The sequence below is a fragment of the Amaranthus tricolor genome, chromosome 17 (assembly GCF_026212465.1).
Source record: "Amaranthus tricolor cultivar Red isolate AtriRed21 chromosome 17, ASM2621246v1, whole genome shotgun sequence".
NCBI lineage: Eukaryota > Viridiplantae > Streptophyta > Magnoliopsida > Caryophyllales > Amaranthaceae > Amaranthus > Amaranthus tricolor.
Window position 1 is genome coordinate 13,532,331 of NC_080063.1, and position 144,179 is coordinate 13,676,509.

Below are 144,179 nucleotides of genomic sequence, written 5' to 3' on the forward strand. Positions count from 1 at the left end.
CCCACCAAAAAAGTTTCGAAAGTTGTCCTTATTTATTTAACCTTACTCGGTAAAAAAATTGAGGATCTTTCTCTCCTTCGCATATTAATTGATCGATTACACTTTGAGCATCTCCATCCTCTATCGTTTTCATCTATATCCTGTTATCATGGAGAAAAAAATACACGTTAAAAATAATGCCAAATTATTTAAGTGTAATGCCCACTTAATGTGATTATAAATCCATTTTACATATCCTTTATACCAACTTACATCATAATGCCAATTTACATCAATATAATCTCAACTTGAATCTGATCAAAAGCCAATTATAAAGTATACAATCCTAATTCGAATACGACTATAGTTCATATTTGTATTAATCATTCATCCATTTACATAATACCAACTTACATAACACACAGTCCCTATTTATATTATACTAATGCCAAATTCTACAGGGTCTGATTCCATCACACATATCTGTTGACACAAATGATGTGATCATGTTGGGTGTGGCCCAAAAATTCCTCACCTCCAGTATCCTTTGAAAAATATCGATATGCTGTGGTAGGTTTGATATTTGCATCCTCAAACGCTTTGATCGTTTCTATCTTTTCCATAATGGAGTTATGCCTCCCCAATCTATGGAGATGTTGTCATTCTATCCTTGTCTATTCATGTGTGTGTAGAGTAATATGTTGCTTCACGTAATATAAGCTACTCTCTATGTCTAATTTTAGTCTGACTCTGGCTTTACAGTCACTCCTTGTAATTGGAATTAGCTTGGTTTTCTTAGAAGCGGTATTACCTTCTTCCGGAGGAATAGGTGCATGATGTGTTTTTCCCTCACATGAGCACACTAAATACCTCTCCGTAATTATATTATCACTTGATCTTTATGTCCACTTTTTCACGCTAAACCCAGTGACTCTTGCATGTAATACGTATGATTGCTCAAGATCTTCTAATGCTTCAGCAATGACCCCTTCAAGTGTCCTATATATATCTACATTTGCAAGATCACTTATGATCTGTCGTCTTACTTGAAGTGGGTTAGCATAACCAATGTTCGTTGCAATATCGTCATCACCGTCATGGTTGATGACTTGTAGTTGCTTGTCAAAATTACATCCTGTCACAAATATATATAAGCACCAAATGCCAACTTATAAAAATATACTACCGTTTTATTTGATGTTAAATACCAACTTATATGAATAATCATAATAATGACCAAATGCAAATGACATCAACACATAATGTCAATTTGTATAATACTTAGTGCCAAATTGAATACTATATAGTGCCAATTTGATACTATATGATGCCAATTTTGAAAATATCTAATGCCAATTTGAAAACTATCTAATGCCAATTTAAATAACATCTAATGTCAATTCGAAAACTATCTAATGTCAATTTAAATAACATCTAATGCCAACTTGAATACTATAATGACATCAGCATCTAATGCCAAATTATATAGTATCTAATGCCAATTTAAATACCATATAATACCAATTTGAAAACTATTTAATGCCAATATGAATACTATATAATGCCAATTTGTAAACTATCTAATGCCAATATGAATACTATATAATGCCAATTTGTAGACTATCTAATGCCAATTTAAGTAGCATCTAATGTCAATTTAAAACTATCTAATATTAATTTGAAAAGTATTTAATGCCAATTTGAAAGCCAATTTGAAAACTATCTAATGCCAATTTAAATATCATCTAATGCCAATTTAATACTATCTAATGCCAAACTGAAAACTATTTAATGTCAATTTGAAAACTATCTAATGCCAATTTAAATAGCATTTAATGTCAATTTAAAACTATCTAATGCCAATTTGAAACTATCTAATGCCAATTTACTGTGAGCAATTTCAAAACTATAATGAATAATATCTAATACCAACTTTTAAGTATTAAATATCACCTTGAATTTTATTTAAATCCAATTTACAGTAACCAACTTGAATAATATGTTATAAAATGCAAAACTAACCTTCGTATTCACTAGTTTTACTTCTATCGCCATGCTCGTATACTCATCATTTAACGGAACTTCAGAAACAAATTGAGAACATCACATTTTTTATTTAATTTTAATTTATTGAATTCTTGAAGGAAAAGAGAACAAAACATACTTATATTTAATCTTTAATATATCTAATTATGTATAATTAAAAATTATAAAAAGTTGATATTAATAAACTTTACATTAAAACGAATCAAATGAGATCCCACATGACTATATATTTTAATTTAAAGATTAATAATAAAATACAATTTAAAAGTGATAAATAAATAGTGTCCCAAAAGTAAATGGGACACCTAAGGAGAATAGAAGGGAGTATCATTTTTCATTTTAGACTGCCTCTTTTATTTTGCACCATTTTTATTTTTAAAAATAAGTCCACTATTTTCTTTTAATTTTATCAATGCATTATAATTCTCTTTAAATATTATCCACACAATTCAATCTCTCAATTTATCATCAAATATATTTTTTTTCTTTAAAACTTCTCATTTTCTCATTGATACTAATTCAAAGATGCGAATTACTACAAAAATACTCTTGAAAACTGCATTTAAGAGTTACCTCTCTGTTCCATTCAATTTTCCATATTTTGGATTTCAGTGTAAGAATTTTATAAGCTAAATTGTAAAATAAATGGGACAAATAAGTATTATATGCACACAACACAAATAAGAGAAAGGAGATTTTGCACTCCTAAAATGATGCACACCTCATATACTTCTTCGGTTTATTTGCTTTATTTTATTTTGCACGTAATTTTATGTATATTAATATTAAAAAATTTTATTTTAACTAAATAAAAAATATATAAATTATATATTAAAAAACTAAGTGTGCATAATAAAGATTTTTATCAATGTATATTAATATTTTGGCTAAAGATTTTTATTTTGACTAAACAAGATTTTTATCAATCTAAATTAGATATCTTTATCAATGTATATTAATATTAAAGATTTTTAATTTAACTAAATAAGATCACATATGGATATATTATTTCTTATATATAAGTCAAAATTACCAAAAATAAATAATGTTACTATTCAAATTTACCCAGTATTATGTAAAAGAGAAATTACTTTCATATTATGCAATGATAGAAGACACGGCTAATAATGATTTGAAAGATCAGATTTTACAATTTAATTTACCAAATTTGCCCTATTAGTTATTTGATGAGAAAAATTAAGAAAAAAAGAGATAAAAATAAATTTTATTGGATAGTGAGAAAAATGTGTAAATGAGATGAAAAAGTAAGTTAAATGTGTGAATGAGAATCAAAGAAAGAGTGTGGGTTATGACAAAATATTTTAATATTAACAAAAATAAATATTTATTAATTGGTTGAATGTTCGGGTAAGATTTTTGGCTAGAAAAAAGTAAATGTGAATTTGCGTGTCATTTATAATTAACACCTTTAGTATAGATTATAGATATAGATAAATTATAAGACATATACTTAACAAATTCTAAATTCACATAGATTTGCAAAGAAACTTAGAAAGAATTAAGGTAGTTTGAGAAGCAAACTTGCGATAAAGTGATAAACTTATTGTCTAAGAAATCAGTGTAAATATTAATATAAGTCCTTCTATAACTTTATGGTAAAGAACTATGTTAACTATGTTCCTTTAGTAGAGGAGATGAGTTCGATTCTTAAGTTGTGGTCTTCAGCATTATATCTAATATATATCCTACTTATAGGAATTATGATTAGTATTTGGGGAGGAAAGAAAATGGCAATTCACACCCATAAAGAAAAGTGAAACTAAAAAATCTCTCGACTCGAAAAAAATTCATAAAATATATCACATATTTAGGGCTATAACCACATCGAGGAAATTTATAGGAGGGAGATTTTTATTGCTTTCACATTTTTAGCTTGAAAAACTTTCATGTGAAAGGGTATGATAAAGTATATACTTCTATAACATGTCTAATTAAAGTTACATCTCAATATAAACTATTTGGATTGTTGAAACTAAATGTTGGTAATTTGTAATATAACCTATCACAAAGTGTACCAAGTCATTCCAATGGTAACCAAAATTTGATCATAAGAAAGTTTTTTGCTCCCAAATTTTCGTTACCACCTAACACCACATTTTGAAATGGTATTGATACATTAAAATATATTTTGTGAAAAAAATTAGATGATTGATACTCCCTCCTCTAAATGTCTTATTTTCTTATTCAGCTAAGTCACCCAAAATGTTTATTTTTATTTCGAAGATGTTAACTTTACCATTTTATCCCTATTAAAATTTTAAAACTATACTCTCTTTTACACATGATCTCATTTGACCATTTAAAAAATAATAAAAAGTTAAATGGGACGCTTTAAATAAATAAGAGGGTGTGTATGACAAGCATAAAACATGACTATAAATATTTTGAAAGATTTTAATACCAAAATTATACAAAATTCTCTTAAGATTTCTACAATTATCACCGATAACCAAACTAAGAAAAGTTTGAGCACAAGAAACAGTCACATGGTAGAAAAAAACCTACAAGTAAAAGTTATGTAGCAAATCTAAAAAGTAAACCTAAAACAACAGCTAACGTCCATGCATGACACGTTTCCCGTGGAACGTAAATGAGACTTTTTTTAAATTTACAATATTTTTTATTTTGGTCTGTCCTATTTAATTTGTATAATTTCCATTTTTGAATAATAGCTTACTATTTTATTATAATTTTATTCATATATTATATTTTAATCTTTTTTTAATTTCATGCACACAATTTATTTTCTCTCCTTCTTTATTAACACTTTCTTAAAATTTACATACTTTCTCATGCAAATTAAACAAGACATAGGGAATATCTTACCTTTTCTAATTTGATTTATATGGAGGGAATAAAATTAGAACACTCACTCATAGAAATCATCTCATATCTAACCTATTCATAATTCAATATAATCTTACCTTTTTTATCTCTACTTTTCATACATTTATTTAATTATAAAAATGAACAGCAAACTCGAGAAAGAAATCAATTATAGCATCAAAAATAATTTTTCACTCCAAATAAAAGATAAATGAAAAAGAATTTGTTGTATCACTATTAACAAATTAACTTTTTGAGATAAGATTTTGTGACATTAAAAAAATGTCACTTATTTAATTTTTAGGGTAATAATTATTAGTTTTGTAATTTAGTGACACTTTATTTAATTTTAATGACATATAATTGGTACTATAGTCTATAGTGACATTTAAAATTATGAGAAACATTACTAGATTCTATATCGCAAAAAAATTTAATAAGATTTTTTATTATGCTGTTAAAGGGTCAAATAAATATCATTAAATCCACTGTATATACCATTAGAAATTCAAAGTAATAAAATTTAAAGTAATTGTCACTAAGTATATCCTACTAAAAATATCTATTATACATTGTAGAGTATATACTTCTTTCGACCTTCTTAATTTGTTATATTTTTAATCTGTTACGTTGCATCAATCATACGATCGACATTGTCATTTATGAAAATATTTTTGTCATAATATTTCAATCACACAAGAAAAAATTAAAATGGCATGCTACATGTAAATTTAACAATTAGTATTAATTGTATGGACACATCTCATAGTAAAATAGCCTTATAAAATAATTTATGAAATCAATTTAACTTGGCCGCTAATAATAAACCATTGTGCATTGTGTAAAAGCATGCATAAATTATTATATAAGGCGGTCTCTTTATGAAATGCATCTCATATTTTTATATATAGATTAAATAATTCAACTAATGCAGATAATGACTATATCATGAGCTTTTTGTTTGATCAAAAATGTTATATTGAGAGACGGTCTCTCACGAGACTAACCGAATAAAATGATACAAACCCAAGTTGAATATTCTAGTGGATTAAGTTAGCTGTACTTACTTGGTTTAACGATAAAAGGAAGGCCTAGATCTTTTAAGTCGAAAAGTTCAAAATAGAAGAGCCAAAAACTGTTAAAAGAAGTTTGAGAAGGTATTATTTTACTAATTTTAAAACGCTGAGAATCTGATTCTATATCCTTAAAATGCTCAAAGATCATATTGGGTTTGCTAAAAGTAGGATAATTATCAAATTATTACAAGTTTTGGTCAACATTTGGATAGGAATTAGGAAGCTCTACTTCTTGAGACAAATGACAGTTCAAAGGTAGATTCGCTATTTGGGACATCAATACATATATATATATATATATATATATATATATATATATATATATATATATATATATATATATATATATATATTGGTCATTTACAAAGTTTTAAATTTGGTCTTCATAAATGTAAAAAAATATATTTACAATCCTAAATTTTATTAAGTGGCTTAATTTTTAATATAAGTAGTTAGAAAGAGTAAATATTTTGAATAGTTTGTATTCCTTTTATGATTGAGGTGGAGGTCCAAAATCCAATTGCCTATTGGATCAGACACAAAATGTAGTTGTATGCTATTTAAAATATTTTTAAGAATTATTTGTTAATTACGGCCTTAAAGTTTAATATTTTTATAATTTATAACTTTAATATTTCTTTTGGCGAATTATAACTAGAGAAAATTATTTAAAACTACCTTTTCTATACCCTTCTTTGCAAAAAACTACCTTTTGTAAATTTTTTTGCAAAAAACTACCTTATTTAAAGTATTCTTTGCAAAAGACTACCTATTAACGGTTTCTTAGTAATAATAATAATAATAATAATAATAATAATAATAATATTAATAATAATAATAATAATAATAATAATAATAATAATAATAATAATAATAATAATAGTAATAGTAATATAAAAATAAAAATAAAAGAAATAAAAAAAATAATATAAATTATAATAAAAATAAAAATAAAAATAAAAATAAAAATATTAATAATAATAATAATAATAATAACAATAATAATAATAATAATAATAATAATAATATTAATAATAATAATAATAATAATAATAATAATAATAATAATAATAATAATAATACTAATAAAAATCATAATAAAAAAAATAAAAATAAAAAATAAAAATAAAAATAAAAGTAAAAATAAAATAATAATAAAAATAAAAAAATAATTAAAATAAAATAATAATAATAATAATAATAATAATAATAATAATAATAATAATAATAATAATAATAATAATAATAATAATAATAACAACAATAATAAGAATATTATTATTATTATTATTATTATTATTATTATTATTATTATTATTATTATTATTATTATTATTATTTTTTATTATTATTATTATTATTATTATTATTATTATTATTATTATTATTATTATTATTATTATTATTATTTTTATTTATATTATTTTTACTTTTATTAATATTATTATTATTTTTTTATTTTTCTTTTTATTTTTTATTTTTAAATTTTATTATTATTATTATTATTATTATTATTATTATTATTATTATTATTATTTATTTTTATTATTTTTATTATTATTATTATTGTTACTTTTTTTAAAAAAAAAACTTTAATACATCACGTGACTTGCACGTGATGGCCAACGTCAGTTTCAACGGTCAAACACTAAGAAACCGTTAATAGGTAGTCTTTTGCAAAGAATACTTTAAATAAGGTAGTTTTTTGCAAAAAAATTTACAAAAGGTAGTTTTTTGCAAAGAAGGGTATAGAAAAGGTAGTTTTAAATAATTTTCTCTTATAACTATTTAAATATTACAGTTTACAAATTTAAGCCAAAACACGGTATTCGTAAAAGAGTAATATGACATAGTAAAGAGTAATATGTAGATAAAAAAAAGAGAAACATTTCTTTGTCTACATATTAGTCTTGTAATCATCTTATGAGCTTGAAGGTCCAAATATAATTAATAGTAAGATTAGATACTTAAAAGATGTAGCTAATTTTGATCAACTTGTGTCAAATTTATTATTATTCTTCTTATTTACTTGTAGTAAATTACTTATAGTTCGTTTGTTAATCGATACTAAATGGTGGAAAATTGAAACGGTTTAGTGTAAATTATTCAAGATATGTATCATGTCTTTTCATGAATGACCATTTTTCATTACCATCTAATACCACATTTTCAAATAGTAATGCATTAAAATAAATTTTACGAAGAAATTGAAATTATTAAAGGAGATAAGAATGACCAATAAATTTATTCCTACTAAAATTATATTAACTTTTCATTATCATTTCAATTATTTATTATCGATTATAAAAGGGGCCGTTATGGTAACAAAATACAACATTCTTTAGGCGCTAGCTATAATCCACACAAAAACCATGATGTAACTTCTATTGTCTCCATCACAAAACTTGAAAGAGAAAATAAAAAGCTTTTTATGATAAAAAAAAACATTACAAAAAATAAGCGTTTAAATAAAATATTTTCCAAAATAAATGTCTTTCTATTGAACCTGAGGTAAGACATAGCACACTGTTAATAACAGCAAACAATTATTAAATCAAGTCAAAGTCAGCCCAACATCGCTCGATGTTACTAAAGGGCGTGATTGTGGTAACATCGAGTGATTTTTGAATTGACTTTAACTCAGATCAGTAATTGCGATGTTAGCGGACGATTACTACACTGAGTCAAAGTCAGCTCAACAATCGTCTCTTGTTACTAACAAGAGGCGATTATTAAGCTGACTTTAACTTAGTTTAATAATAGTCTTACCCCAGGTTTGGTTGGAAAATTTTTTGTTTGGGCATTTATTTTTAGAGTTTTTTACCGTACAAAGCTTACTTTTTCAACTCATCTTGTTTGAGACTGTCTTAGGGTGAAACAACCTCAAAATAAAAATCTCAAAAAGTTAAAAATTCTATTATTAAGCTATTTATCCAACTACAAGCTATCTCACGATGAAACCCTCCCATACAAGATTTTGTTTTTTTTTTTTTTTGTTTTTACAAAACTTTGACTAAAAAAATGAGTGATCTTTTGGTTTCTTCTTCTTCCTGTCATATTTATACTTTGTTTGGTTCGTTTGTAAGATTCTCCCATTAACATCAGTGTATGACTACTTGACTAGTGACTACAACATGATAATAGTAGAAGATGAGGCGAAAAAGTTCACTTCTACAATAAATCGAACAACTTTTTATGAAGGGAAAATTCATTTACATTGCTTCATAATGTTTATAAAGAACTAATTGACAATATCAATACCAAATCAGGAAAAAAAAAATTAACGAAAAAGGGTGTAATTATTATTTTTTTTTAAGAAAAAAAATTATTATTACAATAGCTGACCAATTTTTTGATTCCTAGAAAATATTTTTTGACCAGGAGCAAGAATAGCCATAGGATCAAACATGGCCTTCCTTTCAACAAATCTTTGCCATTGATTTCCAAAGTGTTGCTTCCACTCTTCTTGTGTTTGGTAATGAGCAAGATACAATGTGAAATCATACCTTTTGTTTTTACAATGCCTAACTATTTTCATGTTTTGAGCCACTAAATCTTGCACTCTTTGATTAGGTGATGTAAAACGGAGCAATGCTACCAAGTAAAATATATCTCCTTCTGGAATTACTACTGATGTACGTGTGTCCCACCTGATTTAACAAAAAAGTATAAAATCTACGGTCAAAAGCGAAGTCAGGCCAAATTTATTTGTAGATAAAGGGGCCAAAATAACCAGAGTTTTAGGGTAATTAATCACAAATTCTTTTATGAGACGGTCTCACCGAGTCATCATGAGGCATATCTTATATTTAGATTAAATAGCCCAATAATAGAAATTTTTAGCTTATGGGCTTCTTATTTTGAGGTTGCCTCACCGTGAGACGGTCTCAAACAAGAAAGACTGTTAATTAATTTTGTTATATTGACATCAGCAACACTAGCGATTAGCCGATTAATCTGATTTATAAACTTAGAGTTAAAATAATTTATGGTTCAAAAGCGTCATATAAATTGTATTTTTTGTGATTTTTAAAGATAGGTTATGACTGATCTTTATTTATAATTACAATTATAATATTAATTAAATGAAAATAAATAAAAGAAAGGCAATAATAAATTATAGATATTCCATATTAAAGTTTTGGATTTAGTGATGATTGCTATGATCCTATTCAAAATCAGCTTTAAATTTTATTCCTAAGCTTTTTTGTGAATAAAATCACCAATTCAATAATAATTGTCCTTCCCATTTTTGGACCTCTCCTAACAAAAAAAAAATCCACATGAGGACAGGAATACAAGATGACCCCAAATTGAGGTGACTCCTACTGTCCTACAGTTTCTACGTCCACACACAATAACCCCACTTTCAATTATTTACATTTTTACTTTGCTTGACTATCAAGTATAATTGTGATGAGTTAATACAAACTCATAATTTCTCAAAAGGTATTGCTTCCATCTATTTGAATTTGAGTTTAAATTTTAGGTGAAAACTAAGACAAAAAATAGTAAATAGAAGAAATATATAGATGAAATAATAATTAAAAAGAAAATGTCAAATTATAGCCTAAATAGAAAACACTGGAATTAACGAGATGAACATAAATGAAAATCCAGTAGAATTCGGATATTTATTACCCTCTACGTTTCATAATACTCGTTACATTTCAATAATAATATTATCCATTTTCAATTTTGTTTCGGTAACTCCAACTCATGCGTAAGAAATAATAGTCATATGTGATGTTTTATTGTTAAAACCTAGTTTTTCAATATGTAATTTTTATAATTTTTAGTTTAGTCAATATAAAGATATTTTATATCAAAATATACATTGAATTACGTACATAAAGAAATGTAGCAAGTACTCTCTCTGTCCCAATAGCTTTGCAACAAGAGAAAATGTTGGATTTTTAAGAAATCGATAATAAATAAAGAGAGAGCATAAATTGTATGGATGAAATTAAAAGAGAGTTAAAATGTATAAATGAGATTAAAAGAAATAGTGAGTCATTGTCCAAAAATAAAAATGATGCAAAATTAATTGGGACGAACCAAAATGACAATTGATGCAAAATGAGTGAAAGATGGAAACATTAGCTAACAAAGGAACAAACAATAAAAAAAATTCAAAGAAAAAAAAGCAAGAGGGCACAACAATGGAACATAGAGAAAAAGAAACAAAATAATAGAAAATATAGTTGATATAGATTAAAGAATAAACATGGGCTAAACATTGTTGGCATGATAAGGGGAGTATGAAGGTGATAATTGGTGTATTTAAGGCTAAGAATTAAGGTAGGAGCTGCATTTGGAATGTCTAGTTTGTATCAAAGCATTTGTCATTTTGCTACATTATGACTGACCAAAACAGAGGAAACCAACAAATAATTGGGCATAAGCACGTCATTTTTTAGTGTGGGAAGATCACAGAGAAGCACATAATGTTATGATGTAGTACACAACAGTAAAAAGGAAAGGCAAAAAATCGATCAGCCGTTGGGAGACCCAGACGAAGTATGGTGTCATTGTACCATATGGTTGGCAATTTTAAATGGCCTATTGTCTTTTCTCAAATGCCAAAAGTTTGATTACCCCATTGTGAAAGCTACATTTCTCCCTCATCTTAAGTAAAGCTATTGGGGTATGTTAAAGACCATGATGGAGTTGTTTGTTAAATAACTTTTAGATTATTTTTTAGCTAGTTAAAAAGCTGAAAAAAATATTTAAATGACTTTTCAGCCAATTGAAAATATAGTATGAAAAATATAGTCAACCAAAATGAAATAAGGACTTTTGTATTGAACTATTTTCCTTTTAATTAACGGTCAACAATTTACAAAACATTTTAGTAAATAAAAACCAATAAAAATAGTTAATTTAAACAAACTAATTTAAAAAGCCAAATAATCTATTGTTATTTGCCAAATACTCCCAAAACTCTCAAATGATATAGTATAAAATTGATTTTCTATTATTTCTAATTTTGTTGTGTTTTATGGGGTAAGGTGACTTTCAAAATTTGACCGATTGCAAAATTAATTAGTATTACCCATTTGTAATAAATGACTTAATTCCTTATTGGTATTTCAATAAATTCTCCATTTTAATGTCCACATCAACCACAGCCCATTGACAACAAAGCGTGGACGCATAAATACTAGGAGTAAAACAATTCCAAAAGAGCATTGATGGATAAACGTCAAAAGGGGATAATAAAATACTTACTAACTCTGTCACCGTAAATTTGGTTATTTTCTATATTCGGCAACTCCACTCATTTTACATCATTCTCCTAATGAAAATAAATCTTACCACTTTTTTCATATTAATGAAATTTACTTTATTTTAATCGTAATTGCACAATTTGATTTCACTGAACAAGAAAATTTTTATAGGTATTTAAAATAGACACGACGATTCGATATTTACCCGATTTTTTTTAAGCGAATCTGATTTGACCCAACTTCAAAATGAATTTAAAATTTTACTAAACTCAATGTAAACACAAAATTTAATTTTAATTGACTCAAAACACCTAATCTAAAATTGATCCGATAACCAGAATAAACACCCAAATTGCTTTTAACAATTGAAGAGATGATGGGCATATTAAAAGAGCATGAAAGCGCACACATTAATGAGAGGTGAAAAAGCACAAAGCAAAAGGTTAAAATTGACGATTTTATGAGTGTGGAATTATTGGTGGTGGCCCACCAAATCAAAAGCATTTAGGTACATAAGTTACCAAGTATTGTTTCATCACGGGTTCACTAAAGGCAAATATCCAAATATATGATCTACCAAATGCCCTTGTATAGAATGTGAGATTCTATTGGCGATACTCAGAAATATGAGTACAACAGTCAACAGAAACACCAAACCTAATTTATTTTATGAGCATGACCTAATTAGCGTACAGTTTTTAAGTCCAACTCCATAGGGGATCAACACAATATTATATTATACTTCATGTTTTATATTATAAAGTCCCCCCATTTCTTCCTTTTAAAATGTATATTATTGAAATAACTTTTAGGTCAATCGAAAAACTAGCTTTTAAGAGTTATTTGGAATACTTTTTTAGTTTTTTATTCATTTTTTCTCTAATAAATAGCAACAACCAACATTTATTGCAATACGTTCAACTGATCAAGTAATCAATCAATATGTTTCATTCTGGTCAATTTTGAGTCAGGTGTTTCGGGTTGGTTTAAAATCGAGTTTTTTGTCCACATTGATTTTTACATTCATTTTGAGGTCGGGTCAAGTCAAGTTCAATTACAAAATCTGGTAAATATCAAATTATCGGACCTATTTTGATGACCTTACGTCCAACCAGTTATATTAGCTAAATAACCAAACAAGGTAAAAAGATGGGAATATCAAGCTCAAAATTCTAGAAATTATTGCAAGGTTCCAACGGATAGATTTTGAAACTAAAATTCGAAAAAATCGTAACTACCCTAATAATCAAAGATTGAATTAATTAGCAAATACTAGCAAGTCCTATGTGGTGGATACTGAGGGTAGACTAAAGGTGAGGTGGGTCCCACATGTCATCAGATGTCGTGTTTTTAAGGCACTAACTTAAATCTAATCACAATCAGATGGACACGTCAGTGAGATGCATGGTCCAATTCCATGGTCACTGAAAGTAATTGAACAAAATCCATAGGTTCAAATCAATGTGAGAACGAAAAGTAATTAGAGATGATCGAAGGTAAAACAAATGAAGTTTGTGCAGTGACCACCTATATGCAATTAAGCATGTAGGTCCAAATCCTTAAAATCCCAGGTAGTTGTGATCACGTTTTTGAACGTAAATGTGAAGTATAATTATATTAATATTAAAATACTAATATATAAAGACACATGAATCAAACAAAAATTCTCATAATTATATGAGAATTATACCAAGAGTAATAAATATTATTCGTTCATATTTCTATCGATAAATAATATTCTTTTGTTTAATTTATTTTACAATATTTAAGTTGATAAGATTTCACAATAAAAGTCAAAATACGATCAAGTGAGTGAGACATAAGATTATTAGATTTGAAAATTTCAAATTGATTAAAAACTTTCCAATATAGGTGTTTATTCGGATTATTGGGTTAAATTCGTGTTAGGTGTTTCAAGTTAGTTCAATATCGAATCTTGAGCCCACATTGGTCTTTGAGTAACTTTTAAGGTATTTTGAAGTCGATTTTGATTACAAGATTGGGTAAATATCAGATCAGTATGTTTGATTTAAACATGATTATTCTTATGACAAATCGTCTTTTTATGAGGCAACTTCCAAATCACAAGCTCAAATTTCATAATTTGTATTAGTTAAATTATTATATTTAGGCTGTGTCTTAATATGAAAATACCTCATATAACAATGGTATCCACAAAATGTTAGTATCAAGCTTTCACACGAGATATGAAAAATAAAAAACAATACTCCATATGATATAATTGATGGACATTAGCAATGATTATTAGAAATCTACGTCTAACAATTAAAATAAAGAAAGCTAAAAGAATAGTATAGTAAGACAAAATTGAGCAAATTAGGGGTCTTACCACTAGATGAGTGGGACCAAACATGTATATAAAAGAGTATTATTTTATGATCATTACGGTGCATTTGTTCAATATTCTGTATCATCATACCTAGTAAATACCGTTGAGAAGCAATATTTTGAGATAAATTACGTATTATCACACTCACACAAGGTCTATGTTGTATATCATATATCCCAAACTTTGCTACTCAACAAGATTTAATGAATATATGGTATGAAAGCAAGGAGTAAAATACTCAATAATGATCATAGACATAAAATGATACTCTTTTATAGACATGTTTGGTCCCACTAATCTAGTGGGAAGACCCCTAATAACATGCCATTTAGTAGGTATTTTTAGGTCCAAATCAATCCATATCCTTTCCATATCAAGTAAATTGTTTCCTAGTGGTCCTTATTACCCCTCAAAGGCTCAAACCAAGTGGAGATTAGGAGTTGGGTGTGTATTCTTCATTAATCAAAATTTATAGACTACTCCATCACTTTATTTTCTTAATTTATTTTCAAGTGGAGTGTAGCAGACGGGGATACAGAACACAATGCATCAAATAAAAACAGCCAATAAGAAGAGGAGAGAGAAAGAGAAGAGAAAAGAGAAATAATCACCTGCTTCGCAGTAGAGGGTATACTAACATGGGTCCACCAATCCCACCGTTAAGGAGCTTCTTAAATACAGTCCGATCAAAATCAGCAATATCACGTTTTGATACAAAGAGGTTAAGCCATGGGTGTGGGGCCTCCCAAATCCCACTCGCTGTAGCTTGCTGCTCTGCTTTCTTAACTCGAAGTAAGAATTCCATGTAGCTCACGTCCACCTGAAACCGTAGACCCCTCACAAAACTCAGCCGTTCGATCAAACTCTCCACCTTCTGAAAAGAAAAAAATAAAAGAAAATGTTCAATTAGAATTAGGGAGGGGTAAATAAATGAACTTAGCAATTCAATCAGTGACGTGATTTGTTAATATGGTCGGTTCAGACTATTTTTAAACTATTTTGAATGAATCATGTTAAATTTAGTTGGACTTATTGTGAATGATAATATATAAATAGAAAAATATAAATTTATAAGCCAAGAAGATATATATCATCCCAAAACCATATAGCATTGAGAAAAGCTCCAATAACTTATGAAGTCTGACACCAAAATCATTCCAACAAATCGCAAATTTTAATGGTAAACTAACTAATAAATTACTGCTATAATATCTTTGATGCATTTTTCATTCCTCATACAATACAGATTTAATTTTCACCCCAATTACCAACTAATAGAGATCTCTAACATTACCCCCAAAATTGAGAAAAAAATAAGGGTGGGGGACCAGGAAATATGAAGGATCAGCAATACGACAGCAATTGGGTGGAAGAAGTCAGAATTACTAATATAGACATAGGTGAAGAGAAGATTATGAGACTGACATCACAAGAAAGGGGGGCCACTGGAGTAATTTGGGAAATGTTTTTGCATGGCCGTTTCGATACGTTAATGTGTCAGAAAATCCAATGGAAGATTTCTTTCATGAACTAAAAACCGTATAGTCAGTTTCAAACCCTTCCTCTCCTTTTTTTTTTTATTTTTTATTTTTAATTCTTCTTTTGACTTCAATTTTAACATTTTACTTATAATTAACATTATAATTAAAAACTTTCTTTAGTTGTTTTTCCATCTATTTTTTCTCTAATTATTGTCCAATAAACAATAAAGTTTATTCAACTCATGAAAAGATATGAGTTCTCACTCGTGCACGTCACAATTTAAACTTTAGAGTATTAACATCATCAGGCTGTAAATAAACGAATAACCCGATAAAAGACAAGGAAAATCATGGTCAAACAAGTTATATGGGTCCCACCATCATTTTTGACCAGACCGTAAAGCATTTATTTTTAATCATTTTCTTAATTATTTAAAGTCAAACTTCTAGTCCCTTAATTTATTTATAATTTTTTTTTTTTAAAAAAAAATAAGAGCAGTTATTACATTTTTGCTTTTAAGTCGTTCAAGTACAAAGAGGAGATGTGGGTAAACTCAATCTGACTGATAAAAACAGTTAGTAGCACTCATAATTTTACATAATAGTGGTAAAAAGTGATGAAAGCTAAAGCTAATCTGTTTAATTGTTACAAAGAAGAAAGGTACTTTGCAATAATCAAAAGCAGATTAGCCAACTTTCTGATTATTATTTACCTTTTTCTTTTCTTACACATAATGCTTTTAAATTTTGTTACCGTAGTAGATTCACGACTAGAATTGTTTAAAATAAATTTGACGACTTTTATTCATCAAACCTTGTAATAAATTTTAATTTGACCTGATTTAAAAGCGAATTTACAAATATTTAAAAAAAAAAAAAAAAACATTGTAGACGCAAACTCAATTATTCATTTGATTCGAAATTGATACGATAACTCAAATGTACACATCTACTCACAACGAGAATCAAATTTAGAACCATAGTCCCACATTTAGGTATAGTAGTACATATTTTAACAGAGACAAATAAAATTATCGGTTAATAAAATATTAAAAAAAAGGGAAAAATTAAAGTGGTGAGTTGAGTATATTTACCGAATTAACCTGGGAAAGATGTTGGTTTTGATGGATATGGAAGCCTAATTCAAGGCAATATAGAACAGAGCCCGAACCCGGTGGGAGAAAATCCGGGTTGAACCATTGATCCGAATCCAAAGTAACAGAAGGCCAACCATTTACCGGGTCATCACTATTGACAAACACAAATCCTTCCACGTAATCAAACGAGTCCTCCTGGGGTTGACTCACCAGGAACTCGGAATCCCGGGTGAAATCATCGAATTCGGCATAAACTAGCCTTATCCATTTCACCTAATTGCCCACAAAACATAAAGTTAAATCCCAATTAAACACAATTTTAAATCAGCAAAAAACATTAAAATTATTTTTATGCTTTAATATATGTGAATAAAAAGCATTTTCTAATAAAATCAGATGAATTTTTGAAATTTAGATTTATTAATTAACCTTAATAGGAGCTTTTTGAAGGGAAATTCTTGCACGGGTAATTACCCCAAACTGCCCGAGACCACCAAGAACAGAAAAAAAGAGGTCAGGGTTAACTGATTCAGAGCAAATTACAGTTTCACCCCTACCCGTAACTACCTCAAGTTCCGTTACATTAGACGTTTGGGGTCCGTAACGGAAGGCTTGCCCACTAACACCGGCGTTAGAAAGGGTCCCACCAACCGTTAAAGCAAGGTAGTCAGTCCAACTTCTTGGCGCTAATCCATAATCCAAAACGCAGCGGTTTAACACATCCTCCCATAATGCTCCACCGCTGACGTCAGCGAAATACAGAGGAGAATTATCGTCATTCACTGATGAAACGACGACGTTAATGGAAGGATGGTCTCCGATGGCGCGCATATCGATGACTAAACCTTTGTCGGCCATAGCTTGGCCGTTAATTGAATGACCGTTACCTCTCGCCGCAACAGTAAGATACGACGTCGTTTGAGCCGCCTTAATAACAGTTCTTACATCCAATGAACTTGCCGGTCGGACTACTGCGAGTGGTTTACTCCGGTTCATTCCGCCAAAATCTTTACCGGCTAAACCGGTGAAGATGGAGTCATAAGCAACTGTCCCCTGGATTTCTTGTAGAGCTGCTTGCCATTGAGCGGCGTCGTTTTGCTCATCCAAGAAGCTGTGTTCAATGAATGCTATCATATTTTCTTTTTTTTTTTTGAAATTAAATCGTAATTTTCTGTAGTGAGTATGAAATTAACCTCTGTTTTATCTCTCAGCTTAAATTGTTGGGTATTGAGTATGACTATGAAATTTTATGTCAGTTTATAAGGGAATGTTTGGAATGAAGGCGATTTAAATAGGAAAAATTTAGGGATTAATTAATTAATTTCGGGAACTGCGAGTATTTTAGTACAGAGTCAAAAATCAATGAGAGAGAAAGAAAGAAGGACGGCAATTGAAAGAGAATTTGCTAAGTAATACAAATTGAAATGTTATTTGAGTCTTGGAGAAAATCTTTTTATAATTTGAGAATTGAGACTTTAATTTCTTCACTTAAATAAAGAAAAAAAGGAAAGAAATCTAGAAAAGAAAGAGGGGAGAGTAAAGGAGGGAAAAAGAGGATGATAAGGATACGTTTCGATTTCCAGTTGGGGAAGAAAATTTACAAGAAAAAGGACCAACTTAAGTTTTTATTTTATTTTTCAAGTTAGTTTCTTATGAGATTGTTTAATTATGAATTTATTTGTTTAATTGATTATTTTAAGAATATAAATGATTATTTTAGGGTTATAAATAATTACTTTAAAACTATATAAAATGATCATTTTAAAATCGTAAATAGTCACTTTAAGATTATAATCCCTCATATCCATCATAAGTGTCCTATTTGCTTTATACACTCTATCCAATGCACTTATCAAATCCTTAATATCTCTAATTGTGCATAATTAAAAATTATGAAAATTTGATATAAATAATCCTTGCATCGAGAAGAATTAAAAAAGATCTCACTTGACTATATTTTAACTTATAGATTTATAATAAAATGCATATTAAGATTAATAGATGAACAGTGCCCAAAAAATAAATAGGACACTTGTGGAGAATAGGAGAAAGTAATTTAAAATCGTCTCATTTGAAACTTTGTGTTTATTTTTTTACTACAATTTGTTGGGTAAACCGAGAGGGTAGGGTCGAGATTTTTATAGCCGCAACTTATTTAGCACTTATGATTAGGGTATGGTCTGCTATATTTGATTCTTTTTCAAACGCTACTTATAACTATTATGAACAAAATATATTATATGTATGATAACAATAATGAAAAGTTATATAGAGTAATCCAATATTTTTCATGACTATCCTATAATAATTTTAACTATTGATTAACCATCAATAATGCTAATCATATGGTCTAATTGCCTAGAGTAAACTTAGGTTACCGGATAACCTGTTATAATAGATAATTTACCAAAAAAGTTTATTGATAATTAATGTAAAACTAGAGAAAAAAAATTAAAAATTTACATAAAAAATTCTGAATAAATAAAAAAATTAGAATTTTTTTACATTAATTTAATATTTTTTTTCCAATATTTTATTTTAGTTTATCTTTTTTTAAAAAATAAAACTTGGTATAGCATTAATTTAAACTAATTTATTATTTAATTAAACAAAATAATTCATTACATGAAAAATAGGTTAATTTGTATTTATTTAATCATTAATTTAAACTAATTTATTCGTGAATTAAAATAAATGAAAATGTAATATTAAAGACTAAAATATAAATGTATCAAAGGCATTGGAATGCCAAGAAAGTAAAATTGCGCCATATTAATTGGAAAAACTATTAAATTCAATTTTTTCTGTTTGAATGAAAAAATACCGACAAATATTCCGGTATTTTGGAAAGGAATACAAATGTTTGTTGTCAAACCTTAGCTTCAATCTTTTCTATTATATACCAAATGCATAGCCTAAACTATTATATATATATACATACATATATATATATATATATATATATATATATATATATATATATATATATATATATATATATATATATATATATATATATATATATATATATATATATATATATAATGACAAATGAACATATAATATATGTTTCTATTAATATTAATCAATATATTCTTCATAATAAATATAAACATATTATTCATCATAGATATATGTTCAAATGTAACATTTAATGATAAATATATGAAAAAATAAATATTACAATAATTAAATAATTTAGTTGCAGTAATTTATAAGAAACAAATAGTAATAATTGGATTAACGTTAGTCTATTATTTGGACGAAAAGTTAAATTAAACAGAAAGCTCTTTGTTCTACCACAATTTTGAGGGATTAAAAGATTATTGTCAATATTTGCAAGATAGAATAGAACTAATGAGAAGAATTTTCCTTATACAAAACGAAAGACTTGAGCTAACAATTTGGACACAACTTATTTTGAATGCCACTGTACAATAGTTATTTAGAAGATGTTTGTTAATTTTGAGGGATTTTAAAGGTGGGAACGAAACGATATTAAGATTGAAATAAAATAGTCTCTTGTTTGTTTAACGGAAGGAGACTTTACAAAAGTTTAGAAATGGGACTTTAATTAATAAGCTAAAGTCCAAAAAAAATATGTATTAAGGAAGGGATGATATTTGGGATAAGACTCTAACGGTCTGTTTGGTTAGTGATACTAAATAATGGTAATGTAAATGATTTATAGTGTAAAATTTTATTAAAAATTCCATATTATTCCATGGTAATGAAACTTTGATTACAAAAAAGTTTTTTTGTTTTACAAATTTTCATTACCACCTAATACCACATCTCCCGATGGTAATGCATTGGAATGAATTTTAAGAAAAAATTGAGATGATTGAAGTTGAACAAGTATGGCCATCAAGGTAGCCAAAAGATTTTTCAACCAAAATTAAACTAGTTTTATTTCCATTATCATTATTTATTACCACCTACCAAACAGACCATTAAAGTTACCTTATGGATTAATGAAAACAAGGGAGAAAAAAAATAAATGCCGTTAAATTTGTGATTTTTTACTTTTTTTCAACTAATTGTCATGGTATTTTCATCTCTTACTATGTAAAACATGAGATATTTTTCTTTCAGTTTTGATTAAAGTCTAATCCCAAATCTTACATATAAATTTCACAATTCTCATTTTCTCAAACAAACGTCTCATTAAATAAATTGGTAGGATTTTGTTGTGTGTTTAGCCTAGATTTGTAATATTTCAATAATAAAAAATAGGCTAGATACTAAGACTTCATTTTCTATAAAAGTAAAATTGAGTTTTATTTCTGTTGGAGTATAAAAAAACACTTTTTTAGGTAAGTTTCAACCCTTTTAGGTCCAATTCTCACACAACCCTTTTATTAGCTCAGTTTATCTTGTAATACAAATTCTTGTATGAGATGGTCTCACCGTGTGATACACTTTATACATGAGTTAAATAGTCCAATAATACAAACTATTAGCATATAAACTTATTGATTTGAGATCGTCTCACTGAAAGACAATCTCTTACAAGAGTAGCTCATACACAAATTCTAGTATGATATGGTCTTACCGTAAGACACATTTTAACTTTCGTATACGAGTTAAATAGCTTAGTAATATAAATTAGTATAGTATATAAACTTATTATTTTGATACAGTGACACGTTTTCTCAGGAAGTATTTCATACGTTAAAACTGATACCATAAGCTTATATTAAGTAGGGTTAGGTAGCTGTCTTTTCAAAATGGCAATTTTCTCATGGAAATCGTTTACAAATCATAGATTACACTAACATGAATATTATTCTTCATATTTAGGTATTCAGAGATCTTTTTTGGACCACCACATCATACATAAACTGGATTCGTATTTTGACTTATGAATTGCAAGAAGTTTTCGGTTTTTCGTCATACTATTTTGTATGAAGATTTTCCTTGAATTAAATCATTCAATGTCTATCAAATTACTCCTCCTACTATTAAATTGGCTATATTTTATTAAGGAATCTAACATGCCCCCTCTGGATGTGCATAAGTGCTGAATATTCCACTTTAATGAGAATTGGTTGAGATTCGAACCCGTGACCTCTTATCACGTTGGCTCTGATTTCATGTCAAGAAACCAACTCAACCAAAAGCTTAAGTTGATGGTTAAGGCCCTATGATATGTTATATACTCTAACACATTTTTCGTTTTAGTATGTTCTATTCGTTTTATTTCTAATTTTAGCTAACTGACATTCTTTTTTTTAAAATTTTCATTCTCACATCTAACTTACCTTTTACATCTCATTCACGCATTTTCTTTATTACCAAATAATATTTATGTTCAATTTTTTCTTAGCTTCTCCACCAGATAAATATTAGACACATTTGGAAGAATTGAAAAAAGTAGAAATTTTCAAAAACAAGATCGATGAATGCAGGGCCAGCCTTCAGGTTTTAGGGCTTCGGGGCTAAATATATATTTATAATTACAAAATTTATAATATAAAAAATGTTACATGCCAATAATAGAGCTCAATATTATCCGTTTTTTGTTTCATAATCATGCATTTATAATTCAATAATTAGTAAATAAGGTAACAATTATCATTAGTAACACTTTGATTTAGTGGTATAATACACAATTTAATCACATGAGGTCTCAAGTTTAATGTATATAAAAGCAAAATTTATCTACTTTTTTGTAGGCCCTAGATAAATGACGTCATCTATTCAAGTCTTAGGAGTAAATCAAAACGCAAATAACGGCAGCGCCGACGTATCTATGATACTCCTACGCCACGGAGGGTTCGATGACATTAATGAATCATTTATGACGGCGTGAAAATCTACTCCTACAATGAAATATTTGACTTGCTTACATAGCATCGTTTTGATTAATTTAAATTTAAAGCATGAATATGTTTGCCAAAGCTTTAAGATTCAAAAATATGGGTCGTAAGCATCAACACGCATTGACAATGTAAAAATGTTAATATCAATAATATTTTGCGATTTGATAATCATATCACCTTGTTATTCTTCTATCATCGGAAACTATGCTAAAATAATCAAATTAATCTTAGCAAATGGAGATATATGCAAAAACTTGGAAACCTATAATCTAACATTTATTGTATATGAAGTTATCTCATCAAATAAAGTTTTCAAGTGTGAAATTTGTTTAGTTTGTTGGAGAAAAATAGGGTCTTATTTAAAACACTTTAATTATTATTCGACCTTTCCTTTGTCCATAGTTGTATTTTAGGACGAAATTGAAATTCAGATTGTGTTTTTTTGTTTTTCTCCTTAGTAACACGTTACTGTATGCTTTACTAGGTCCGCTCATGTAATTTCTACAATTTGTTTGCATTTCACACATGAAAGAGTATTTGGAAAGAATTATACTAACCTGGTTGAGACAAAAACAAGTAAGATTGCGTTTGGGAATATACATTTCATTTCAAATTGTAGATTTCAATTATAAATTCATTAATGAAGAATTTGAGAATGACAAAGTTTGGAAAGTCATTATCAAATTCTTATTTTTAACCACTTTTATAACAATAGTGAATTTGACTCAAATTCAAATTTGAATTTTTATTATTTGCCAAACACTACATTTGAGTCAAATCTATATTTTCAAATAAAATCATCATTTCCAAACAAAGCATAAATGAAATTCCAATTCTTAAGATTAAACTTGCAAAATGCTAAAACAAGCAAGAGAAATGCTAGAGCAAGCGCCCCCCTAAGCGAACGAGCAAGATTGTGTTTTGAGCTACTAGAAATTTATGTTTGTTTCCCTTCACTGGTGCCCGAATGAGCAAACTTCGAGCACATGCCTCGGCCTCGCACATGTCACTCTGTTTTTAAGTGAACCAAATTACATGGATTAGATTCGGGCTGTAAGCTGTTGTATACATATTTCCAAATACTCCCAAATCATTAGATCAATGCATTATCCTCAAATGGGGATCCTAAAACAAAAAGAATAACTTTTCTCTTGTTTTTTTCCTTTTATTTAGTTTATTATTAGTTTTGATTATTTCATTAAAACTAATGTTGAAGCACTAATCAAACTCTATAACAAGTCAAAAAGACGCTTTTTCTTCAATATTTATTCTGAATTTCAATGAATCAAAACATAAATATACCGGTATTACACTCTAATTAATTATAAAGGATTTTATCATTTTATAAATATTAATCTAATAAGATATAAACTAGGCCAAATAATTTTTATAGCATTGTATTCAAGATATAGATTGCTAGTCATATATGTTTTTTCCTTCTCTTTATTATCAATTTGAAATGATTTTTAGTTTTACATTGTTTTAAATATTTACGTGAAATGATTTGTTTTGTATGTTATTATTTTAATATTGTGTTTTGTTTTAATATGCAAAGGATTTTCAGCAACCTACATTTTTATCATCGCTTAAGGCCTTTAAAGGTCTAAAACGAGTAAAATGAAAAGAATCCTAATGCGTTTAATAAATGTTATTGTAATGTGAATATTATTTTCAATAATAATATTGTTGCTCATGAATTAAGCATTTTGTGATTTTGAATTTTTTTTATTTAAAAGTACAAATTCGTTTTTAATTTATCATCTTATAAGTTTCACAAATAAAAAATAGGAGTACTTAGTTTATTTTAAGTCAACTTTATTAGTTTTTTCTATCATTGATGAACTCCCAAAAAAAAATGGTTCATTCATAGCTTTTGGTCAAATAGTAATAATTTACTATAATATATAGATTACAATCTTTTTAATCACGATTAATAATCTAATTATTCTTCATTATACATTTTTCCAGCTTTCCAATAGACCAATATACTTATCTTAGATTTATATGTAATATATATAAAAATTATTTATTTTTTTATCATATTTTGCAATTAATAGTGATATTTTCTCATACTATATGTCACAATTGCAATTAATTAAAAAGAATAAATTATATTATTTAATCTGTTTAGGAGGGAGTAAATTGGAGAAATTTTGTGTCCATTTACTATTTTTCAGATTTTGGGGAAAAATCAGATATTGGAAGGAATAATTATTAATCTAATGATATAATTAACAACATACTTAAACTGCACTCTCTTCTTATTAAATGGTTCCATTTGACCCACCTAAAAATTGGTGAAAAGTCAAATGGGACTAATAAGAAGAATAAGAGGGAGTATTATTTAAATTTAATTGAAAACTTTAAATTTTTCAACAAATTTATAAAATAGGATTAAGTCGTGAATGAACTTAATTCACACTATTTTAATATGCATTAGTTTTAATATTTCTTTATTTACTATTAAATCAATCAACTTTACTCTTTAAAATAAAAGTGCACAATATTCATCAAATTATTGACTAAATTCATACAACATTTTTTATGTAACAAAGAACCGTTCAATTTTTGGTTTATCAAGTTCAGTCCGTCATGCTGAGCATTGCCGGCCTTTAGCTGCACTCCACAACTTAGTAAGTAGTAACACTAACTTGGTTCTCCATTTAGAAAAAAATAAAATAAAATAGTTTGACTTTTTTATATTGTTGACATCCAATAATTTCAACATAAAATATAGTGTGGCCGTAGTATACTAGTCGTAGAGGTAGAGGCAGAGGGTAAAGGTTGGAATTAGTCTAAAACTAGTAAAAAAAATATAAGTATTGAGTAAGGTGTTGGTGTGATTGGTGTTTGATTATGGATTGTGAATTATAGAAGAAAAATAATGTTGGAGGATGGTTCAGGTAAATAAGTGTTCAAAATAAAGAATGATTTTATATTTATTCGAGTTTATAATCGCATTTAACTTGATTCAATTTCAGAAGAAATATGAAATTATGTAAAAATATATGTGGACATAAGATTCGATTTTAAACTGAGTCGAAACACTTAACTTAAAATCGACATGATGACCTAAATAAATAAGAGGTTGAAAATCATATAATAATGTTCATAATAAACTGAAAGGTGCGGAGTTTTCTCTTTCACCCTTGCGACAGAAGTTCGCTTTTCAATATTTACAAGCTGTAAATATTTTTTGGTGTATTCTATATCAAATAAAAAATATTGGCAACTAACTATTTACTAATTTACTAGAAATTTATTAATATCTAATCTGATATTTTTGCAGTGAAATTATAATATTTTAGCAACTAATTTGGTCTTGAATGCTTAATTTGATAACCCTTATAAATTATCAATGATACACATATTTAAAAAGATCATTCAAGTATTCATGGAATTTTCATCCTTATGTTGCTGAAAGTTGAGCACGTTTGAGGATGGAAAAGTGCAAAGATGGATGACCTTAAATGGGAAGTGGTTTTTTTTTTAAAAAAAAAAAAAATTTTTTTAAAAATGAAATAGCAACAAAATTAACTATAAACTTATTAACTCATCGTTTCAATCGTTATTTTTTTTATGAAATAGCAAAAAAATTAACTACAAACTTATTAACTCGTCGTTTGGGTCGTTACTAAATTGTCGCTAACTGCGACTGGATAAAAAGAAAGATTTATTAGCAATCAAATAAATAAATATAATGTGGTTTTCATCACTGAGATGACTTGACGACTCAGTCATCGTCACTCAAACTTGTAATCATACAATGTAACGTTCATATCTATCAGAGTATGTAACATATTCTAAGGCCGTAATTATTACCTTGAGTTTTTGGTTGAGTTTGTTCTTTGACACAAACTGCTACTTTATTTATGGTTGACTCGAGCTACTCCTCAAATATCTTTTTTATCGTCCGATTCACACCAGACTTCACACAAACAGCTCAATTTAAAACTTCCTCAACAGCTGACTTAATGTTGAGTACCACCCATTTTCTACATTTATAGTCCCTATAGATCAAGCTATTTCTGTCCATCTATTTCTAGTCGCTTCACATGTTATATGCTCTAACAAATCTTCACATAACATTATATTTTATATCAAAGTTTCCATTTGAAATGAAAAGGAATTGAGTCTATTGTATTATGGGACGAAATGACATAATTTTCTAAATATAATTTTAGTGCATTGTAAAAATCAAAGTAAGAGTAATAGACGGTTTTAGGCACGTTCTGGGTATCGAACCTCTTAGAGCCTCAAAAACTAAAGGCTCCAAATATTAATTTAAACTTTTAATATAAGAAAATAGAAATAACTCATTTGGTTGACGTGCTTCCTTTTTAAATACAAAACCTAGGTTCAAAACTTATTAGATACACTTTTTCGAATAATTAAATTGCTTAAGTGCTCTTTGATAATTGTCTTCTATCAATTCACCAATTTTAAAAATGTAATTATACATTTTATTGTTAAGTATTTTTACAATTGATGTAATATTCTTCAATCATTTATTTAAGGGTTTCATTTTTTTATAAATTGCAAAATAAAAAAATCTTATAATCTTTACTCCGTTTTTAATCAATTTTTTTATATGGTAAAATCATAGGGACATAGAGAGTAGAAATCCGTGATTCAACATGTTAATCTAGATATTATAGGAAAAATTATTTAGAATAATTCAACCTATTCGTGATTTTCCTACAATAATCTCACCTATCGATTAACCATGAATAATCTCATTTTTTAGGAGTATTTTTCTAAAGTAAACTTGGTGACCGGATAACCTGATATGGAAGTTTTATTTTTTTAAAGAAAACGATAAATTAAAATTAAATATAGAAAAAAATGTTAAAAAAATATTCAAAAAAATTTTATGAGTTTTTTTTACTATTTAGAATTTTTTATGTAAAATTTTAAAAATTTTCTCTAATTTTAAATTAATTTTCAGTTTACTTTTTTGGTGAATTACCTACCATAGCAGATCATCAGGTTACCCAAGTTTACTCTAGGCAAATACCCCTTAAAGTTGAGATTATTCATGATTAATTAATAAGTGAAATTATTGTAGGAAAATTACGAATAGGATGAATTATTCTAGATAATTTTTCCAATATTATATTTGTTATCTACTATATCATGAGCTCCATCTGGCATCAATGTTGTGACCAGGTCAAATTATTATTCATAATATAATAATAAAAAAATTGCAAGTGCGTAGCACAAAATCAATAAGTTCCTCCAAAAAACAAATTAACAATTTAAAGTAAACGCACTGATGAACGTTTTTAATATAGAAGTGACGAAGACTTTGACCCGACCAACATTTTGCTCGTTTTTTTCAAGTATTTTGTTTGTTGAATTAAACTTGTTATTAAAAATGGCATTTATCTTTTATAATATGTTATTTTCAGGGGAAAATTCAAAAAGATAAAAAATACAATATTATTTTAGTATAGTTAATCGTATATAATACAGTTTACAAAACTTTAAGCGTTGTTAACTTGTTAATTCAGAATGTTTTTAAACATAGCTTAACATTTCGTATAAACATACATAAAACATCATTAATTTAATTATTAATTCACTTTTTATAAATAAATTAAATTGATTTGATTATTATGATGTACTTTATATTTGATATATATGTATATGTTGAATATTATATTTGAGTAGATCTGTATTTATAATTGAAAATATCTTTACTTTTATCGGGAAGTATACCTTGATCACTATTGATGCAAATAAATGGTAGCATATTTTTTGTTGAAATTTTTTGTTCAACCCGTGTTACTTTTGGCCGAAAAAAATAAATGTACTTGCAATATATATCACTTAAAATAACCCATTTAGCATATTTCTTCTGTTTTTTTTTTATTTAATATTATTTTTTATTTTAAGTTGTTCTTCTTATTTCGCCTCAATTCTATATTTGGACAATGACTACCTTTTTAATCTCATTCATATATTTTAACAATTTTTTAATTTTACACACACAATTTATTCTATCCCTTTATTTATATCAATATTCACATCTTCTTTTAAAAATGCAATATTAATTTCACTGTATGTACTACTCCTTCCGTTTTCATTTGTTTTTCCCATTTACTTTTTTACATAATTTTCAATGTAAATTTTAAACCTCAATATTTTTAAATACACATAATAAAAATTTATAAAAAAATATATAATAAAAAAGTATATATTAAGACGAATCTAACGAGATCTCACATAAATATATTCTATCTTCTAAATATATGTAAAAAACATTAATTAAATTTTTCTCTCCTTAAAGTGAAATATTTCAAATGAAAAGAACATTATAAAACGGTTGGAGTATTATCCTAAAGGACAGAAAACGGCGTATTAGTGTGAATAGGGTAGATTATAGATTATGAGCCGTATGGCTTTACATGCTGGTCACTAATGAAGCTAACTAATCCCTCCGAAGCAGAAAGGCCATTAATAATTCTAGACTACTCTAAGCATGACTTTCAGCTCTTTTATTTATTATTGCGCGACTTTGAATAGCCATGCAGTGTGATGGAATTTTTTGTGATTTTAATTAATTTTCTGTTGACTTTTACGAACAAAAATATATTTCTTTTAATTAATTAGGGTTTTTTTTTTTCTCCATATAAGTGACTTATTTATATATATATATATATATATATATATATATATATATATATATATATATATATATATATATATATGGATCCAATAAGAAGGATAAGAAACATTCTACACTCTTAATTTTAATAAGATAAAAAAAAATCTAAGGTCACGATCGAGCCAAAATCGTCAATTGTAAAAGTCACTAAATGTACATTGAATGCATTTACCAGACGGTCATCCATCTTAAAATAGTTTCCCACTAAATATTCTTAAATGTAGAGTTCTTAGCAAATAAATTCCCTTGAAAATAAGATGGAGTATGTGTTGTTTATCGATCATTTTTAAAGCACAACCATGCGTATCACATTAAAAACTTAAATTCAACAAGGGTTTAAATTGCTTACTCCTAAACTTTAAATGAATACTCCTCGATTTTAAAGTTGTCAATTCTAAGATTTCAATCATCTATTCCAAGGCATAAAATGTTTGTTTCTATTTATTCAAAGAAAGTTTAAATTGTTTTATAATTTTTTTTATTGTAGGTTGGACTCAAAAAGGTCGCAATAGTCGTTGTGGAGCTTTGTTAATATTCCTACAACTTGAATTTTGAAGCAACGCTAATTGTTATTAAAGATAAAGACGGTCTCTAAAAGGGACAAATCTAATTAAGTCGGCCCAGTTATTTAAAAGATAAAAAGAAAAAAAATTTTAAAACTAATTTCCCTCATACGCTAAATTTAAATTCACCCTCCTCATTCATTAAGTGATCTTACTTTCTTCTTATTAACTACACTCTAGCCTTTAGACTTCCTACTTCTTTCCATCATTACTCCAAATTGATTTCTTCTAACTGACGTTTGTCCTTCATTGTTCTCCTTCACACCACCATCCTTCGCAAATTTCGACTCACAGTCCTCCGTCACAAACAGGTATAGTGCTTTTATTTTTTTCAAAAAAATTTTGTTTGAATATTGAATTTGATTCATTCTTTAGTTTCAAAATGCTTAATTGCTTATATAGTATGTTGTAAGTGTTTAATCACACGTGTATATATAATATCTTGTAGGTGTTTGATCACAAATGTTTATATAGTATGTTGTAGGTCTTTACATTTTGCTTAGTAAGTGTTTATATAATCATAATGTAGGTTTTAATATTTTAGGTCTTTACATGTCTAGGTCTTTACATTTTATGTGGTAAGTGTTTATATAGTATGTTGTAGGTCTTTATATTTGTGTGTAGTAAGTGTTTATATACTCAAATGTAGGTGTTAATAAGTATGTATTTGTAATTACATGTAGGTATTTTATGAGATAGGTGTTTATATTTTATGTTGTAGGTCTTTATATTTATGAGATAGATATTTATTTATCTTAAATTAGGTTTTTTTTATTATAATGTAGGTTTTACAGACTATACACTAGGTGTTCTATATGGGTGTTATGGACATTCTTAACATATGATTTTTTTGTTTGTTGCAGTGTTGATAAGGTTTATACAAACTAAAAACGAAAATTTGAAAAAAATACGATGTTTTAACAATTTAATTTCAAAAATAAGCTTTGTGAAAACTTAATTCATAAAATAAGCGTCCGTACATCCAAATCTAGGCTTGGTGTAAATCGCTGTTACTAATAGCGAAAGATAAAAAAAAATAAAAGCCATAAGTCGCTGTTACTAAAAGCGAGTTAAGGAGTTGAGCAGTCAACTCCTTAAGTCGCTGTTAGTAACAGCGACTTTAAGGTTAACTGATCAACTCCTTAATCTCGTAGGCTGAAATGAAAAAGTAACTGAGAACTGAAAACTTAGAACGTATTAAGTCGCTGTTACTAACAGCGACTTAAAAAAAAATAATAATATATATTTTTTTTAAATCGCTGTTAGTAACAGCGACTTACTCCAAGGCTAGGTTTGAATGTACGGACGCTTATTTTGAGAATTAAGTTTTCACGAAGCTTATTTTTGGAATTAAGTTGTTAAAACGTCTTATTTTATTTAAATTTTCACTAAAAACTCTATTCATTTTTTGGCTACTTGATGTGGCTCAATGGATAGAGCATCTACATGTGGAGCAGAAGGTTTGTGGTTCGACCTCTACTGCGCGCAGGTATCAGTTAGGGGTTTTTTGACTGCGCGTATTTCTCTTTACTTCCTCCTTGGGAAAACGGGTATGATTTGTCCAGCCTTTTCCAAGAAAAAGAAAAATTTCCATCCGGACCCTGCCTTATACGAGATACTAAAAGTGTCCTTTACCTTCACCTTTAATGTGAGATTTATAAAGTTTCCTTATAGGATTATTTCATGTATGGTTGCCCATTTCGATATGATCAACAGAGTCCAATAAATCCCCCAAAATCAGGGTATTTAATGACTACCGTTGATGTATTTGATATACTAGGTTTGCCTTGATGATGCATTGATAAACTAATAGTAGGCATATGTTTATCAGTAGTACTATAGAGGTATTTTAATTACCTTCTTCCAAACAAATTACAACGTTTTCTCCATAAACATTTATATTAACATCATCAAACTCCAGCATCAAATTCTCAATAAAACTTCCTATTCGTCATCAGTCAAATATTTTTTTATGCATAAATTTGTTTGGATGAACTTAATATTTTTTCGATTAATGGATTATTTTTTGTTGGGAAGATAATTGAATATTACATTAACTACAATGCTAGTTTTCGAGAAGGAAAAGCATGATATGTATTTTGGGAAGATAGAACGGTTTTTATTGAGACATATTTAGATTAAGCTAGTTTTTAGACACATAGGACAAATTATCTTAATTAGTTTCTAGATAGTTCTTTTCTCTTGTAATATAAATAATTCTTTTCCAAATGAAATACAGAGATCAATTGCTTTTCTTCTTCACAAAGCTTTACATGGTATCAGGCTAATCTCTCTCCTTCTTCTATTCTTCTATTCTTATTCAATGGCGGGCACTAATCCACCGCCACCGCCGCCACCACCAGAAATCAAACCCAATTTTCCCTATTATCTCGGTTTACAAGATCGACCGGGCGATTTCATCACTCCAACTCGATTGAAGTCTGACAATTACGATTCCTGGGCAGCCGATATTCAAATGGCACTTGAAGCTCGCCGTAAATTCGAGTTCTTGGATGGCACCATCACTACTCCTTCGCCGCCATGCACCCGGTCAGACTGGACGGCCATTAATGCCATGCTTATTTCTTGGATATCAAATACAATCGATCCTGAAATACGCTCTTCTTTATCCAAATTCCGGGAGGCCAAGCCATTTTGGGATCATCTTAAACAAAGGTTTGCTCAAACTAACGGTCCGCGAATTCAACAATTGAAATCTTCCATTGCTAAATGTGAACAAACAAAGGAGATGCCTGTTTCAGTATATTAGGGTAAACTTCATTCTTTATGGCAAGAATTTGATCATCATGAACCTTTAATTTCATGCTCTATTCCTTCTTGCACTTGTGGTTGTTTACATGAAAAACGTCGAGAGCAAAGTCAATTACATGAATTTTTAATGGGATTGAATCCTGATTTTTATGGGCCTTTACGAACTCAAATTCTTTCGCAAGAACCTCTACCCAGTCTTGATCGTGCTTATCAGTTAGTCACCCAAGAAGAAGGGGTGCGAACATCAAGGCTCGTGGTTGATCATAAACCGCCAGACGTTCTTGGCTTTGCTGTTCGTACTGAGGCAGTTCGAGTTCGTGGTTCCTCTGAGCGACCACTTTGTTCTAAATGTAATAAGCTTGGTCACGAAGCCTCTCGTTGTTGGGCTGATACTACTTGTGGTCATTGCAAGAAATGTGGGCATGATTCCAGTTATTACTATGAAGTTGTTGGCTATCCGGACAGATGGTTTGCTGGGAAGAAATCTTCCAGTCGGGGTAGAGGGCAAGTGCTTGCTAATGCCACTAGTAGTAGTTCTTCAAACATGTCCATCATTCCATCCGTCTCTGCCTTTGGACAGACGTTTACTGCAGAACAATGGAAGGCAATTTCTGAGGTTGTTGGTAACACTAATGTTCCCGATAATCGTCTTAATGGTAAATTTGATATGACATCATGGATTATTGATACCGGTGCTACACATCATGTCACTGGGGAGTTGGCTTGGTTGTTTGATACTCATCCTCTTGAGTGTCCAGTAGGTTTGCCTAATGGCGAACACGTTATTGCTACTTTGGTCGGCTCAGTTTGTTTGTCGGATAAAATTACTCTCATCGGTGTTCTTTATGTTCCGAATTTAAGTTGCAATTTACTCTCTGTTTCTCAACTTAATGACAAATTACAGACAATTGTTCAATTTAATTCTCTTATTTGTGCTATACAGGACCAAACGAAGGAGCTGATTGGAATGGGAGTTAGAAAAGACGGACTATACTATTTTAGCAAACTAGAAGCTTCTACGTGCGCCTCCAATTTTGCCGCAACATCGAGTTTGGAATTGTGGCATCGTCGACTAGGACATCCTTCTGAAAAAATAGTTAAGATGATTCCTCATGTACAAAATACAAAAGATAGTTTAACATCAAGGTGTGAAGTTTGTATGCATGCTAAACATCCTAGAGACAAATTTTTCATAAGTGATAATAAAACATCTCGAATCTTTGAAAAAATTCATATCGATTTATGGGGTTCATATCGTCATATTTCATCATGTGGTGCTCGATATTTTTTAACTACTGTTGATGATTATTCAAGAGTTGTTTGGATATATCTATTAGTTGAAAAATTGGAAGTTTTTCGTGTGTTTATGTCTTTGTTGCTTTGGTTGATCGACAATTCTCACAAACAATTAAGGTGGTACAAAGTGATAATGGGACAGAGTTTAATTGTTTGCTTGTTTTTTTTAGTGCCACTAGCATTTTATTTTAAACATCTTGTGTTGGTACACCACAACAAAATGGGAAAGTTGAGCGCAAACATAAACATATCTTGAATTTTTCAAGAGCTTTGAGGTTTCAAGCACACTTGCCTATTTTTTTTTGGGGTGAATGTGTTTTAGCTCCGGCCCACTTAATTAATCGCACACCTACTCCTCTCTTACATAATAAAACACCTTTTGAAATTTTATTTCATAAACCTCCGTCCTTTGATGCTATTAGAGTCTTTGGGTGTTTGTGTTTTGCTCATAATCAAAAGACTAACGGTGATAAGTTTGCAAGTCGAAGTCGTAAGTGTGTTTTTGTAGGCTATCCTTATGGAAAGAAAGGTTGGAAATTATTTGATTTTGACACGCAAGATTTTTTGGTTTCAAGAGATGTGAAATTTGTTGAGGATGCATTTCCATATCACGATGTTCAGTATAAAAGTAATAGTACTCATGATGTGCATCACGATTTTATTGAATACAATTTGCCAATTTATGAGGATATTCATTCTGAAGAAAGTGAAAATGGTATTTTAAAAAATCCAAATGGGCATGACGAATCTGTTAGTTCCACTGAGCCATTCACAAGCACTGGGCCAGCTCTTCCAATTCAGTCATGTTCTTCTGTTCCTCTCGCTGGGTCACCATCGGCAGTTGGGCCTCCTCACTTACAGCAGCCCAATAGTGCTTCCTCTAATCTAGTGCTTGCCGCATCTGATCAACCGCCTCCTGCTCTTTTGGGTCGTGGGTTTCGTGACAGATTCCCGAATGTTTTGTATCGGGATTTTGTGACTCATATGGTTTTTGCTAATAGTCCGTCCTCTATCTCTCCTTCTTCCAATCACTCCTCAGGTACCCCGTATCCTTCAGCACATTATATAAATTGTGACAATTTTTCTACGAATTATCGTACATTTCTTGCAGCTATCATCAAGGGTAAAGATCCAAAATCTTTTAAGGAGGCCATGAAGTATGAGGAGTGGCGTAAATCTATGCAAGCTGAAATAAAAGCTTTAGAGGACAATGGCACATGGACCTTGGAGCGTCTTCCTCCCGGGAAACGTCCACTAGGTAGTCAGTGGGTTTACAGAACAAAATATTTGTCAAACGGTAATGTTGAGCGTCTTAAGTCATGGTTAGTTGTTTTGGGTAATCATCAACAAGCAGGAATTGATTACACTGAAACATTTGCTCCAGTTGCCAAAATGACCACAGTTCGTGCCTTTCTTGCAATAGCAGCTTCAAAGAACTGGGAATTACATCAAATGGATGTTCATAATGCTTTCTTGCATGGTGATCTTAATGAAGAGGTTTTCATGAAATTACCTCCTGGTTTCGAGTGTTCAGATCCGTCCTTGGTATGTCGATTACGCAAATCTTTGTATGGTTTAAAACAAGCTCCACGTTGTTGGTTTGCAAAATTAGTGTTCGCTTTGAAAGAGTATGGCTTTCTTCAATCATATTCCAATTATTCTCTTTTCACTTATACTAAAGGCATTGTTCAAATTAATGTCTTAGTCTATGTAGATAATCTTATTATTTCTGGGAATGATTCCGCTGCACTTACAATTTTTAAAGCTTATCTTAGTGATTGTTTCAAAATGAAAGATCTTGGTGGTCTCAAATACTTCTTAGGAATCGAGGTTGCTCGTAGTTCATCTGGTTTGTTCTTATGCCAACGTAAGTACACACTAGATATTATTTCTGAAACAGGTTTATTGGGGGCAAAGCCTGTTGGGTTTCCTATCGAACAAAATCATAGGCTTGCTTTTGCTACTGGAGAATATATGAAGGATCCCGAGGCTTACCGTCGCCTAGTGGGGCGTTTGATATATCTCGCAGTCACTCGCCCAGATCTTGCCTATTCGGTTCATATCTTATCTCAGTTTATGCAGGAGCCTCGCCTTGAGCATTGGGAAGCAGCTCTCCGAGTGGTGCGCTATTTAAAGGGTACTCCCGGCTAGGGTATTCTGTTGCGTGCGGATAGTGAGTTAACCTTGGAAGGCTGGTGTGATTCGGATTGGGCTGCATGTCCTCTCACTCGTCGCTCATTGACAGGATGGCTTGTTTTTCTAGGACAATCTCCTATTTCTTGGAAAACAAAGAAACAACATACAGTGTCTCGCTCTTCAGCTGAAGCCGAATATCGATCAATGGCTGCAATCACATGCGAACTGAAGTGGCTAAAAGGTTTGTTGTTAAGTTTGGGCGTTCATCATCCTAAAGCAATAAAATTGTTCTGCGATAGTGAATCTGCTTTACACATTGCAAAGAATCCTATTTTTCATGAACGAACAAAGCACATTGAGGTAGATTGTCACTTTGTTCGCGATGCAATCATTGATGGCTTAATTTCTCCTAGTCATGTGTCGACTACATCACAATTGGCGGACATTTTCACAAAGGCCCTCGGCAAAACACAATTTGATCTACTTCTTTCCAAGTTGGGCATTTTCGATTCTCATGCTCCAACTTGAGGGGGGTATTGAGACATATTTAGATTAAGCTAGTTTTTAGACACATAGGACAAATTATCTTAATTAGTTTCTAGATAGTACTCTTCTCTTATAATATAAATAATTCTTTTCCAAATGAAATACAGAGATCCATTGCTTTTCTTCTTCACAAAACTTTACAGTTTTCTTAAACTGTGGGTAACAAATTTTAAACTACTACTTTTCCTTTTTTTTTCCAAAAATTATTGAATGATATGAATTGAGTTGGATTTGAGGATCGTGTCTATCTCTCAAGAGCCCCTCTTGCATAAGACCGTCTCATCGTGAGACGAATCCATACAAAAGTTTTATTATATTAAAAATTTTTATTAAGCAAAATTATAAGAAACTACCTAATCTATACCTTTTTTTAAAAAAACTACCTTATGTAAAATTTTTTACAAAAAACTACCTTATATAATACATTTATTTGCAAAACACTACCTTATAACGGTTTTTAGCCTTTGACCGTTTAATTTAAGCCTTGACCGCCACGTGACTCTTTAAACCCATCTTCTTCTTCATTTCAGCGTTTTTCATTCATTTCTTGCTGCTTGTTCCATCGATAAACCCTAAATCATTCATCTGACTGTGAGTTGAATTATGATGGAAATGCTTTTGCTAAATACTGGGACGATAGTATTATGAAGTGGATTAGTATTTGGCAATCAATGAGATCTGACTGTGAGTTTTATGGAAAGTGCGGTCCTTTTGGAACTTGTAACCCAAACGATTCACTCATTTGTAGTTGTTTAAAGGGGTTTGAGCCGAAGAACATCAACGAATGGAACAATAGAAATTGGACTAGTGGTTGTGTCCGAAGAACATCATTAAAATGCAGTGATACTGAAGGTAAAGAAGATGGCTTTTTGAGGATTAAGCGTGTGAAAGTGCCAGACTATGCTACCTGGTTGTTTGCAAACGATGAAGATGATTGCCGGAGGAAGTGCTTGCAAAATTGTTCGTGTTTGGCTTTTGCGTTTCGTTCGGGTATTGGATGCATGGTATGGAATGGAAGCCTGATTGATATTCAAGAATTTTCTGTTGATAGTGCTGATCTTTTCATTCGCTTGGCTTATTCAGAACTAGGTATTGTATTGTGGGAGCGTTTATCGATGGAACAAGCAACAAGAAATGAATGAAAAACGCTGAAATGAAGAAGAAGATGGGTTTAAAGCGTGACGTGACGATCAAGGGTTAAATTAAATGGTCAAAGGCTAAAAACCGTTAAAAGGTAGTGTTTTGCAAAGAAATGTATTATATAAGGTACTTTTTTGCAAAAATTTTTACATAAGGTAGTTTTTTACAAAAAGAGGTATAGTCCGTATAGATTAGGTAGTTTCTTATAATTTTGCCTTTTTATTATTAGGCTATTTAACCTAAATATAGAGCATTTATAATTTTGCCTTTTTATTATTAGGCTATTTAAGCTAAATATAGAGCATGACTCACGGTTGATATCGCCTGATACAGAATTTGTGTCTCACGGGATTAGCTGAATATGGAAAAACAATATCAAGCCCATAATCAACCTTGATTGAAAAGATTAGAACCGCCGTCCACCAACCCCGTAAAACAGAACATATTAATACCAGCTCCAATTCCGATTAATCACTTTTTCACAATTGTCATTCCGGATTTTTTGCTCTCCGTCTCTCGCACTGTGTATTCTCTTGCTACAGATTCATATGATCGAAAAAACCTTCATCATCGTTTCTCAATTCCGCCATGGCTACTGTTCGCTTCAAATTCAGAAGCTCTGCTACGTTTGACTCTGTTAATATCGGTGAACAATCATCAATCTCGATTCGCGATCTCAAATCCATAATCGTCTTGAAGAAACACTTGAATCTTTCTCATCATTTCGACCTCGTTTTCTCCGATTTTGTCTCTGGCGAAGGTTTCGCAATTTTACATCAAGTTTTAGTATTATTTTCATTTGATATTTTAATTTTTTATTTAATTTGTTTGAGATTTCAACCACTAACTAATTTGTTGTGTTTTGTGTTGAATTCAGAGTATAAGGATGAAAGTGTTAGAATTCCTACTGGTTCGAGTGTGATTATCAAGCGAGTACCTGCGAACTCATCTCCGTTGAGGTTGCTTAAGTTCTGATGATTTTTTCAATAAATTTTAATGATTGTTGATATACTTAATTAAACAAATACTTAATTAAACAATGAAAAATTTTCTTTTGCTAACAAAATCTATTGGTTGTAGGTATTAATTAAATCTTTGCTTGCCCGTTGCCTGCTTTCTTAGAGAAGTTTCGTAAATGACATGTGATAAGTTGATAGGTTTTTGTTTTGGAACTGATAGAAGTGATCATAGGCCAATACGTTTCCCTTAGGTTAGGTTAGTTTTAAAGATTTTTTATGATGGTGGATGCATGTAAATCTTATGAGATCTTTTGAAACGGTTGCTATGATTTAGATGAAGATGAACTTAGTGCGTGAGGTCCAGTAAGCACAAAACGAAACTGATTACATTGAAGGCGTGAAATGCGTATGAGTTTGATGAGCGTAGTAATGTTACTTGTAGGTTAGTTGCAGTAAATGGTAACTTTGGAAGTTTGTTTTAGATTAGATTCATTCTCAGATTTTTGATGAAGTGGGACGCATGCAAACTCTTTTAGGTATCTTAAAACGTTTCTTTATGGTTTAATTGAAGCTAAAAATAGCACTCGAGATTAGTTTAGCACAATTAGATTGATAATTGTGGTTATGTTAAGTCGTGCATGAGTCCAATGAACGTAATGTTGTTATGTCAACATGTTGAATCCAGTATCTTGGAAAGTTGTTTATAGGACTAGAAGAGTAACTTACCGACTTTTTGAAGTTGAGAATCAAAATACACAGTTGAGTTGAAGCGTCTCTGGCGTTCTTTGATCGCATCACTTTCAATGTTTATGGACCCCTTAGTTTTAAGAGGCACAAGGCGCACCAAGGAGCAAAATGTTTTTTTCTTCTGAGGCACAAGGTGCAAGGCGAAGGCGCAAGCTTTTTGTATCCGAGGTGTGCACACACTAATTTAGCATATAAAGTCTTACGATGACTCGATAAGTCGATAACATAGTCTCGACTCTTGAGTTAATAGACGAAATAAAAACTACTCCTAAAACAAAGATAAAGGTGAAGAAAGCAAACAGTGGTTCTTGATGCTTGAATTGTTTTGTGACACACCTTAGCAAAGTTACAAACACTAAAAATCTATATCAAAATCATCTTCCTCATAAGCATCTTCTCCATCTCATGTATAGTTCTCATCATCACTAAAATCCTCTTTTTCCTCCTCTTCATCATCAACTAAAACAACATCAGGAATATCATCCTCATAAGCATTCCCTTTTCTTTTTTCTTTTCTAGAGGAATGACCTACTATTTCTCATCCTTGAAGCTCTAGTATCACAACTTAAATCATTAACACTAAAAGCTCTAGCAACTTGCTCCTATGTCAAATCATCATCACCAAACACATACTCTACTTCATCACTAGAATTATCATCTTCCATGCTCCCAAGCAACCACTCGTTACTTTCATCTATATCCTCCAAAAGAATTGGATCCATGGTGTCATTTTTAATGAATTGATGTCTCAAAACACGATTATATTTTATAAATACCAAATCATTTTACCGACTTTGAGCCAATTGATTTCTCTTCTTTGTATGACGTTGGGAAAAAAATATTGAAAGGTGGAAATAAAGTAAGTGTTCTAAAATGTATGAAAATCATATAGGAAGAATTTTGCTAAGATGTTGAAAGACACTCCAATGCCTTTTACAACCACTAGCACTACAAGTGAGATTAGGAACCTTTACAACAAACTTTTGGAGATTAGGAGTTAAAGCTCAAAAGTAGATCACCACTTGGCTATTAGAATACAAAGCATTGTCATTTTCATGTTAGTCAAAACAAATGCAATTAAGATTTTCTATTAATTTAATTTTTCTACTTGGGGGACTTGTTTTTCATTGTCTAATGGCCATTTGTGTTCCAAATAGAACATTTTTGTATTTTTGTAACTATGTTGGAATCAATCTTGAAATGCGTGCAATCAAACCATCCATTACTTTTTTGCAACTTGCCGCCTCTGTGTAATGATCAGATTTAGAAATTAACCAGTCACATGCAAAGGACAATGAAGTTGACAATTCCATTTTTTATTTATGTACCCAAAGGCCTCCTTGTAATGCTCCTCCTTAATTTGAAATATACCTTATAGCTGACTTCTTACCATCAACCATTCTAAGCACTTTCACTAGTCTTTAAATAACATATTGATGTCTTTTTTGACTTCTGAAACATCCATACAAGAAAGTTTACAATGTCCTTCGATGCAACTGAATCACACCACCCATTTGATAAAATTGAACAACCAAGTTTAGTTCACTCTTTCCTATGCTCCTTGATTGCGTTGTTTGTGACTTGCACTTCTTTCTTAAGAAGTGGAACCCTTAGCTCATGCGTGGTAGGTGGTTTCAATCCCGGACCATCCAATACCTCATACATTCCTCCAAACTTAGGATAAGTGGCGGCATTATACGGAATGCCGACATCATAACAAAACCTAGCTATTTTCCAACAACTTTCTCTCTTGCCTCTTTTTTAACCACATTATTAATCTCTTTTCCCCCACCCTTATTTGGGTTAGCTTTAAGTGTGACAAAAATGTCAATTGGACCTTTCATTCTTGGTTCTTTTGGAAGGCTTCTTCCTTCCTTTCTGGCCATTGGATTAGTTTCTTGAGCATTCACTAATTCATCATCGTATTCATCACTTTGAGTTTAAGCTTCCATGGACATTGGAAGCATTTGACTTGCTCGCTTTGATTGACCTTTCTCATCATGAAAGCTAAAACTTCCTCCACTACATGGTCTAGACATTTATCACATTTAGTCATATTCCTAAAAAATTCCACTAAATGTCATTCATTATGCTCCTCCCTTAGTGCATTTACCTTAAAATAAATAAGTGAAGTCATTGGAATTTGCTATACCATATCTTCTTGTAGGACTACAAGGTCTACAGATGCAAATGAATTGATGAACTCATTGTTCAAGCTTTAAAAAATGTATAATGTCAATAGAAGTGATTATTATAATAATAGCACAAATCCACAAGCATGATCAAACTGCACAAGTGATCATTGTTGAAGGCATCAAGCATTTCAAAAAATCAAAGTTAGAGAATAATAAAATTCAACAAAGTTGAGCTAAGAAAATAAATTCCACACCTTCAATAAAGCCACATACAATATTAATAAAGGCCAAAGGGTAAAATTAAAGATGATAGTATAACAAAAGCAGCATGCAACCAAAGGAGAAGAAAACAAAAGAAAGGAGAACAAAATATATAAGAAAAAAGAATAAAAGAGAAAAAAAAGATTAAGGAGAAGAAAAGAGAAGAAAGGAAAGTTACTTGGCGGCTGGAGGTCGACGACATAAGATGATCGTCGGTGAATGCTGGGTTTGTAATGAGGTGATCATAGAGCATGCTTGGAGTTGGAAATGTCGAGCAACAACAATTAGTAATTAAGGTTTTGTCGTATTGGCAATTGAAAATGTTCTGAGTATTAATCCTTAAAGTTGTTTTATTTAAAAAAAAAAGAAAACCAAGAGGCGCAGGGAGGTGTGACTCGTGAGGCAAGAAAAGGCGTGCCTGGGCTGCGTCTCTTGTTTTGTGCGACGCTTAGAATCAAGAAGGCTGTTTAGAGTTCACCTTGGTGTACCTTGCAACTACCATAATTGAAGTTTCTTCCAAATCGATGTTGAGATGTTGTTTAGGATTAATTAGTTCCACTTTTAGTATTGAGTTTGCATTAAGTTGCTCAAGACACAAATGGGAAATTCTAATTTCTTATTACCATAATTGAAGTTTCTTCCAAAGCCATGTTAAGCTATCGTTTTGTTCGTTTCCATAATCATTTCATTTATTCAATTATTGGAAAGGTCACTAAATAAAGTAAAGTATTTTAGACGGATTTTATATTGGACCTAGCATAGTAAATTGAATCTCAATGTAGAGTATGTTGGTCTTCTTTTGGTGCCTACAAGAATTAAATCGGTGGTTTGTTTTCCTACAGCAAACCTCATTGAAATATAGGAACTTGGTTTACAAGATGATCCCTAATAAGTTAATTAGGTTGCTTGTTTGAGAAGTGATGAGTAAACTACGACAAAGATGAAACCTTTGAATCTATATGTAATGAGAATGGATTGTTTGTGATATCATTATAAGCTCTTTATCACATCATTTTTTTAAGAATTACCATCCCACATTCTTGACACTCCGTATGAAAAATATGGTGATTTCATAACTGGCCTATAATAAGGACTAGTTAGTCTACAAACATAAGTATGAAGTGCAATAGCTATTTATTCATGTGTCCACTAAAGAGTAGGAAGGTCAAATCATATCTAGGTAAGTGTTTGTATCTTTTTCTCCATGCAGTTGTCTTTTCTTGACTTCTTATGTGTCTAATCGTCTTGGTATGATTGGCGTAGCATGATTTTAGTTGTGGATTTTAGGTACTTGAAGTATTTTGGAATCATTCAAAAAGGTTCTTAAAAATGCAAATATGAGGAATTGCTCTATGATATGTGGCCTTGTAATTGCTCTATGTTTCTAATAAATTCAAGCACATTCTTGCAGATAGTTATAATGAATCGAGACACGGATTGTCCACAAACTTAAAATAAAGGAAAAGTACAAAATGTGAAACATACAATTTGATGTTTTAATACAAGAAAACATTGTCTTTCACATATACGCAAACTAAATAAAACTAATGAGGAATGAGAAGGGGAATTTTTGCAGGGCATAGGCATTACTGTTATGGAAACTTAAAAAAAAATTCCCTCTCTTCCATAGAGCGTGACACAAATGCCCACACACATTTTATTCTCTACATGCTTTCAAAGCTGAGCCCTCTCAAGACAATTTGAACAATTTCTTCACTAAAATCACTATAGTTTCAACATAAAGAAACAAGTAATAACTTATATAATTTTAACATCGTGGTATTAGTTCTTTGATTCCCTAGAAAGGACCAAAATAAGAGAAAGTGGTTGTTGGTAGCTAAGATGGTAGTGTTTTTATAAGCTGCCAATTTAAGTCAGTAATGACTTGGACGTGAGGACGAATCGAAAAAAGAAATAGACTTGGGCATTAATTCTTTGGAGAAGTAAATTCTTGATTTGGAATTTGATCTTAATATTAGAAATTAAAATCATATGTGAAACAAGTTGAAATGAGGAAGGAATCCATTGAATAAATTTCTACGTAGAGAAATTGTGTAGTGTGGACTCTGAAGGATGCACCGGATTGGATTGCGGAGGGGTAGAAAAGTGGTGATTGGCTTCAAACATTCATAGGTAAGAATTAGTAGAATTGATTATCTTGGGGAATCATGCAGTTCTCTTTGGAGTAGACATATGGAGTGTTTGCCCGGTGCTATCTTTAAAACATCTCAATCACTCTCTGTAAAGAAGTCCATAAGAAGTTTCCTCATTTTTGACATATGTTCTCGGTTACTTTATTTCCAAAAATATGGACCTCTTATTCTTAATGTTGAAAGTTAGCTTGTTTAGGTAGGATTTTTTTTTAAAAAAAATGAGTAAAGGTAAATAATTACTTTGGGTAACTGCGTTGGTTTAAATATCAGTTTTATGTTACAGTTTTTATGTGAAGTTCATTATTGAGCATTTTTGTCAAGTTTCATTCCTTGAATGTCATACTATTTCAGTTACTTACTTGGCACAATTCTTTGTAGAATTTCGGATAACCAAGCTGGATGCTTTAGGGATGCTGCATCAGTTAACGTCATTGATCCTCCTTCACTGGTATGTTGATGTTGGAAATCTTCTGCTCCTCTGATTTAAGGCCACTTTATTTTAGAAGCATTCACATCCCAAAATTTTGATGAACACAATCAAAGGGTCAGAGGGAATTTTTTTCCTCTAAAATTGTTAGCTTTAGAAGTGGGGATGTACTAGATGATGATATCTATCATGACGTCGATTTCTTTTGTTAGTGAGAACATTAAGATAACATAACTAGTTTAGCGTCTGGAAGTAGGGATATCACTTTGTTGTCAAGATTCTGATTTTGTTCTTGACATGTATGATAAAAAAAGTGAAATATTATCTTAATGTTTTTATTTGTTTCTAGGATCATTGAATTCTATGCATACTTTTGTAGGATTATCATTAGTGTTGTTTACAATTATTAGGTTGCTGCTCTGTTTTAAATTTTTTTTGCATCATGTTCGCTAAGCTTATATATTGGTACGTTGGGTAATGTTTGTATTTGGAAATGGAATATAGTATAACATCATTAAGCAGCCTGAGATTATTAACTATGTCATGATAATTTAATTTAATTTTACAAGTTACACCTAAGTTCAGCTTATATAATAACTTATTGTCCAATTTGTGTTGTTTATACCGTGAAACTCTTATAAATGCTTGGTGTGTGCAGAAATGCAATACTTTCTCTGATCTTGTTTGTTCTTCTCATTTGGAATATGGGAAGAAACCGAGGGATATTATGGTTTTGAAAGATTCTAATATTGTGCAATGAATAGGTGCTTTGGAAATTGTAAATTGCAAATTTACAATTATAGAAGAAAGAACAAAAGGGAAAAAAATTATAACATTTATTAGACGGAAGGGTACACAAAACGAGGGAATCATGTTACTTTTTAGGGCAAAGTTGTAAATATGTGATGCCATTTTAGTAAAATATTTTAGAAAAATGTGGTTATTTTGGTCCATAAAATGTCCAAAAATGGGAAAATTCTTAACGAGAAAAACTTTGTGAAATTTTTACTTGGAGAAAAGAAGAACCAATAAGAACGGAGGGAGTATGTTAGTTTTTGGCTGATAGTGTTGGCTTGGTAAAAGATTTTGACTACATGGTTTACTAATGGTTTATGATAAACATGAAGAGCATTTTTTTAATTCTTTTCATTGTGTGTTTTCTCGAGTAATTGAGAAAATAATTTCCATTTTGCGTACTAAAGAGAAACATATTTTCTGGACCATAGTTCCTCAGCATTTAATATTCAAAATGATTTTATATGATAGGGTATAATTAAATTTCTGTTATAAGGCTTGCATTTCTTTATTAACTGAGCAGACTAGTTTCATTTGCTTTAATATGTGATTCATTTATGGAGATCATATCTTTTCTAGTCCTTGTTATTGTTAGTGTACTTAACATGGAATATAGGTTGATTCTCATTTAATTTATGTAGGTAAGTTAGTTGCTAATCACTAATGTGCATGGATTTTAAATTTTTTGGGTTATGTAATATGTTGCAGGATACACCTCACACAATCTTCTCTCCCAATGGAAATCCACTATTGAACGAGAACGGGCAAAAGGATAATGCTGCCGAGAGGTATGTGAATCCGCTTTACATTTCTGCAAAAAATGAAAGAAATGAATGGAGTCTGTAGATGTTGAGACTTGGATTATCCATTCTCCTCAGTTTCTATATACGACAACATTTCATACTCCAATGCCATATCGTGACTCCATCCTAGGTTGGATTTGGTGGTTGGATGTACGCAACCTTACCACCAAAGAGGTTGTATTTGATTGACCCTTGATAATTAATATCAAACATTATTTGCAACTTCATATAAATAAGAATTGCATATTCTTTTGAGCCTTTTGATTGCAGTCCACAAAAGAAGTAAAATCTGTAGCTCTATCAAGAATGGATCTATTTGAATACTTTTAAGCTATGTTATTTGAACTCGGGTACTTTGTCGGATATTGGTACGAGTACAAGTGTTGGATACGTCTAAATATTCAATTTTACGTCTAAAATGAAATGTCTAAGTGTCATACCAATTTCCGAGCATCAAGGATCGGACACGGATACGTGAAGCAAAATGAAGAGTCCGAGTAACGTAGCTTTCAAGTGCAGGAATTCTTCTGGTTCTAAACAGTGTTTCAATGTTGCGCCTGAGCATTTGGGCTCAAGGCGCAACAATTTTAGCACTTCCATATTTTTGTGTGAGGCATTTCAATCAATTGCACCGTATGTACAAAAGTGCAGAAAGGTGCATCTTTGACGTAAAACAGGTGCACACTAAATGAAAAAGCCTCTGTTTGAAACATTTACAACATTTTGTAATTTTTTGGCGCCTCACTTCCTCGCACTTCCATGGTTTGCACCTAGGCTCTGCCTTTTTACATGTATTCTGGTTTACAATAGTATGTACCAGTAATGTTCATTAAATAACATTTTTTGGCATTTATCTACCATCTACCTAGGGATGGATTTGGTAGGATTTTTTTCCTTGTTTTCTGTCTCTCAATGTTTTTTAAGACCATAGGCTGTCGCCTTCTCTGTAATTGTACGGACAGCTCTTAACCTCTTAAGGTCAGAATGTCATTAGCTGTATGTAGCTCTATTCTTTAATCTATATTGATTACCACTGTCTTCTCTTTAGAGGGTAGTTCCGAGCCGTGTGTAGATGATGTCTAGATTGGAATTCCGTTTCAGAGGGTGAGGGAAAAGAGTTGGGGTGGGAGAGGTATATGATCCTGGACAGGCATGGGTTTGCAATGGTTATGGAATCAATTATTTTGTTTCATACATATCTTGAAGTAATATATTTCAAAAGCAAAGTCTCAATATGTAACCAATCGTGCTAATTTTGTTTTTATCATTCCCACACTATTTTTTGCACTTCCCTGTATGGTACCAAGCATTGTTAGTCTCTTCTCAAAGTTTGCTTCTTGAAACTGCCTTCATCGACCATTTTCATACCAAGTTCTTTTTACTCTGGTTAGTCATTGTAATGGTGTTACCTTTTTAATCCTGTATGATTTTGACCTTACTCAACAAACAAACTTTTTTGCAGAAAATCCAGATCTCTCTTATGCTAAGCTATCATTGAGTTTGTCTCTTTTCTACCAAATGTAAACTTTTTCAGCCAATTATTGTGTTATCAAAATTCCTATTCTATCTATTGTAACAACCACAACATGAGGCAATATTATTCTCTTATAGAGAATGTCTTATACTCTTCCTTGTTGGAAGTGGAACTTCAACAAATTATCACTTAAACCATGTTAATTCTTTGACGGTTTGAGAGAGGGTATGCATTAATACATTTTTGGTCATGCTCTTAAATGGTTGCACAGTTGTCTCGACCTATATTTTTGTCACAAGATACTCAAATCTTTACAATATATTTGCGATGTGGTGATGCGGCTGATATATTGCAAGGGTGGGGCAAGAAAGTAAAGGGATTGGGTGGTATTGTGGTAGTATAAAGCTAGGGTTGGGAGATAGGAAGGGATGAAAGAGACCTGGGAACATATAAAATAAGTTTCTTGGTGGACATTTTGCTTGTTTGGATTAGTTAGCTGTTTCCTTGGTCAAAGTTTATAGAATTCTCTTGTTGTTCGAGGTGCTTCAGGGGTACGCAGTGCATTAAAATATATGTGCATAAACATGTTAACTTAGTATGAATGATTTGTACAGAGGTACTCAGGAGGTACTATTGAGATGTCAAAAACTTGAAGGAGCCCAACAATCGACTCCGAAAGGTAAAAATTCTACTATACCTTCTACTCAAGAAGGTGGTTTTCAGTTGTCACTTACTCATTATATATTTTAAAACGTTCATTTTGTCAGATTCTAGTGCAAATGAGAGGAGTACACTGGTAATGCCTAAACCCAAACTTGAAGAACATATGGAGTTGGAAAGGTGAATGTTTTGTAAAGTTTTGTTGGGCTCGATATTCCTGAATTGAAATGATGAAAGATATCTTGTTTCTTTAGTCTGATTATTTGAATGTTATGTGAAGAACTGCTCCTGTAAAACATTTAAGCATGGAGAACAGTGCAATGCCATTGGAGCTGAAATGTTCACTTTGCAGAACCTTTTTCAAAGAGGCTGTCATGATACCATGCTGTCAACACAGCTTCTGTGCAAAATGTAAGTTGCCATATATAAACCCTTGAGCTTAATTTTTCACAAATAGACGTATGTTATTGTTTCTGTGTGAACCAATAAACGTATACATTGCAATATAGTGATAAAAAATTGGGTATAGATCTTATTTCACATTCTGAAACAGATATCTTAATGGATAGTAGCATTTGCATTTTTTAGGAAATTTAGGTCATGTGGATCAGTGGATTTTAAGAAAATGGTGAAAAGGCCTGACTGCTCTCTATATTTAGTTTTCCCTTAATCCTCTGAATATTTCTATATTTAGTTTCTAGAATCAAATAAGATTAAATACTAATCATTAATAGGCTTTCGGCCCATGACCGGCAGATGGGTCTGACATTGTTACTTGTACTTTGAGCATATTTTTTTTACCTTTCTAAATATTGATTTAGATATTCATAGCTCAAATTAAAGGTTGTAGGTATATTTTTTATGTTTACTGTTGCATTCCTTACCGGCTTACATGTGTCCAAATCTTGGATGTTTTCTCCGTGATTAAAATTTTCAATCATTGTTGAGTTGGGCAGTTGGACACGTGTCGGACTTGGATCTATGTTAGACCCTGAAAGTTGATTCCTGCCCTGAAAGTTGATTATTCATTTTGGTTCGAATGCCTTATAGTGTTTGAGCTTTGCTTATGTTCGCTAGAATGTTCATGAGCTTGTTTTACAAGGTTCTCAATACTTCTATATAGACAATTCTCATTTGGTTTTGCACCAAAGCTACATACTACACGGATAAAAGCATCCATGCTATATAACTACTGCAGTGACATGCACAAATGCATAGACTTGTTATCCATATTTTTCTATGCACAGACAATGAAAGAGAGAGAGATGCCTAGGGGGGAATGGCTTCAAAAGTGAATGTTTAGGTTTACGCTGCCTTTGAGTATTTGTTAATCCTGTTACTTATCTGCTGTGAAATTTTGTTACCAGGTATTCGTGTAGCATTATCTGAATTAGGAAAATGTCCTATATGTTCATCGAAAAAATGCAGACCAGAGGATTTACTTCCAAATGTTTCACTTAGGCAAGCAATTGAACGTTTTCTTGAATCCCAGCTCTTACTGAATGGATCAGAAAATGATCTTCATAGAGATGCACCAGGTATTCTTTAACGGGAGAAGTTTGTTGACAAATTACTATGTGAGTTTGGTAACCATTTGACCGTTGCTATGCAGATGGGGAATCTGGAATTCAAGTTAAAGAAATTTCTTCTGCTACAGCCATCCCCCAGAGGCATATGCAGTTGAACCGATGTACAACTTGGAACAGATCAAACCAAACAATGCAAAGCAAGTTTCCTGGGTATACTCATCTCGCTGATCAGCATAATCATGAGCCCCCAGATGACTTCAGTGAATTCCAAGGGGAAAATGAGCCACAAAGTTTGGCTGGAACTAATGAAGGTAATGACACTTTTTTAGCTCTTTCTCTATCATGTACCTACAAGAGTTAAAGTGTAACTACAAGAGTCAAAGAGCAGTTATGCATGAAGCCTCCTTCTCCTCCTCTAAAGCCATATTATAATAGATAGGGTATTGCTCATTGATGTGACAAGTTTTTACAATGTTTGTCATCTACTTACCCCATCCCTTGTCTGCTCGGGCTTGGCATCAGAAATGAATTAGTAGGACATGAATATGCTCACAAAATACTGAATAATTCATTTGGTTAAAAGTCATCATTAAGAAACAACCACAGCATGCTATTACCTGGGTGCCAAGTCGTTTCTTGTTTTGGTGGGCTTCAGGAAAGTTGAATGTACGCAACCTTATCCTTTTAATAACAAGTAGGTTTTTTCCTGTTTACCCTTGATTGAGAAATGCATCTGCAACTTCACAAATATGAAACTCTTAAAAGATTGAATGAGTCATTTCACTATACCATTATAAATACCTGCTTGTATATTTTGTTTCAAAATATTTTTTGCAAATTTTGGATGATGTTTATAGTAGCGTTTTTTTTTGTTTTTGTTTTTTTTTTTTGAGTTTCCTTATCTGAGTGATGTTATGTTGCCACCTTGTTCTATATGAAATTTTTGTTGCAGTAAATTCTTGCTCCAATAAAGGGGAGGTATCTCGTGTTACTACCGGAGGTATGTCGTTAGTTTTTAGTATCTCTTCAACTATAGTATGGAGATCATTTTCATCTAAGTTTCAAACTTTAATAATCTAGAGATTCCATTCTTTAGGTGGGGAAAGGAATTTCTTTGCTCCTGGTCGACCAAATAGAGTAAGTACTAAATCTATTAGATTTAATTTTATTATGTTTAGCATAACGAAAATTATGACTTTCCAAGTTTGTTTATTTGTTGAGGTTCTTGATTTGAGTATGTGACATAGATTGCCTTACATTTCTATCCTAACTTAAGAGTTAAGATACCCCCAGATCGGAATGTTGACCTCCGAATCAGATTTTAGACCTCCAATAAGATTCTAATTGATTGCATGCTTACATGTAAACTTATCCTCACCATTATTCCAAATTCTCAAAGAGAGTTCACTTACACTGAGATTCTGTTACATTCATTGTAGCAGCTTTCTCATTAACCTTACAAATGGTATCACAGGATTGGAAGATAAATTAAAAGCTAGCATTACTCAGATATCTCAGTAAAATATGAAGTTACAAGATAATTTTACAACACATACATTGCTATACTCATTGTTTGATGTGAAAATATGGTGAAAAGTTTTTAGAATGTGAAATATTAGAACTTCCACTTCTGTAATTGTTAGTTTGTGTGCATGTTTTTACCTTGGATGATCCTTGTGACTTGTTTTTTGCTTCATTCGGTGTTCTAGTACTGGTCGCATTACTAGGAATATGGATATGGTGACATGATTCTGGTGTTTCACACCATATTGTTTGGATTTAGGAATTGGCATTGTTGATCTTGTTGATTCTTTTTGTTTTAACTCTTTTATATTTTATATCTTCCTTTATGATGGAAATGCTTGTTACACCATAGTAGATCCTTGTTAGGTTAGGTTATCTGACATTTATTTGGTATGTGCTCCATATACATTGAGTTTTCGTGGCAACATTTAAGATCTTTGGTATGGTGTTAGTATCTTTTAGATGTCCAAAGCATCACACAGGCAATAACACAATGAGGTTGTTTCATGCACATTGACTAGAAGGTGCTGTAATTTGGGTCTTTTGTTTTTCATCTGAATACGAAGAGTGATAAATTGATTTTTGCTAACATTACAGTGGATATATCTAGGTTTTTGAACAAGTAGAGTTAGTGATTTGTGTTACCTGATAGACATAGGAAAATGTTTAAAAGATTTCCTAATGAGTTTCACATTAGAACATCTAGCTTCGTTTGCTAAAATCTGCTGACATACGTTGAAGAAAATTTCGTCTCAATGCCTTACGTCATTCCTATTTCATTTTTTTATTCAAATAAAATCCTTTCAACCTAAAATTTTTATTAAGCTTACACACTGAATTTAGTGTTCCTTAAATTAACAAGTTATTGATATTTTAAGAACAGGGTTGTGTGATACTAAGCCTTGCTGTGGTGAGCCTTATACATCATATTAATACAGAAAACATGGTCATATTGTCATAAGAAAGATCTCCATTAGATAGGGCATCTACTGATACCTTTGAATTTTATTTGAATTAAATCATCATATTGAAAATTTTCTTGATGTTGTTGAGTATCTCGTATCTTCATGACCGAAACAATCTTCATCTTCTCTAGTGTGGATCTTTAGTACCAAGATTTCGTCAAATAATGGCTATAATATTCATAGGTATTTTCTAAGATAAATTAAAAATTTTACAAAGAGGTTGTTCCCAAGAATTGGCTTGATGATGTACTTGGCCCCTTCCATCTGAGCTGCTGTCTTGATAGACATTCGAATGTACTAACCTTGTAAAAGAATTCATTGGACAATAACAAAGTCAGTTATCAGCTCAGCACTTATTACTACCATTTGTGAAAACCCCTACAAAACACTAGGATTAGCATTGCTCCAGTAGTTTCCGTGCCAATGTGGAATAAATTTTTTTGAGGATTGCTCAACTTAAGACTAGGGATAGTTAAGTACGTTTTTTGGTAGTGGTTCATGCATTATGTTCTAACTTATTTTGAAATTCACTGGTGGATTGCTCAACATTTTGGCAATTGAACAATGTCTTTCAATGCTTTACTTACGCCAAGATCTACTGGTTTTTGTAACAGTTGGCTTCACTTAACAAAGAATAAGGTTTTTGAACCAAATGTTCTGCATATTCAATCTTCAAATCTTCAATCTTCATATGACTTCTAACTAGTATAGAATAGCTTTCCTGCTTTTAATTATGTTAAAGTTGTAACTCTAATCTAAGTAGAATACCACCAATTGTACATGTAATTAAAGTGATAACTTAGTTTTTTATGGACTTAATATTACTAAGTTTAGCCAAAAGACTACTAATTTTCTAATCACGTAAAACACTCATGCGCATGCAATGTTGTTTGCCTAGTTATACACATGAACATGTCATCAATGCCCACTATGTTCTCATTTTATATGTTAATTTGGGAGTGTAGTGCATCTCTAAAGTCAACTATGTTTTACATGATGTTGGAGAGTCAAAATTGGAGAAATGAGCCTTATTTGAATTTGATTTATGACATTTTTCTCTACGAAGAACTCATGTGGCCCATTGTACAAGACTGGATTCCGGTTGCAATCGTGTTATAGTGATGCAGGAATGAAGATGATGTCCTATGTCAAATATCTGCCTAAACAATGAATTGCCCTTGGAATGTCCCTAAATGTTTTTTTCTACACCTTGATGATGCAATTAGTAGCAATTCGGTAGATTTTGAAACCTTTTGACTCGGCTGATGCGTTACCAACTTATGATGCATCCTTTTTTTGGGCTTATGATGTATTTCTGTCCCACAAGATTTGCCCCGATCTTCTTTTAGTCCATCCATCCAAGTTTTCCTCATTTCAACTTTTGACCGTGACATACACTCTTTTAATTTTTATCCACACATTTAACTTACTTTTTTATCTCATCCACACATTTCCACTATTTACCATAAAATACCACTTTTACCCACTTTTCTTGGTATGCTCACCAATTGCCTATGGAGAAAATTTGGTGGGATAGGGGGAGTATTTTGGAAGAGCAAGCTAACGTAGACATTCTAATAAGAAATATGAAAGAATAAAAGGTGATTAGAGATGTTAACCAAGGTATACATGTTTTATATTTTCCTCATTCTATTTTAAAGGTCCTATTTTTTTTCCCCGATGTGTATATCATAATTTATACAGTGATCAATCATCATTAGGCGCAACCCATTCTATATTTTGGTACAACTTTTGTTGTCTCTGACCCTGGATAATGCTCTTGGAAAATGCATTTTGTGGAAAAATTATTTTGCCCCTCTCCTGTCCTGTAAACAAAGTTTTTGATAACAAGTAAGGTTATTTTTCCCTCGTTACTTTTTCCAATAAAATATATAGACATTCCTAGCATTTCCAAAACTCCCGAAGAAATAAAGAACTTTAAAATGTGGACATTTTTTAGGTTTTAAAATGGAGCTTCTGGAATGCATTTTGCCATCCAGTTGGCCAGCTAACTTTTGACTTTCTATGTTGAATATTGAGGGCTTTACCTGAATTCTTTTTAGTAAGCAGGGTTAAGTTCTGTGAAGGCCTAAATTACCAGGTTCAGCTTTCTTGTTGATCTGCTATATGCATATAAACTGGAGGATGGTTTGTTTCGGGATTGAAGGATTTGTTTTAAATCCATAATTCTACCTTGGTGGTAGCATTGCTTATTGATGTGACTGCAAAGTAGTGTCAAGTTTTCTGTAGGCTTCTATATGCATTCATGTCCCCCTTCCCTCCCCCCCCCCCCCCCCCTCTCCCAAGGCCCTGACACAAACACACACCTCAAAAAGTTGCCTAGACATTCAAGATCCTTTAGCACAAGTTAGGTGATTAATTTAGAGAGATATATGATGCACAACTTGAAAATTGGACATTACATGAGATCTTTCAAACTTTCCTCTAGAAGCAAAATATGAACTGGTGGGGCAGGTTCTCACTGCTACGCCTACTACCCATCATGACCTCTATTCATGGTTCTATTCTTTTAGACAGTAGGGTTTAGCTATTGTTGCTACCAAGCTTCTATAGGTTTTTGCGAGAGTTTTAATAAAATTATAAGTGATTGACATAGTAGTGCTTTATTTCAGGGTCCTCGAACATGTTATATGTGTGGGTCTTCAGATCATTTGATTAGAGATTGCCCAGGTCATCCAAATTCTAACTCAAGGCACTGGAATGGTAGCTATTTTTCTCTATTTTACTGGAAATTTTAGTAGCTAATTCTTTCAAACTGTAGACAAAATTGTACTCAGCTTCATATGCTGTTGCCAACTTATTGTGTAATCCAGGTCTGGCCTCTCTTCCTGGGGCTGTTTCAGGTTATCCACCATTGTGTTGGCCTAATAATCCACCACAGGTGCCATTTACGAATATGTATATGGGCCCTGGAATGATGTTCTATAATGCAAACACAGGTCCTATTTCACCATATGCATTTTCTTCCTGTGCTCCTTCTGCTTATGGTGGATATTCTGTTTCTGGGTAATAGCTCTAACCTTTCTCTTTTTTACCTTAATCAAAATTGTATGTGCACAAGCTGGTATTATCGTGGTCTTCCTTGATTTGGCAACTTAAGTGTTGGTACAGATATGTGTCAGCCTCTGAATGACTGCCATAGTGGGTGTCCATTGTAAGAAGTTTGAAGTGTAACTAATTTGGATAATTGAGCTGAGAGTATCTGCTGAAAATTATCTGTTGAAAATAACTAGTTTCATAGCAATGAGGAAAGATTATCTGTTGAAAATTCCTTTATCTACCAATAAGGAATTTAGAATAGTCTAGTGGTAGTATATCCTAGCAAGAGGTAAGAGTAGGACTTTTATTCTGGGTGAGAGGGGACGTAGCCTGTGTCATCGTACAGATGAGACTGCTTTTATGGCTTGTTAATAAGATTATACTATATTAAAACAATGCCAAAGATTTTACTTCACAATATCGGATAGGCTTATTGACTTTTACTTTATCACAACAAAAATGTCATTATACTTTATTGTTGAAGAAAATACAAATTACTTTCAAGAAGCCAACTTTGGCCTTTTTGATCATATGAGGTTGATTTTAGTAATTAAAAAAATATCAGGCTGAACTTTCCTGTGAGTTTGCAAGATTTTGCCTGATAGTAACATTAAAAATCAATTTATAGAGACGTGACAAAATGTGGAGTCGTGATAATCTATTTGGTATTGTCTTTAAATTTAGAAAGAATTTTTCTTTTTCCTCTTTCTAATTCCTTTTGCTCTTTCTTCTTTTGATCTGTCTTCCCGTTCCTGCACCCTCATTGTCATGGAGAGAATAAAAGTTGAATATACCTCAATACACTTCCCACCATGACTAAAACAAGGCATTCGCTCATCTTCAAACTTTCACCGTTAACAAGAGAATACCTTTATTTGAAACTACCTTATCATATTTTTGTCTTTAGTGATTGGAATTTTTCATTACTTATCAATTATCACTAATTTCCCTCGAATATATTGGTGTTCTTTTTAGCCATCATAATTATATTTATCATCAGAAATAATACTATAGTGTTGATTTAGTTATATTTATATACAATACAATCAATCCTTGCTTTGTGAAACAAATGTCAGTCTTTGAACTGTGTATGGTGAATTGTGACCAGTTTTTGCAACTTCCCAGTAGCTTCTTAATTCAGGTGAACTAATTCTTAGTCTCCAACCTAAATGTAAGTATGAGCAACTAAGGATAGCTGAAATGAACAGTGGGGCTTGGAGCTAATTTTGTTGTTTCAGATTTGTTAGGATCATTATTTTGGTTTTCGCAACCAATAATCGCCCTGAAACTTAAAATTCATCTTCTTGTAATGAATGACCTTGTAAATGACAAAATTCAACCTATGAGGCTAGGGGTGTTCAAAACCGGATATGGGTCGATCTGGATCTGGAAAATCCAGATACCCGGTTTAATCCGGATCGGATACCGGATATCCTGGTTTACAATTTTTTTTTAACAATTTTACGTTTTTTTTCACATAAATATTTAATCTTACTTCGCTTTTTTTTTTATCAAGCTTTTTTTTTAAACTTTGAATACAAATCATTTTAGAAATATGGTTGTATTTTCAAAAGTCTATATTAATTATACAACTTATACTTGTGAATTGTAGAAACTTCAATTATTAAATTTAACAACCTAAAAAAAATTTATTAAAAAATATTTATACATTTTTAAAAGAAAAAAAAATAGAAAACCGGATATACAACTTATACTTGTGAATTGTACAAACTTCAATTATTAAATTTAACAACCTAAAAAAAATTTATTGAAAAATATTTTTACATTTTTAAAAGAAAATAAAAAAAAATAGAAAACTGGATACCCCGGTTTTGCCAATGATCCGATCCAGATCCGGTTTCTAAATCGAATATCCGGTTTCCAAAAAACAGATAATTTATCCGTGTTTTAAAAATCAGATATGAGGCTATGGCTGGCCAAAGTTGCACCTGTTAAATTATATCTTTCCCAATTTATTAAAGTTGATTTTGTTGTTTTCTTTGAAAATATAACCTTCACAAGTCAAAAAGTATCAACAACTGCGCATATATGTTTCTGTCTTTTTCTTTCTTGTAACGTGCATCATGTACTAGTTTTGAAATGTGTAAGGTGCAGTGTTAAAATGGTGAGCCTCCAGTTTTAGTTCTGTCTGAAATGGATAACAAATCCCTTTCGGATGTTTGCCTGTTCTTGATAAACTCCTCCTGCCGAGCACTTTTGTAGATGCCAGAAATCTATAGCCCTGTCCCTCTTCTTTTTTAACCCTGTAGAATTTATTTCTTTGATAACTGACTTATGGCTAATGTCACAGGCCCAATGGATATATTAATATGGGAAGCATGGCATTACAAGCTGGAAATACTGCTCAGCATCCAAGACAGGTAGAATTTCTGGGGCCTCAGAACAATGCAAACCTACAGAGATATTATGATGTAGCTTTGAAAAGGTACTTGTTTTGATTTTTTGCGTTGTTTGTGTGTTAGTAGTTTTATTTAATTAGTTGAAAATTGTACTTCTAGTTTTGCCTTAAGATTTTACAATCGAAATGGTCATGCCAAACTTTTCCTCCTATTTTGTTGGTTCGCCTTTTTTTGGGGTGGGGGTGGGGGTGGGGCGGGGCGTAGGGGGTTATCTCTTCACTGTCATGACTCATGAATCCACAGAATGTTGCTTTTTTTTTTATATATATATTGATGATGGGTAATTGTGTACTCTGCAAATCTACCCTCCTCTCCAAAAAAAACTTTGGCTGGTTGAGGTTTCTTGTTACTTCATTTTGTTATGTATTGTCTGTTGATCAGCTGCATGTCATTTTTAAGTTTTCTACTTACTCCCTTTTAGCTGATTGAGATAATGCATCACAGCATGGTCTATATATTGTATCTCCCTGGTTTGTGCTAAATAGTTTCATTTCTGTTTTTTCTCCTTTACATTAATTGATTACATTAACTTTTCTCATCAAAAAGGTATTTATTTAAATTCAGTACTTATACATTCTCGGATAAATTGGATTTTGCAGAGAACAGAATTTTCACAGAGACCAGAATCCGAATACCCCCCATGATTATACAGAAAGAGGCTCATTTCAATCTGGTGACAGCTTTGGCAAGAGGTCTGAAGGAAAGCATAGAAGTCGGGATAATTCAGATGGTGATATAAACTCAAATTGTAATAGACAGAGGAATACTGATCAACGTTTGCAGTACGGGAAAGATCTTTGGACAGTTCAGTCAGATAGATCATCTCCAGAAAGAAATGTGCTTGATAGCAGGATTCGTCGTAGAGAAGATAAGCATGAGAAGCTCCATGGAACTGTTAGAAGAGACGATGGGAAAGGAGTGCATCATGGTCCTGCTTCTAGTCAGAGACATTATCCTTTGAACAAAGAAACCAGCAAAAGGAGAAGAACGGAACACGACGAGAGAAAATCTGACAGACATTCTCACAGCCGCTCTAGGTCTAGCTTGGAGCGCAGCTACTCTGGTGATGGTGCTAGGCAAAGGCAAAGGCGAGAAGTGTCCAGTCATAGATCCCGGTGTCCAAATAAAACTGCAGTTTTCAATGGTAAGGAAATGCATCATGATCGTGAGAAGATTAAATATCCAGATGATTACAGGGAATTTTGTCAGAGTAATAAACGAAAAAGATTTCATTAGGGCTGGCAACACATGTTTTCTGAGGTAATAGTGTATACAAAAGGATGACAAATTACAACCTTGATCATCTTTGATTAGGTAATTGTATCAACATAGTTTATACATTAGGTTATTTTCATGTTTCTCATAAAAGTTGAATTAATCGTGAACCACACAGATTTGAACATGCATCTTTCTGTGAGAGCTAATATTTGTTTGTTTGGCTTTTTTGACACAGATCTAGTAGGGTGCTCGGCTTTGGACTTCTCATGATTAACCTTTATTTATACTTCTAACCCACTTCGTATTCTTAGCTTGAAGTTGGATGCTAAGAGAATGAGTTATATCAAGAGGATAAGTGCTTTCCACGTTATAGCTTGCTTTGGATGCTTTTTTTAGCAGACTCTCGTCTTTTCCAACACAATTCAGAAGCTGTTCAAGGTATGTTGAGGCTGTTTTGTGTTCAATGCCTCAGACTTTATGCTTCTCTCAGGATATTCCTATCCTGATGAGTAATGTTCAGGACTTCAGGTATGTAATTTGACAATTGGTTCGGTTCAGCTCCTCTCTTTTGATCTACCCACTTCAAAGTCCTGTTTTGGGAGAACTGTTGACAGTTCTGTTACATGTCATTTCCTCAATGTCAAGGGAAGAAAAAAAGGATGATTTCAAATTATGATACAATGGTTCTGGTTGGTAGTTTTTGGGCTATTATGCTTGCAAATGTCTTATTGAAGAATAGAAGTATATGGTATGGAAATTATTTTTTGGTGTGGGATCTGGGAATAAAAATTTGCTGAAGAAAGGTATTCAAAGTGTGGATAGGGAGGAGGGATGGAAAGTAGTACATGCTTCAGGAGGGTGTTTAGGGACTTGAGGAAGGGAATGGATATTTATAAAAGAAATTCTCAAGTCCATGTTTATTTACAAGGAAAAGGAATAGGGAAGGAATTTAAATTAGGTAAAAGTCTCAAAGTCTTAACTAAACGTGTGACATAACAAAGGATGTGATTTTTTTAGCCCCGAAGTCGAATCTCAAGACTCGATGAACTATCTCACGATTCCATTTGTCAAACACCCTTTAAGGAATAGGCGTGATTTATTTGACTCTGCTAAATGCTAATAGCTAATAGCAGCGCTCTTGAGTCCTCAATGGGAAGTTTCTCTTTGGTCATTTTTCATTTCTTGAAAGGTTCTCGTAGCTTAATTAGCTAATAGCCTTTGAAACAGTTATAAGAGGAAGTCTCTGATAAAGTGATTCAGCTTTTCCGTGTACTTGTGTAGTTGTTTTTTACATCACCTATAGATGACGGTGAAGGTAGAAGCTTAGTGTAGTAGCAATGTAAAGTTGTATAATCTACTATGGTTTCATTTTATCGAGCCTAGGACGGACTTGAGAATTGCGGTGGTTTTTCAGCAGGTTAGTATTGGCTATGACGAGTTTGCTGGCCGAGAAATGGTAAGAGCAAAAAGGACGCCAAAATAGTGATAACTTTTAGAAATAAAGAAAGGGTAATGCAAGATTGCTAGAGATATATACTTCATGATGTTATTTGATGTGCGGTGGTGGCCAGTGGTTCTCCCCTCTTATGGGACATGGGGGGAGGATGAAATTTTAGGGGAAGAATGAAATTTTGGTAGGGAATTTTGAATTTTTCGAGTTATTAAGGTAAAAGTAGATACGAAAAGGTCGGTCTATGTGTTTTCAGGTGGGTAATATTTGGATAAGTCATTTTCGAGTCGGGTTGTTTTCATTTCCGATTTATTTGGGTCGATCCAAGAGGTTAAGATGTTATAAAAAATAATCTTAACACTAATTATTTTTAAAAACGTTATGAAAATTTATTAAATTTTTTGCATAAAATAGCACCAGTAACTCTAGGCATCTAGAAAGAAATATAAGCTCAAAAAATGACTTGGAACTAGTAGTTTGTCAAAAATAAAATCGGGTCAAAATGTTTGAGCTTGAGTTATGGTTGAGTTTAAATTAGTTCTTTTGGATTTTCCTAGAGGGGTCATTTTAGGGTGACACGGTACAACGTTTTGATATTCGTTTATATTTTAGGTAAATTTCATATCGGATCAAATATAGACGTTTATTTTAACGTAATTAGTTGGATATTGGTGCTTAGGAGTAATACAACAGTATAAGTCGGATAGGGGATAGGGGATGGGAGATGGGGGATGAGGGATGGAGGATGATGAAGTACGACAAAGATAAGTTTGAGCAATTGTTCCCATCGTTCTATCGGTCTTGCTATGTTTTTATTTTTGACCATAAGTCATAATTTTCTTTAATTTTTATCCACATATATTGACTATTTTTTATCTAATTTACACATTGCTCTCACTTTCCTATAAATAACTTTTTTACCCATTTTTATTCATTTTCATATTTGCTTAAATTTTGTCCTTATAGCAAATGTTATGAGATAGAAGTGATTGTAATCAATTACTGTATCTCATTTTAAAGTGCCTAAAATAGTTGCTTAGGTCGGTTTTAGGTTGCATTCAGTTTGATTATCTTTGATTTGGGTCATTTTTAAGTTGGGTTGTTTTTTATTTGATCGAGTTTAAGTCAAGAGTGGGCGGACTACCCGCAAGCTCAACCCATCCGGTTCGAAAAACAAACGGGTTTGCACAATACTTATATATAAATTAAAATATGGATGGGTATCACCTGCCCGCTAAGATAAATAGGCAAGTAACAGGACAAAATAATACCCGTGGATAGACCCATTTGCCTGCATATTTTTAAGTGTACAATTTTAAAATTTTTTATTTTATTTTGGGAAATTATTAATGGTATTCCTGAGTTTTGACATTTTATCAATGGTATCATTAAGTTTTTTTAATTATCAATAGTACCCTCGTACTATTGAGCATTTTGCAAACGTAACCTTTTTAAACTTTTTTCGTCAAAAATCGTCCAGAACTATTAACTTTTTTTTCTTTTTATTTTTTAATTCAAAACATAAAAGAAAGTTAATGGTTTTGGACGATTTTTGACGGAAAAAGTTTTAAAAGGTTACAGTTGTAAAACGCTTAATAATACGAGGACATCATTGATAAAAACTTAGGGGTATCATTAATAAAGTGTCAAAACTCTGGATAATACTCTAAGAGTCTAGACTCTAAATCCATAGTCAGATTACTTTAAAAGTCTATTAATATGGATTTATACAGCTCGATTAAAAGTGAATATTAAATGGTGAAATGATAATGAACTATAGAATTTAAAACTTTTAACTTTGAAACACCAAAACAAAAGTCTGAAAAGCACTATGCATTACTTAGTAGTCATATTTCACTTTTTGGACAATGCATAGTATTATTTTCATTGATTTTAAGACCTAAATTGTGATTATGTTTTCTGTGTGGAATCTATCGTTTGGACCTTCAAGATAGTATTTTTTTTATTTTTTATATTTGTTATAGCGACAAAAAAAAATTATGTCTACAATGTCAGTTGAGTTTTCGAACGTTTAAAACAGCGAGCAAATTTATATAAGCATGCTAGGTCTATTATCCGCTCAAAACTTGCTCCTCTATACAAGAGTAACAAGTCAAGAGTTACAAAAATTTCAAGTTTCATGAAAAGTTTTATTAAATATAAAAAAATACATTGTTTTTTTAAAATTAATTTCTCATATACTTTACCCATTTTTTTAAGGTTTAAAGAGAAAAAATAGTCTCAAAATACAGAAGTTAACAAAAATCGTACATCTAGACTCTTAAGTAAACTAAAAAAAGGAAAAAAAAAAATGAACTGAAAATTTTCTTTTATTATTGATTTCATTACATATTTCTCCAAAACAAAATTTCTATTTTGCATTGTTTGAGAGCATTTTTACTGTTCAATCGTCTGTATAATATTTTTTCAATTCATTATTGTATATTTTTTTCAATTCATATCAATTGTTCCATTTGATTTTTATATTATATTTATATACGAATTCAAGTTTAAGTATCTTTAATTCTACATAATTAAAAATTATTAAAATAAATATAAATATAATTTATATTAAAGTAAATTAATTAAGATTCAATTTGACTATTTTTTTGATATTTAAATTAAGAATAAAATATAAAATAAAATTGATTGATAAATAGCATTAAAAATTTTGATGGGACAATTGAGGTAGTTTAAATTTTCGCTGCTGAGATCCCTAATCGAAGCGCAATGTTGGTTACCTTAAAAAATATTGATGTTTCAAACAAGATTTGGTTGCCGATTTTGAAAATTGATCATTAAGCTACCACTCATACTTCACTAGCTAAATATCGCTCTGAAGCAATTGTAAAAAAATTCTTTGATATACGATTTGGATAATTGTTTTGAACAATATTAGAAAATTTGAAATACGTAAGAGAAAAAAAGAAAAAAAATTAACAAAATAAACTAAATTTTAAACTTATTCCAAAAGTAAGCATGAAATTCCTAAACTTGAGGTATGGGGAGGTCAAAAAAGACAAAATAGTTGTTCGCAGTTAGTAACTGCAAACATCTATTTGACCTGTTCGCAGTTACTAACTGCAAACAGCTATTTAATCTTTTTTGACCTGTTCGCTGTTATTAACTGCGAACAGTCCCAAACCTCAGGTTTGAGAATTTCACGCTTACTTTTGGAATAAGTTTAAAATTTCGTTTATTTTGTTAATTTTTTTTATTTTTTCTCTTATGCATTTTAAATTTTCACAATATTTTGATAGATTGTTAAATTCATTTTTTTACATGTTTTGATGGAGAATTTCCTTATAAAATTTGACTCGTTTAAAACTTTAAAAAACAAAATTTACAAAGTTTACAAGATTTTTTTCTTTGTAATTACGTTTTCCAAGCAACTTTTTGTGTATATAGAGGTAGGCTAAAAAAATTATAAGAGTAAAGCAAAAGGAATTAATCTATTCTCTAGATAGTGAGAATTTAATCCTATTAAAAAGCTGAAAAAGATAAATTTTATTATGAGGCTAGCTCATAATTTCCAACTATTTTGTATTATGTGTGTCTTACTCGAATTTTTTTTATAAAATCTATTCTCATTTATTGTGACTTTTATTTTTATAAACGGGTCATTCATAGTGACTTGAGAAGGTGTTATTATGTGGTGAGATAAGACTGTAGAAAAACAAAACTTAGGGCTGAAGATGATAACATCCTTGCACTTTTCAGAAATAACATAACATAAAAATCTGTTCTCATTGCCAAATGGGGCTTAATTTTCTGACAAGACATTTGGCTCCATAACTCAAAAAATGCTGATTATTCATTGACGGATTATGTACATATATAAAACATGGGACAATACAATGGTTTCTTTACCGATTAAGGATAATGGACAACGTGAAAGCTAATACCAACCAGCCTAATGTGAAGTATCCAACTGCAATTGTTGGTCCAACGTTTTCAGGTTCCTGAAAAAATTGAAGTTAAGTAACAGCCTGAGGAAATCAAGTAAACTCAAAACAATATGTAAACATGCATGCTTTAACTTAACTTATTACCCCTATGGATTACATGCAAAATTTAGGTAAAGGGGTTTTATTTTTCTTTTTGGACAGTAAGATGAATGAATTAATTTAATATAATCTTTCAATTTAATCATCAATTAATTGGTTATTGATATATATAAATTAGTCACTTAAAAAACTAATAAATCAGTAAACACAAAAATTAATATAAAGAAAAATATTTCTCTATCCTAATATATAAGAAACTTGTTGTGTCCTAAATAAATGTTTTATTTGGTTGTGCATATATGTCGATACAATATTTTAACAATAAATATCTTTAATTATGTTTGATTAAAAGCTATAAAAAATTATAATCAAACTTATAAATTGAAGATAAAAAATTAATTGATTGGTGAATAGTATGGCCCTATGGGACATTTGATTAGAATAAGAGAGATTATTATTGGGCTATTTAACTTAAGTATGAGGCATATCTCACGATGAAACCGTCTTATACAAATTTGTGTATTTAATTACATATTATAAATGCTCATATATTCCCTTTATTCCACAAATTTGCCCCACTTTTCTTTTACACCTTCCCACCAAATTTGTTGTATTTTGATTTTTGGTGACAAGACTCACAAGTTACGATTCACATTATTTTCTTAACTTTCATTTACATATTTAACTTATATTTTTATCTTATTTACCTATTTTCCCTATCACCAAATATCTACGAGGCAAATTAATGAGATAGATAGGCGGTATCTTAAAAACTATGGATTAAGTTAGAATAATACTCCCATTTATAAAAATGATTGTAGTTGTAATTGAATGGGTATACCTGAGGAGGTGGTGTGCCGAAATTAGGTTTTTGAGTAATGTCAGTTTCAAAAGGCCATGTAAATCTTTCTGGTGCCTCGTTCCTTGCTAGACTCCAATCATATAATCGTCTTTCTTCTTCAGAAGACAATATATTGTAGGATTCCTATTCATTCAATAACAAAATAATCAATGCAATGCTATGCATGCATGTGCATCCTTATGTAATTAGCAAAATTTTTGGAATGGGATCGATCAAGTCGAGGGCATTCTTTTATTACCTTTAATAGCTCAAGCTCTGTGTTAAAATTTTCCTCTTCTAAACCTTCACTTGATAATTCTTCCAACTTTTTACCATATGCAGCTCTAACCTGTTCAGTAATTAAACATGTATAAAGAATATAAGGATTAATTAAGTATTTAAGTTTGATCAAGAGAAAAGTCCGATATTCATGTAATATACTCCCCCCGTTCCAACTGATCTTTTCATATTGAATCTCTTAACATGTCCATCTCTACCATTTAGTAACTAGAGAAATGAGTTTATATAACAATTTGATTATATATTTATTTATATATAAGTAAAAATGAGATAAATGGTGAGATAAAAATACTATTTTATTGAATTATAAAGTTTATGGAAAAGAATGATGATAGATATTTTAAAAATTATTAATCTAAAATTAAAGAGAAATATGTGCAAAAATATAAAAATGTTTGGTAATATAGTTTATTTGGACTATTTTAACTTATTGACATGCATAAACAGATGGTTGGGCTTGAGTGGTCAAACCATCTAATGATAATGGTAGGGAAATTAGCTGGCTAAATTGTTAATGGTATGAATAAGCAATTTTTAAAATGGATGCTCCAAGTAGCATGTTCAAAATCAGATAGTCATATCAGTCACTCAAATCAGCTCTGAGTTACTCATTTTTCAAAACAGAAATTCGTAATCAATAGTTGTGATTTGTAAATCACCATAAAAAGACAAAAATAATAATAGTAAAATAAACAAAATAAAAAAAGTAAATTAAGTCACAAAATTTCCCCCTTATCAAATCCTACCACATATAGATGATTTGTTAAATTCATAAATCAACGATATTTTCTAAGACCTCCTCTTTTCAAACACTCTCTTAAGCATTTAATAAAATTTTTACCTAGTCGTAGCTTATTTAAAATAGTAGTCAAATCATATAATATTAGTGGTTGGAAAATTAACTAATTAAAATAGTTTAATGCTATAAATAAGCATTTTTTTAAATGATTGCTCTTAGTAGTATATTTAAAATCAGATAATCATATTGATCACTCAAATTTGCTACCAACTATTGTTCATAATCAACCATTTTTCAAATACATCAATAAACATTTTTTTAAAAAATTTACCTGGTCGTAGCTGCAACCTCTTCGAAGTCCAAGTCTAGCATAGTGGTCTACATCTGTAATTGCTGCACCCCTCTAAACAAGGCTTCATTAGGTTTATTGCTAACCACAAGGGTATAACTTCCGGTCCAAAAATATAATTAATGATATTCTAGTATTCTACAATTCAATTTAGTTGACATATATACAAAATAAAATAGGACAATTAAATTAAATTGATAAGTATAAACAATTAGTCATGTGTGAAACATGATCGAACTCATAAAATTTTGATGAAATAGTACTATTGATAAGTTAAGACACAAATCTACCAAATTTAATTTTAGAGTACTGTATGTGTTGTGTTGTACTTTCTCCGCTTCAAAATACTTGTAATATTTGTTTTTTCACATAGTCTAATGTACTAATTCAATCTTTAATATCTCTAATTATGTATAATAAAAAAATATAAAAATTTAATATTAATAATCTTTACATCAATCATCATCATCATCATCATCATCCTACCCAGTATATCCCGCTCTTAAAAAGCTAAGGCCAGGGTCTGGGGAGGGAAGGACGACGGCAACTCATACCCATAAAGAAGAGCATGGCCAAAGGAATCCCTCGACTCAAGAAAGATAAAGAGACGCAAAAAATACAAGCAAGACAACTTAAAAGCCTATAAACAGAAGGAATACTACAAAAGAAAACAAATAAGATCTCACTTAACTATATTTTTAACTTATAGATTAAAAATTAATCACAAATTAAAAAAGATAAATAAATATTGTAAGTTATAACCACACTTTATTTCAAAGGATTTGCGGTAAGTAACCCTAAGATATAATATAACTTATTAAAGACTATATCTGTTAAATTAAGCGAGGAGGCCTAAAATATAGGAGTAATTTACTAACATGTAATTATAAGACTACATCTATTACATTAAATTTTTAGGTGAATTTATTTCTAATCGAATTGAAATTTCACATAAGTATATTTTTTTTTTATAGATTTTTTTTAGAAAATAGAGACAAAAATTATAACAACTTTTTTCAATATCAAAATATTAGAATTTTAATGTTTTGAAAACCATTACTTAATCACTTTTCAACCACTGATACTACTTTAAGTCTTAAATCGCTACGATATCGAACAGACGAATACTAACATTTCTATATATATAATGTTCTTCTATGTAATGAGTGTAACTTAAAATGAATTTAGTCTATAATATTTTCAATTAAACTTTTAATTAATTTTTCATTTTCAACTTGCAAATCTACATTATTTATTTTTCACTAAACTTAATTACTCTCTAATTAACTCTCACTTCTTAAATTTTAAATTGATAGATATCATTTAACAGCCAATTACATAAGAGACCGTTTTTCTAAAAGACATCTCTCAAGTACAATTCATTAAAACTTAATATATACTCTAACTCTACATTTTCATTTATAAACCAATTCAATTAGGCATCTAATATACACCAAATCAATACAAAATCAACTATCATAATTAAACCAAGGTATACGGTAAACAGAATAGGAGTTAAATTCATGACAAAAAAAGAAAGAAATACCAATGCCACGAAGAGCCTTCTGAACGTTAAGAGTAGAAATAATCGAAGGAGATCCTTTCGGCATTTCCATCGGACTATCTTCTCCTTCTCCTTCCCATTTCTCTTCGTTTTCATCAGTTGCTGTCGCAGTCGTTCCTGATTCATTATCGGCGACGTTCCTAACCACAAATCTCATCTTCGTACTAACTTTTCTGGTAAAAATTACTCCAGATTTATTATAAATCATAAAATTATTTGTTGATTGTAGTAATGACGGCATTAACTCTCTGTAACTCATGCTCCCTGACCCTGCCATTGAAGAAGAAACTGATGCCATTTCCTCTCTCTAACTCCTATTCTCTTTCTCTTTCTGAAACTTTGGTTTGAAATTGTGGATGCCGTTTTATCTTCAAAGTTAAGAAGGAGAATCCATTTCAGTAATCGTCTATCTACAGCGTATAATTTCGTCCATTCAATTTTTTAAAAAATTTCTAAATATATATTTATAAATATATTGGTCTGATTAAATGTCATCAAAGTCGTTGTAGTATAGTGGTAAGTATTCCCGCCTGTCACGCGGGTGACCCGGGTTCGATCCCCGGCAACGGCGATTTGTTTTTATTTTGCGTTTTATTTTGCCCTTGCACTCCTAATTAAGCTATGTTAACTAAAAGCTTGCCTTTGTAATGGTTTCAGAGGGGTAACTAGATAGATTTCCGTGTAAATCATGTTGAATATAAACGTAATCATTGAATCTTTGTATTTATTATAATAATATAATTATCAAAGTGAAGAAATAATTTGTTACTATACAATTATTTAAAACATGTATGTGAAAAAATAGAAAAAATATACCATTAATGAATAAAAATTTATCAAATAGATTATAGTCAAGTTATATTGATAAAATCATAAAATTCAAGTAAGTCAAGAAATGTCCATCAATAGTTTTATCAAATTTTAATTAATACAGTTTTTACATGCAATTAAATACTCTATTTTTTATTAAAAAATCAATCTTTTTTTTTGGTATGACTCCATCATTGAAGATTATAGATTTTCCATCATTATATTATATTTTGATTTAATTAAACTTGTAGATTTTTATCACGTATAATTAATTATTAAAAAATTTAAAATGAATAATAAAATATATAAATTGAATATCACATACTAGTATACTACTATAATATAATTTTTTTAGCTTAAGATTTAAGATTGTATATGAAAATAAAAAATTAATATTTTATTTTTGTCTTTTTTTGTTGAATCACTTCAGTTTTGATAATGGTTAGATTGACCAATCAACCAAGTTTTAATTTTCTTTATAATTTGGGATAAAAAAATTAAATATAGATTTACAAAAGGAAATATTGTGTATCAACAGATCACATTTATGTATAGCCAATCAACAAAGTATAAAAAATTTTCATGTCAATGATAGAAAATAGGTGGGAAATTTTTTAATGAGAGTATGACATGTGTTCCAAGTTGTTTCTTCATTAGTATATTTTATTGATTATTGACTATTGATGATTCTATGGATTCTAATATGAGATTTCAATGGTTTATTTTATTGAAAAATTATAGAAAAATTATATAGAATAATCTAACGTTTTCATGGTTTTGATACAATAATTTTACCTATTGATTAATATTGAATAATTTGAACTTTAGTGGTATTTGCTTAAGAGTAAACTTGGTAATCCAATGACCTACTACAGTAGGTAATTCATGAAATAGTAAACTGAAAATTAATTTAAAATTAGATAAAAATTTTGCAAATTTACATAAAAAATTCTAAATAAAAAAAATCATAAATTTTTTTAATCATTTAAAAATATTTTTCGACATTTTATTTTAATTTATGTTTTTTTAAATAAAACTTGCTATAATAAGTCAGCCGATTACCAGATTTAATCTAGAAAAATACCCCTCAAAGTTGGAATTATTTATAGTTAATTAATAGGTGAAGTTATTATAGGAAAATGATGAATAAGTTGAATTATTTTAGGTTTTTTTTTCCTAAAATTAATTCAATTATAATTAATATATTTAAAATTAGATAACGACTTTAAATATATTTATATTTTAACAAAAATTAGATAATATGTTTATTTAAATATCAACAATCTCAAATTAAATATAAACACTTTATTATGAAAGTCAATCATTATAAAAATTTATCTTTTTTACAAACCAATTTCATGAATAGCTTCACCAAACTATTCTTGAAGATAAAATTATCAGGGTGTAGTGATACAACTGACATTATTGATAATTTTGAAAAATATTCTTGGTGTTTTTAGAAGTTTAATGAACAGTAGAATATAAGTAATCTACTTTAGAAAAAAATTACATCATATTCGGCAAAATAGCGATTTACATAGTGATTAGCTTGTGCTTTGGAAGTGGTTGACTAGTGGAGTGTAGAACTTAAAAAAGTTTTAACATCAAAATAGCATTTTAAACAACTTCTTTCCTATTTTTACTTATAAAAATTGCAATTGGTTCTTTTTTTTTTTCAAACCTTCTTATATTGCGGTTAATTGTATAATTATTCAAAATTTATGGTGATTTTATTATTCTAATTTTTTTTTTATTATTTCTCCTATTATTTGTTATTAATTGATATTATTATTATTCAAAATTTATATCTCGATTAGACCTCTGCTTACTGTAATGAAATGTTAAAACAATAATTCATATTTTAACTTTTAATTTATCAATCAATAAATTGTTTAGATTATGAAAAGACTTAATGCACGGTGCACATTAAGCTAATGTGCACCAACCTTAGACCTAACAATATAATGTATTTTGTTCATTTTATAATGTTCTTTCCATTTAGAATATTTTATTCTAAAAAGAGAAATTTGATTAAGATTTTAAAGATATATATAGATGATAAAATATATTCACGTGAAATCTCATTAAATTCGTCTTAACGTGTACTTTTCTAATACATATTTTTTATAATTTTTTATGATGCGTATTTAAAGACATTAAAACTCAATATTTTCTTTGAAAACTATAAAAAATGTAAATAAAAAGAAAAAAACAGAAAAAATAATACAATAGAGTGCGAATACCGAACAACTTTTGTGATTGAGAAAAGAATTAAGAAGTGGTGTACAATAATACTAGTTTGCACAAGTTTATTCTAGTAAACCTCGCGTAGTAGTGCCTAAGTAGCTAACCGAGTTAGAAAATTACTCTTTTCTATTTGCTTTATTTGTTCTATTTTTCAACACTATTTATCAATTACTCTTGATTTTACTTAATTTATTTTATTATAAATTTTATTAAATATTAACTTTTTATAATTTTTACTTAAATACAATTAAAGATATTTAAAATTAAAAATATATGTTAGCGTGTCAAAACTAAATGGTACAGGCGAAGAGAATAGGATGAATACCTGTGGGATGAGTATTACATTAACTGATTAGCCAATCATACAATTCACAACCAAAGAATTGCATCAGATATCTCGAATTAGAGCCGAAGAGATGGTTGAGGGAGCAACAATGGAGGCCGCAACCACCTCTTCCACCACCACCAGCAACAGCAACGGGCATCGTGGATTTCCGGCGGCAGCACAACCGGAGATTATGAGAGCCGCCGAGAAAGACGACCACTACGCCTCTTTCGTCTCCGAAGCTTGCCGCGATGCTTTTCGCCATCTCTTCGGTTCTTTCTTTCTCTCTCCTCATCCTCCTCAGTCCTCACTCTCATTCTGCTAAGTTTCCTGTTGAGATTTCTCGTGGTTTCAGATATATCAATTTTTTTTTCATTTTTTGCCTGATTTGCAGGAGCCAGACTTGCTGTTGCTTATCATAGTGAGGTACTGAGGTTTATCCCTTAAAATCTTCATAGTCTCGCTTGGCAATTTTTTGTTTTTGATTGTCATCATGATCAATAGATGATTCTATCGTACAATTGCTGGAAAATAGGAAATGATATGGATGCAGTAATAATGCTCGCAAACAATTAATTGGGTTAACTAACATGCTAGTTTATTAGTCATTGTGGAAATTTTGGGTCTTGCTGATAGAAATAGATATTGTATAAAATGGTAATGAAAGTGCTCATCTGATTCCATTTCCGGCACTTAAAAAATTCTATACCAAACATGGACTTCAGGTGATTTTAAATGAATGTTTGAGAATTTAGATACATAGAGTTCCTTTGTTTTACATAGGATAAGAAGTAAGTTCATATGTGAAGTTTTAATTGCTGGGAATTTATATCCTTTGTTAAATTTGCTAGGATTTGCTAATTATCAAGGTGTGAGTATGGTTAATGAATTCATTTGAAGTGTAGGAAGTTACACTTCCCAGGAATTTAGATTTTCTATGGTTTTAGTATATTTTGTTAAACAAACAAAGCCAAAATTGTTAAAAGGCGAAAATTGAATCAACAAAATTGTTCTTTTTAGGCAAAATAAGTGACTTGTACTTAAACGCTAGGCCTACGCATAAGATTCATTCTTATTAATGACCAAGCACTGACCTTTATCCGTTATACAAGTCACAATATGTTTGTATTGTTTTTACACAAAAAATTGATACACATCAATTGATTACTTTACGATGGTGTACTCTTGCAGACAAAACTTTTAGGCCAGATGCTTTATTATATTCTTACAACAGGTGCCGGACAACAAACCTTGGGAGAAGAATATTGTGATATCGTTCAGGTAATGGTAGTTTTGATAGCAGTTGCTGTGTATGGTCAGTAAATTCTTTGTTTGCTTAACAAAAAGGTTATGTTTGTGCTCTTTCTTCACTCTTCGTCAGTAAGGGTGAAACTTGGTGAGCCAGTAATCTTTATCAAGGGATTGTATTCTTTGACATCAGAAAAATTATAAGTGCCAAGCGAGTTACTGTGACCTCGTATGACATTGTGTCCAACTTGTTGCATTTTGCTTCTCTTTACTTGGGCAAAGCGTACCAGTGATTGTCGACTATGAATTTATATATCATTTTACAAGCCTTCCTAATAAGAAGGTTGTCTTGTAAATTTTGTGGGCCTGATAATTTAAGAAATAATTCATAACACGTGTACATGTGTTTGCACTATTCAAACAAGAATTTTTTTTAAATTGGGGTCCTAATGTAAACAATATTCATGTGTTTGCACTATTGAGAACAAGAAAATAAAGTACAAAAAAAAAATTTGGATATTTAGAGCCTTCAAAGGGCCTTGTGCTGTAAATCGCTTTGCACATGCTAATAGATGGCCATGCTTCTTACTTTACTATTGATCTCCTTCCTATTAAACATAATGTAACTAATGATTTGGCGTAACCTTTGATGATGGTTGTTCTTGTAGATAACTGGATCTTATGGACTTCCTCCAACCCCTGCAAGACGTGCATTATTTATTCTTTATCAGACAGCGGTTCCATACATTGCAGAAAGAATGAGGTTTTTTCATTTCCTAGGATTTTTATGTGGAGCATGAACTGCTTTCTCTAGCTTGTTAAAGGTTGTGATTGGGTTGTTTTTAAGCAATTCAGTTATTGTTCTATCCAGTTCAAGAATTGCCTCTCGTGGCATGTTTCTTGCGGAATCTCATTTTGATGATTACGATGATAACAATACTTCATTTATTAGCCAAGTAGACAATGGAACCTCATCATCCTCTACGTCACAGAGCTCAAGGTTATCTCTTTCTAGATTGAAAGAAAGATTTAGAAGATTGCGGCAGTACGTAATTCAGCAATGGCCAACAGTAGGGAACATCTTTGCTTTAGTGATAATAAGCCATGCACAACATTAAAGTTAGACTTGAAAATTTTTGATCCCTTTGTGCTAATGTCATCGTGTTCTGTTCAGGTGATCCCTTTAGCACGTGAGTTTTTGCAGCTGATTCTTCGAACAAATCTGATGTTTTTCTACTTTGAAGGTGACTACTTAAAATACTGAGATACCATTAATTGTGCAAATTTCACTGCTTATAGTTGTTGACATTAATATGCATATTGTTCCTTAACTGCAGGCCTCTATTATCATATCTCAAAACGAGCATCTGGTATCCGTTACATGTTTATAGGCAAATCATCTAATCAAAGACCAAGGTATTCTGGCTGATCATTTTGGGAACTAAACAACATTCTTATGACAATGTATTTTGGAAGCATATTAGAAATTGCTTTCGCATATTACAAGTGTTATCATTTGCTAGCATTTTGGTTCTGCCTCTTATTATTCATTTTCTACTTCAACCTGATCATATTGAACTTTTTTGCACCCCTATGATATTATCATGCTCCTCAGTAGAGGATTGGGGAGCTTATCTTGTTTTGTATTTAATTATGATATGAAGGATATTTTAGATTCACTGATTTAATGTTTGCTTACCACTGCTAGTAACAACAACATTGATCTTAAATTAGACTTCAAGAGCTTTCCATCCCAATTGGTCTTTCATTAACCCGAGTTGTCTATCAAAAATTACGATAAAAAAGGTGAACATGTGTCAAATTTCATTTCAAAAGCTTTGCATTTCGAACACTCTTTAGCGTTTTTGCTTCTCTTCTTGGTAAAAACTTTTTTAATCAAGCCAAAATCATCTTACTAAACTCCATCATCATCATTAAAACCATAAGAATTATGCTAGAAATGATACAAACCATTCAAAATCAACTTAAATAACTAAAATGAGTAAAGTATAAACCTTCCATATTAAGCACAAAATAACTGAGAACGACCATCATAAAAAGTATAAATCATGAAAATAGCACTGCTACAATAAATTTTAAGATCATTGGTTGGTTACAAAGGAAATTTATGCCTCTTTGGAGCTACTTGGTATATTGACTATCTCAACTGCTGGTTGTCTGATTTGTTAACATTCTCCACCGTGGTTTATTGCAGATATCAAATTCTTGGTGTTTTCCTTTTAATTCAGTTATGTGTCATTGCTGCTGAAGGATTACGCCGCACCAATTTATCATCCCTTGGAGGTTCATCTCGTCAAACATCTTTCGGGATTTTTCAACCTTCAGCAGGTTCCTATATTTACTTTGAGCTATTGATGTCTTGTGATTTGTGGATTTCAAAACATTAAGCAGGTTCATTAAATGTAATATTGTATACTCCCTGCATGCATTTCATTTACACGTCTTGATAAAGGTGTAAAATATTAATTTATAGTTGATGAATAAGACAAGTGGGTGAAAAATAAGTGGATGCGATTATAAGAATTGTGAGGGTCATCACCAAAAGAGGAAGGAGAACAAAGTAAGTGGAACAACTCTAAATAGAAATTGAGTGCAAATTAAATGGAACAAGGGAGTAGCATTTAGTACTCCATAAGTGTATCATCCTTTTACCTATGGTCTTCTTGGGCTAAAAGACTAATTAAATCATCCTCAATTCTATTTTAGCCCTGGTTCCATACCGTAGTGTAATTTCCTATGAGGTTCAGCTGCTAAATATCCTACTGAAGCTTGTTAGGCTGTAGAGCTTCCTTTAATCATACAATAAGAACATGATTAGTAGGATGACGAAAACTTTGGGTTTGCTCAAACAATAATTCAACACATGTTATGCAGGAGGAGGATTGCCTGTTCTGAATGAGGAAGGAGATTTCGTCACAGCAGACTCTCAGAAAATTGGTTCTGTAATGGAGTCTACTTCATCAGAGGTGCACTTTTGATTTTAATTGATTAAATTAGCAGCATATTATTGTGATGACAATTTGCAAAATGCAGATAGTGCTTGAATTTAATTTGATTTTTGTTCGCTATGGTGCATTTGTTGGAGAATGACAAATGCCCATTGTCTTGGCATGAATTTGAAGTTTTGAACCAAGGATTAATTGAGGTTGTTTGACTTAAGTTCTTTTACAAAATCTTCCTGTGTGCATAGCGTACTCTTATCATAAATAATCTTCTGCTGGATGCTTGCAGTGGGTATTCATAGTCAAACTTCCTTTTAGGTTTTGTACGACAACATTCCATTACCCCAACGCTAGAGTGTCTCCCACTTAAGCTACGTTTGGGAGTTGGAATGTACGCAACCTTACCCTTGTTAGTGTTATCAAAAAGTTTGTTTTCTATTGATTATTGGTAGCAAGCATCTTCGGTAAATTCACATAAATAAAAAGTGCACATGATCAATGCGTCATTTTAATATAGTCCATTATAATATGGAACCAAAAACCTAAAAATATTTTCCCTATTGAAAGAAGGAACATCTTTTAGGTTGTGTAAACAATTGTTAAACAGCGGAGATGCAATTATGATTCAATGATCGATGTTAATAGCATTTTGGAATTACGTTTACTTATTTTTTTCCTCGCTTATTGCAAAGGTTACTAGTTTTATTCTCTTAAGATATCCTCGGGATTACTGTATACTTAAAACTAATTTCTATCTTCTCAGTCTAAAGGCACAAGTAAATGCACTCTTTGCCTTGGTGATCGAGAGAATCCCACCGCAACACCATGTGGTCATGTATTTTGTTGGTAATGACTTTAATCTTGAAGAACTGCTTAAACTAGACTTATTCTCTCATCTTTCCGTTGAAGTTGGTTTTGCGTGCTTGCTATGTAGGAACTGTATCATGGAATGGTGCAATGAAAAACCTGAATGCCCCCTTTGTCGGACTCCATTGACGCATTCAAGTTTGGTTTGTTTATATCACTCTGATTTCTGAAGTGCCATTGTAATGCCACAACGTTTCTGTATATTTTGGAACAAGAAAGAGGGTGAAAAAACCAGGTCGGCGGCATTTTTCCTATAGGATGATATAGGAACGGAAAAACGGGCAGTGATTAGCAGTGTTCACAATTTGTTGTAGTTTATTTTGTTAATTCTGATCTATGATCCTGATATATGGATTAGTTTCTGTATGTGTAATTAATTAACAAAACGAACATTTTAAGCTAAAATCTCATCTTGTGAGACTTCATATTCTGTATTGGTTAGAGCAGCACTTTCCGGCAGATAGTCGGATTCTTTTGGAACATGATGTTTAATGGATACTCCAGACGGTAGACTCGACAGACGACAGTAGGCTCAACAGTAAACACGGTGGATGGACAGAGGGTGATGCCAGAAGGAAGGGGAAAAGGTTGGGGTGTGGGGATGGTAGAGAAGGGGAATGATTTTAGGTTTTAGAGGTTTTAAATAAAAGTTCATTATATTTCCGTTTTTAATGTTCTTGAGATTATAAATATTCAACTTTAAAGAAAAATATAACTAAGGTTTTTATAATATAAAATTAGATTTGTCTTAATGTAGATTTATAATTATAAAATTTTATGATGTTTTAGAAGTATTGATACTCTAAAATTAATTTGAAAATTATAAAAAGGTAAACAGGAACTTGGGTGAGAGAATGTGTATATTCTAAAAATGAAGATGTGGATTAAAGGTTAATTTTGAAGATCTAAAATATGGATGTCTTTTGTAAATTATTGAAGCATGAGAGAAAGTGGGGAAGTATATATTGTCATGGTAATAAAATTGTAATTATAAAATTTTTTTTTTCACAATTTTTCATTATCAATCACAATAGTAATATTGTGAACAAAATAAAATTGTTGAATGAGAACAGGCTCAATTATTAAACTTATCAATATTCCTACTAAATTTACAATAATTTTTCATTAATATTTCCAATAACTCGCTAGTTTGCTAATCCGAAATTGTGGGAAAATAATTTGTAGTGTAAATTTTTATATGTATTATATCATTCACATGGTTTATGAAAATTTAATCATAGAAAAAGTCTTCACAATTTTCCATTACTATTTAATACCATAAGTTTAAATGGTAATGTATTAGAATAAACTTTGAAAAAAATGTGTAGTTGTTAGAGCATAATCATGACCATTAACTTGTGAAGAGTATTACCAAACGAGCCGTATAGTAATAAACAAATAATACATTAAAGCAAGGATAAATAAACCGGCTAAAACAGAATCCCGGGTAAAATGAAGTCCCAATTTATATCTGATACTGCAGGTACAAACACTAAAATAAATTCATCCCATGCAAAAAATACTTAAACCACATTACTTGAATGACTACAACTAAATTATAGATGTACCGAAGAAGTATGTAGCTTTAAAAATAAGAGTAAAATTGAGGGATCAAAATTGTGTTGTGAACTTGCTCATTGCCATCCAGAGGCAGGTGGAGCAGCAACCTCTTCCCAACCATCAGAGATTGAAACTGGTGCACCTGCATTCACCAATACCAGAATTATATTTATTTTACTTATTTTGTACTCTTGCATTCAAAAACAAACTCATCTATGCACATCAAACTCGTATCGCAAATAAATCGTAAATACATTTTAAGGATGTTTGGTAAATGGTGGTTGTTTGTTGCCTTCTTTAGTTGTGGCTTTATTGAACTGAAAGTGTTGCCTTATATTGGCTTTTAAACTGGCTGGATAAGTTTAACTGTTCAGGGAGAAGTTTGGTAAGATTAGATATTGCCTAAATGCCAGATTTTCAGGTGGCTGAAAAGGCAACAGACACATTCACGAAACGAACAAACACTTTGCCGAAGTCAACCAAAAAGCTAACTGAAAAGCCATTTACCAAACAAATCCATGTCCAGAGTCTAAATTTTTTAAGTTCCCTCCAGATATTTTGAAATTTAGGATGAATTTATATACATGCTGTCAATCATCAATATCTAAATTACATTTGTTATTAAAATAAGCGACCAAAACTAACTTCACAACTGTTGCAGTTGGAACTGCATGGTTATGGCTTATGAGCAAACTTGCTTCCCTCAACTTGTAACAAATGCAGATGTTATAGGGGTCGTGAACACGTGAGAGAGAAAAAAAAATAAGCACCATGAAATGGATTAGATATCAAAGCCAACAGTTTTTTTTTAATGTTCAGGTAGACTAAAAAGCTTCAGCACATCTAGCATCTAAGAGCCTTAAGAAATATAATTACCTGGAGCAGAAATAACCTCGCCAGCAACTGGAAGAATTGGCTCAGGCGCAGCAATCCCCTCTGGAAGAGGGGCATCACCCCAATCAGCAGCAAAAGGGGCAGCAGCATTATAGTCCACATAGTCAGCAACAGCTACAGCATCTTCCTCCTCGGCAGTCTTTGGTGCTTCGGGCTCCCTGTAGAAGAACAAGTCCACCTACACAAAGTAGACCTATCATGTCACCTAAATTGTTGATCTTTTAAATGCTTAAACATTGTCAACTGCCTTTTCATGCGTTTGCAAATTGAAAAGGTTGTCGCAAAAACTCTAGGTATGCATTGAACTTAACTCAATAGACCCTAGGTTCTCACTCTAGAACATTAATCTAGTGACACTGTTTCTGTCATTTAAATACACACCAACAAACTTCTTGGTAAAGGGGCTTCTGAAATGACTTGCTTTATATTAACAAGACAGAAGGGAATTTATGGAGACTCGGCAAATTCAGAAAACGTCTTCTACTAAGAAATTTTGCTACTTCAGCTAGTACAAGCATATGTCTAAGTGTCTAGGTTAAAAGAAGGGGTGTGCATTTTAGTACAACTGAAAAAGACATTGCAGGGTTAATTGGAATTAAGGTGGAAAAAATAACCCAATAAAACAGAGAACACACCATCACATCCCACTTCTGTCCAATCCGAATGGTACCACGCATTTGAAGAACCATTCTAGCCAGCAACCAGAACAAACACCCAATGCTGTTCTTTCCTTTGTTATTAGCAGGGATAGCAATGTCAACATAACGCATTGGGGAATCAGTATCACAGAAAGCAATGGTGGGGATATTCCCAAGTGAACCTTCTTTGATGGGCTGCAGACATTTTAATACCACAAAATATACATCAGAAGAGTAAACAAGACAACAATTTCCAACTGATGGATGGAAGAAAAAGGCTAAAGATTAGCACAAGCAAAGAAGCAATAACCTGATGGTCAGTACGTGGATCAGTCAAAATGAGCAGGCGAGGCTCACAGAAACTAGTTTGAAGTTGATTGGTGAAGGTTCCAGGAGTATGCCTTCCAGCAATAGCCTGGGCTCCAGTGTATTGAGCAAACTTAAGTACAGCTCTCTGACCATATGGTCTGGCTGACTGAACGATGATGTCCTGAGGGTTCTCAATAGCAACAATAACTCTAGCAGCTATATGAAGTTTCTCCCATGTCTTTCCCACATTAATAATGTGAATACCTGGAAGTAAATATGGTCAGATTCTAGCTTTCTAACCACTCAGAAACAAAATATACAAAACATAGAATCCTACACAAAAGAACGCAAACAAGTTTTGTGCTTTGCAGAACAATCAGCGACATCAATCAAGTTTCATGTCATACAACACATAGAACAAAAAAGTCGACCACAACAATACACTGTAAGGTATACATCACATTTTGTGGTTGTATACCCATAAACAGTCCACAAATAACATGCAGTCAAACAAAGGATAATTCAAAATGAAGGACTTCAGCTCTACTGAATATATCTTGAAGAAAAAAAAATAGCAGGCTATATACATTGGTGTCGTGACTAGTCGGCATTGTTTTCAGCGCATAGTCATAATAAATACCACACACAAAAACAAAACGGACACTAAAATCCCATTAAAACTAAGGGGTGTTTGGCAAATGGGAATGGAAACTTGAATACTTATAATTGAAACATGAGATGAGACTTTTAAGACTAAAAAAGTCTCATCCCTTGTTTTGTTATGTTATAGACTTTTTGTAAAGTCTCAACCTAAAAATAGCTACATCTTGACTCCCTAAAGACTTTTTTCTAAGAGACTTTGATCAAATTTAAGTCCCTTTCCTATACCCCTTTCTTGTAAAGTGTACACAAACAAGGACTTGAAAATTTGCATTATAAATTCTCATTCCCTTCCCCTAAATCCCTCTAAACAAACAACCCTCTAAAGACATAACCTATAAATCAAGAGTCAACCAATTTATTTCCAAACCCACACGTTACAACAATTGAAACAATTACAGCTACTTAAGTAGGATTTAGCGCATAACAAAATCGTCTAAACCCTAAACAAACTCCAATCAGATACTTTATACTTAGAATTAGAGCTAATTAGCATGTTCAGCCAACATGATCTACAATTAAAACACAAATGAGGACACCAATTAAATCTACAAACAAAAATTCTCATATTAACAATACAAAATATTCAATCAACACATAAGATTCAAATAGAAGAAATAAGATCATATAAACACATCCAAATTCCAGTACGCTCGTATAGCATTGATTCCATTGCATTGAATTTCCCAATAAATCCACAAAAAACACCACAAAATCTTCAACTATCAAATGTAAATTTATGCAAATGTAAAGAAACACATACTATAACAAACAAATCAAATTCAGAACAAATTAAAATGCAAATTTATGCAAATGTAAAGAAAGTTTGAAAGGCTTGATTAAAAAATAAGAATATGAGAGAGAGACCATCAGAGCGGCGTTTGTGGGTGTAGCGTTCCATTTGAAAGTCACAATTTTTGGTACCTAAATGAACATCGGCGGCAAGCATCATTTGGATGTCTTGCTCCTTCTGGGATAATCCTCTTGCTGCGTCTGCCTCCATTTTTTCTCTCTTCAATGGAGATTGAAGGCTGGAGTTAGAAGAGAATAGAGGGGAGAAACAAAGTACTGGAGCCTAAAGGGAACTGATATAATGAGAAGAACTGCATAAATAGCGAGGTACGTCACTTGCAATTTGTAAACCCTACTTCGGGCTTTTTTTTTTACTATTTTGTCCTCTGAGTTTAATGTTTCTATTTTAAGTAACTAATTTGTTTGTGTTAAGAATTAGGCAGAATAAAAGTAGAAAAGTAGTAAGAGCGAATTTAAACTATTTTGTTTATACTCTTGAATACATTGATGAGAAAGTTAAAATTACATGGCAAAGTTAATGTGTATTTATAGAGCAACAATCATCACCATACATTCACTATTTAAGTGCTATTCAAGCACTATTTATGAGATAATTTTTCGTTCACCGTAGTTACCGACAAAAAAGCATTCACCTATATATATTCCTAACATTTTTCATATATTTTCTCTCTTTTTTAATTATTAGCTATTTATGAAACAATGTATATTTGAGAGATGCTCTCATAAGCCCATTTTCAAAACGATTAAAAACATTAACTATTTAAAACAAAAAAGACGCATAAAATTCAAAATGTCTTTGATTCTTTCTTTTCATTGGAGCTCAACAAAACAAAAACTCTTCTTAATGGAATTCGCCGGAAATTATGCACGAAAGTCTAGGGTTTAACGTTAGTGACAAACTTGTAATATTGAAGAGAAAAAGAATTGTTTTTTTTCCCGATGACGAGGAAAGGAAAGTGGAGATTGCCATTCAATGACAACTTGAAGGGTTTCTCTTTTTGACATATATGGACGAATAAATGATTTTGATGATGCTGATAAACATGGTTGCAGGATGAAGAAGAAGAAGAAAATTAACCAAAAAAGTTTGACTTTTGTTAAAAGATACTCTCTCCGTTCTTTTTTTATCTTTCATTTTGGGTTTTTCACACATATTAAAGAAGATAGAATCTTTGGGTTGCAGTGGGTATTATTTTAATTAAATAGTAGTGTGAAGTAATGATTGTATTGGAAGTATGAGGTTGTAGTGGGTATTATTTTAATTAAATAGTATTGTGAAGTAATGATTGTATTGGAAGTATGAGAGAGAAAATAATTATAAATAAAAGAAAAGGGGTACATTAAAAGAAAAGGGGTGTTTTAAGGGGTAAAAGTGGGATTAAAACTTTCTAAAAATAGAAAGTATTCTAAAGTGAAAGAACTTTTGAAACTACCCGTTATAATAATGTGGAAGTAAAAAAAAACGGAGGGAGTATTGATTTGTTATAATACATGCTTTGGTTTTTTAAAATTCTTGTGATCTTAAAAATCTATCATTCACGTCTTGCATGAATATAACGTTTAAATTTTACATCACATATTGATTTGTTAAACACCTACTTTAATTCTTAAAATACGTAATTTGGATAGTTAAAACACCTACTTTTGTTCGTAAGAGTTTCTTTCATTCGCTTTTTACATGAATGACTATAACGCCTACTTTTGCTCTTAAGAATATTTGATTTATTTTTCACATAAATGATCATAATATCTTTAAATGATTAAAATACTTACTTTTGCCCTTACGAGTCTCTCATTCATTTTTTGCATGAATGGTTACATAAAAACATGTACTTGTGCTTTTAAAAACTCATTCATTTGCTATTTGTACGAAAACATAGTGTAAATTAACCATTATATTTTATTTGTTAAATGCCTACTTAGTTCTTAAAATATCAACTTTGGATGCTTAAAATAATTACTCTTACTCTTCAAAGTCTTTCACTTACTTTTTGCAGGAGTGGTTATAATACTTTAGTACTAACAATACCTACTTTAAATTATTAAACACCTACTTATGCTCTAAAGAATCTGACTTTTGTTAAAATACTCACGTTCGCTTTCACTGTTAAAATATTTACTTGAGATGATTGTCATACATTATCATCAAACATCTAATTTTTGACGTTGAAACTTAGAAACCTTACTCTCAAATTGTTTACCAGCGTGCCCAAATGATGGATCAGATCGTCATGAGCTACGAAAGAACCATGAAAACCGAAATTGACAATTCGGGTGAGTCATACTGTCTAAGTACATCAACACGTTTCAAAAGCCAATATTTGGCCATGACTGTCAAAAATTATACAAATTCCTCAATCAGGGCGCAAAAAAAAAAAAAAAAAAAAAAAAAACAAAACGTAACTCTTAGTATCTAATATTCTTGGCAACTTCAAAGAAATGAGCGACATTCTCTTCGGGTGTACCTACAACAATCCCATGACCGAGATTTAAAATGTGTTTCCCTCTACCGGCTTTTTTCACTGTATCCATTATCCGACTTGTTATGAATTCTTTCGACCCAAAAAGCACACCAGGGTCCACATTACCTTGCACCGCAACGTCAGATCCTAACCGTTTCCTACCTTCCGCCATGTCGACTGTCCAATCCAAGCTCACTACATCGACACCAGTTAAAGGCAGCCGTTCTAGCAATCCACCAGACCCACTAGCGTAGAGTATGATTGGAAGATTCGGATGAGTAGATTTAACAGAATCAACTATCTGTTTCAAGTACGGTAAGCTGAACTCTTCAAAGTCTACCGGACTGAGCTCAGTTGCCCATGAGTCGAAGATTTGAACAGCTTGTGCACCGTGATCTGCTTGGTACTTGACATAATTTGCCATAGATGTCGCAAATTTCTGAAGAAGAGCATGTAAAACCTATAGGCGAAGCACATTTGTGTCAGGCAAAACTTTATTTTAAGAATAATTTGCGAATTACAGTTTTAAAGTTTGGGACTTTTGCGAATTACAGCCACCAAAGTAACAACGTCTACAACACCAAATCACAAAATTCCGACCACTTGAACGTTATAGACTTTAATACTTTGCTGGCTATAATTAACAAAAAATAAATATTGAGGTTGTAATTCGCAAAAGTGCCAAACTACAAGGCTATAATTTGCAAATTATTCTTATTTTAAATTTGAATCCTCTAGATTTAGTTGATTTTCAAGCATACTAAGACTACCTTCGGATCAGAGAAAGCCAATCGTTTAATTTTGCTGAAGTGCTTTGATGAGCCACCTTCAACTACATATGATGCAAGGGTAAAAGGAGCCCCAACAAAACCGAGAACTGCAGCTTTATTGTCGACCTGCAGATAAATATTCCGAAGAGAGCTCACGGATGAATATGTTGAAAGGTATTGATATCGGTTCATGGCGCATAATTAAAATACAAACTTCTATCACATTGCTTATAATTATTGGAAAAATAACCCACATGTATCTCATATCGAATAATTAAAGGGAGGTTGACTAACATATATACTTGACTGGCTACTCCTAATACCAGCTGGTTTTAAGATGGAACCTCATCAGGTTTATGTGCAGCCAACTCTTCTCTTATGCGGGTCTGGTTGTGTACAAGCCCGTTAACATAATTTATCAATAATGGGCTACAAGCCTCAATGCTAATGAAAAGTAGAAAAATACATAAACAGAACAAGATGAAGCGATCAAGCGAGAAAACGTTATACCTCTTTCCTCAAAATTGTCAAGGCGTTCCCAACGTATGGAACGGACTCCTCCGGAACAAACTCTCTAACCCGATCAACGTCTTCCTGCGTACGTAGAGGATCAAATATGACCGGACCCTTTCCTTTCACAATGTCAAAAGGTATATTCATTCCCGAGAGTGGGGTCAAAATGTCCGAAAATAGAATAACCTGTCCATAAAGCAAATAGTAATAAGGACATAAGCAAAAGTGCTTCCGGAGATTGAATAGGCAGTAACTTTAGAAAGTAATAAGATATTATTAGGCGGGAAAATGTGAAGCCGATATTGGCAGGAACTTACTCCATCGGGCTTGAAGACTTCCCATGGTTGCAAAGATATTTCGACAACAAGATCAACATTTTCCGATCTTTCACGAAATGAAGGATACTTCTCACAGATAGCTTGGTAACTCTGGAAAGACGAATATCAGAACAAAACCTAGTTAGTCATTCAGCAATAGGTATACACCTGAGCATTCAGAAAGAAAGGAAACAACACATACCACCAAGATCTCGAGACAACAAAGAACGAATAATTCAAACCAAGTTGATAGATTTTCCTACTGATGTCATTTCATAGTTCTTCATGAGCTTCGATACATCTAAGGCAAAATCATAGTCTAAAAATTACTCCTTCTGTCCCATTATCTTTGACACCTTAACTGAAAAACACTCCGGCACAACAAAACATCGTGGGACAAACCAGTGCCACATGATTCGCTAATCGCCTTGCGAACAAATTATGGGCAGTTTTAGGCTATTTTTGAACCATTTTGAGTGAATTGTGAATCTAAAAAGCGAACTAACTAGCAAATTATGTTTCACTTGGACAAACTCATGGGGAAGTACATTTTAGCAATTGTGGATCTAAAAGGTACGGGTATTAAGACACATGTAAAACTTACCCTTGTGTGCACAGTGGTACCACTATGCATTGACTTCAAAACTAGTAATATTTTCTACTTTTAAACTTACTAAAGAGGTTTTAAAACTCAAATAATAAGGTGCGTTAGTGAATGACCATTATGTTGCTATAAAAACATGTACTCCTCGTGTAGTGTTGTACTTCTGTTGTGTGAAAGAATGTCAAATATCAAATTCTCTAAGCCTATGGTACCATATGTTCCAAAACAAAATACGACCCTTTTAGTTTTTTGTATGGTTTAGCTCTAATTTTCGCCTTAAGCATTTGTCTAATGTTTAGATAAGTGGAAAAAAGGTACTACCCAACTTTGTATTAGAATTTCCCTTGGCCATCAACGAGGATGCATTCGAAGATGAGCTCACTCATATCATCACAATGATGCACAACACGAGTTGATATTTTCATCATGATTCCCTTGATGCATCCGTACTTTCTGATATAATGTCATAATAGCGCTATATGGTAGAGTACATTTGACCCTCCAAAACCCCACCCTACGTAGAGCGCCACAGTTAAAATAGCATCAAAATCCACATTGATAGCTCCACAGCCTAAACTAGCATATTTCACAGCTGAAGATTCACCTTAGTATGTAATCGGAATATGCAATATTGCAAGACACTAAGCTCCAATGCAGTTACAAGAATTTGGCAATTTTCTACTTATTTTAAGTTTAGTCTAGTTAGTTTCGGTCAAGTTTCCCATGGCTTTTGCTCACATATCACTGCTTAATTGAAGTACATTTAGAAAAATCTCGATGCTAATAAGCTGAAGATGACAAGCCCCAAGAGTTATGTAGTCCAAATCAGCATTTCTAAATCCAAATGATTGAACACAAATAAGGATATCCAAGATAATAGTAATAGTATAGTGTGGATTGAGCACTAATCTCTAAATGTAAACCAAACCAACTCAAGCTTCCATTTTTTTTATGTAATATGTTATACAATTCAATATTAATAGAGTTTTGAATCAAATATCCCGGGCTAGAGGTGTTTGAAAACATACCCAATGACCCAATTTTAAACCAATCCAGACTCGAAATACCCGATGACCCGAATGAACACCTTGGGCCATGACCTAGGCACATACATGCCGAAATTCTCCCCGGCATTATCGAAAAAATTTACAACCCAGATTCAGTCAAACAAATAATACAAAAACATCACATAAAAGGATTAGAAATGGTGATAAACCTGCCTTCATGTATCTCCCAGCTTGCCTCATCAACCAAACTGGTGGTCTTTCAACATCCAATCCTTTCACAGCATTTAGCAACAAGGGTTCAGATGTAGTTGCTCCCTTTGAGTCTGCTACTACACCTTAAAAAATGATCAACCAAATTAATGCCAATATTCATTCAAAATTGGAACCAAAACCTAATTAATGTTTAAACTAGTTCAAAATTCCACAATTTCAAAAGAACCCAGAAGAAAAATGATAATTTCAATAATTAACCCAAATAAAAAAAACATATTCCCTATAATTTTAGCTGCCGATTTCACAATTTAAAAGCACCCATATCTAATTGATGCTTGAAATTGAATAATACAAAAAATAATTAAATTGAGAAGAAAGATTGAGAAAAAGTACCTCCAGCAGTGCATTGAATTGAAGAAGATTTAGAATTTTGTGATGATGAAAGTCTTGGATTGGAAAAAGAATAAGCCGAGAAGGAAGATACAAAGCAATTACTTCCATAGATGCAAGACATTTTTGAGACAATATATTATCTGAAATTTTTATGGGTTTGAAAAGGAAGAAGGTTTAGTTCATCTCACAAAGAATTCAGATTTGGGTTATGTTGAGGAAAGTCGTTGTTTTGGGTAAGTAGCAACGAACAGGTAACAACTAACAAGGGGAGAATCTGGAGGGATAAGGTAAATGGATTAGCTGGACTATTATTGAATCCATAGGAAAGTCTTGGTATGGAATATGGATCCATTAATCAATAAATGGATAACTCGTTAAAGATGATACAAATGTACAATGCATATTTGTTGATTCAGGTTATCAGGTCGATTTCAGGTTAAGTTTTTAGTTCGGTTTGAAATCGGATTTTGTGTTCATATTTGTTTTTTAACATAAATCAAAATTCATTTTAAAGTCGCATTAAAGTTAGATTCGATTATAAGGTCAAGTAAATATCAGATCGTCGGATTTGTTTTGAATACTTTTAAGAGTGTGTTTGGCAAATGATTATTACCTAAAACTCTTTATTAGATAAAAAGTACGTAAAAAACTAAAAGCCAATTAAAAAATTACTTAATAGCTTTTTGATTTTGACTTTAATATTAGGATTTTAGCTAGTTTAAAAGTTACTTATCAAATAATTTTTTGTTTGACCAAGTAACAAGTCAAAATTCAATTAAAAATTCACCGAAAAAGCCATTTAGTAAACACACACAAACAAAATGGTCTTATTGGCTAAATGTTTGATGTACTAAGGTGGAAAACATATGAGGAAATGTTCTTAAACGCTTAAAAATAATGGTAGAGTGCTTTGATTGTGAATAATAAAATTAATGAACATGATTGAGAAAATAAATGTAAAAACAATAAATAAATGCAATAGCAATGTCATACCAGATTTACCGTGGTTCCCTCGATGTTATTACATCATCCGTAGGTCTTGGATGATGTTTTTAATTGATGAACAAAAAGAGTTTCAAGAACTTGGAGAATTACAAATTTACAATGGAGTTACATTCAAGAGATTATTTATAGGGTAATTATGTGGATACAAGAATATTACAATAACTATTTACAAGAACAATATTGTAGCATCATTAAGAATTTAAGGGTGTGTTTATGAGAAATAAATCACAACAAAATGCGGTTATAAAAAATCCACAAAATAAATTATACACTCTCAAATCTCAATGCATGGGAGTGTATTTATAGGTGATTTAGGGGTAATTTAAAGAAACCTGATTTAATTATTATGTTGGTATTTAACTCATTTTAGGTCGTATTTCTATGGTTAATCAACCCTAAGTACAAACGAGAAAACTGTTTGAGAGCTCGATCATTGGTGAAGTAAAAGGCCAACAAATTACCGATCTATTGCAAGAAAAAGATGTCTTGAAAAATCAAATATTGAATGGTCCACGAACTCAAAAGGTCAAGCTTGTTGGATTGTCAAGCAAGCACAATGTGTATTTTGTGATTGTTTTATTATTCACTTAAAATCAATTCGAAAGACTTATAACCATTTTCGACAGTATATAACAAGGTTGAAAATTATGTTTTAATTCGCAATCTATATAAGGACTAAGGATGTATGACTTAAGACACCATATATATATATATATATATATATATATATATATATATATATATATATATATATATATATATATATATATATATATATATATATATATATATATATATATATATATATAATCCACGCTGAAAATACAAGCTTTTCTATTGAGTGTTTGGCAACTTTTTTTTGAAAAATCTTTTTCTTTCTTTCTTCATTTAAGCTTTGATCATTGAACTCCGAGCTAATAAAAACTTGCCATAGTATTTATTGTATCTCAAATCAGGAATTCGAGCAAGTTTAGATATACTTCTTTTTTTATGTAATCTTTTGTTATACTCACGTTATTATAATCAAATGTATGTGTAATTTCTTACATTAATCATTTTTTAAGTGCCTAGATTTGCTATTATTTTACAAAAATTATACAAACATTTCACACTTAACTAAACATTTAACGTTTTAAGGTAGAAAACAAATGCAAAAACTTTCTTGAAAACATAAGAATAATAGTTTAGCGCTTTGATTATGAATGTTAAAAAAAATAAATAAAAAAGATTAAGAACATTAGTGTAATCAAGAAAATTAAAGCAATAGTAATTAAATAGATGTATTAATGGACGAATAAAGCGAGGTGTTTTAAGAACTTATAGAGAATAATATGATACATATTATGAAAATTTACATTACAAATTATTTTTATTACCACTAATTATCAAACGAACTGTTAAGGATTATATGTGAAGATAGTTACATTCTGTGAATCAAGGGTGTAATTATAAGAACAATTGTCGCAAACCCACAAAACAGACTATACACTCATAGTGAATGTGCTTGTTTGACCAACTATCTTGCTCTTTTTAGCACCAATATGTTCGTTTGAGCACTATCTATGCATGTTCGAGTTGAATAATAATGCCTAATTATATATTTTTAGGGTATGTTTGAATTGGATGTAAATATTTAAGAGGAGAAACAAAGTCAAATTAATAAAATAAAAGCAAATAGAGATGTATTTGAAGTAGTTGTGATAGTTGTGAAGAAAGTAAAATGAGCATGAAATAAAAATAATGAAGAAAAAAGAAGATGATTTCTCTTATTATGGAGGTAATACTTTCCCCACCCTCCCCTAGGATAAATATTTACCCCACAAAATTGAGACTTTTCATGTTTTTTCATTACATTACAACCATTCTTCCACCTCTACAACAATTAAATTTCACTAATTTCTTATTTATCAACTTGGTTTTCTTACTTTGACTTTTTTATCCACTTAAATATTTACATCAAATTCAAGCATACCCTTAATAGTACAAATTGATCTATTATTTTTGCGTTCTAGTGATTTGTGACCTTAAAGTTTAACGGCAGACTTTCCTTTTAAGAAGAGTAGATGTCTGACGTTACCTTAAGTTCTCATCAGTGACTACATCGTTAAAATAGTCAAAACTTTTATCCCCAAAGTCCAAATAGTAAGAAAAGTAAGGATGGTATCCACATAGAATAAGAGATTATTTAAATTTAATTAAATAACAATAAAAGGGAATTTATAAAAAATAAATAAGGTCATTCGAAATATATAAGAAAAGGCTGTAAACAATATATAAAGATACTTAATTAAAGATTTAGCAGGTTTTATTGATTTATTATTTGATCATTGTACTTATTCTTTATGAATTTGTTTAGTACCTTTACGTGGAAATAATAGAATAATAATTCCTATTGCTTCTTAGATATTAGTTTAAAATCGCAATTGCGCACTAATAATCCTACCGTTAGAATAAGTGTACTTTTTAATCCTGGAGTCTAACCATTGAATTTCTTATTTTCATGCATCTAAGCATAAATTTAGTGTATTTTTAACCTTAGAGTCTAACCATGCAAAGATAAACAATCGTCTCCCCTTGATGTACCCAAAGGCAGTTTGAACAATTTAACATGTTGTATGGAATTAATAATTATAAACGACTTTTTAAAACTCGAGTAATATTTACCGTTTTAGATATTTTAGTGGCTCTAAGCGAAATTAAGCTGTGGACCCTTAAGAAATAAACATGTGTTTGATTATTTTTTTGGGTGATGGTTGATAAAATATTATATTTTTCAAAGGATAGTTCTAATTTGTACAAGTAAAGTAGTTAATAGAGAAAAATACAAAAAAATCAACACTACTTGTCCAATACTTATATTAAATGTTTCTCACTTGAAAATATAAAAATGTTATACAATATTCACTAATATACAACCGGCCATAACTTTAAAAAAGATTAAAAAAACAAGTAGTAGCCACCAATTACCAAAACATTAGCAAAAAGCGATGAACTACTCAAGTATATATGTAATAAAACCTACAATTGGACAAAAAAAATTCTAAGATATTGAGCAATAACAAATAATCAAGTGAAAAAACTAAACAATTTTATATCGCTTACACTTACAAGAATATAAATAAAATCAATATTTTGTATACATAGACAAAAAACTAAGAGTTCTCTAAAATTGGGTCCTAAGCGGTAGCTAAAAAACTTACATTAATAATTAGGCTAGATTTGAAACAAATGAAAAAAATAAGAAATGGTTAATTAGTTAGTATTAAGATAGTGCTAAAGTTAAACTGAAATTTGATATATGTTCAAATTTTTGGGTATAACTTTTTATAGAAAAATAGTATAAATGTAAGATTTGCGGCATTGAAAACTAGACTTCAAGAACCTTTCAACAACATATATATACCCAATTTCGACAACCAAGCGAAAAATGGCGACTATTTAAAGTTTGCAGTGACTTTTAGTACATCCAGTCGTGTAAAACACACGACCGGACCGCAATATGGTTTGAACATATACTAAATTAAAGCACAAGCAAACTTTAAACGATCGTCATTTCTCGCTCGGTTATCGAAATTGGGCATATAATATATCATTGGAAAGATCTTGAAGTCTAGGTTTCAAATGCCGCAAACATTGCATCAATGTGATTTTCCTATCAAAGTTTTGGTCAAAAGAGTGAACATGTATCAAATTTTAGCACAAAATGTGAGAACAGGTTTATTTTCCGATTTTAAAAAATTGTTTTCTTTTTTTAAAATTAATATATTTTTTTTTAATTTAATTATTATTTTTAAATTTAATTTAATAATAATAATGGTTGATTTTATAATTAAAAATAGATTTAAAAGCATTTTAATAATTTTATTTTAAAAAGGTGAGAACAAAAAAAGTGGCGAGTTTTAAGAACAGGGAATTCAGCTCTAAATATCCATTTTTGTCAAAACATGTCTTAATTGTTACATGGAGTTGTCCATAAAGCTAATCTTGCCTCATATACTTACATCCACCTACTTGTTCCACTCATTTGACAAACAAGTGGAAGACACAATCATATAAAACAAACTTCATTGGCTAACTTATAAATAAAGGGAATACCCTTTTGAGCCATGGGATTTTTCTAGGGAATGTTAGTGAATCTAATCGAGTTCCACCTTGCCACGCTTTAGTAGTACCTCCATTTTGTATGGTTGATTAAATTTTTAATATTTTATATATGTAAAAAGAAGTTTTAAATACGATTTTTCATATATATATATATATATGTGTGTAATTTGTTAGATACATATATAAATTTTAATATAGATGTATCCTTATCATCATACTTGGCCAATGTATTTTATTTATAGAAACTATGATTAAAATCTGAGGAGGAGTATAAGACGATAAATTATACTCGTAAATAGAGAATAAAATGTCATAACACCCTTCAACAAAAGGGTAGTTTTGTTTTTGGTGACAAATTCTCAATTAACAATTTCATTTCTAGGCCAAATAAAGATTATTTGAGACATACTCCTATTTAATTGAATTCCTACTCTCAGTTCTCAATCACTAGCCTTACATAAAAGTCCCTAATTTTCATTTCCACTTTATTTTGGTAGAAAAATCACTTTATTAGTATCTATATCATACTTCTTTGAATGCCATATAAAAACATATATTATTAAAAAAAATTATCTATCAAAACTGTAATAATATTTTCACTTTACATTAATTTATCTGTCTTAATCCTTAAACAATTGTCTTTAAAGTCATTATTAGTAAAGATAATATCAAAATCTATATATTCTTCAAATTTCCACTATTTTTATTTTTGTGGAACTATGATAAGGTACAAGTTAAAAAAAACATTTTATATACATAGCTTCTTCTATTTTATAATACTTACGCTTATTTTTGGTTATTTCACAATACTTACACTATTTTCATTTTTAACAAAAAGCATTTAAAATATTCTCTATTTTACCCCTATTGTATTCTTACTGATCATCACATTATTACTTTTTCATCTATCATTCAAAATGAGTTAAAATAGACAAAAAATACTTAATTTTTATACCACCATTTAAAAGTGCAAGTAATTTAAACAAAGGTAGTACTTTATTTCATACCCACCATCTTATTTTCAAACAACAATCAATATTTGTGTTAGACAAAAAGAGTAGGGTATGCACTTAAAAGTTAAAACCCACTTTTAAGGTATCATCATTAAGTAAAAAGACCATAAAAGATTTGCTTCAACTCAACATTATCTCACATTGCTTAAACAGCATGAGGATATGTGTCCCTACTTTGTCCCTAATCTTTTTTAGTCAAGATTGGAAGAACTAAAGTGCTCATTAGAGATGTGCATGGATAAGGCCTAAGGGGCAAGCTTCAACTTTGATGGGCTTCACCAATACTCCTTAGTTCCTTTGATATTAAAAGAAGATGACTGAAATATGTTAATAAGTGTTGGAATTATTTGTTTAAAACAACCTTAAAGTTTTGCTTATCGATAAATTATAGCCGCAAAAGTTTGTTATTTGTAAGTTATGGCTACTATAAATCAAAAAGTGCAAACATTGTAATTAGACCTGTTCAATGGACTGGATAAGTGCAAACTTGTTGCGCACATCTTTAATTATAACCACCTTGCTAGATTTCGGTCATCGAAAAATAAAATGACCTATTAATCTCTTTTATGACCTTTGACCCGGGAAATTTAGCTCTGACTCTCTCTAGTGTATAGGGGCAAAGCAAAAGAAATACATTGTGAGTTGATAATTTTGAATTGAATCCATTAAAATCTGAGTTGATACTGTTAATTTCTGATGAAAAGAGTAAAATTAAAGGTGAAAAGAAATATATAAATGTAAAAAAAGGGTCGGGTTTCATTTGAAAATTATAGAACATGTGATAGATTGATGATTCTCATATATCTTTCTATGTTGGTTATAGAGATTGATAACATTGATTTGTTGGAAGAAGAAAAATAAAACTTAAGATGAATATAGAAAAAAAAGATAAATTTAAAGTTTTTAAATGTGGATCAAATTTAACACTAATAGGTTTTAAACTCATAATCAACAGTAGAACATAAATGCATGTTACCAACAACTCAGCAATAATTGACTAAATAAATTATAAAAAATTTGTTAATATATGATGCACCTGTTTTCTATGGGCCCTAAGCGGACAAAATCCATAGTGGAGCAAGTGCACGGGCTATGTCATTCAGGTGCATGCGAAGGTGCAATTATCAGCGTTAGGTTTCCCTTGCGTTTATGCGTCACATGCCAAACAAATAATAAACCCCAAATCCATTAATGGCCACCCCCACACACAAAAAAGAGCTAAAAGGACAAATAGAAGGAAATGCAATATGGAGTATGTTTAATTCACGCGTGATAGGAAATAATTGCACTAATTAAACCTATATAAGTTTTGACTTTGAGCGCATGGTCTTAGTAATAAAATGCATATTGTCATAATGGTCTGTTTTACTAAATTTGAATTCATTTTTTATTTTAGACTATTTTAATGAACTTATATTATTTTAATTTTGAATGTGAACTTTTTCTATATGTGCTCTCTAGTATTCATAAATACTTCAATACTTTAATCTACTAAATTACATTTTTTTTAATCTTTGTACCAAAAACTAATAAAGTTAAATGGTTGGGATACACAACTATGTTCTTGATGACTATTATATTTCATAATTCATACAAGAAGTTGAATAGTTGATGATCGTTAAGTCAACTTAGTGTAATAAAATTGTGTTGGGGGAGAACGGAAGTAATAATCGAAAACAATAAAGATTCAATGCAAACAATAAGAAAAACACACTAAGAATTTATGTCACTAAGAATTTATGTGGTTGCTATCGATGTGATAGCTACGTCTACAGGTGCCAGGATCAAAACATTTCACTATAAAACCGCAAGACTACGAAGATGAATCAAGAAAATTTCACTACGATAGCTCACTTTCTCCCTTTTGTGTTTCTATGAAACTCTAATCCTAATTTAGAGAGGGGTTTATATAGTAACCCTCCCTTGAAGAAGAAATTAGGTTAACATCTCAAAAAATAATCGGCCAAAACGTGGTAAAAACTCAATTGACCTTGATGCGCAAATGAAACCAACTCGGTTTTCTCAAGGAAACTAGAAATGCCGAGTTGGTGTTTTCTGCTGGACAAACTTCAGTTTTTTGCGTGTTGCAAAAAGCCTACAGGCTCGTGAAACCCAAGCCTTCCATCCCCATATCAACACTCAAAAGACGGCTTGTCTATCACCAAAACCCAAGTCAGGCCGACTCTGTTTTGGCTGCTAGAACAGGCCCATGATTCATCTTCTTCCATGTTCTAGACTCATTGTTCAAGTCACTAAACATTAACAAATTGTTTGGTGATAAATTGATACAAGTTCTCTAATGCTATGTTTAGGAACACTGATCTCATTTAAAAATTTAGAATTTGCTTGAATTTAGTGTTTAACGTTTATAAAAATTAAATTTTGATTTGAGTCAATGGCATCATTGTTATAAATTAGTTAAATATGAAAATTTGAAAATGATTTTCTAAACCTTGTCAATATCAAATTAATCATTTATTTCATAATTGAAATCTACAATTTAAAATGAATTATCTACTCAAAAACACAACCTCATAGAAATTGATAAAAGCACTATTTTAATTGATTCTCAATTTTTACTTTTATTATAAAATATATAAAACTTTTTAATTATTATTGTCCCCGCTTTTTCTCCATTAATTACTTTTATTATTTAATAAACTGATATATTCACAATCTAAAAGAGTCAATTTTTTTAAATTTTCGTGAACATTCCTTACGTGAACAATAATATTAAGAAACAAAAGAAGAAATTATCTGCCAAACACCCCAAGTACATTTTTTTCATTTTATAAAAAAAGTTTATTTTGCTTTTTGACCATCTATAAATAGTCAAGTACCTTCTTTGTGGTTTCTCACTTCACAACACTTATGATCTAGTGTGGATATAGTATTGATAATAACAAATTTCCCTCTTAGTTTCTTCAAATGGGTACTGAGGCTATTGATAGTATAACCCCAAAGGCTTTCCCAGCCATTTTTAATAAACCAATTTTTTTAAATAAAGATAACGAGTATTGGTATGAAGAAGATATTGATCATGACCTCAAATGGTCATTCTCCTTGAAAAGGTGTGTATTATTTTTTTACTAGAATTCTGCTTTATTAACTTTGCAACAATTTAAGTTATTATTATGAGCATTTTGAAAGATATATTTTTCGTTCTTTTTACTTGAACTTAAATTATTTTTTACTATATTTTTCATTTTATGGTAATTTTACATATTGTAACTATTGTATGAGAAAAAAGAATTATGATATCTTATTTTATTTGTCTTATCGAATATTTTATAACATCAAATTTTTATGTTCTAATTGAGTATAATTCTAAATATAAGCAACCCGACAAACATATTAGATTACTTAAAAAAATATTTAGATACAAGTAACTGAAAAAGGAAAAAGATTTTGAGTATAACATAGAAAATGTGCTTTTTCAAATCACTCCACTAATCTCATTAACCCTCAATTGATTTCATTTTTCACTTAATCAACTTATATATCTAGTTTCAAATTTATAAACAATAATATATATATATATATATATATATATATATATATATATATATATATATATATATATATATATATATAGGATCAAATAAGAAGGATTTTAAAATGACAAGGGTGAGAAAGATTTTTGTTTGATTTTGTTTGATTACTATATATACAAAAAAGGATACTATGTTATAAATTAAGAACATTTTAAAAATTATTTCATAGTTACCTTTCTGTGTAACATAGTTACTTTTACAATTATGAGTTTTTAGTTCAATCGTGACCATAGATTTTTTTATTTTAGTGAAATCAAGGGTGTATAGTTCTTCTTACCCTTCTCATTTTCAACCTCTTCTCAATTGATCCCTCCCCTATATATATATATATATATATATGAGAGCAAATAAAAAGGATTTTAACTTGGGAACGATAAGAAAGATTTTTTTGTTAATCACTATATATACAAAAAAAAGATACTATGTTAAAAATTAAGAACATTCTTCAAATTTACGACATAGTATCTTTTTAGTGCAAGATAGTGACTTTTACAATTAAGTATTTTTGGCTCGATTATGACCTTAGGTTTTTTTATCTCATTCAAATCAAGGGTGTAGAATGCTTCTTATCCTTTTCATTTTAAACACCCTTCTTATTGAATCTCTCCCATATATATATATATATATGATCAAATAAGACGAATTTTAAAATAAAAAGGATTTTAAAATATGAAAGATGAGAATGATTTTTATTTGATTTTGTTTTGTTACTATATATACAAAAAAGGATACTATGTTATAAAGTAAGAACATTCTAAAAATTTATTTTATATTTACTTTTCTTAGTAAAATAGTTACTTTTACAATTATGTGTTTTTGGCTCAATCGTGACTATAGATTTTTTTATTTTAGTAAAATCAAAGGTGTAGAGTCCTTGTTACCCTACTTATTTTCAACACTCTTCTCATTATATATATATATATATATATATATATATATATATATATATATATATATATATATATATATATATATATATATATATATATATATATATATATATATCCACATTTCAAACAGAACATTAACATCTCTCTTTAGTTCACTTATACTATTTCATTGGCAAACCCTTTGCATCATTGACTTTTTTTCTCAATCAGCATTCTACAAAAAGCGACTAGCCAATATCAGGATGTTGTTCTACTTGACACTAAACGTTTCGGAAAGGTTCGTCATATGATCTCTACTGCTCATCTTTTATATTCTAATCAAATATTCTATTTGATTTTGCACACTTATCATTACGTTATTTCAATCTTATGTATTCCTAATAGTGAATGGTTAAAAGTACAACTGTTCAATTGTGACCCAACGCAAAATTCTAAACTGGATCCGAAAGTTACCCAACCTAAATTTTTTTATTTTTAAGTTCACCAAACTGACTTTATCCGAATCGCAGCTGTACTTGAACTGATTGATGATCGAAATTTTAAAATTTAATCCGAGATTTTTTATAACCGAGATATAACTATTAACGAGATTACCCGAACTTAATAGTAATCGAACCGAGACATATCCGATCCGAATCATGCACGAAACCGAAATTGATCCAGCTAAATCACTTAACACGAATTGATTTTTAGTTGAATCAAATAACAGTTAACAATTATATCCCAATTAAAACAAATTGATCTGACGCATCCGATAAAACAACTGGTAATTATCATTTTCGTAAGTAAATAAGCCTACATAAATTAAAACCCAACCATCAACTTAATTTGACATTAACTTATTGATAGAATTCTGTAACCGACTACTATTCGAAAAATAAAGCCCGAATCCGATTTGTGCTTGTAAAAACGAACTAATTTTAGACAGATGACAACCCAAGCCCAATTAACACTCAACTCGAATTTCAACTGGTAACGAACCCGTGCAAACCTGATAATGTGATTAATTGTTGTTAAAGTGACTCGTTACTAACCGATCTGACCCGAGTATGACCCATCGCAACATACATTCAAAAATCAACCGATTCGTAATCCGATAGAACTGAATGAAACTCGTTCGAAACCGATCCAATGACCCGAATGAAAATCTCTAATTTAAAGTTGTAAAAAGATGAGACGAATCGAACAAAAATATAAACATTTTATGTAATTGAATTAATTTTTTCCAGTCAATTATTTTGATGAATTATTTAAATTTCCAAAAATAATATAAACTTTAATTAATTTCATAGGTGTTGGTGATCGATGGCAAGATGCAAAGCGCGGAAACTGACGAATTTATATACCATGAATGCTTAATTCATCCTGCTCTTCTTTGTCATGTCAAGTCAGTACACTTTCATTCACTACCCTTACCCTCTGTTCTAATTTATTTATTAAACTTTACAATTTTAATTAAAATGTAATAATAATAAATAAACTAAAATGAAACAGAGTATATTAGGAGTACTATTTTGTTGATAGTAGTGGTTGGTAGATACTAGAAGTAGTTACCACTATATACTGTGTCCTTTTCACATTATATTAGGTCTGGGCAAAATGAAAAAACTAGATTTTTTATATAAACAACGTTTTTTCTGAGAGACCATCTTTAGAAGAGACGGTTATTCAGGCCCAAGCTCAACAATTTAAAAAAAAAAAAAAACCTAAAAATTGACCCTATTAGAAGTTGATGTTATAACCTATTAAAGTTGATTTTATAACCTATTATAGTTGGTATTTGTAGTTGGTGTTATAACCTATTAAAGTCGGTATTATAACCTATTTGGAGATACCAAGTTTAATAGGTTATAGTATCAACTCTAATAGATTATAATACCAACTTTAATAGGTTATAACACCAACTCCAAATAGCATTACATAGCGCGCATTTTTTTGGCAGTTATTTTTTTTGGAATAGTGGGCCGGCCCAATTGAGATGCATCTTTTATAAAGACGGTCTCAAGTAAAAATTTATGTTTTATAAAAGATTGAATTTGTCTTTAACAGGTTTTGGCAAATTTTATTAATTGTCTATTTCATTAACCTTAATTTTCAAATAATATTAAGATAAACAAAATATTACGAAAATGTCAAATTTGTCAATAATTCATGATTTTATGGCATATGATTATTCTAAAACAGATACTTATCATAGAATAAACATTACTAAATTATGAAGGTCATTATCAAAAAAAAATGGTACAAAATAAGTGAAACAAACTAAAATCGAAAAATGTGCAAATTGAGAGGAATAAAGGGAATATTAAACTCCTTTCTAGCTCAAGTCATAAAATATTCTCCATGATTATAAACCAATAATAGATTATGAAGGATGATTAAAAATGTTGCAAACTTTTAAACATGGTAATAATATGACTGTTTGTGGACTGTCTCATCCTCAAATATTGATAAGCTAAAGAAGCACGCGCATAATAATTATATACACTCTTATTTAACAAATAATAAAATCAGCAAAAGAGTTTTATTAGAGATTGCACATGCATGTGTTATTATTTTAATTGGCTTACACTTGAATTAATGATTGCCAATTAATAATGGTAACAGCCCCAAAAGTGTTTTCATAATGGGAGGAGGTGAAGGTTCTGCCGCTAGAGAAGCCCTTAAACACAATTCTATTCAACAAGTCGTCATGTGTGACATTGATAAGGTATTTTTCTCTCACTATCAAAAATAAACTCACCCCTAAAGCAGGATATATTATAAATACTGTTCTTTTAAGTTCTTCCACCTTATTATAATGAGTAGTTTTATAATTTCTTTCATTTTAGAATACTTTTTATTTTTGAAAAGTTTTTATTCCACTTTTACCCCTTAAAAACTCCCATTTTCTTTTAATGTACCCTTTTTCTTTTATTTATAATTATTTTCTTTCTCATACTTCCAATACAATCATTACTTCACACTACTATTTAATTAAAATAATACCCACTACAACCAAAATATTCTATCTTCCTTAATATGTGTGAAAAATTCAAAGTGGAAAAACTTAAAAGAACGGAGGGAGTAATGTTCAATATTGTAGCTATTAGTTAATACTCCCTCCTATTTATCATATGTGTCTCATTTGATTTTTTATCAATTTTTAGGCAGTCAAATGGAACTACATGTGTAGAAGAGAAGGTTCAATTTATGATAGGGTTTAACTCACATGTAAGAGAGAGAGTCTTATTTATAGTCAAATGGGACCACATGTATAGGAGAGAGAGTCTAATTATGGTGAAATAAAGGTACCCAAATTACAAATAAGACATTTGAGATGATTTGACTCAATATAGAAATGGAATACATATCCTGAATAGGAGGGAATATTTAACAACGTACATAATTATTTTCAAAATGAACAATACAATTTGTAGCGTTCCAAAAAAAATACAAAAATAAAAATAAAGAGTGGTGTTCTACATTATTCAAAACAAATTAAATTATTACTTAATTCTATGCTAATCAAATATATCTCATTTGTTTTTTTACATTATTTAATTACCAATCACTTCTAGTTTGTTTATATTCTCAATTTATAAGTTAAAAATATAGTCAAGTGAAATTTCGTTTGCTTCGTCTCAATATAAATTTAATTAATATCACTTTTTAAAATTTTTGACAAAGCACATTTAAAAGTAAATAGAATTGAAATAGTGCAACTTACAAGTGTACAAAATAAAATGAGACATTTAATAAGAATAAGAGAGAGTATATATTTTAATAACTAATCATAATTATAGCTATTATTATATAATAATTATTTTACAGAGCTAATTGGACGTTTAAATATTTAAATAACTACAATTATATTGCTACTAGTAGCCAAAGCTAACAGCTAGCTCCACAATCACAACCATCTTATGTTGATCACAAATTTAATATTTTTATTTATTTTTATATATTATTGACATTTTAATTTCTTTTTAATAATCTATATGTGAATAATACATTATTCTTTCATTAATATAGTTCATTTGGATTTAGATATACTTTTGTTTAGGTTAATTCATTATTCATTTGATTTTCTAATATTTTTTTTTTAGATTAATGACGGTATCACTTTCTTTTTCTTCTTTACTAATCATAAACTAATTTTACTTTTCAATCTTATCTACATATATTATTTCACTTCGCTTAATTTTTAGCTCAATCTTCCATCACAAATTAAAATTTTTCCACAAAGTAAACTAATATTTCATGATCATTATTATTATTCTCACAATTTAATACTGACCAACAAACTAAATCCGCCGTAAATTTTGATAATGAAAATCCCTTTTTGAGATATAGATATGCAGTATTTGGCAAAGATTTTAAGAAAATGATTACAAACAAAAATTGTACAAATTGTCGAATGCATAATGCTGCGTGCTTTCTATACGTACTCATGCAGGAGGTGGTCGATTTCTGCCGTAAACATCTGACCGTCAACCAAGAAGCCTTCCGCAATACTAAACTTGAGCTTGTGATCAATTGTGCAATGTAAGCTTTATTTTGTAGTTTTTCTGTTTCTTTATTCATTAATTATTTTTAATTTGTAATTTATTTTTAATTTATAAATTAAAATAAAGTTAAATGGGTTTTTGTTTAATTCGTCTCAACATAAGGTGACTTGATATTCATTTTTTATAATTTTTAATTACACACAATTAGAAATCAATATTAAAAATTGAATTAATATATTGACAAACATACAAAAAACAAATAAGATATTTAAAATGAACGGAGAGAGTATATGATAAGTATACTTTTACTTTTAATTAAAATATGTACACATTTATTTTTTAATCGGTAGAAAATCAGATACTAGTATATAATATAGATTTGATTCTGATTTCTCACCAATACTTATTTTTTTAATACGACTAAATAGGGCGGAATTGAAGGAAAGAAAGGAGAAATTTGATATAATAGTTGGAGATTTGGCAGATCCAGTTGAAGGAGGACCTTGTTACCAACTCTACACCAAAACTTTTTATCAGAATATTCTTAAACCTAAACTCTCTCATAATGGCATTTTTGTCACTCAGGTTTTATTTCCATTATAATTCTCCCTCGGTCTATAAATTTTTTTTCATATTTAAATTTTAGAATTTTTTTTTAATAAATATTTCCATTTTTCTTTTAATAGGCTGGACCTGCAGGTGTTTACACACACAAGGAGGTTTTCTCTTCCATTTACAACACCATCAGACAAGTTTTCAAATGTAAGTCAATAAACTTCTTAAAAAAATAATAATTCAACTATTTAAACCACAATTAAATGACAGTCTATAGTAAAGTCCTTCCAAAGTTATTTACTCCTATTTATCATAATTCCTTTGTTCCGAATTACTCGTAATATTAGGAATATTGCACAATTTATTCATCATTTTTAGTTTGTGATTAGTATTTAATCTATAAGTTAAAACATAATGAAGTGCGATCTCATTTGATTCATCTCAACGCAAAGATTATTAATATTTATTTCTTACAATGTTTTATTATATATAATTTTAAATATTAAGAATTGAATTAGTGCATTAAAATGTGTAAAAAAGCAATTGTTATAAGTAAATTGCAACGGAGGTAGTATTTATTATTCTTAATTAATAATATAATGGTTGAATTTTTACTCTATGTGCTCCCCATATATATAATAAACCTTATCACGATCATAAGGGCAAAGCCATAAATTTAAATTAGGGGTAAATAACTGATACACGAAGTAATTAATTAACTATAATTAAATGATAGATAATCATAGACGGATCTACACTAAAACTAATGTCGCAAGCGCTAATTTTTTTTTAAAATATTAGTTTTATAACATTTTTCAGTTTTACTGTTTTAGAAATTAAAGTTTTTTCCTCCTTTCTCACACCTGGAGATTATTATTGTATTATTCTATTTAATATGTCAATTTAGAGTAATAAATTTTTGTGGGTTTATTTTACACACAAAACTCTACCATATTTCTTACTCCGTAATTTTTTTAATTATTACTTTAATAAAAATTAGTGCTACCCATGATTAAATCCGCCATTTTTGATATTAAGCTAATAAAATAATTATATTAAACCAAGATAAAATTCTAAGTTTATGGTTTTAAATTGGATAATGCTATTACTAATTTGCAAAGTTTTTCTTATTATGAAAGTTTTCATTTTGGAGATCTTTTTGATAAAAAGATCTCATTTGTCTTCACACTTCAATAAGAAAGGTGTCTCATATTTGCTTTTTAAATCCTAAAAATTTACTTAATTCTTTATTATTAATGGTATTCCTCCCCTTATTTTAAATATTTTCCCTTTTTATTAAACGCTTTTATCCATATTTATGATTTTAAGCAATAATCACTACAATAAATTTGACTTTTTACGATATTAGATTTAGTAGCATTAAAAAAAATACCACTAATTTATATTTTTAGTGTAATAATTATTGGTTTTTGATTTAAGTTTCACTATAAAGTGATTTAGCAATACTTTATTTGGTCTTTAATGACATATGTAATTGTTACTATAGTCTATAGTGACATTTATGAGAAATGTCACTAGATCCTATGTCACAATAAGCTTTAATGTGATTTTTTAATATGCTGCTAAAGGGTCTAAAAATGTCACTAAATCCTCTATATATATTATTAGAAATTTGAAGTAGCTACATTTAAATTAAATGTTGTTAAATATATGTAACACCCTTGAATTTCCAACCTCTTAACGAAACCAAAACCGTAAAGGACGGAAGAAAATTCGAGTGTTGCAATATATCCCACTAAAAACAAATTATGTTGCAGTGAATAATTATTACTTATTTAAATCAATAATTATTTTTGATGAAATCTTACAATTCATTATTACTTTTCTTCAAATAGGAAGAAAAATATCAAAGAGAATATAATATATTATAAATTTGAGAGGTCAGATTAATACAATGGGCTACTGTGTATAGACCATGTAGCTTTGCATTATTGTAAATCTTAAGTATATCAACTGGGCCAATTAGTGTCCTTTTTCTTTCCAGCATCCTAAATAGTTTTGTAACTATAAATTAAATCGCTTATTACTTATATCCCTATACATAAACTACATCTTAATTTGCCATTTCATTCTTATTTCAGATGTAGTAGCCTTTACTGCTCATGTGCCATCCTTCGCAGATACTTGGGGATGGGTTATGGTATGGACTAAAACTTTATTTTATTTTTTATAATATACACCTTACTATTTTATTTAGTTTCTAATTGATTTTAATTCTTTAGAAGTAATAATAATAACTGTATTATGTTGTAGGAGTTTCAATCCTAGCTTAAGTATTTGGTTGAATTCTGTTAATATGTTATATACTCTCATGAATCATAATAAAGAGATATTTGAGAAATGACTGATAGGTGATTACAATGGCTGATTTGACTACCTAATTTTATTAACTAGTTTGACTAGCTGATTTTCAACCCGCTACAATGAGAAGCTTATTCAAAAACAATAAGTTTTTTCAATCAGCTAATTTACCTAACATTAACATTGACTGGTTTGACTACCCAATACTCTATAATAAGTTAAAATTGTCCAATAAGTTGTTTTGCAAAACACCGTTAGACCATATATATAACTTTGGGCTTCAACATATGCTTATCTTGGTTGAGTTGGTTCCTTTATTTAAATGCATAAGAACCCAACGTAGTCTAAAATCACGAGTTTGAATATAATTTACTTTTATTTTTTCAAGCGGAATATTTAGCATTATATACAAAGAGGTCATGTGTTGCATTCGCACATAACATATATTGAGGCTTTAATTATTTATCTGCTAATTGATCATTATTTGTGATAGGCATCGGATTATCCAATTATTATTAACCCGGAGGACATTGACAAAAAAATCCAAAATCGGATTGATGGCGAGTTATTCTACCTCAATGGGGCTTCATTGCTTTCGTCCACTACCCTCAACAAAACCCTTTCCCAATCGTAAGTTAAATATATTTTTCATTTACTACATCTTGTTAGAATTAGTAGTTACATTTAAAATTTTAATTATTATTAAAGTATTTATAAGAAAAAAAATTAATCAAATTTTATAATTAATCGTATTTGTTCCGTCTTAAAATATATATTTTTTTTATAATTTTGACGTTTATAATTTTATTATCATGCTCAACTAAGAGATTAAAGATCAAATAGTCATGTATTCGGTTCTTCCCTTAGTGGTGGAAAATTCAATATTCTTCATACGAGATATGTATTTGATTTCATTAACCTACCCATCTCAGTTTATCTGATAATAAAAAATAATAAAGATGGAAAAATATTTTAACTTACATAAAACAAGAAATGTAACAACTATTCCCTCCGTTCTTTTTTGATCTTCTATATTACTATAATGGGTAGTTTCAAAATTTATTCCACTTTAGAATACTTTATATTTTTAGAAAATTTTTATCCCACTTTTACCCCATAAAACCCCCTTTTATTTTAATGTACCTTTTTTCTTTTATTTATAATTATTTTCTCTCTCATACTTTCAATACAATCATTACTTCACACTACTATTTAATTAAAATAATACCTACTACAACCTCACTTTCAATACAATCATTACTTCACACTACTATTTAATTAAAATAAGACCCACTACAACCAAAAGATTCTATCTTCCTTAATATGTGTGAAAAACCTAAAGTGGAGGATAAAAAAAAGGAAGGGAGTAGTTGTTTAATGTAATTAGAGTCTATTTTTTTGAAACACAGGAGTAGTTATATAGACTATATTATAGTCCTATTAAAATTAATATTGTTTTTCTTCATGATTTCTGTCAGGCTAATGCAAGAAACTCATGTGTATACCGAAGAAAATGCAAGGTTCTTGTATGGTCATGGATTAATTAATCGTCATTAAGGATTGGGAGCTTCAAAAGGTTGAGTAAAACAAAAAAAATAAAAAAAATGAATGTATGCACCTATATATAGTTTGAATGTTTTTTTTAATTACAAAGTAGACAAAAGAAAGGAAGTGGGCTATGTGAGAATCAAACTCGCCTGACATTTACACGTAAAAGTAGTATTTACTCCAATTAAAACAAAACTCGATTTTAGAGTTCCAATGTTAACTATTGTTGTAGAAAATACTCTTATTTTAGTTAAAAGAGAAAGTGGAAGAAAAACTATTTTTACACTTTTATGTATGATTGAATGAAAAATATGACATGATTTCAAAAGTTGAATCTGAACTATCTCTAATCTAAAGTTCAATATTTAATGTTGAGGGTAAGGAGTGTTTGTGTTGCATCCACACTTCTAACACAAAAATATCTCATGTGAAGTGACGTGTTAGTGCATATAACATACTTCATATTCTTAGAACTTTATTCATCGGTTAATTCTTTGATAATATTATTCAAAATCTCATATTCACACGTTTTTTGTACGTTATTTATGCTCTCACATCTTACTTTCAAGCAAAAAAACAAATCTGTTGACTTTGACTAAGACCTTCTGAAAGTGAAACTCTTAAACCATGAACAATGAAGAGGATATCCCTTCTTTTTAGCACTCTCTTTTCTTCTTAAGGGTATGCTCTTAAATGTGGAGGGATTATCTCAATCCTCTTGGGCAAGAGGATTGCTTTTGATCCCCTTTATGAAGAGGATAAAGATGATGGGAAGAGAATTGAATAAAACAAAAAAAAAAATTGCTTTCACACGTTGGAAGGGAGAAAAAGAGGGGGAAAAAAAAGAAAAAAGGATTTGGCATGCAATAATTGGTACACTTGGCACAATTTGATTAGTTGCATTTAAGTTCGGTATTTTTTAAAATAGTCATAAAAAATAACGGTAAAGTAAAACTTTGAAATAATTTCACCAACGGCTCTATTTTTTTTTCTCTATAAAATGAACCTAAATTTACCTATATTTCACGCACTTCAATTTTTCGGTCTTTTCTCTCTCTTCTATACTACCCATCTAAACTCATTTTCTTGTTGATAATTTCATTCACATTATCATATCCTTAATTATGGATCCAAGTATTAATATTCAATAATTACACAAATTATAATTATTAAATTTGGATAGGAAGAAGAATGTATGGTGGGGTATATATGAGTAGGAGAGAGAAAGTGAAATAAGGATGAAAGAGTATACCTTTAGATGTTGGACAAATTAAAGGAATAGAATAAAAAAAAGGATATAAATAGTGAAAAATAATGTGAAAGAAAGAGAAAATAATGTATCAAATGGAAAAAAAAAAGATAAAATTGTAAAGAAAATATATTTATCCTCTACCCTCTTAGAGAGCTCTTCATTGCTGATGCTCTTAGAGAGCTGTGACAAGTGACAACTACTACACCTCATTTTCAGTCATATTATTATTATACTGTCGGATAAAGTAGTTGGACACGTTCACATCAAAATTATTTTGGGTGTTTAGAAAAGATTTATAATTATTGCTCACTGTCCTATTAATTTTATACTCCCTCCTATTCAGCTGAACTGTCCCATTTGACTTTTCACACTTGCCGAAGCAACATTTTAACTCTTAATATCTCAAATTATGCTTAATTAAAAATTATAAAAAGTTGATATTAATAATCCTTGTATTGAGACGAATCAAACAAGATCACGTATGACTATGTTTTAACTTATAGATTAAGAGTAAAATACAAATTAAGAGTGATAAGCGAATAGTGCCAAAAAGAAAATGGGACAATTCAGCTGAATAGGAGGTAGTATTAGTTATTATTTTAGTATATCTTATTTATTTTGCATATTTTTTATTTTTAAAAAATAGCTCATCAATTTCTTTTAATCTCATTTATATATTTTAACTCACTTTTAATTTTATCAATGCAATTTATTTTCTCTAAGTTTATTACCAATATTTACTTTCATTTGATGCAAAATCAAATAAAAATAACTAAAATGGTTTATTTGACAAAGTGATTTTATAAACTGATTTGACCAATTATTTTTAAACACGTTAGAAGCAATTAATTTGTTTAAAAATAACTAATTCATAGCTATAAGTTGTTTTTCAATAAGTTATTTTACCAAACATCTATATACAATCTAATTGTTTGGCTAAGCTTGCATTGACTTGCCAAATACATTTGCACAACAAATAAACTACAACTGCAAAAATCTAGGGCATCAAAACTATATGTTCACAAGTTACCATCCATCTCTTAGCACAGGCAATCATGCCAGCAGAACATAAAGGAACTTCAACAGCATCACTCATCGGTCATCGCGCATCCGATCCATCAAACCTAGCCCCAAAAAAAAACTACGTTTAGCAAGTATTTTCTAACCAGACTTAGATTTTAGATAAATGACTTTTTACTTAGCTTGTTAATTGATTTTTATCTTTTTATTTGTTTGTTGGTTCTTAACTTTTGCTTGTTAGAAGGCCGACCAGATAAAAAAAAACTTGTTGGTAAATTAGTTATGTCAGTTGCAAAGCCGACGTATAAGATAAAATGAAAACAAAAAGTTAGAAAAACTTATTTCGTGGGTTTGTTGATTCACTCTTTTTAATAAACGACAAAGAGTCACTAAATAATTCACAAATTCTTGTATGAGATGGTCTTATCTTGAGATATCATATTAATATAGACTTCTTGTTTTGAGATCGTCTAATCGAGAGACGATGATCTCTCACAAAAGTAGCTCTAACTAATTTTGCTAAACATCTTCATTACGATACCAACAGGTCAAACAAGCTCAAAAAACTAACAAAAAACCACGTTTTTTGAGCTACAATAATGCCAAAGCCATATTTGCTCAAGTTTCCAAATATAGAAGTAATGTAAGCAGGATAATTGGAGAAATTCTTACACTTGGGGATTAAAGAGGCCTTACTTGCTGCTGCAGATAGCAAACGAACAAATCCGAAACGAAATCAGACATTTGAAGGCATTTTAGTAAGATGAATCTCTTGCGGCAGAAGGTGGTATGAGATTTCTAGATCATCAAATATCGTCTTCAATTCCAAGATAAACTCGGTTTTTCGCTGTCCCTTTGCAACAAGGTCTTGGAAGTTCATTGTATGAGTGAAAAATATAGCCATTTTCATCTTATTGACATTCTCAATCTCTTTGATAACCAAACTATGTTCAGGGTGCCAATATTGAGGAGTTTGCTCCACATACCTACAAGATAACAAAACGTTTGAAATTTTGCTTAATAGAAAGTATGCAGTGTTAAGGAACCAACTCAACCAAAATTTTACGATAATGGTTGAGGCCCCATATGTCAAATACTCTATCACGCCCACTCACACGATAACCTTAAGGCTAGAAGTGTAGATGTAGGCATGCAGCATAAGCAACTCCCTGTACCTTATGCTAAATATTTCACTTAAAATTTATTTTTTTCTCGTGTTGGCTTCTGATACTATGTCAAAAAACTAACTCAACTAAAAGATTAAATTAACAGTTGAAGTCGCATAACATATTATACTTTATCAAGTGGAGTGGCAATCTAGTAGAGAAACACTATAAATAGATTCAACCCAAAAGAAAAGAGTAAGTATCTAATTTACTAGCCAAAAATAATACTCTCTTTGTTCCACTCATTTTGCACTCTTTCCCTTTTTGGCAATGACCCCACTTTCTTTCTTTAAATCTAATCCACAAACTTAGTATCTTTCTCCATTTTAACCCCTCATTTCTATCATCCACTTGTTTTTTGTCTTATTCTCTAACTCAATTTCACTTTCCACTAAATTTCACCCAAAATGATCTTGACGCATTCTCGTAGGGACGGAGGGAGTATCATTAAGCACCAAAGCTCACTTACTACTCCTATAGAACTTCTAAAAGTTCATTTTATTCACCAACAATTGACAAACATGGCTAGAATTTTCACATTAAAAGTCATTTGAAGAATCAACACTATGATCAATCATATAATTGAAGTTAAAATACCTAAACGATTGTTAACTTACCGTTTTATTCGTTCTTTTAGCTCTGCAATCTTAGGCAATGGTGTTTTATAATCAATCCCGAACTCTAATGAATCTCCCTGATCTGGACTCCGGTAATAGTTGCCAATGGCTTTAGTAGCCAAAACTGAATTCGGATAATAGACCTTTTCCTTGTCGATTTTCAGGAATATTGTATTCAAGATATTCATTTCTTCAACAATCATCTGTTAAGATAACAAGGATATGAGTATTACAAAAGCTTAGTCGACAAGTTTCAGAATAACTATCGTAGCAGGAAGAATTACCAATGATCCATCAATGACACAGCGATCACCAACATCAAATGGGTGCATAACGAAAACAAATATGATCGCCTCAAAAATGGTCCTGCAAGTGTTTCCGAACACAAAAACTGCTACGAGAAGTTGAGAAGAGAAGAAGAGAAGAATTTTTGTCGTGACAATTTCCGTCAGTAGAAGCCAGAGGATGATTATTATGACAATCAGGATTCCATTCAGCAACTTGTTCAACTCATCCACAGCAGTTTTGTTGTCGTTTAAAGCATGTTTCAATGATTGCCGGTCTTTAAAAACTTTAACCTGAAACAGGAGGGAGACGAGGAAAAGGAAAAGCTTTTGAGTCAGAGTTATGAAGAACTTGAAATAGAATCATTTATCGATTTGATTGCATGCAGTAAAAGCATAATTGCATGGAACTTCAAAAGGAAAACTGCGATTTCGATAAGCATCACATTAGAAGGCTAATGGACAGAGGAAAGCATAAATGAGATGCTTCTCTTAAGGCTCACAAGAACATCACAAATTAGTAGAGGAACTTCCTCAAAAGATTTTCCATGTTCTCAAACTAATGCTGCAAGGATGAAAGCATAATTCATTTTACATGGTATCAGACGTCAACATGACAAGAGATCATGAGTTCAATCTCATTCATCCCTCCTTTCAAACGGAACTATTTGTGCCAAGAATAATCTCTTGTAACCCAACAAACTCTCGTGTTAGATGGCGTGATAGAGTATATAACATATGTTGGGGCTTCAACAATTACCTTAAGCTTTTGGTTGAAGCCCGAGAATATATTATATACTCTATCAATTTTTTTTCTATGGAGCACTCAAAGTCTTGTATAGACTTGGTCCACACTATATTAGTGTGCACCAACCTAATAATATTAAGTACTTCCCAAAGATTGTACTTGATTGTACTTGATTGTACTTGTCAAACAAAAATACTTACTATTATAATACTTTTAAGGTTGATACACACTAAAAGAGTATGGACTAAGTCCATACAAGACTTTCTCAAACTTCAAATAGAGAAGATATGGCAATTGCAATTGGCAACTTGTCTCAAGCAAGAATTTGGGACATTTTTTTTATCCAAATTAATGATGTAACATGTAATTCAATGAAGATGATGCTAATTTACAAGCATATTATTAGCAACAAATAAAAGAATCCAAATATAAACAACAAGCAACCAACAATGCTAATAGGCAACATAACATAAAATTCCTAATTCAATAGATGATGTGAACAAAAGTAAGCCAACAATGGCATATCAATAAGAAATTGAGAAAACAATCTTACCACCCACTTAGAAAAAGCTTTCAAATCAACTTGCCCTTTATCATTGACATCAAAATTTTGATAAATAAGAGACACCTCTTCCCAAATCATGAACCTATGGAGGTCACCTCTATCTAGGTACCTGGGAAGAAATATGCAACACAATCAATAGGAGTACTAGATATCTATGAAAATCATAGTTCTACAAATGAATTCAGTATCATACAGTTCGGACTTATCACCGATCACATTGTAGAAGATCCTAACAGCAGTGGCGATAGCTTCTTCCTCGCACGTAATTTCATCATCATCCAATTCAACCCCTCCTTCAACCATATCTTGGTTAAGAATATTCGACATAGTCGATAACCCTGAATTCGAAATCACATCAACCAACAACTTCATAGTCCAAGAAGGCACTTTCTCCTTCTTCATTTGATGAAGTTTACCCCAATCAACCACTCTTTTCTCTGTATGATCACCCATATGCTCCGTAAAACTAACCTGAGGATCACGACTCTCATTCCTACTAAGTTTTCGAGCCATTTCAACGACAGGACTCCCTGATAGTGTTTCAAGCGCATAGTGATCAAACACAGCCTCCTGAATCCTCTCAAAAAACCTATTTAAGTGAAAGGATGATGCCAACATCTTTATCAAGGTAGTCTTAACTAACCATAAAAAGGATCCTATTAGCAAAGAAGCTATAGTCCATGTCATGAAATCAAGTATATCCTTCCATTTTTGGCTCATTTTTGGGGCAGTTTTTGAATCATGTTTAAACAATACAACCCATGTTATAAGAACCACAAGAACCCATAAAAATATTTGAACATTAGACTGTAATCCATGAGTAAAATACACCACATTTTTCTTCAACAAGAATTTCCATTCAATGAAAAACACAATCAAATGCACAAACCATCCAGTTACCAACATACCAGAAAATATAACCAATGCAAGTGCAAACCATTTCCAAACATCCAACCCACCAAATAATTTACCCTTAAAACCCTCAACAAATAAACTACAAATCAAACAACTTAAAATACACAAAAAAACAACCAATTCAAGTACCAATTTGATTGTCATTCTCCAACTTTTTCTAGCACTTAATTGAGCAGTTACTCTTCTATAAATCTCCTTCTCATCTGGACCTTCCTTCTGTTTCTCCTTCTCTTCTCCTCCTTCCCCTTTTGACCTTCCAGAAGCTGCCTTAGGAGTCTTCTCTTTGAAAGAAGATTGGTTCAAAAATCTAGGAGAATTTGCTATATAATCAAGGGTTTGAGAATCAAGAGGAACTGAAGGTTCACCAAATCTAGTTTTATTCTTAAAAGATTGTCTCCTTCTTAAGGGTGAATCAGGAGTTGGGTATAAAGGAGGTTTCTTAGGGCTTGCACTAAACCCAGAAATTTCTGGAGATTGTGAAGAATTATTCATGGGTTTTTTCTCAAATTCATTATTTTGAGGACCCATTTTAGGAGATTGCTCTTTTGCAAGAGGAGAAATAGGAATTGCAATCTCTTCTGGGTTGTTTTTAGTATTGGAAGCAGCCATAGTTTTGCAGTAGTAAGCTTAAAAATAATGGTTTTTTAGCATTTTTCCAGCTCAAGTGGAAGGGAAAGTAGCCGAAAGTTGGATTGGTAGAAGAATGGAAGAAGGTTTGGTTTATAAAAAGGAAAGAGTAATGAGTATGAACGGTACAGCGGCTTCATAGGAAGAAGGACAGAGCAGAGGAAGAAGACCAAATAATTGAAATGCAAATTCAATTTAAAAATAATTTGGTATCTGTTTAATGAGAAACGATCCTTGTTTATGGTCTTCGTGCTTGGCAATAGGAATAAAGTAATGTAAACTAGCCATTGGAATTATTAAACTTTGTTAATAATTTTAATTTGAATTCTTAGTTAGTCTAATAACTAATACTTTGATTATGGTGGTTTAAAGAAAATGTATTTCAATAGTTTCCCTCCCCCTTATCAATTCCGAACTTACTTCCAAATTAAAATTTTTTTAAAAAAATTTATTACTTCCTCATTTCGAAGTTCTCATAGGAAGGGGAATTTTAAAAAATAAAATTTTTTAGATAGTAAATATATTATTTATTGATAAATAAATTTGACAGAAAAAAAGTGCAATTCATACATATTAAAAAATATTAAAAGGAAGTTAGAGAATAAAATATGGGGATCATAACTAATAAAAATTATTTTTATAATCATATATTTGGTGTATCTCGTTAATAGGAAAACTATGATCAAGGTCTAGGGAGAGAAAAAAGACAACAATTCATACACATAAAGTATAATGCGGTTAAAGAGTCACTCGGCTTAAGAAAAAACCTCAACGAGGGTGAAACATGTTAAAATAATTTTATTAAGTTAATAGAAAATATGTGGGGATAATAAGTAATATAAAAAATGTGAAAATAAAGTTAGTAAAGATCATAAACATGTAGATTCATAAGTAATACAAAAATATTAGAATACATTTAGTGAAAAATATGTAGAAACCATAAATATTATTTTAATATTAAAATGAGGATGAACAAGGCCTTTTTATCCAAAAGTTTTGATATAAATAAAAAAAATTATAAGAATAATAAATATAACACCTAAAATGATAAATGTAAATTTTTTAAAGAACCGAGAGAATCGGTGGACCTTGATTTGGGTTAAGTAGGGCAACAACAAGAGTATTTATACAAGTTATTCAATTCTAAAAAGTATATCAACATATTATTACGAATACAATGACTTTTTATATTTTAATTAAGTTATTTTAGTTGATTTACGTTTGAAGTATTTTCTTTATTACTCTTTTTTTTCTCTTTTTATTTATTTTTTTCACAGTTTTGAGAGAGTAATTTTTTTTTGTTTTCATATTCTTGATTATTTTTAGATTACTATTGAAAATTATGTGTTCTTTTGTTTTCTTTCTTAAATAAGTTCTTTATTTTGACTAGTAGGTAGATTTGTTGTTAAGTTAATGAATGGATATATTATAATTGTTAAGTTAATCTAAAATAGCATGAATGGATATTAATTTGGCATGTGAGATTTACTAAGATTGTTTTATAAATCGGGTTAAAATCTTTGCAATTTGATCAAAATCATTAATTTTGAGAGGTTTTGAGACGTGAAGTCTTAAAATTATCCATTAGCAAAGTAATAATATCAATTTTGTTAGGTCTTCAGTAGAACATGTTTTGAATTTAAATGAATTTTATGTTTGTGGGTGATCTTTTATATGGCAATGTTATATGAAATATTTGTCATGATCGGTTTATCTTGTCATGATTATTAAGTGATATTCATTAGCCTAAGCCTGGTATTTTTATTGCCTAAGATTTGTACAATTTTTTGTGTTATTTATTTATTTATCAAAATTTGGTCGAGACCGTCTCAAATTGAGATCAATTGTAGGCCGACCCAATTTGCGCGTGTAATAATATCACACGTTTTTCCTTATTTTTTTCATTTTCTATGCATTTATCAATTTTGTCCTTAAAGGTATCAATTTCAACGTAAAGTACTACTTAAACATATCAATTAAAGTAAAAAATTTTAATTTAAACCTATAAGTGATCAATTTTGACGTTAAACTGATCAATTTCTACCTAAATATGGTTCTGTTTCACAATTTTAGAACGAAGTTATATAAAATGATATTATTCTATCATTCTATGGATGAATTTCAAATAACAAATGAATGGTCAATATAACTATAAGAAATAGTGTTCAAACTATTAATATTAAATTTAAACTAAATGCTATACAATATATTTATATAATTTAAATACTTATTTTTAAAACAATAATTGAAGATTAGAAGTTCAAAATTGAGTTAGATTATAAAACATCATTGTCAAATTATATGTCATTACTTAATTATTAACATATTCAATTTAAACTAAAACCTATACAATATCTTTATAAACTTTGAAGTACTTATTTTGAAAACGATAATTGAAGCTTATACGTTCAAAACTGAGTTAGATTATAAAACATCAATTGTCAATTTATGTGTCATAATTTAACTATTAACATATTCAATTTGAACTATTTACAAATATATATAAACGTGTTAAGAGAAGAATAATATCACTATTATTCATCGATAATTAAAGCAAATACTCTTATGTTCTTTTAGAACCATTATATTGCATTAAATAAAAGTACTTATATTTTATAATTTTTTAACACTATTATTGATAGTGTTATTGACCCTTCATTTGTTGTTTAAAATTCATCCATAGAAAGATAAAATAATAAAATTTTATCAACTTTGTTCTCAAATTGTGAAACAGAACCATATTTAGGTAGAAATTAATCAGTTTAACGTCAAAATTGATCACAAATAGGTCAAAATTGAAATTTTTTATGTTAATTGATCCGTTTAAAGTTTACTTTAAGTTGAAATTGATACCCTTTAAGGTCAAATTAATACTTTTATCAGTTTATGATTAAAATTGAAAAATGCCCAGAAAATGAAAAAATGAGAGAAAGCATGTGAAGTTGATACACGCGCGAATTGGGCAGGCTCACTCTTAGTCTCAATTTGAGACGATCTCGGCTAAGACCAACTGTTATTTATTAGTAGTCTTTTATTTAGATTTTTTTTTAGTTAAAGTGACAATCCCATCATTCTAATCTTTCTTATCCTAAAAAAATTTAAATTGGAAAATCATTCATCCTGAATGTTCGACCTATTTGCTACAACGCTCATAAGCTTGCAATTTATGATTAAAATTTACTGTTCCGGCTGTGGAGAGAACAATCAACACTCTCTGCAAAGTTGAAGAAAATGCCTTTTAGGGTTCACAGTGTATATAAACTATTGGGGAGGTCTGAGTTGCTTTCCCGGCCGTTTCACAACGTATTCCTTTACAAGGTAGCAAATAAGGGCCGGAGAGGGGTCCTCTAGGGGTCCTCGTCCCATGATTAAGTCAGTTTTGGTTATGAAAGGACTGCTGATAAAGCTTGTAAGAAATTTGGGCTATCTTTTCGTGAGAGAATAATGCCTGGGTTTCAGTGTAAAAAGTTATCACACCTTTGGTGATGCATGGCATCGTATATTCATAGTGCGGGCCTTGGGAGAGGTTTTCCAAAACCCTAATGGCAGTTTAGGCTTTTACCTCAATGGAATCTTTCTCGAGATCTGTAGAGAGAGAAATAGAATATTTCGTAAGCCTACGTGGCACTTGGTGGTTTGCTGATCCTTACACCATGGTCCCCCCTCCTTGTCTTTTAGTACACCTATATGGATAGAGTATGAGGTAGGTGTGGTGTCTTGCCTTATACAAGTGTTGACAGCTTTTCTGCGCATAACTGCAGTTGCCTCTTGCCACATCATTGTTTCTGTTGTCATCATTCTGCAGGGTTAACCGTTCTGTAGGTATTTATGTTCTTGTTTCTCTGTCAGGGTCCTTTTGATATGACCCTTCCGCTTCTGTGAGTCCTATCGTCCTGAATCTTGGCTGAGGAGTGAATTTGCTCCTCCGGGAAGCTAAGTCATCTTTCCCAAGGAGCTGGGACCTCTGAAGGAGTCTTGGTTGTTTCGTCCTGTCTTTCGTTTATAGTGGTGATTGGGGTTTCTCCTCTTCCAGGGTCTTAGTACTAAGGGTCATATTCCAGCACATACATTTACAGACACCAAATTTGAGCATTATTGCTAGAAAGGCAATTAGTTATTATTTTGCGAATTATTGCTTTTTCCCTTGATCTTTTTGTTTATTTTTACGCGTTTTTATATATTTGTTTTTTTGAATGAACAACAGATCTCAATCGATGAAAGCCTATAGTTTTTAATTCAGAGATTGAACCTACGTACATGCCGTAGGAGAATCCACGAATGAAGAGATCATAATGGCCAAGAAACATAAAGGAGATGCCACAACTGTTGAGGAACCAACTCAACCAAAAACTCAAACTGATTGTTAAAGCCTAGAACATGTTATATACTCTAACACACCACCTCAGATAAGAACCCTTTGGGCTAGAAGTGTCAATAAATCAACCCAACTAAAATATAAGTTTATGATTAATGCTCTATGAAATGTTTTAAACTTAAAATTTTGACACGCTTCTGACAAAAAAACCTTTTATTTTAGAGGTATAGATATATGTGACACGATAGTATAACTAGTTTTTTTGGCCCTACTTAACATCCCACGATAAATCCAGCTATATACAATCAGTTAATTCAACTACACTATAAACGTAATCCTGTGAATTATGATGTCCGATTACACATGGGGCATTTTTTATTCTTTTTGCCAAGCACAAAGACCACAAACAACTAATATTTCCTATTTTCCTATGTAAATAATTATATTCAAGTCAAGATTTGTATAAATTAAATTTTTAAATTTGTCTGCTTTGAAATATATTTATTTTGAATTTGCAAAAGATTATGTTAGTTTTGTTTACTTGCTCTACTTCCTTACCTTTTTATAAGTGTTCATTCGATTCATCGGGTTCATTTTAGACAGGTGCTTCCAATGGCTTTAAAATTAGTTTTGTGTTTACATTAATTTTTACACTATTTTAAATTTATTCTAAATAAAGTCGATTCAAAATATAGTACATTTACAAAATCATATAAATTTCGTTTTTTCGAATTTATTTTGAAAACACACCATTCTTCATCCTTGGAAGCCGCCTTCAGATTTTCATTCTTACCTTAGAATAAAATATAATCCAATGATTAATCAAATCCACCTAGCATTGATCCTATAAACTGGGGATAAAATTTGCCTTTATACAATTGTCAAATTAGTTAGCATCTTGCCAACTAATCATTTGTCCCACTTATTTCATTTTAAATTATAATGTGAATTTGATTATATATATATATATATATATATATATATATATATATATATATAATATATATATATATATATATATATATATATATATATATATATATGGTCGCGTTCAGGTGAAAACCAAGGTTCTGTGCGAACCGTGAGAACCAAAAAATGTGTTATCTTTTTACAGAAAATGTGCTACTTTCACGTAAAAACTGTGTTACTTTTATTTTTTAAAAAATCTGGCAGTTTTTACCAAAAAACTGTAATTGTCTGGAAAAATAATACAAATCCAAAGTAACACGTTTTTCTGAAAAAAGTAACACCTTTTTATATAAAAAGTAACACCTTTTTATGGTTTTCACGGTTCTCATATATGGATGGTTTTCACCTGAACTTCTCCCTATATATATATATAGGAGAGGATCTATTGAGAAAGGGTTGAAAATGAGAAGGGTAAGAAGGATTCTACATCCTTCATTTCACTAAAATAAAAAAAATCTATGGTCATAATTGAGCCAAAAACTCATAATTGTAAAAGTAACTATGTTACACAGAAACGCAACTATGAAATAATTTTTAAATGTTCTTAATTTATAACGTAGTATCCTTTCTTGTATATATAGTAACCAAACAAAATCAAACAAAAATCCTTCTCATTTTAAAATCCTTTTTATTTGATCCTACATCTATATATATATATATATATATATATATATATATATATATATATATATATATATATATATATATATCTATATATATATATATATATATATATATATATATATATATATATATATATATATATAAAACAATAATGATGACCTTCTATTTATTAAATTATTTTTGTAAATTTTAAGAGCTTTTTTTTGATACAACTTGATATATAGGAGTATTGTCTTTACTTAATTATATCAAGTAAATTTAAGTTCATCAAGTAAAAATAAATTCAATAATGAAACATCACTATAACAAATTTAACTTTTTGCCACATTAAATTTAATGGCATTAAAAAAATGTCACTGATATATATTATTAGTGTAATAATTATTGGTTTTTATTTTAAGTTCCATTATAAAGTGATTTAGCGACACTTTTTAGTGGCATATGTAATTTTTACTATAGTTTATATAGTGACATTTGTGAGAAATGTCACTAGATCCTATGTCGCAAAGAGCTTTAGTATGATTTTTTATTATATTGTTAAAAGGTATAATAAATGTCACTAAATCCTCAATATATATCAGTAGAAATTTAAAGTAGTGACGTTAAATATATCCCACTAAAAGCAAATTATGTTGTACTGCATAAAGTTAAATAAGCAATATAGATTATATTTGGTAAAAATAAATTAGTTATTTTAAGTTTAACCGTAGTAAGAGTATCTTATGTACAAGTGTTGGGCTAATAGCCTAATAATAACCACCTGGATCACGTTGGTTTGAACCCTAAAGAATAATATGGTACTTGAGCTCTAAAGAGTGCATAGAATTAATGATTGCAACTTAGCTACTCTAGTGAGAGATCGTATCCCTTTTAAAATAGAAAATTCATATTCTTAAAATATCTTTAAGTTGTATTATATAATTAGACTATTTAACCCATACATGTATTGCGTCTCTCGAAAAGACTGTCTCTCACAACAATTTGTGTTGCAACTTTGATTTGATTCCCAAAGTGTCCAAGACTAAGAAATATTGAACAGATTAAACTTTTTTTAGAAACATTTTCAAAATAAGATTTGGGAAGTTTTAATTCTTAAAATAAACGTCTATGCGTCCGAGTCTAAGGTAAGGATTTTTTCGCAGTCACTAACATCAAACAAGAGAAAAAATTTACCACGATTTTGATTGCTGTACATAACAGCAAACAAAAGAAAGATAATGTAATAACATTTCAAAGGACAAAAAAAGAACAAATTTTAGTTTGTCGTAATCAACAACAAACAACAAGTAATTTAATTTTTTGGCCTTTCAAATATTATGATATTGTTTTCATTTTGTTCATTGTTAATAATAGCAAACAAGTCCTAACCTTAAACTGGATATAAAGACGTTTATTTTAGAAATTAAAATTTTCCACAGCTTATTTAAAAATAAAAATTTTATTTTATTCAATTTTTTCCAAGAGTAATGCAAAGACCACTTGAGCCAATATCCTTAAAACTATATGAGTATGTCTTAAGTAAGGATCACTTTGACTTAAGTCCCAAAAGTTTTAGAATACATGTGGGACTAATAGGCTCATAACTCATATGTACGAGAATGACCCAACCTTACAACATGGGCTTTTGAGCAATTAGTCTAGGTTGGGCCGTTCGTTCTCAGAATATTCTTCTAAGTCGTTATTATCATACTCAGTCAATTCCGCATATAGTAAGGATTTAGGGGTAGAAAACAAATAATCTATACTTATACATTCATACCCCTTCAAATTAATATGACCCTTAAATCTTGATACATAGACAGATTGAACATCGAATTTCATCTCATTTGAAGTATCATTATATTTTTATAGGCAAGGTACTAAGTTCCAATCTTAATAGACAAATTGATCTATTGCAAAATTTGAAAAAAATAAAACTTTTTAATAACTTTATTCAAAAAAAGCTTCATTTAAATTTTTTTCTCAAAATAAGCGTCTTTGACTCCAAAGCTAGGCTTGGTGTATACTCGCTGTTACTAACAGCGAATTAAAAAAATAATCAAAATTTAGTCAAGGGTAAATAACAGCGACTTAAAACCAAACCCATAACTTCCCATTTCCATTATTTCATATCCCAAATAGCTTTCTTCCTTAAGTCCTTAATAACAAGGCTACAAATTAATGCAGCAACAATTAACACTAAACTTAACCATTGCAAAATTGTAAAAAAATTCAATTTAACTTTCTTAAATTCCACTAAATCTTCCTCAAATGGATCATCTTCTTCAATCTCCTCACTTCAATCTCCAACTGCAAATATATGTTAGTAACTTCAAATGGATCATCTTCTTCAATCTAAAATTATATTTGATCACAAAATCAAATAAATATTGATTTGTGAAATCTGTTTTGAATACCATTTATATTTCAACAAGCATCATCCAGGATTATCATGTGGCATTACAAAAGACTAAAGCAAAGCACCTCTTAAAACAACTTGCAGTTGGAGATTGAAGAAGATGATCCATTTGAGGAAGATTTAAAGGAATTTAAGAAATTTAAATTGAAATTTTTTAAAATTTTGCAATGGTTAAGTTTAGTGTTAATTGTTGTTGCATTAATTTGTAGTCTTGTTATTGAGGATTTAAGGAAGAAAGCTATTTGGGATATGAAATAATGGAAATGGGAAGTTATGGGTTTGGTTTTAAGTCGCTGTTAGTAACAACGACTTTACCCATAACTAAATTTTTGCCCATTTCTTTTAATTCGCTATTAGTAACGACTTTACCCTTGACTAAATTTTTGACCATTTTTTTAATTCGCTATTAGTAACAGCGAGTATACACCAAGCCTAGCTTTGGAGCCAAAAACGCTTATTTTGGAAAAAAAATTTTAAACGAAGCTTTTCTTTGAATAAAGTTATTAAAAAGTCTTATTTTTTTCAATCCCTCGCAAAATTTACTCAAAATCTAACAATTATGGCCAAGATGTTTGGGTTACGTGTAACATTCAATTAAGACAAACACTACCACATAATTTGATTTTAATGGGATATATTTAGCGACATTTAATTTAAATGTCGTTACTTCAAATTTCTTATAGTATGTAGTTGATTTAGTGACATTTATTAAACCTTTTAGCAGCATAATAAAAAATTCTACTAAAACTTTTCGCGACATAGGATCTAGTGATATTTCTCATAAATGCTACTATAGACTATAGTAACAATTACATATGTCACCAAAGGTCAAATAAAGTGTCACTAAGGGTCTGTTCTCTTCGTTTGTTCTGATTGGATCTGATCTGAATTTACTAAGGTCTGATCTAGTCTGGTCTGATTCAGTCTGATCTTATCTTATCTTATCTGATTTGGTTTCATAAAGTTGTTACATTATTATTATTATTATTATTATTATTATTATTATTGGCAAATAAAAAACTTTTTTATTTACCAGAAAAAATCAATATACATCAACACAAGAAAAACTCAAAAAAAACCCAGAGAATCTAAATAACAGCCAACATACTAGAGTCAGCTATAAAGACCAAAGATATACAGAGAATCTATAAGATTTACACACAAAAAAAACCCCAGCAAATATCGTAGCTGGCAGATTGTATCTAATTAAGAAATTAATTACTTAATTAATATTATTCTTATTATTATTATTATTATTATTATTATTATTATTATTATTATTATCTAATTAAGAAATTAATTAATATATATTAATATTATTTAATTGATTAATTAAATAAATAATTAAAAATAATGTCATTAACATTATTATAATTATTAAATAATCATTTATATATTTTTATTAATTAATTAATTAATTAATTTAAAAATATTGTTAATTAATGAATTAATTAATATAATAATATTATTACATTATTTATATTATTGAAATTATTATTTATATATTTATTTATTAATCATTTTATTTATTAAGTAATTCATTAATTAATATTAGTAATAATAATAATAATAATAATTATTATTATTATTATTATTATTATTATTATTATTATTATTATATTATTATTATTATTATTATTATTTATTAAATATTTAATAATATATTTTTATTATTTAATTAATTAGTTTAATAAAAAGTTATTATTATTATTATTATTATTATTATTATTATTTGTAGGTTGTATTCTGATGGTGTTTGTTGCTGGTGTTGGATTTGTCAATTGCAATTATTGTTATTGCGTGCTAGTGTTTTTTGAGGAGGGTCAATGGCCCCTTGCACTTGCTACTGTTTTGATTCTTGGTATTGTAGGGTTTGTATAGTCTACTTTCTTTGTATAGTATTTTCCTCTTGTTTGGTGGTTTGTGTTTTTCACCTTCTTTTGGTCTCCTTTTTCTTTACCATGCACATGAAGAGTGGGGCGGGAAAACCCTTCCTGAAAGGTGGGTCTCGCTTCCATACTGATGCAATATATGGTTTAGTGAGTTGGTGCCCAGTTTTGACTCTTGTATTGTTTTGGTTTTTCGTGGTAAATATAAAAATTTTTTTTTGCCAAAAAAAATAATAATAATAATAACAACAACAACAACACAATAATAATAATAATAATAATAATAATAATAATAATAATGATAAGTAATCATGATTTGATTTGATCTGATCTGATCTAATCTGGTCTTATCTGATCAGAACTTTTTTGATTTGATCTGAATTGATCTGGTCTGGTCTGATCTAATCTAGTCTAATCTGATCTGATCTGGTCTGGTCTGATCTAGTCTAATCTGATCTGATCTGGTCTGGTCTGATCTAGTCTAATCTGATCTGATCTGATCTGATTTGGTCTGATCTAGTCTAATCTGATCTGCTCTGATCTGACCTGATTTCAATAAGAATAAGTAATAAGTTTAAAAAATAAGTTGATTTAGAACATCACTTCATAGTGGAACTTAAAAAAAAACCAACAATTATTATACTAAAGATATAAATCAATATCATTTTTAATGCCACTAAATCTAATTTCGCAAAAAGTTAAATTTTTTGTAGTGAAATTCTTCATTAAGACCGTCTCACCTTGAGATAACTTAATATGGACTGGCCTAACATTTAATTTAAAAAAAATAAAAGAAACACTTATTAAGTATGTCATATTTAGTTACATTTCAATTTATTTAATTAATTTTTAAAAAATTCATCAAAAAGACTGCTTATTTGAGTCTATCTTATAGTGAGCCGGTTTTATACCAAACTTGGCGATCAATTAATTGATTGATTACATAATAGGCTGAAAAGGAGTATGAGGGCCCCATGGCTTATGCAGATGCAGTGGCTAGTCTAGACAAATCTTACAAACATGAAAATTTTGAAATAGACGTTTCAAAAATAATGGGTGTTCAATTGCTTGGGAAATTGCAATAACTTGTTTGATCCTCGTAGTCTTGTAATTTGTATGGTCCATCTCCAATTTCTCTATATTAATTATAACAATGAAATAAAAAAAAAAAAATTAAAGTGTGAAACAAAGGGAACTTGTTGGCTTCTTTGCATTATTTTTGTTGAGTCTGATGTATGAAATCGATCTAACAAAGTTTTATTTAGAGTGTTAAAGTTGATTCATTTTGTTTTATTTCACATAATTAATGCACTTGTTACATCACTTATGTAGTCAAAAACTCAACGTAAAAAGCTCTTTAACTATAGACACTTAAGGGATGATTTGTACTGGCGTAGAGAAATTGGACAAAAATGGGGTGAATGAAAAAATGATGGTTGTGTCGCTTTGTAGAGTGAAAGGATGTCAAAAGTTAGGGTTATGGTCTTAGGGAGGATGGGATTAGATCTGTTAAGTCCTCAAAAAGTTATAATTTGCACATGTCAATCCTAATTTGCTCCTCTCATTTTTTCTTAGGCATATCACAACTTTAAAATCCTTTAAATGTGATGTTATTTTAACCCTTCTTACAAGTACTTCAGTAGTCTTATTTTGCACATATTTAAACCATCTTAATTTACTTTCAGACTTCTTTATAGAAATGGGTGCAACTCTTAACCGCTCTCTCAAAACATGATTCCTAATCTTATTTAGTATCTACATATCCACCTTAACATTTACATCATTGCTCAAAATAACAAATAGCAACATCATTTAATAACGGAGGGGTACTTTTCTTGGACAATGATGATCATTGAGTCATTATCATCATACACCCATCCTCATCATACCCAACGATTTCGCATAGAAAATTAAGATCAGAATCTATGAAGAAAAGAAAGACGGCAACTGAGTTTAACAAATATACGATGTAGAGAAAGCAAAAGCTTTGTTGATTTCCAGCTTTCTCAATTCTCATATCAACCTTTTGTATCTTTTTAAGCATCATACTCTATATTCTTCCCCAATCCCACAACTTGCAAACTTCATACATTTTTTCTTTTAATACTTAGCTTGTGATGCCCATCTCGAATCTTTTTAATGGTAAATGTTGATCATGTCTTTTCTTTTTTCACTTTTTTTTGCCTTCTTTGATCAAATCATATTTTCTCTCTCTTCCATTTTTACAGCTTTATGATCAAATTTGGATCTTGTACTGAATATATGATCGGTTTCCATTCTTTTTAGCAACTATCCCTACCTATTTATTGTCTCATTCCAATAACTTTCTCTATAATCTAGACCAATTCAAACTTTAAGTATTTTTCCCTTTCCCTTTTTAGTTAGGACTATTTGTTTTATAAATCACTGGAAAAAGAGAATTCATTTGGTGAATAAGTCTGAACAAATAATAAATGTTAGAAATGATTATTTAAAATGAGTGTATAATAACTTGTTGGATAAAACTAAAAGAAAAATACCAACAAAACTGTTGCCAAAAAAGTTGTAAAATCAATGAAACAGGCTAAAATGAAAAATAACTCTAATCATGTAAAAACTAAAAACCATAATGCCTAAATCCCTATAAAATTGATAGAAGAAAATCAAAAGATTTTTTTAAAACTTTAATTGGATAATAAGACAAAATATAAATTAAAAGAAACAAATAAACAATGTATAGATAAAAAGGGTAAGGAAAATAATTTCACAAATTCTTGTATGAAATTAAAACTAAAGAATGTGAGATCATAACAAAAAATTAATTATCACAATGCCATAAAACCAATAATATATATATATAAATAAAATTGGTCTTTTGAATCTCAGAAACTCAATTTAGATATTTTTTTGAGAATTGAACTCAAACTCATCATTTGTTATCGTGTTTCATAATTTCCTCAACAAAAACCGTCTTTATAAATGATTATTGTTACTCCTTTCTATTAACGTCAAATAATTCATTTGTTTATTATCAATATTTATCGATCATTTTTAATTTATATTTTATTTTTAATATATAAGTTAAAACATATATAAGTGAAATTTTATTTAATTCAATAATACCTTAGAACTATTCCAATGGTGGAGATATTTTGTTTGAGTGAAAATTTTTTTGGATAAAAATGTATTCTAATGGTGAAAACCCACAAAAAAAAATTTCTCAAATGTTTCTAAAAAGAACTACTTGGGTGGAAATTAAAATTTTTAGAAAACATCTTTGTTCACTCAACATATAAGAATTTGACACATGTCCAAATAATTTTTTTATTTTTTAAATAGGTTTTTTTTATTTATACATATATTTAAAAATATATATAAATATACTATTGATTATAAAATTTTATGTTCTAATTAGACATCTATTTTTTTTATATTTTAATATGTTTTAAATTTTTTTTTTTCTAATTTTACATAAATTAGTATTTAAAAAGTGATGAGAAAAGTTTTTTATTTTCTTATTAATGGGATATATATTTTATGTCAAAAATTTTCACATCAATTAATTTAGAAGGAAATTTTTTTTAACACCAATGAGAGTGCTATTAATTTGACATAGTAATGTCTTGTCATTGCCTCCAAGAATATGCATAATTAAGTCAAATTTACAAGTACGTTAGAATAATTTCTACCACAATGGACAAAAACGGCTAACAATTACATGATGATAAAGTTAAAAAAAAAAAAAAAAATCACTAACTATCTAATTTTTTTTAATTACCCCACAAGTTAACAACACTACATCGTTTTGGTATCAAATTTAGTGGTTTCATAAACAGGAAGTTCATTTCCAATCAATGAAAGATGATCTAACTCAAACAAATCTGAACTTGAACAACTAAATTCCCCATCATCATCATCATCTTCATCTTCCTGGGTTTTATTCAATCTAGCATCCCAATACCCACCAATTAAATCCAATGCAACTTCTTCCAATTTCTTTTGATTTTTTAACCCATCTAAATTTCTCAATTCTTCATACCTTTTTGATAAAGATCTACCAAATTTTGAATGCAATAACCCATCATGGCTTCCCAGTCGATCTTCATGTAAAGATTTATACCCACAAGGCTGAGAATCATCATCAACAATTACACTAACAGGACTAAATCTAACTGTTCTTCTAATTCCTTCATCTGAATCTCTCTTAGGAGTGTTGTTTTTACTCAAACATGACCTATAAAATGATGAAGCTGAAGAACATGTTGAATAAGATAACTCCTCTGTTTTACTCTGTTTTGCACTTACACTACATTTCTTGCTAGATTTCCCATCTTTTGTGAATAATGAGTTAATAAAACTGGTTAATCGAACACCAGGAGAAATGGGTTGCTTTAGGTTCTTCAAATTTGAGTAAATTTTAGCTGATTTTGATGTATTTTTCATCATTTCTTCATTTTTTTCTTCCCCAAATTGGGTCAAAAATTTTGACTCAATTGAATGGGTTTTGATGGGTTTAGGCCTAGAAGGAGCAAAACAATTGATTTTACGAAGGTTGTGTTTGGATTCAGAAAAAACAGAAAAATCTGTTTCATCAGAAGAAGAACTTGATGTTGTAGTATGATTCGTACTGTTAAAAAACAGAGAATCCTGAAAATCAAATTCTTCAATTAATGTAGAAGAAGAAGAAGATCTTGAACTTGGTTTAACTTTTTTCTCCATCCATTTCTCAACCAAACATGCCCTTCTAAGACTTGAGATTTTCTCCATTTTTTCATCTTCATTTGTAGTTGCTCTGTTTTTAGATGTTCTTGTTGATGTTGGTTTTGGTGGGAGGAAGTTGAAATCATTAATTTGGTGAGTTTTTGAGTGATGGGTTTTGTGAGATTTGTTGAATTTGTTCAAAAAAGTGGAAGAAAATGTTGAATTTTTGGAATCATGTTTGGATTTCTCCCAATTATACATTTTATTTTATGGGTTTGTTTGGTTTTGTGGAAAACAAACAAAACAAAACTAAGGGGAGTTGGGAAAAAAGACAAAAAGTGTTGATTTTGTGGGTGATGGAATATGAATGAATAAGGGGTTATTAGAAGACAAGAGGGAAAATTGACACGCTTTAATAAGAGGGTCCTCTTAAATTAACGTTATGGAGCAAAAAGATGAATATTTAGTACCGACTCTATTTCTTTTTTGTTTTTGTTAGATGTTTTATTTATTGTATTTTGAATTTTTTTTTTCTATTTACATCATTAATTTGGATAAAATTACTTTTTTTTTATCATAATATTAATATTTTATTTCTTTTTTTAATTTTTTTTTCTTTTCATTTGGAATATAGGAAGGAACCAAGAAAAATACTAATGAAGAATAATATTCCATTAAAGGTCATTATTTTTGAAATAAATAATAATTGATATAGCTTGAAATCATAAAGAACTACTCTTTCGAGAGATTGTCTATCGGGGGATGATCTCAAAATAAATAGCTCATATATGATAATAATTGTAATAGTTGGACTACTCAACCTTCTCACGGTAAAACCTCTTACATAAGAATTTATGAATCATAAGAAAGAGTGAACTATTTAGTAAAAAGAGAAAAAAATTACAATACATAGAAGGATATTATTAATATGAAAGAATAAATTAATTTTTAACGGTTAAAAATGTAAATATAAGTAAAATATATTGGACAAATGAAGTTATTTTTGTCCATAAAATTGTTTTATGATAGTATAATTCATAATGGAAAAACTTAATAAAATTTCATTTTGGAGAATTAAGAAAAACAAATAAGAGCAAAGGGAATAATTTTCATGGTCCTCATATAAATTTTTTTTATTGTTTATGGTCGTTAAATGTTTCCTACTAAATTTAATATATTTAAATCTAAGTGATTTAATAATTCCTTAATTCCTGTAAATATTCATTATTAGTAGTTGGTACATCCTAAAAAACAAGAGAGTAATAAATAAAGAGATCGAATTATTTGATTAAAATAAAATTAAAAATTAATAAAATAAAATTAAATGAAAATAGTAACACTAAATTTACATTATGAGTGTGGGCGTTCAAAATAGAAAATGAAGAAAATTAGATTATAAACAAAGTAACTTGTTAAAAAGGCAGAGCATGCGCGTGCACGTTAAGAGAGAAGGAATTTTTTGTGAGTGCCAGATTGTAATTGGATGCGTCTGAGAAAAATGGAAAAAGAGAAAAAGTGAAAGAAAATGAAGTTTTTCTTTTATTTGGATTGAATGTGACGTGCCACGATGCGACGCCTCCACCTTTAGTCCAGTTCCAATTTGGGAGCTCTCCGATCTGAATCTCCCTTGCTGATTGGGGCCTAAAGCCGTTGATTATGTTTCTCTCTCTAAGGAATTGTATACTCCTTCTCTCTCCCACTAATTTGCCCTAATCATAATTGATGTCAAAATTAAGAAAAATGAATTAATTTATACTTTTCCAAGTAATATATTACTTCCATCAAATAAATTTTTGCGCTATTTAATGTGTTTGTCAGATTGTTCATATCTAGATTTATACATGACTAAAAATTATAAAATTTTGATATTATGAAAATATGCAACGAGACGAATGAAACAAAATCCCATATAACTATATTTTTTTCTCGTATAATAGCCGAAATATGTAAATTATCATAGAATGATAAATAGTGCAAAATTTAGTTTGGTACAAATAATATGAAACCGATAAAATATTTTATAAAAAATTAGAAGAAATGTGTAGATGATAAATGAAAAGGTTTAAAAGTGTGTATAAGAGGTAAATTTTATAAGACTTGAAAAAAATTTGATTGGATGGAGTGATTCACTATACTAATAGTGGTGAAAAAATCACCAAATTTTAAATTTTTTTTTATGCATTTTCCAATAGCTCACATAAATTCCACTTCTCCCAAAGTGAAAATTGTTAATATTTATCAATAAAAATGGAAAATTTTTAATATTACTTAATATTCTCTCTGTATTCAAATGTTATTCACATTTAAATATTACATAAAGTCCACTTTTCCTAAAGTTTATTAACTAATTTGCCAAATTTTTTGTCATCATATAATCTCTTATAGTTTGATTTTTAACATGTTAGGAATATTCTAAGAAAAAGTTGGTATTATTATAGAGAAATAAGCAAAATGTTATATTATTCATGTTAATTTTTGCCATTGATTATATAAAGAAAGTATGTGAAACTAAAACCAAAAATATATAAAATGTACTCCCTTCAATTCAATGAAAATAGGACATTTGTCTTTTGACGTTATCTAATGCACTTATTCAATGCTTAATATCTTTTATTATGCATAACGAAATATTATAAAAAGTAGATATTAATAATAGTTGCATTGAGATAAATCAAACAAGATCTCACTTGACTATGTTTTAATTTATAAATTATAAATAAAATACAAATTAAAAGTAATATGTGAATGATATAAAAATTAAATTCCCATTTTTAGTGTATTGAAGGGAATAATAAATTAAAATAATCAAAGTTACTGAACTATCACCAAATAAATTATTTTAAAATTACTATATTTGATATGGAATATTGAGTGGGATAGTATATAATGTGCACCAATTATTGAAAGTGACGTGTGAAAATAGAAGAAGGGAGATTACTATATGATAATTAGTAGCAAATTGTTATAAATATGTGTTGGCATAGTTTTTAATTATACAACATACATGCATTTTTGTTTATTAATTAGTTCAACATTATTGATAATGTTTTAATTTGGACAGTTTGTTTTGACAATTAAGAGGAGACTAATTAAGTGGTTTATAACTCAAAAAAAAATTAAGTGGTTTATCAGTAGAAAGGATAGAAGATGATAAGGAAGGCTCATAGTTAGTTGGCATAATAATAATAAAAAAAAAAAAACTACAATAATTTAGAAGATTATGAGTTGGCATTCTCATTGACAATGTTTTACTAACCACCATTAACCAAACACTAACACCATGCAAATAATTGATGATCATAGATTCATATCGTATTTCAGTTAGAGTAAATATTACTTGTTCCTACATAGTATGTAAGGCTATAATAAAAAACACTATGCAAAGAATTATAGAACAGTGTTATATTTCCTCCGTTCCATTATACATGCTACATTTAACTTTTTACGAGATTTAAATATGTTATTTTTATCATTTTATATATAAAACTATACACTTTTAAAAATTATAAAAAATTATTATTATGAAAGTATGTGATTAGACGATTCAAACAAAATCTCATTTGATTATATTTTTTCTTACACATTAACTGTAATACCTTAAATAGTGAACTTAACCGAAATATTTAAATATTTCAGAACAAAGCAATTACAAAATAACAATCTAACAAATGTATCTTTATATTGTCAATGTGTATGTGTAATGGTGGCAAAGAATGAAACAAAATAAGTTAGCAGCATGTGATCACTTTATACAAAATAATAGGTTAATAAATCCCAGTTTTAGAAAAAAAAAAAAATAAAACTCTAGTTATATATTTTTCTCTGTTGCTTTTAATTTACATTATTTTTAATTTTAATTTTATTTTGCTTTATTTTTTATTTGAACATGAGTCAATTATTTTTTTATAATCTCAGCAATATATTTTAAGTGCTTTTTAAATCCATTCATATAAATCAATTTTTTTTTTTCAACTATCATCAAACTATCCATATTTTCTTTAAAAATATTTTATTTCACTTTAATGTGAATTCAAAAGGACATAATCGAAACTCCCAAATCCCAATCATATGATGCAACGACTATATTCATTTTTAATTTGGAAGTTATTGGTAAGTCTCAATTACTCCATAATTTTGCTTGGTTCTATGTACAATTACATCTTCTCATCATTTTCAACCACCATCAAATCCCAAGGGATTCCTGTTTTATGTGGCGTTTTCAAAAGGTATAATTCAAATTACTAAAACATGTGACTAAGAAGGTGTTCCCTTCAACTTATTTTTTTGACTTATTACTTATTCTTATTGGAATCAGACCAGATTAGATCAGACCAGATCAGATCAGATCAGAACTATTCAGATCAGATCAGAAAGTTTCAGATCTGATCAGACCAGATCAGACCAGACCAGATCAGATCAGACCAGACCAGATCAGACCAGATCAGATCAAACCATACCATTATTATTATTATTATTATTATTATTATTATTATTATTATTATTATTATTATATTATTATTATTATTATTATTATTATTATTATTATATTATTATTATTATTATTATTATTATTATTATTATTATTATTATTATTAATCATTATAACTATGTAGTATGTAATATTAATAATAAGACATAATAATAATAAATAATAATAATAATAATAATAATAATAATAATTATAATAATAATAATAATAATAATAATTATTATTATTATTATTATAATGATAATTATATTATTATTATTATTATTATTATTATTATTATATTATTATTATTATTATTATTATTATTATTATTATTATTATAATGATAATAATAATAATAATAATAATAATAATAATAATAATAATAATAATAATAAAAATAAATAATAATAATCATTATAACTATTCAGATCAGATCAGAAAGTTTCAGATCAGACCAGATCAGACCAGACCAGATCAAATCAGACCAGATCAGATCAGACCAGATCAGATCAGATTAGAAAGATTCAGATCAGATCAGACTGAATCAGACCAGATCTGACTAGATCAGATCAGATCAGATCAGACCTTAGTAAATTCAGACCTTATCCAATCAGATCAGACGAAGAGAACAGGGCCTAAGTACATTTCAATTACTACAAAAATCATATGAGTAGCTAGTAATAAGCAATGGTATCATGGTATGGACTTGTTTGAAATCAGATTGGATCAAATCAGATTAAAATTATGCATAATTTTAGTGAAGTGAATTTGAATTGAAAGATCAGTTATATATATGATTTACACGGATCATAATTAAAGATAAAGATTTATATTTAAATATTTGATTTAAAATAAAATTCTATAGGAAGATGATCAAGTTCAAATTAAAATATCGAAATCTTATTTTCGGAGGGTGTAATATTTAGATCAAAACCAATCAATATGGTATAGTTAATCAAAAATTTTTGTGATAGACGGTCTCTTTGAGAGATCATTTTTAATTGGACCTATACATTATATATTTTTATAAAATATTGTAAGTAGGCATTAAGAATGATGTAAGTAGACATATAAGATATTGAAATTAGGCATTTAGTATACAGTAAGTAATCATTAAAGATAATATAAGTAGGCATTAAGAACACGGTAAGTAGGGATTAATCTTTAATGGGCTGGGCCTGAGATATGTCTCTTAAAGAGATGATCTCTCAAGAGACTTAAGAGACTAGCTGTTAGTTAATTTTGATTCAATTTAATGTTTTTCTCCTTGACAGGACATTTTGCCTTGTATTATGGGTGTTTAAAATAGGATATCAGATCAAATAGTAAAAATCATAATCTGCAATGATTAAATATTCGAAATACGACAATCTAATTTACTCTGGGTCAAACATATCTCATCGGATATCTGACGTTTAAATTATCTTTTTGGCTTTTTCAAAAAAAATTTGCATTTTTGTGCACATTAATATTTATGCCACTTATCTTTCTTTCTTTAATCGTTTTTTTAAAGATTTAAAAAAATATTTTGAAAATGTGGTTGGATTTTTAAAATTTATATTAACTTAGAATTAATTAGTTATGCAACTTAATTATTGTTGACAATTGAGATATTAGTTTGTTCAAACTTGTATAGATTTTTTTATTAGATATATAGAATATAAAATGGAAAATTGGATATTTGAATATCCAGTTTTGCAAATTCTCCAATTCAGATCCAATTCAATTTAAAAATTGAATATCCAACCTCAATTATTTGATTTTCAAAATTAAATGAATTATCCAATTTTTGAAATTGAATTTCCGACTTCAATTATTCGATTTTCAAAATTAGATATGAATTATCCAATTTTGGAAATCAAATTAGATCTTTTATTAATATTTTTGCACACTGCTACCTCATACTATTCAATAAACATGCACATAAAGGAATCAATGCCCAGTAAGTCTTGTATGATACCGTCTCACCGTGAGACGGACCCATACAAGCAACCCAAAGTTTAACTTATACAATAGTTACCTAAATTTTAAAAAATTAAAAATTAGGCCAGCCCATATTAAACCGTCTCACGATGAGAGGGTCTTAATAAAGAATATGTCAATTATTATATACTCCCTTCGTTCCTTAAAGAAGTTTCCATTTATCATTTTGGGATGTTCTAATTGTTGTTCCCATAAATAATCTTTTATTAATATCACAAATTTTAGATAAAAATAACCTTATTCATCCTCATTTTAATATTTTAATAATAATTATGGTCCTCACATATCTTCCACCAACTTTATTTTAACATTTTTATATTCCTATGGTCCCCACATGGTCCTCACAAATTCTTACTTGAGACCGTCTTTACAAAAGACGTTTCAAGTTTGGGCCAGCCCAATTTTTAAATTAAAAAAAAAATAACAAAACTTTCTATATAATACTTTTTAACTTCCATTTTCAATTTTTCTTTTTCTCTTTTCCGACAAAACTACTCATATTTCTCAAACTCTATTTGTGGTTTTCAATCTCTATTTTCCTCTCTCGAACTCTATTATTGTTTATTCTCTATTAATCTTGTTCAACATTTGCAAAACTATTAAATTTTTGTATTTATACTTCATCATTTCGTTTTAAGCTTTCATTTTCCTTTCATTTTCCTTTTTTTTTTGGGTTGATTGTGATATATATTAGTTGGATTTACAATTTTCTGATTTTTTTTAACATTAAGCTTTATCAATGGTGTAAATAGTGATGTTGAAAAAGATAACAATGTCTACATTTTGGAAAAAATTAATAAAAGAAATTCTGGTTATAACATAATATATTGGGAGTTATAACATAATATATTTGTAATTATAACATAATATATTTGCGGTTATAACCATAATATATTTGAAGTTATAACATAATATAGTTGGGGTTATAACAAAATATATAATTGTGGTTATAACGTAATAGATTTTTATAACAATATATATTTGTGATATAATACTACAAAATTGATATTATAATAGTACAAGCAAATATATTATGTTATAAAACCTCAAATATATTAAGTTTTAGTTCAAAATATATTGAGTTACAACCCCAAATATATTCTGTTATAACCTCAAATATATTATGTTATAACCCTAAATATATTATTTTGACCCCAAATTATAAAAATTAGCCATAATTGTTATCTTCAACATCACTGTTTTCCAACATTGATGAACCTTAATTTTTTTAAAAAAATGAAAAAATCTAATTTATTACTAAATAATATTTTATTTTGCTTGGGAATAGACAGTTAATCAGAAAATTTTTCATCTTCCAAAAAAGACAACAGTTTTCTATATTTTCTTAAAAAAACAACATTTTTTTAAAATCAAGATATTTACTAAAGAAGGAAATTGGGTTGGGCTCTTGAGAGCCGTCTTTAGAAAAGACGGTCTCTCAAGAGATAGCCTGATAAAACTTTTTTTATTAGTTGTGGTCACCTTATTTTTTTCACAAACTTTCTTTTAATATTTTTTAATGTTTATAGTCCTTACTTTTCCTCCATCAAATTTATTATTCTGTAAAATAATATATAATACATCTACTATCTAAAAGATTCTATTTTTCTTAAACTCCGTGAATATTCGTTATGGAAACTTCATTCAGGAATAGAGGGAATAACAATTTGTTTAGAATGCATTTCAAGTCCCACATCAAAAAATTAAAAATTGTTGACAAGCATGTAAATGATCCACTCCAAATTAGTTTTACGCATTTTGGAAAGGTGCCCAAAACAAATTCATGTGAGCTCGATTCAAAAAGAACAATATCATATTCATGCGGATCACTCACATATGAGAGCTGAAGGTTCAATATGGAAAAATACGTGTACAATAGAGCAACGCAGTAGGTGAAATGATTGCTAGAGGGTGTGTTTTTAGTCTGTAATATAAAAATAACAATAGGAGAATCAGGTATGTGATATCGTTGAAGGAGAGAACACGAGCGCTATGATGTTTGATTTAAAAAAGATAAAATGTCACTAATATGTTCCAATCTCCTGTATATACTATTTATATGACTTATTCAGTTACGAAACTGATACAACTATAAGGCTATAATCAAGAAGGAAATTTTCCCACTACCAATAGTAAAGAAAAATGGGCCAATTGTGGTCGTTTGACCATGATCAACTACCAACATAGACATTAACATACATCGTACTTCTTCTATTTCACAAAATTTATTCTACTATTTTATCTATTTTCTTAAATTTCTCATTAATTACCAAGAGGAGAATTTTCATATAGGGAGTAATTGTTCATATCGGAGTAAACGTTTTCTTTAAGATGAAAATTGAAGTTATTTAAATTGACCGTACTCTTGAAAAAAGACATAACAAGGTAGAAAGTACAAAGTAAATCATGGAAGATTAATGCTTTAGTTGTTGGAGTAACATGAAACATGGACATGGATTTGGCGATCCCAAAGCAAAGATGGAGGACCATCACCCTAATACGGTAATACCTAAATAAAGAACCGATTCACTTTCGAGTTTGTCAATATTTTTATTTTAATCCGTTTTTTTACAGTATTTTTTATTTTAGATTATGTTTTCATTGCTTCTTTTAATTGTATTCATATAATCTTTTTTTAATTACTTTTTCTGTTTCAAAAAAAATACTTGCAATGTTTACTTTTTGACGCAGTCCAATGTACTAATTCAATCTTCAATATCTCTAATCATATATAATAAAAAATTATAAAAATTAGATATTTAATAATCTTTGCATCGAGATGAACAAATAAAATTTCAATTAACTATATTTTAACTTATAAATTAAAAATTAATCACAAATTAAGAAATATAAGTGAATAATATAGGTATTTCCAATATTTTAAGTAACTTGAAACGGAGAAAGTATATTCATACAATTTAAGTCATGTCTTAATCTTTGTGCACGGTACTTCTATTTCTTGTTAATTTAACTATTATTACAGCATTACTCTACTTAGAGAAAAAAACTTATAATCTCTTACAGATTTACAATTATATTTTATTTTATTAAGCAACTAAACATAATAAATATATCAATTCATATATTATTTTATTCTTTAATTACAAATTGATATTACCCATATTTTTATAATTTTATTTAACGAGATAAAAGAAAAGAAAAATACAAGTAAAAGTGAGCTCAAAATACGATACATGAAGTCTTTCTCTTCCCCCGACAAAAGGCGTATAATGTAATGATTTCTTTTTCTGAATAAACCACTTCAGATGTTGGATTTATGTCGGGTTACTTGCCCCATTTCTGCACTAACACCTACCCACGTGCGCTACGGTTCTTCCTTTTCTTTACTTTATTCTCACGTGCTTCCCATGCTTTTAAGTTTTAAGAGTCAATTTCTGCTGCCTAATGCGCCCCTCCTATACATTGATTCGGTTCATCACATTAATTTCCAATTATGAATTTTAAATTGATTTAACATTGAATCTTGCATTTACATTGATTTTTACAAAATTTTAAATTTATGGGTTTGAGTTAAGACTTTTAATTTAATTAATCAAATAGATTGATGCAACCTAATGTGTTTATTAAATGGAATAGATTCAAATCAAAACTTGAAACCTAAAACTAATCTGTATAACTCATTTAATTAAACGAGGTAATTATAATTTAAATTAATAATTGTAACATGAACTTAATTCATATAATATTTTCCTATTTTTCATAGTAAATGAAAAAAACAACTCATAAACAAAACTCTTAATGGGTTGAATGGATTAAAATTAATTGACCTGATATGTTGCAGATCCGATCAAGGTTTTCATTTCAACCTAATGAAATAAACAAATTAAATTTGAATCAAGAAATGTATAACATATTAATATATGATTTGAACCCAAACTCCATCCAACTTGATCTGTTTGAGAAACATAAATAAAAGAATAAGAAGAAATACGAAGACAAAGGAGAGACACACGAGTAAGGTATTTTTTGTTCATTGATTTCAAAAAACCCACACAAGCAATTACGCTCACAAACTTCCCATAACATTCAATTCTCATTCAAACAGATTTGTCCTCGAGTCTTAACCAAAATATCAAAAAATATGAAATTGAAAACAGATTTGAAACTCTAGAACAATGGTGAATTTATTAAAAAGCTTCCAACAATGCTCTTATGGCAATGCCCAATCATATTAATACTGCTCTAGAATCAAAGTACTCGGGCCACAGGGCTTGTTTAGAGTACGAGAATGAAAATTATGAGACTATCAAATGAGACAAAAGATGGGATTGTCAGTCGAAATTTAAAGGATTACGATAGCAGAAATTGAACTTTCTTATTGAGCGATATATGTAAGTTTCGAGCTATCGATTTCAAGTTCTAATAATACACACATTCTTGCTCCTTTATTCACGTGTTTTGATACCCAACTCAAACGGAGAAATACAATAGAACAAAAGTCATTACGGTTTCTAATGCAGTGTTCGCCTTCATAAGGAGTTCCAATGATTCATTTATCGCTCGTTGAATTAGTAGTGCAACTCATTGGCCATCTCCAATCAACGCGTTATCAGTGACTATGATCTTTGAACATCCACCAATTGGTATAGATCCCCTCGACGTTGCTTCTCCAACGGGAGATTAGTCCTATTTATGGGGAGAACGCATCATCAAAGCAAAATAAAGAAATACATAAGCAATAAACCTAATCCCGTCCCCTCCCTCATTTGTTGCAGGCTTTTCCTTTGCAGAGATTTCATAAGTTAGGCGATATTTGAGTTGAGGGGCTCTCTTCGATCGCGACTTCCTCGTGATGAGTATACTAGTCTGTCTTCTTTCCCAATTCCCACCCTCCACAGCCCCTGCCTTGGGCGGGACTTATTGGGATGATGATGGTGGTGGTTTTTATCAGAAAATTATAAGATTGAATAAAAGAAACATTGAATGCGTGTTGCAAGTCTCGTTTTTACCTTCGAAGTTCAATTGATGAGTAATCAATCTCAGCTATAATGGTATCCTCGTCATGTTCTGTTGTCGCCAAGACTTCTCCAAACTGCAAAATAAATTGATGATAAATATCACTATCAGAAGTTAAGAATGGTCAATTTTATTTGACTTGTACATGGGAGATATTCTAGAGTTTGTTTGTTCCCAACTTCTTCTAGTACCAATAATCCTATATATTAAGCCAATACTACAGTTAAAATTTGCCTCGACAAGAGAACGCGATGAGGACACAGAATTCTCTGCATTTATTAATCAGGTATTTTTTGATACCTTGAACTTGGTACGAGCTTCTCCGAAGATATGCATTACCATTCACAATTTGGTACGAGATAGCAGTTAAAAAGAGGCATAACTATCAGAATTATTAGAAACTTCCTACATGATCACTTAGTTTTGAAAGGGGGCACCGAGGCAGAAAGGGTCCTTGGAGCCTAGAACCCTCACAAACAGTAACGCCAAAATGCAGATTTTTCGTAGACTTGGTTTTGATGGCAGAAAGTGAAGGAACGGAAAGAACAGAAGCAAATGACAGGAAGAGCAAAAAGTTTAAAGAACTTAAGACGAGAGAAGAGAACGGATAGAGTTTAGAAGAATTGTATATTTAGGTGTTTGGTATGAGAAATGGAAATGAAATGAAAATGGAATGCTTCCTCCTTCCACTTAAATTGCATAAGCAGTTTCTCAAAATTTTATTGAATCTGTCCCAAGGTTCTTCCACCATTCGATACCCAATACCATATCATACTCACCTAATGATACCAACAACACATCTCCAAAAACAATCTCTTGTTTATTTTCCATCAAAACGCTGAACACTTGTATTGACCTAAAAAGTGATTGTCATAAAATGCTTTATCATCTCGACCTTCTGTTCTTTCTTGAATTCTTCTTTCAAATCAACTCACTCTTTTGTAGACAGAAATCGCATGAGGCGCAACCACAATGTATTGATGTAGTTTCAGTCACAATCGCACTAATGGTTGCGAAGGCTTTTGTGGTCAATGCAAATGGTTTTGTGGATGTTTTTACCTATATTTCAGTCATGGTAAGCTTAAAAAAACTTGACAATACGGTATTGATTCAGTGATGAGGACAATATTCTGCACGTATTGTAAATCGCTCTCCCTTGAGTAGTCGAGGAACTTTTGACCATGTTTCACTGCAACTGAGGACTACGCATGCCTAACGCACAATTTTTAAAACTACATATAATCATGAAGAAGCTTGCAACAAATAACAGATAGGTCGTAAGTGGGCTCTAAAGAAAGGCACAAGCCAATGGAAATGATACATCAACACCCTCAAGGCCATAAACAATCTTATAATGGATGACTTGGTTGACAGAGCTATGATACCCAAAAAAAGCCCAATTATTGTAGGAGATCTCTTTTGTTTTCTAATACTCTGTACACCGCTCCTAGCACAAAAAGAATTATATTGGACAATCTATGTAAACATTTTAACAAATAATAGAAATTAAGATCGGTTACGTGGTCAGACTGTGATGAATCGGGTCAAAGGGTCCAAGGGCATTATCGACATTTCACTATTAATTATGGCCCGAGTATTACACAGTCACAGAAGGCTAAAGTAGACATTGTTAGGAGGTCTTAGTGAGCACAACTTTCCAGTCTCCAACCAAAGGCCTGCTTGTTTTGTTCCAATGGCTCTATGATCTAGTTTTCTTGATTTTAAATTTTCTTTTCCAAAATAAAATATTGTTTCGATTTTTCTGCAGCACACCAGAGAGCCAAATAGAAAAGGATTGAGGCAGAGAAATAAATAAGCAAAAAGACTAACCGGACCAATGAGTGTGGAGTGACCCCAAGCAACATAACCAGCGCCAGCATCCCGTGCAGGTGAGCAAGTAGCTACATATAACTGTCATTTGTAATAATCATTAGTTTGCAACAGAAAAACACCAATCATAGCAGAAAGCTAGCATCAAACCATACCATGGGAACTTCCATTAGTACATGCAAGTCAGCCGGGAAATTACTCGGTTCATTATGTTCATAATTTAACATTTTCCACATCTAGTATTCTAGAACAAGTACTACATAGGAAGAGCACTATCATCACCCAGTTGGTCCCACAATAAAAGAATAGATAAACTAAATATTTAAGATAAATTTGTTAAAACGGGCTTGTACACAACAGACCCGCATAAGAGAAGAGTTGGTTGCACATAAACTTGACGAGGTTCCATGTTTAAAACCAATTGGTATTAGGAGTAGTCCATTAAGTATATATGTTAGTCAACATTTTTCTAATTCTTCAATGTGGGATCACATGTGAGTTATTTTTCCTACAATTTACAGAAGAAAATAAACAAAACACATATGAGTAGAATTTTAGGAACCCAAGAAAAACTAAGATAAATAATTGCAAGCAATTCGTTTGTTGCTTTCTAATTCCCATCCTAGTTTTTGATTAATGCATGCTCTATATAGGTTGAAGTATGTGTTTAGATATCTGTCAAATCCATTCATACTAACTATTATTTCGTCTATGACAACCTGTTCACAAGTTACATTGAACTACAATAAGGTCAAAGCTTCAGATACGACTCTGTTGTCAACAGAAATAAGAACCTTTTCTTTACATATTACCATGTTACGCAACACACAAACACCAATCCCAAGAATATGTATCAGCTCATGCCAAACAATGTAGGTTTTGTGGTTACCTGATTATCTACAGCCCTGCAAAAGAGCACCAGAAAACACATTCTCAACTAAATTGTTGACAGGAAGAAAAGAGAAGGCTAATGATGTTATGAAAATTTTAAGGAGCTTCATCCATGAAAGACTAAGTCATCTACATCGACATACCCAGTGGCAGTGAATACATCATTTAAAAAAACAAAAGGGCGATAAGGAGAAGACACAGATTGTGTATGTTACCTGGCCCTCTGAAGCAATTCCCAATGCAGTGGTCCTGTTGTCATGTTAAATGCTCCGGGGTAACACAATAAATGAGCTCCTAAAGTGCAGAAAAGAGATGTCACAAATCACAATAATGTTTCTTGTCAATACGGCATATCTACGTAAAATAAGTACAGCTTGTAAGATGAAAAAAACTACTATTAGAGATATTACAAAAATATATTTCCAAATAA

General features: G+C 30.1%; 10 protein-coding genes and 1 non-coding gene across 14 annotated transcripts in view; 4 read left to right on the top strand and 7 right to left on the bottom strand.

Annotated features, from left to right (window-relative positions):
- Positions 1 to 9,007: 9,007 nt before the first annotated feature.
- Positions 9,008 to 18,720, bottom strand: LOC130804078 (cytokinin dehydrogenase 7). The gene is made up of 4 exons (XM_057668402.1): positions 17,536 to 18,720; positions 17,104 to 17,379; positions 15,140 to 15,402; positions 9,008 to 9,598 (listed from the first exon to the last, which is right to left on the bottom strand). Exons 1-4 carry the CDS (start codon positions 18,238 to 18,240, stop codon positions 9,280 to 9,282), a joined length of 1,563 nt encoding a protein of 520 aa, XP_057524385.1. The 5' UTR covers positions 18,241 to 18,720; the 3' UTR covers positions 9,008 to 9,279.
- Positions 18,721 to 38,417: 19,697 nt separating this feature from the next.
- On the top strand, positions 38,418 to 60,439 carry LOC130804415 (E3 ubiquitin ligase PQT3-like). 2 transcript variants are annotated; one of them, XM_057668839.1, is made up of 15 exons: positions 38,418 to 38,814; positions 38,932 to 39,013; positions 44,688 to 44,757; positions 46,240 to 46,319; positions 48,423 to 48,487; positions 48,576 to 48,648; positions 48,749 to 48,879; positions 49,836 to 50,006; positions 50,081 to 50,308; positions 50,950 to 50,997; positions 51,094 to 51,134; positions 55,120 to 55,210; positions 55,351 to 55,513; positions 57,858 to 57,992; positions 58,566 to 60,439. In XM_057668839.1, the coding sequence occupies exons 1-15, from the start codon at positions 38,643 to 38,645 to the stop codon at positions 59,200 to 59,202; spliced, it is 2,187 nt and encodes a 728-aa protein (XP_057524822.1). In that variant the 5' UTR covers positions 38,418 to 38,642; the 3' UTR covers positions 59,203 to 60,439. The 2 variants fall into 2 exon arrangements, with proteins under 2 accessions (XP_057524822.1, XP_057524821.1); XM_057668838.1 differs by having other exon boundaries at positions 38,419 to 38,814; positions 55,321 to 55,513.
- Positions 60,440 to 64,320: 3,881 nt separating this feature from the next.
- LOC130804417 (NAD(P)H-quinone oxidoreductase subunit U, chloroplastic) lies at positions 64,321 to 68,834 on the bottom strand. Its single transcript, XM_057668840.1, has 5 exons — positions 68,417 to 68,834; positions 66,853 to 66,914; positions 65,742 to 65,831; positions 65,483 to 65,626; positions 64,321 to 64,596 (listed from the first exon to the last, which is right to left on the bottom strand). The coding sequence occupies exons 1-5, from the start codon at positions 68,730 to 68,732 to the stop codon at positions 64,501 to 64,503; spliced, it is 708 nt and encodes a 235-aa protein (XP_057524823.1). The 5' UTR covers positions 68,733 to 68,834; the 3' UTR covers positions 64,321 to 64,500.
- A 99-nt stretch (positions 68,835 to 68,933) lies between these two features.
- On the top strand, positions 68,934 to 69,005 carry TRNAD-GUC (transfer RNA aspartic acid (anticodon GUC)). The gene has a single exon. It is a non-coding gene; the product is annotated as a tRNA-Asp (tRNA).
- Positions 69,006 to 71,748: 2,743 nt separating this feature from the next.
- LOC130804026 (peroxisome biogenesis factor 10) lies at positions 71,749 to 77,319 on the top strand. 2 transcript variants are annotated; one of them, XM_057668317.1, is made up of 11 exons: positions 71,749 to 72,088; positions 72,211 to 72,242; positions 73,008 to 73,097; positions 73,733 to 73,827; positions 73,936 to 74,134; positions 74,239 to 74,308; positions 74,402 to 74,480; positions 75,280 to 75,413; positions 75,960 to 76,051; positions 76,791 to 76,873; positions 76,962 to 77,319. In XM_057668317.1, exons 1-11 carry the CDS (start codon positions 71,908 to 71,910, stop codon positions 77,062 to 77,064), a joined length of 1,158 nt encoding a protein of 385 aa, XP_057524300.1. In that variant the 5' UTR covers positions 71,749 to 71,907; the 3' UTR covers positions 77,065 to 77,319. The 2 variants fall into 2 exon arrangements, with proteins under 2 accessions (XP_057524300.1, XP_057524301.1); XM_057668318.1 differs by having other exon boundaries at positions 71,799 to 72,088; positions 74,017 to 74,134.
- A 920-nt stretch (positions 77,320 to 78,239) lies between these two features.
- Positions 78,240 to 82,082, bottom strand: LOC130804027 (40S ribosomal protein SA-like). The gene is made up of 5 exons (XM_057668319.1): positions 81,823 to 82,082; positions 80,297 to 80,559; positions 79,984 to 80,181; positions 79,331 to 79,526; positions 78,240 to 78,596 (listed from the first exon to the last, which is right to left on the bottom strand). The coding sequence occupies exons 1-5, from the start codon at positions 81,956 to 81,958 to the stop codon at positions 78,529 to 78,531; spliced, it is 861 nt and encodes a 286-aa protein (XP_057524302.1). The 5' UTR covers positions 81,959 to 82,082; the 3' UTR covers positions 78,240 to 78,528.
- A 1,765-nt stretch (positions 82,083 to 83,847) lies between these two features.
- On the bottom strand, positions 83,848 to 88,536 carry LOC130804276 (uroporphyrinogen decarboxylase). Its single transcript, XM_057668664.1, has 6 exons — positions 88,048 to 88,536; positions 87,655 to 87,776; positions 85,831 to 85,941; positions 85,511 to 85,699; positions 85,001 to 85,126; positions 83,848 to 84,690 (listed from the first exon to the last, which is right to left on the bottom strand). The coding sequence occupies exons 1-6, from the start codon at positions 88,166 to 88,168 to the stop codon at positions 84,175 to 84,177; spliced, it is 1,185 nt and encodes a 394-aa protein (XP_057524647.1). The 5' UTR covers positions 88,169 to 88,536; the 3' UTR covers positions 83,848 to 84,174.
- An 8,478-nt stretch (positions 88,537 to 97,014) lies between these two features.
- LOC130804288 (thermospermine synthase ACAULIS5) lies at positions 97,015 to 107,868 on the top strand. The gene is made up of 10 exons (XM_057668676.1): positions 97,015 to 97,240; positions 98,824 to 98,890; positions 99,906 to 100,000; positions 101,221 to 101,323; positions 103,052 to 103,140; positions 103,532 to 103,688; positions 103,790 to 103,865; positions 105,761 to 105,819; positions 106,474 to 106,610; positions 107,459 to 107,868. The coding sequence occupies exons 1-10, from the start codon at positions 97,098 to 97,100 to the stop codon at positions 107,535 to 107,537; spliced, it is 1,005 nt and encodes a 334-aa protein (XP_057524659.1). The 5' UTR covers positions 97,015 to 97,097; the 3' UTR covers positions 107,538 to 107,868.
- A 1,760-nt stretch (positions 107,869 to 109,628) lies between these two features.
- On the bottom strand, positions 109,629 to 115,016 carry LOC130804334 (mechanosensitive ion channel protein 10-like). 2 transcript variants are annotated; one of them, XR_009040000.1, is made up of 6 exons: positions 113,374 to 115,016; positions 113,169 to 113,289; positions 111,868 to 112,161; positions 111,584 to 111,786; positions 110,473 to 110,786; positions 109,629 to 109,904 (listed from the first exon to the last, which is right to left on the bottom strand). XR_009040000.1 is itself a non-coding variant. In XM_057668737.1 (6 exons), the coding sequence occupies exons 1-5, from the start codon at positions 114,702 to 114,704 to the stop codon at positions 110,537 to 110,539; spliced, it is 2,199 nt and encodes a 732-aa protein (XP_057524720.1). In that variant the 5' UTR covers positions 114,705 to 115,016; the 3' UTR covers positions 109,629 to 109,904; positions 110,497 to 110,536. The 2 variants fall into 2 exon arrangements, 1 of the variants encoding a protein (XP_057524720.1); XM_057668737.1 differs by having other exon boundaries at positions 110,497 to 110,786.
- A 13,409-nt stretch (positions 115,017 to 128,425) lies between these two features.
- Positions 128,426 to 129,969, bottom strand: LOC130804098 (protein BIG GRAIN 1-like B). Its single transcript, XM_057668427.1, has one exon. It carries the CDS (start codon positions 129,856 to 129,858, stop codon positions 128,692 to 128,694), a length of 1,167 nt encoding a protein of 388 aa, XP_057524410.1. The 5' UTR covers positions 129,859 to 129,969; the 3' UTR covers positions 128,426 to 128,691.
- Positions 129,970 to 140,340: 10,371 nt separating this feature from the next.
- The window catches only part of LOC130804042 (omega-amidase, chloroplastic), a 9,316-nt gene continuing 5,477 nt past the window's right edge, over positions 140,341 to 144,179 (bottom strand). The window contains exons 6-10 of the mRNA XM_057668339.1: positions 143,965 to 144,043; positions 143,748 to 143,763; positions 142,859 to 142,939; positions 141,022 to 141,104; positions 140,341 to 140,698 (exon numbers count right to left, since the gene is read on the bottom strand). Of these exons, the coding sequence (XP_057524322.1) occupies positions 140,629 to 140,698; positions 141,022 to 141,104; positions 142,859 to 142,939; positions 143,748 to 143,763; positions 143,965 to 144,043 (329 nt within the window). The 3' untranslated portion in view covers positions 140,341 to 140,628. The remainder of the gene's footprint in view (positions 140,699 to 141,021; positions 141,105 to 142,858; positions 142,940 to 143,747; positions 143,764 to 143,964; positions 144,044 to 144,179) is intronic.

Coding starts and splice junctions, on each gene's coding strand:
- LOC130804078 (XM_057668402.1), bottom strand. CDS start 18,240: ATGATAGCATTCATTGAACACAGCTTCTTGGATGAGCAAAACGACGCC. Junction 15,403..17,103: donor ATCTTTCCCAGGTTAATTCG/GTAAATATACTC, acceptor TTTTCTTTTCAG/AAGGTGGAGAGTTTGATCGA. Junction 9,599..15,139: donor TACCCTCTACTGCGAAGCAG/GTGATTATTTCT, acceptor TTGTTAAATCAG/GTGGGACACACGTACATCAG.
- LOC130804415 (XM_057668838.1), top strand. CDS start 38,643: ATGGCTACTGTTCGCTTCAAATTCAGAAGCTCTGCTACGTTTGACTCT. Junction 55,514..57,857: donor GGTGGATATTCTGTTTCTGG/GTAATAGCTCTA, acceptor CTAATGTCACAG/GCCCAATGGATATATTAATA. Junction 57,993..58,565: donor TATGATGTAGCTTTGAAAAG/GTACTTGTTTTG, acceptor TGGATTTTGCAG/AGAACAGAATTTTCACAGAG.
- LOC130804417 (XM_057668840.1), bottom strand. CDS start 68,732: ATGGCATCAGTTTCTTCTTCAATGGCAGGGTCAGGGAGCATGAGTTAC. Junction 66,915..68,416: donor GAAGGCTCTTCGTGGCATTG/GTATTTCTTTCT, acceptor AGAGGGGTGCAG/CAATTACAGATGTAGACCAC. Junction 65,627..65,741: donor CAGAGCTTGAGCTATTAAAG/GTAATAAAAGAA, acceptor TTGAATGAATAG/GAATCCTACAATATATTGTC.
- LOC130804026 (XM_057668317.1), top strand. CDS start 71,908: ATGGTTGAGGGAGCAACAATGGAGGCCGCAACCACCTCTTCCACCACC. Junction 72,243..73,007: donor CTGTTGCTTATCATAGTGAG/GTACTGAGGTTT, acceptor GTACTCTTGCAG/ACAAAACTTTTAGGCCAGAT. Junction 75,414..75,959: donor GATTTTTCAACCTTCAGCAG/GTTCCTATATTT, acceptor CATGTTATGCAG/GAGGAGGATTGCCTGTTCTG.
- LOC130804027 (XM_057668319.1), bottom strand. CDS start 81,958: ATGGAGGCAGACGCAGCAAGAGGATTATCCCAGAAGGAGCAAGACATC. Junction 80,560..81,822: donor CCACAAACGCCGCTCTGATG/GTCTCTCTCTCA, acceptor ATTTACTTCCAG/GTATTCACATTATTAATGTG. Junction 78,597..79,330: donor CGAGGTTATTTCTGCTCCAG/GTAATTATATTT, acceptor TGGTGAATGCAG/GTGCACCAGTTTCAATCTCT.
- LOC130804276 (XM_057668664.1), bottom strand. CDS start 88,168: ATGTCTTGCATCTATGGAAGTAATTGCTTTGTATCTTCCTTCTCGGCT. Junction 87,777..88,047: donor AATTCAATGCACTGCTGGAG/GTACTTTTTCTC, acceptor TCATTTTTTAAG/GTGTAGTAGCAGACTCAAAG. Junction 85,127..85,510: donor TGACAATTTTGAGGAAAGAG/GTATAACGTTTT, acceptor ATTTATCTGCAG/GTCGACAATAAAGCTGCAGT.
- LOC130804288 (XM_057668676.1), top strand. CDS start 97,098: ATGGGTACTGAGGCTATTGATAGTATAACCCCAAAGGCTTTCCCAGCC. Junction 100,001..101,220: donor GCTCTTCTTTGTCATGTCAA/GTCAGTACACTT, acceptor TAATGGTAACAG/CCCCAAAAGTGTTTTCATAA. Junction 103,689..103,789: donor ATGGCATTTTTGTCACTCAG/GTTTTATTTCCA, acceptor TTCTTTTAATAG/GCTGGACCTGCAGGTGTTTA.
- LOC130804334 (XM_057668737.1), bottom strand. CDS start 114,704: ATGGCTGCTTCCAATACTAAAAACAACCCAGAAGAGATTGCAATTCCT. Junction 112,162..113,168: donor AAGCTTTTTCTAAGTGGGTG/GTAAGATTGTTT, acceptor CTCCTGTTTCAG/GTTAAAGTTTTTAAAGACCG. Junction 111,787..111,867: donor GTGTCATTGATGGATCATTG/GTAATTCTTCCT, acceptor TTATCTTAACAG/ATGATTGTTGAAGAAATGAA.
- LOC130804098 (XM_057668427.1), bottom strand. CDS start 129,858: ATGTATAATTGGGAGAAATCCAAACATGATTCCAAAAATTCAACATTT.